General features: G+C 39.6%; 1 protein-coding gene and 1 pseudogene across 2 annotated transcripts; both read left to right on the top strand.

Annotated features, from left to right (window-relative positions):
• The first annotated feature begins 32450 nt into the window (after positions 1-32450).
• On the top strand, positions 32451-66672 carry LOC135227912 (cytochrome P450 2C19-like). 2 transcript variants are annotated; one of them, XM_064269561.1, is made up of 9 exons: positions 32451-32618; positions 35270-35432; positions 35605-35754; positions 47930-48090; positions 49214-49390; positions 51813-51954; positions 53710-53897; positions 58131-58272; positions 66116-66672. In XM_064269561.1, exons 1-9 carry the CDS (start codon positions 32451-32453, stop codon positions 66295-66297), a joined length of 1473 nt encoding a protein of 490 aa, XP_064125631.1. In that variant the 3' UTR covers positions 66298-66672. The 2 variants fall into 2 exon arrangements, with proteins under 2 accessions (XP_064125631.1, XP_064125632.1); XM_064269562.1 differs by lacking the exon at positions 49214-49390.
• A 12918-nt stretch (positions 66673-79590) lies between these two features.
• On the top strand, positions 79591-99974 carry LOC135227913 (cytochrome P450 2C42-like; annotated as a pseudogene).
• Positions 99975-133245: the final 33271 nt, after the last annotated feature.

The raw sequence follows: 133245 nt of genomic DNA on the forward strand, positions 1-133245 counted from the left end.
AGCAAAGTTTAGGAATAACTTGCTCCCCACACCTTCACCAAAGGGATGTGTTGTCATATATGTTAATTTACTTCGATCTGACAAGTTTAACATTTTTCTATTATATATTTAAAAGTTTAATGTAATTTTACACAGAAAATATTTGTGTTGTAATTACACTTAGTTGGAATATTTTTGTATGTTTAAGAAAAATATTCAAACTATTTTTTAACTTTTGTGTTCATGTTCTTTTCACATTTTCCATCATGTTATTAGTCACCTGTTCCTAAATTTTTAAAACATTATTTACATAATTGATATATTAACCCATTGTCAGTAATGTATATTAGAAATATATTCTCTTAGTTTTTTAGTTGTAGTTTGACATTGCTGATGGATTTTTTAAAATTCAGAACAAACTGTTTTTTATAAGGTTAAATTTATCAATATTTTCTTTATTGCCTCTGCATTTGAGTCTTTTTTTGAGTCATAGTTAAAAGATGTTTTCCCATAGTGTGGTTAAAGAGGAATCATCTCAAGTTCTCTTCTTGTACTCACTCTGTTTTGTTTTTCACATTTAGATTTCTAATACATTTGGTGTTTGATCTTGTGTATGGTGTGAGATATTGATGCAATTTCATGTTTTTCTAAATGACTATCAATTTGTCCCAACAATATACTCTTAAAAGTTCATCATTTATTGTCAAATTACAGCTTCCGCTTAGGACGAAGAAAGCTGAAAGAGCATTAACGATCCACAAATCCATAAGTTTTCTTAAATTTAATAAAGAACTCTGTTCTCAGAGCAGCCAAGCATCTAAGCAAAGATAGGGCTTTCCAAAGGGAGAATGAACATGGACACTTGCTTAATGGAACATTACAACTGCACACTGATAGGAAGAATTTAGCTAAATTATTTAACTGCTAAAGGTGAAATGTGGGCTAGAACTCATGGAGGTCGCAGACACAAATAGATTTCACAATTACTCTCATATTCTTCTTCAAGGACCTGAGTGTATACTCACAGAAAGAGTAGGGAGAGGGTGAGATTTCTAATAAATAGTCCCTCATGGTGTAGGTCTGGATGGTGGGAAAGAACTGCCACCACCATGGAACAAAAACTCAAACTGATGAAATAAGGGTAACAATATGTGTTGCCCTTAGGTCACTGGTGAGAACCCAGGTCACATTGAGAAAGGAATGGAATACTTTTTCGACCCTTGGGTGAGGGGCAGGGATGTGTTCTGGCACAGACCAACAACTAAGGGTGAGGCAGAACCTCTGAGAGTTCCCAGCTCTAAGACGTGAACATAGTGTCTATCTGATATTTAGTCAGGATTAGAACAACAGAGAATGAAACCTCTGCAATTGTGCAGTCCTAGAAAACAGTGAAAACAAATGAAAAAGCTGTTGCTGCCTAGGGCAAAAATTAAGTTTGGGGTGACAATAGACACACTAAAAGCCTGCAATAAAAATCAGGGAATTGAGATTATCATGGGTAATGAGACCTTAGAAAAGCTATTGCATATACCAGAAACTTTGAAAGGTATGTGAAGGCTCAGTGCAGGGAGCATGCTCAGAAAAAGCCTGAGCAGACCATAAATCTTCTTCTGAGTTTAGTCTCTAGAGGAAGTTAAGGCTATGGCAGAGCTGTAAAGGCTTGGCTAATGTTGAAGATGCACTCCAAATCAGAGTGAATCTGTAAATATCTGGGGGGTATTTTGTTTTTTTCTTCATGTTTCCTTCCTTTTTCTTCATCATATTATTCAAAAGATCAAATTCCCAACAAAAATTTAAAAAAAGAAAGAAAGAAACAAGAAGTATGGCCCATTCAGAAGAAAAAAAAAAAATTAGCAGAAATCTTCCCTGAAGAAGCACAGGCATTGGACTTACTACAAAAATAATTTCAATCAATCGACTGCCTTAAGTATACTCAAAGAGCAAAGGAAACTATGAATTGTGAACTAGAGGAAGTCAGGAAAACGATGTTTTGCAAAATAGAGAATATCATTAAACCAACCCCAGTGCCGTCGAGTTGATTCTGACTAGAAATTAAAAAGAAAACCGAGTAGAAACTTTGGAGCTAAAAAGTGCAATAACTGAACTGAAAAACTCATCAAAATTGTTCAACACATTTGAGAAGACAGAAAAAAGAAGTAACAAACTGGGAGATAGGTCAAGTGAAATTATCTTGTTGGGTACCCAAAAGGATAATGAATGAAGAAATGCAAACTGAGCCCAAGAGACTTGTGGGACACCATCGATTATATCAACAATTGGATAATAGGAATCCCAGAAGAAGAGGAGAAAGAGAAAAGGGCAGAGGGAATATTTGAAGATATTAACTCAAAAACTTCCTAGACAAGACATCTACACGTGTAGACATGATCTATACATCCAAGAAGCCCAAGAAAATCAAAGTGAGATAAATTCGAAGATCATGCAAGATATATTCGAGAAGTAGAAACTCAACAATAAAGAGCATTTTGCAAGCCGTAAGAGTGAAATAGCTCATAATGTGCAAAAGAAACTCAATAAGATTAATATCTGATTTTTCCTCAGATACGATGGAGGCCAGAAGGCAGTGGCATGACATAAATGCCCTGAAAGAACAACTGTCAACTAACAATTCTGTTTCTGGTGAAACTATCCTTCCAGAACGAAGAAGAAATTAAGACAATCACACATAAGCAACAGCTGAGGGCCATTCTGACTGAAATGAAAAGAGCACTAGGCAGTAACTTGAAGTAGTAAAAAGAAATAAAGAATACTGGTGAAGGCAACTACACAGGTTAGTGTAAAAGCCAGCATTATTATTATTTTATGTCTCATTTGTAACTTTTTTTTTTTCCCCTACATAACTTAAAAGAAAAATGGATAAACAAGAATTATAAATCTATCTTACTGGGCACAATGCAGAAAGATGTAATAGTGACAATAACAATACAAATAGGGAGGGACAGAGATGTATCTGAGAACTTTTGTAAACTATTGAATCTAAGCTGGTATTGCTTAAAAGTAGGTTATTATAAGTTTAACATGGTAATTGTAATCCACCAGTTAGCCACTAAGAAAATATCAAAAAAATACACAGAAAAGGAATTGTGAAGGGAATCAAAATGGTACATCTAAAAAAATCAATTAAGTACTAAGTAAGGCTATGCAGAAAAGAAGGAACTGGAACATAAAAGATGAAAGACAGATAGAAAACGAATTGCAAAATGTCCAAAATAAGTCCCTCCTTATCAGTCATTGGTTAAAATGTAAAAAGGTCTAAACACTCTATTTAAAAGGCAAAGATTGGATGAATAGATTTAAAAAAACCATGATCCATCTACATGCTGTCTACAAAGGACTTACTTTGGATCCAAAGACTCAAATAGTTTAAAAGTGAAAAGATGGAAAAAAGATATTCCAAGCAGATTATAACCAAAACAGAGGTGGGTGTGGCTATATTATTATCACACGTTGTTGTTGTTACATGCCGTCGAGTCGGTACCGACTCATGGTGATGCTAAGTACAACAGAACGAAACACTGCCTGGTCCTGAGCCATCCTTACAATCGTTGTTATGCTTGCCATCCTGGGGAGCTCATCTTCCAGCGCTATATCAGACACTCTTCCACTGCTATTCGTAAGGTTTTCATTGCCTAAAGCTTTTCAGAAGTAGACTGCTGGGTCCTTCTTCCTAGTCTGTCTTAGTCTGGAAGCTCAGCTGAAATCTGTCCTCCATGGGTGACCCTGCTGGTATCTGAATACCGGTGGCATAGCTTTCAGCATCACAGCAACACACAAGCCCCACAGTATGATAAACTGACAGACACGTGGGGGATTATCACAGGAAAAAGAATTTAATCAAAAACTGTTAGAAGAAACAAGGCAGGACATTATATATTAACAAAAGGGACAATCAATCAAGAAGATGGAAAAAGTATAAACATGTTGTTGTTATTAGGTGCTGTCGAGTTGGTTCTGACTCATAGCAACCCCATGTGCAACAGAATGAAACTCTGACCAGTCCTGTGCCATCTCACTGTTGTTGCTATGTCTGAGCCCATTGTTGCAGCCACAGTATCAATCCATTTTGTTGAGGGTCTTCATCTTTTTCGCTAATCCTCTACTTTACCTAATATGATGTTCTCTAGGGTCTGATCCCTCTGGATAGCATTTCCAAAGTATGTAAGACAAAGAAAGTCTACCATCCTCCCTTCTAAGAAGCATACTGGCTATACATATTGCATTGGGCAAATTTGCTGCAGAAGACCTCTTTAAAGTGTTAAAAAATAAAGATGTTACTGTGGGGACAAAAGTGCACCTGAGCCAAGCCATGATATTTTCAGTTGCCTCCTATTCTTGCAAAAGCTGTGACAGCCAATGAAGCCACTATCAGACAAAACCCTGAAGTGATTCCGCAGGGTGTGGCTCAGCTGGGAGCTGTTCAGACCAAAGGGAAACATGCCCCTCCCATCCATTGTCTTCAAAGCTCTGGGTGTGGCTCAAGCCAGTGAAACTCATTTTGCTAGCATGCATGCCAAAGAAAAAAATGCAATTTGTCTTACTGCACCTATGTGCCGTGATAACATATGTAGTCTATAAAGTTTGTATGTACTTTCTTGTGAGAGATGGTAGAAAAAGTTCTGCCTGCCTTTGTTCAGGAAGCTTGATTTGAGGGATACACCTCCTTGCTCCGTGCCTGAATGCTTGCAATAAACGATCTTCCTGCCTCCTCAGCTCAGTGTGTCTTTATTGACGAGAAGTCACACTGAGCAGAACCTGCTTGAAGTAACAGCTGGACAATGAATATAGAAGACCGAAGAAGAGTTGACACTTTGAATTATGGTGTTGGCGAAGAATATTGAATGTATCATGGGCTGCCAGAAGAATGAACCAATCTTAAGACAGGGAACAGAGGGCCCCCCAAATCTGCAAACAAGGTAACAGGAAATGGGCCAGGGCACAGAAACAAAGCCATTTCCCAGAACAATCTGGCAAGGTATCAGAAAACAGCCTGCAAACTTCTTTAAAGTTGTCTGACAGAAGCAGCTGGATAAAACCAGCCCCAGGGACATGTGCAGAACATCACCTGTGACCACTGTGTGACCTTCCACCAGGGGCAGTAAGGGGCAGCAGCAGCAGCTGGGGATTGGACTTGAGGAGTGAGAGACTGTGCAGGCGTGACACCCCATAATAAGTCCCGTTATGAATCCCAGAGGCCTCAGGGACAGAAGCCATCTTAGAAAGCTGCTGCTCACACACCTTAGTTAACCTATCCCCACCCAAAATGGGCTACTTGCCGGAAAGCCCTGCCTATGCCTGTGAATAAACATGAATCTTTTCCTGCCCAAGGACTTTTAAAAACCCAGGTGAGTTTTTTGTTCCATGAAAGGGAGGTAAGCATTCCTTTAGGCCCTCCTCATCTCTGCTTGCAAGCCTCGTCAATAAAGCTTTGCTCATGTGGAAAATTCTGTGTGCCTTACCTGTTCATTCTTGACAGGCCAGAGGCAAGAACCTTATTCTGGTAACAATCTGTCTTGGAAGAAATACAGCCAGAAAGCTCCTTAGAAGTAAGGAGCTTATGTTCAGGATCAAGAGGATGATGCAGGACAAGGCAAGATTTTATTCCATTGTGAGGCTGCTGTTGAGTCAGAGTTGACAAGACAGCAGATAATAATAATAATAGTAAACAGTTCCCTTTCTTCAGAGCCACCAAAATTGATGAAGCCAGGAAACTATTGCTCTGAGGTACCATATTTTTATGCAAACCACATAAGCATTTTTTGTTTGTTTGCCAAGGGCCCCCGTCCTTCCCTCCCTACACCCTGAGGTATTTTCATAAGTGCTGCTATGCTAATTTTTAAAACATGTGTTGTAAAAAAAAATTAGGACTGTTACAAAAATACCTCCCAGAGTGAAACAGGTAGGCTAGAACAAGTAACTCCGTAGCATCTGACTGTGTCCAAATTGTTTCCTGGAACAATTGGGAAAAACAGCTCCATAAAAGGCTGTTAGAATTTCAAATTACCTAAGATGCACTTCCCTAAAGCAGGTGGATGGAACCAGTCCTAGGAACATGTGCAGAGCATCCACCTGTAACCACTATATGACCTTCCGGCAGAGGTAATAAGGAGCTGCAGCACAGCTGGGAATCAAACTCAGGGGAGTGAGCAACTGCGCAGGTACAACACCCCATAATAAGTGCTGCCAACCTTCCCAGAAGCCTTTGTCATGGACTCCAACTTACTGGCAGAGTTCGGGTGGGCAGATAAGGAACGAAAGAGCCACGTGGAACTGCTTATACCAAAAAAGGAATTATCTGAAATCTTAGCTGCTGATTTGCTATTACCCTACTTCCTTTTCTTAGCAAATGATAAAAGCTCGAGACAAAGACTTGTGTGTGGGAGTAGCCTGCTAGAGTGCTATACACTGGGCTGCTGCCCCACTGCACGGTGCTTTCATTTTCTAATAAAGGCTTTCCTTTCAAAAGTCAGCCAAGTCTCCCGGAGGAATTCTTTTCTTGTGGACAAGACACGATTCACTTTTTGGGGTCTATGGGTCCCACACTGTAACATCCTTGGCATCCCAGATGGGACACTGCAACAATGGCTGACTGAGGCCCCAGCCCAGGCGGACAATGGACAGGCCATCTCACCATCGGGACCAGGCAAGTGGCCGCAGGAACATTTTGACTCCTAGCCCTCTCCTGAGGTGAGTGACAACTCTGGCTTCCGAGTGGGTTGGGGTCTATGGAACGCCTTTGTCTTTCCTTTTTTTTTTTTTTTTTTTGGTTTCCTTTTCCTTCTTCTCTCCCTCTTCATACTTTGGATTTTGGGTTTTAGTTAGTCCCAGATGGTTTATCTGTCAGTTTGGAGCCAGGCATAGACACCCACTTTCTGTTAAGTCCTAGGGAAAAGTCCTCTAACTCCTAGGTGCTGGACTGACCTCATCCTGAAGGGCAGAATTTGTTGGTGTTTGGCCTTCTTGAATCACTCTTATTTCTCTCAACTCTGTCCTCTTCTTTTATCGACTTCCCTTGTGTCTTTCCTTAAGAGGGTCTCCCAATCACAGTGTGAAGACCTGGGGTGCTGTTTCTGTGTGTCTCCTCAACACCTCTTGGATCCAGCCAGGGACCTTCTATTTAACCTTCGCCTGTTTGATCAGGCATCTTGTCGATTGCCACTGTTCAGTGACTCGTGCCGGAGCCAAGTGTGGTCAGACTTGGTCCTGGATTAAATAGAAAATTGTCTGACCCTCCATAGGCCATGTCAAGGCACTATTCTCACAATCACTGGCCTGTTTCAATTAAAATATTTGGAGTATTGTAGAAACCATGCAGGCAAGATGACAATGGGATGACTTATATAAAAAACTGAAGGAAAAAAATTGCCAGCCAAGAATCATATATACAGCAAAACTATCTCTCAAGTGTCAAGGCGAAATTAGGACATTTCCAGGTAAATAAAAGTTTAGAGAATTCATATAAACCAAACCAAAACTACAAGAAACAGTAAAGGGAGTACTTTGGTTAGAAAATCAATAATATCAGGTATCAAACCAAGACTAAAACACTAGGCAGAGCAATCAGAAGTCAACACAGACATGGAAATCAAAAAATAAATCAAGGTAAAAACGAACAAACAAAAAGTTCAAAACAGGGTAAAAGTGACGTTATTATGTAAAAGAAGACAACATTAAAACAATAAAGAGGGACTAAGAAATCTAGGCATAGATCCTCCATAAGGAGAGGAAGTTAAGGTGATACGATGAAATAAAAGTTAGGTTTAAATTTAGGAAATTAGGGGTAAATAATAAGGTAACCACAAAGGAGACAAACTATCCTACACATCAACATAAAATACAAGAAAAAAATACAGACTCAGCAGAAAAAAAATAAACGACAATGAATATGAGGAATGGAGAATATATAATCTACTCAGCACATAAAATTAATGGGAAGAAGAAACTGTCAAGAACACACACACAAAAAGACATCAAAATGTTAGCACTAAATCCACACCTATCCATAATTACACTGAATGTAAATGGACTAAATGCACCAATAAAGAGACAGAGAGTGGCAGAATGGATTAAGAAAAGATCCATCCATCTGTTGCCTACAACAGACATGCCTTAGACTTAGAGACGCAAACAAACTAAAACTCAAAGGATGGAAAAAATATATCAAGCAAGCATCAATCAAAAAAGAGCAGGAGTTACAATATTAATTTCTGACAAAATAGACTTTAAAGTTAAATCCATCATAAAAGATAAGGAAGGACACTATATAATGATTAAAGGGACAATATACCAAGAAGATATAACCATATTAAATATTGATGCACCCAATGACAGGGCTGCAAGATAATAAAACAAATCTATCAGCATTAAAAAGTGAGATAGACCGCTCCACAATAATAGTAGGAGACTTCAACACACCACTTTTGGTGAAGGACAGGATATCAAGAAAGAAGCTCAGTAAAGACATGGAAGATCTAAATGCCACAATAAACCAATGTGACCTCATAGACATCTACAGAACACTCCACCCAACAGCAACCAAGTATAATTTCTTTTCTAGTGCACATGGAACATTCTCTACAATAGATTACGTATTAGATCATAAAGCAAGCCTTAGCAGAATCCAAAACGTTGAAATATTACAAAGCATCTTCTCTGACCATAAGGCCATAAAAGTGGAAAACAATAACAGAAAAAGCAGGGAAAAGAAATCAAACACTTGGAAACGGAACAATACCCTGCTCAAAAGAGACTGGATTATAAAAGACATTAAGGATGGAATAAAGAAATTCATAGAATCCAATGAGAATGAAACCACTTCCTATCAGAACCTTTTTGGCACAGCTAAAGCAGTGCTCAGAGGTCAATTTATATCAATAAATGTACACATACAAAAAGAAGAAAGGGCCAAAATCAAAGAATTATCCCTGCAACTTGAACGAATAGAAAGAGAGCAACAAAAGAAACCGTCAGGCACTAGAAGAAAATAAATAATAAAAATGAGAGCATAACTAAATGAAATAGGAAACAGAAAAACAAATGCAAGAATTAACAAGACCAAAAGCTGGTCCTTTGAGAAAATCAACTAAATTGATAAACCAAAGGCTAAAGTGACAAAAGAAAATGAGGAGAGGAGGCAAATAACCCGAATAAAAATGAGATGGGCAATATTACAACAGACCCAACTGATATTAAAAGAATCGTATCAAATTACTATGAAAAATTGTATTCTAACAAATTCGAAAACCTAGAAGAAATGCATGAATTCCTAGAAACACACTACCTACCTACACTAACACAAACAGAGGTAGAACAACTAAATAGACCCTTAAGAAAAGAAGAATTTGAAAAGTTAATCAAAAAACTCCCAACAAAAAAAAAAGCCCTGACCCAGATGGCTTCACTGCAGATTTCTACCAAACTTTCAGAGAAGAGTTAACACCACTACTACTAAAGGTATTTCAAAGCATAGAAGAGGATGAAATACTCCCAAACTCATTCTATGAAGCCACCTTATCCCTGATACCAAAACCAAGTAAAGACATCACAAAAGGAGAAAATTCCAGACATATATCCCTCATGAACACAGATGTAAAAATCCTCGACAAAATTCTAGCCAATAGAATTCAACAACATACCAAAAAAAATAGTTCACCATGACCAAGTGGGACTCACGCCATGCATCTAATGATTCAACATTAGAAATGTAATCTATCATGTAAATAAACAAAAGACAAGAATCACATGATTTTATCAATTGATGCAGAAAAGGCATTGGACAAAGTTCAACACCCATTCATGATAAAAACTCTTAGCAAAATAGGAACAGAAGGAAAATTCCTCAACATAATAAAGGGCATTTATACAAAGGCAATAGTCAACATCATCCTAAATGGAGAGAGCCCGAAAGTATTCTGCTTGAGATCAGGAACCAGACAAGGATGCCCTTTATCACCACTCTTATTCAACATTGTGCTGGAGGTCCCAGCCAGAGCAATTAGGCAAAATAAAGAGATAAAGGGTGTCCAGACTGACAAGAAAGAAGTAAAAATATCTCTGTTTGTAGGTGACATGATCTTATACACAGAAAACCCTAAAGAACCCTCAAGAAAACCACTCAAACTCATAGAAGAGTTCAGCAGAGCAGCAGGATACAAGATAAACATACAAAAATCAGTTGGATTCCTCTACACCAACAAAAAGAACATCGAAGAGGAAATCACCAAGTCAATGTCATTTACAGTAGCCCCCAAGAAGAGAAAATACTTAGGAATAAATCTTACCAGAGATGTAAAAGACTTATACAAAAGAACTACAAAACACTTCCGCAAGAAACCAAAAGAGACCTACATAAATGGAAAAGCATACCTTGCTCATGGATAGGAAGACTTCATATTATAAAAATGTCTATTCTAATAAGAGAGATCTACAGATTTAATGCAATTCTGATCCAAATTCCAAAGATATTTTTTAATGAGTTGGAGAAACAGATGACCAACTTCATGTGGAAGGGAAAGAGGCCCCAGAGAAGTAAAGCATTACTGAAAAAGAAGAACAAAGTGGGAGGCCTTACTTTACCTGATTTTGGAACCTATTACACTGTCATAGTAGTCAAAACAGCCTGATAGTGGTACAACAATAGATACATAGACCAATGCAACAGAATTGAGAATCCAGACATAAATCCATCCACATATGAGCAATTGATATTTGACAAAGGCACCAAAACAGTTAAATGGGGGAAAGGACAGTCTTCTTAACAAATGGTGCTGGCATAACTGGATATCCATCTGCAAAAAAATGAAACAAGACCCATACCTCACTCCATGCACAAAATGAGCTCAAAATGGATCAAAGACCTAAAAATAAAATCTAAAATGATAAAGATCAAGGAATCAAGAATAAGGACAACGTTAGGAGCCCTAATACATGGCATAAAAAGTACACAAAACATTACTAACAATGCAGAGGAAAAACTAAATAACTGGGAGCTCCTAAAAATCAAACACCTATGCTCATTCAAAGACTTCACCAAAAATGTAAAAAGATTACCTACAGACTGGGAAAAAGTTTTTAGCTATGACATTTCCGATCAGCGCCTGATCTCTAAAATCTACATGATACTGCAGAAACTCAACTACAAGAAGACAAATCACGGGATGAAAAAATGGGCAAAAGATATGAACAGACACTTTACTACAGAAGACCTTCAGGTAGCTAACAGATATATGAGGAAATGCTCACGATCATTACCATTAGAGAAATGCAAATCAAGACTACAATGAGACTTCATCTCACTCCAACAAGGTTAACATTAATCCAAAAGCACAAAATAATAAATGTTTGAGAGGCTGTGGAGACATTGGAACACTTATACACTGCTGGTGGGAATGTACAATGGTGCAACCAGTTGGAAATCCATTTGGCACTTCCTTGAAAAGCTAGAAATAGAACTACCATATGATCCAGAAATCCCACTCCTTGGAACATATCCTTGAGAAATAAGAGCCCTTTACAAGAACAGATACATGCACACCCATGTTTATTGCAGCACTGTTTGCAATAGCAAAAAGATGGAAGCAACCAAGGTGCCCGTCAACAGATGAATGGATAAATAAATTATGGTATATTCACACAATGGAATACTCGCCTTGGTAAAGAACAGTGATGAATCTGTGAAACATTTCACAATATGGAGGAGTCTGGAAGGCACTATGCTGAGTGAAATTAGTCAGTTGCAAAAGGACAAATATCATGTTACACCACTGTTATAAGAACTCTACAAATAGTTTAATCAGAGAAGAAAGTATTCTTTGGTGGTTACTTGAGGGTGAAGGGAGGGAGGGTGAGATAGGGGTATTCACTAATTAGATAGTAGATAAGAACTACTTTAGGTGACGGGAAAGACAACACACAGTACATGCAAGGTCAGCACAACGGGACTCAACCAAATGCAAAGAAGTCTCCTGAATAAACTGAATGCTTTGAAGGCCAGCATAGCAGGGGTGGGGGTTTGGGGACCATGGTTTCAGGGGACATCTAAGTCAATCGGCATAATAAAATCTATTAAGAAAATATTCTGCAACCCACTTTGGAGATTGGCGTCTGGGATCTCAAACGCTAGCAAGTGGCTATCTAAGATGCATCAATTGGTCTCAACCCACCTGGACCAAAGGAGAATGGAGAACACCAAGGACACAAGGTAATCACAAGCCCAAGAGACAGAAAGGGCCACATAAACCAGAGACTACATCAGCCTGAGACCAACAGAAGTAGATGGTGCCTGGCTGCAACTGATGACGCCCTGACAGGGAATTCAACAGAGAACCACTGAAGGAACAGGAGAGCAGTGGGATGCAGACCCCAAATTCTCATAAAAATATCAGACTTAATGGTCTGACTGAGACTAGAAGGACTCCTGTGGTCATGGTCCGCACACCTTCTGTTGGCCCAGGAAAGGAACCATTCCCAAAGCCAACTCTTCAGACAGGGATTGGACTGGACAATGGTTTGGAGACGGATGCTGGTGAGGAGTTATCTTCTTGGATCAGGTGGACACTTGAGACTATGTTGGCATCTCCTGTCTGGAACGGACATGAGAGGGTAGAGGAGGTTAGAATCTGGTGAAATGGACACAAAAAGAGAGAGTGGAGAGAGGGAGCAGCCTGTCTCATTAATGGGAGTGTAATTGGGAGTGTGTAGCAAGCTGTATATAAGTTTTCGTGTGAGAGACTTACTTGATTTGTAAACTTTCACTTAAAGTACAATAAAAATTAAAAAAAAAAAAGATTTGGCTGCTTCAAAATTGTTAGGGTTGCTTTGTCACTGGGGACACTGGGATTGAGAATGCTCCTATATCCAACAGGACGCCCGATCCCATGGACTTCCCCCTTTGCCCTCATATCAATTGCTAGTAGGGCATAAACTTTATCACCATGGGAAATAATCCCAGCATTCCCCAGGACACCCCGTTGGGCTGTCTTTCAAGGAAGTGGGGGCCCTATCAGTTAGATGGGTTAAGGAAGAAAAAACTTATTAAATATTGCACTCAGGATTGTCCCTAGAATGAACTGGGGTACCAAGAAAAGTGGCTGGCCTCTGGCTCTCTGTCGTTTAACACCATCCTTCAATTGAGTATTCTTTTTTTTTTTTGCCAAAGGGAAGAGAAGACCATTGAAATTCCCTATGTACAAGCCTTCACGGGCTTGTACAAGACAAGAAATTTAGAAAAAAGTGTAATTTAGGATATCCCAACAGGTGTCCTCCTACGGTGCTCCTAAATAAATCCACTGGCCAGGAAGAAGATCTCCTGGATATCCTTTTCATTCCAACCCCCCCCTCCCCCCCCCCCCCCCCGCAACCAGGCCTGACCACTGTGGAGCCAGAGACAAGGCCGGCCACAGTGCCCTCAGAGGCTCAGGCCCCACCCACTTATGCCTCATTTCCAATGGGACTTACATCAGGCCATAAATTATACCCTCCTTTGGAGGAGGTCCTTAAGCCAGCAGCCCCTATACTGTGCCCCTTGAGAGAAGTCCCCAATGGAATAGGAACCGCTATTAAAGTCCATGTTCCCTTCTCTATGCAGGATATAAGCCAATGTACGGAACAACTGGGATCCTAATCAGAGAACCCCCAGAGGTTCAGAAAAGAGTTTGAAAAGCTGAGCTTAAATTTCTCCCTAACCTGGAGAGATGTCATGGTCATTTTAACCCGATGCTGTAATGATGAAGAGAAATTCAGGATTTTAGCCCGAGCCTGAGAGGTGGCAGATGAAATGCAACGGTCTAATTCGCAACTTCCCCTAGCGGACGAAGCTATTCCTCCAGGGGAGCCAAGGTGGGATCCAAGTACTAGGGCCAGTCAAGAAAATCTAAAACACGTTAGCGTGCATTCTACAAGGGATGGCAAGAAGAATCAAAAAGGCTGTAAATTATGATAAAATTAAAGAAATCACTCAAGGCAGCGAGGAGAATCCTGCAGTTTTCCTAGGAAGACTGACAGAGGGTTTTAAGAAATTCACCCGTACAGATTGGGAGAGTTCCGAAGGGAAGGTAGTTTTGGCACATGCATTTATCACCCAGGCTGCACCAGGTATTAGGAGAAAGTTACAAAAGCTAGAAGCAGGACCCAAGACCCCAGTCTTTAGACTGGAGGAAGAGGCTACCAAGGTCTTCGATAACCGAGACCAGGAGGAAGAGGCGAAAAGGAGGAGAGAGAGGCCGGGAAAGATAGGAAAATAGAGAAGCAAACCCGTGTCCTAGGAAGTCAACAGGCCAAACCCTTGGCTGTGGTCACCGGTACCTCCACTGGAGGGCCCCACACTGCTAGAGGGAAAACAAGCCTCAGCCTCGGGCAAAACCAGTGTGCCTGTTGCAGCCAAGAGGGTCTTTGGAAAGGTGAGTGCCTGCGTCTCCCTAAAAGAAGGAGATGCGAGAACCCCAAACCACCATCCCCCTTGCTGGCTCTTTAGCAGCAGGGCTACTGACGGCGCCCTGAGGGTCCCGCCTTCAGGTGAGATTGTCATCTCTCCAAGCTTTCCTTGGGTGTCTCTTGAGGTGGAAGGTAAGGATATCCTTTTTTTTATTGGATAAGGGGTCAGCCTTTTCTGTTCTCTCATTTGGAATGGTACCTCTCGCTAAAAGTAGCTCAGTGGTTGGGGTTGATGGAAAGCCAAAACCCCAATATTTTACACGGCCTCTAAAATGCCAGGTGGGAGAGTGGCAAGGAGCCCACTCTCTCCTTTTTATCCCTGAATGCCCAGACCCTTTACTGGGGCAAGACCTTATTTGCCAACTGGAGACTCAGGTGTTTTGGGGCCCTGCAGAAGATATCCACCCGCTGCTGATGGTGGCAGGTACGGCTGGTGACCAGGAACTAAAACAAACTTTGCCTCTCAGCGATGAGGTGGGCCAACCAGTATGGGATATTAGCAGCGTGGGTTTAGCAGGTAATATACCCCCTGTAAAAATCCAATTAAAGCCAGGATTTCCTTGCCCTTGGAAAACACCGTATCCTATAAAAGTGGAGCCTTTAATAGGGTTGAAACCTTTAGTAAACCACTTTCAGGCACATAAAATTTTGGTTCCTTGTGAGTCCCCCTGTAACACTCCCATCTTACTTGTAAAGAAATCAGATGAAACATATAGGTTTGTGCAGGGCCTGTGGGTGGTAAATGAGGCTGTGATTCCTATTCATCCTATGGTCCCCAACCCCTACACTCTAATCTTCCAAATTCTGGGGGACCAAAAGTATTCACTGTGTTAGATTTGGAAGAAGTCTTCTTCTATATCCCCCTGCATGTTGATTCCCAGTTCCTATTTGCTTTTGAATGGCGAGACCCTCATACAGCTGAGACCGCTCAACTCTGCTGCACTCGCCTCCCACAGGATTTGGGGACAGCCCTCACCTGTTTGGAAACGCTTTGGGAGGAGAATTGAGAACAGCACGGTGGTCCAATATGTGGACGACCTACTGATTGCAAGCCCGACCTGACAAGATTCCAGGGAGGACGCTGTAAGGACGTTAAGATTCCTGGATGAACGGAGATATCACGTTTCCCCTAAAAAGGCTCAGCTATCCCAACCCTAAGTTAAATATCAGGGGTTTATCATTACTGAGGGAAAAAGAATGCTAGATCCTGGGCAAAAGAAGCTTATCCTCGATATCCCTGAGCCCACTACCAGGGAACATCTCTGGGGATTCTTAGGTATGAGGGGGTTTTGCTAGGTATGGATCCCAAATTATGGAGTAATGGCTAAAGCCTTGCATGAGGCCTTGAAGGGAGAAGAAGCCCAACCCTTGACCTGAAGCCCGGAATGTAAAAAGGCTTTTCAGATGCTCAAAGAAGAGGTGACTGCCACACCAGCTCTGGGACTTCCTAACCTTAAGAAACTCTTTAAGTTATATGTATCTTAAAAGCATGAAGTAGCTGTGGGAGTCCTCGGGCAGATGTTAGGCCCAGTGTTCCAACCAGTGGCTTACTTGTCAAAACAGCTAGATGAAGTGGCCAAAGGGTGGCCCGGGTGTTTATGAGCTGTGGCGGCTACTGCTCTAACGGTTAAGGAAGCATCCAGACTTTCTTTGGGCCAGCCCACAGAGGTACTCACTCCACACCCGGTCCAGGCAGTTGTGGAAACAAAAGATAAATGGATAACCAGGGGACATATTAGTCGGCATTAAGCCCTATTGCTGTATACCCCTGAAGTCACCCTAAAGGTCTGTAATACCTTAAACCCAGCCACCGTAATCCCCATCTCAAACCAGGCTTCCGCACTCCACGGCTGCACCCACATAATAAACAAAGTATTCTCCTCAAGACCAGACCTGATGGACCAGCCGTTAGAAAATCTAGATTAGGAATGGTTCACTGATGGAAGCAGTTATGTAGAACACGGAACTAGGAGGTCAGGTGATGCAGTAGTGAGCCAAAGCCAGGTCGTTGAGTCCGGCCCCCTGCCAAAAGGAACCTCAGCCCAAAAGGCTGAGCCATTTGCCCTGATCAGAGTTCTAGAATTGGGAAAAAGGAAAAGGCTTAATTTGTATCTAGACTCCAAATATGCCTTTTTGATTCTTCATGTTTGTGCAGCAATATGGAAAGAAAGGGGAATGTTAACAGCAAGAAATTCCGCTATAAAACATAAAGACCTCATTTTAAGGTTGCTACAGGCTGTAACCTTGCCAGAACAACTGGTAGTGGTTCATTGTAGGGGTCGCCAAAAGAGAGAAGACAAAGTCTTCAAAGGAAATTCTAGGGCAGACACAGAGGCAAAGTCGGCAGCAAGAAGGGAGGGGGTTTGTCAAGAATACCCCCTCTTTCCCAAAGCATCACTGGCCCGAATATGGGCCAGAAGATATCCAATACTGTCAGAAAAGGGGATTAGAAAAAGAGACATCTGGGTGATATGTCACAGTGGGAGGTCAGATCCTGCTGCCTCAGGAATAAGAATGGAAAATAGTGAAGTCAATCCATCAGGACACCCATTATGGACCAGATAGCCTTTCAAGGCTTCTAAAGTCCATCGTGTTTCACCCAGATCTAGAGAAAACAGTTAAGCAGGTAGTAAAGGGCTGTGAAGTATGCCTTCATAACAGTTTAAAAAATCACCCTACTCCACCCCCATGCTTAATCCTGTCCAGCACCAAGGAACATACCTGGGTGAGGACTGGCAAGTAGATTTCACACTTATGCCCCAATCACAGTGTTATAAATACCTACTGGTGTTTGTAGACACCTTCACTGGGTGGGTTGAATCCTTTCCAGCTTGGACCAAAAGGGCCATGGAAGTCTGCAAAGCCTTATTAAAAGAGATTATCCCCAGGTTTGGCTCTACCAAAATCCCTCCAAAGCACTTATGGCAGCAGTCATCCCAAAATTATCAGAGGCACTGGGCATTAAAAACAGGTTACATTCCTCATGGCATCCTCAGGCTTCTGGAAAAGTAGAGAGAATGAAGCAAACCTTAAAGAGAACCATTGCTAAATTATGTCAAGAGACTCAGTCTAAATGGCCTGTCATGCTGTCAATTGGTTTAATGCAGGTCCGAGCAGCCCCTAGAGGGAAAATAAAATGAAGCCCTTTTGAAATAACTCATGGCAAGCCCTTCGTAACTCAAGGCTTTGTCAAATACATAACAGAATTAGGAAAGTTCCAACAGGCCTTAAGAGACTACGGAGGGAAGGCCCTCCCTAGGCCTCCAACGCAAATAGGAGAAACAAAAATACAACCCGTAGATCAGGTGCTTATAAAATCCTGGCGAGAGGGAGGGCCTGAACACCAACTTCAGGAGAAATGGAAGGGACGGCACCACATTATTACAGCCACATCGTCAGCCATCAAAGTCCAAGGAATTTCCTCTTGGATTCACGTGTCTAGAGTAAAGCCTTATGTCTTACACGAAATACAAGAAAAGGAGCAGGAATGTCCCTGTGAGCCCATCGAAGACCTCAAATTCCTCTTAAGGTGAAGAGACCCCTCCTCCAGATGAGTAGCCATCCCCATACCCTAACTAGCGTTTTAGGCGTGGGCTTTGTTGTAGCACTAATACCCCTCATAGTCCTAGTCAGCCCCAAAGTACTTCCTCTGTTTGGGACAAATCAGGTCCCCTGGTGCTGTGAAACCCCCAGGGTGGGGGCTCTGCCCATCAATCATCAGTTGATTCCCCTGTGCTAGTATAAGAGCACTAATGCTTTGGAAAATCTCCCTACTTCTTCCTTCTCTTTTCATACGAATCAGCAGGGCAATGGGAGGCTAACTCATTGGCTAGGTTGGTTCAGGCATACAGTTTGGGGTCAAATCTATCTAACTGTTGGATGTGCTCCTGCAAACGACACTGCCTCAACCACCCACCTCTGTTTTGAAATTTTCCCAGTTACAAATTTCCCCAACGTCTTTGCTGCATGCGTTTCCACCAGCTCGCCATACGTGCAAGTGCCTACCCTTTTGGTAGAGAACAACACCCCCAATCATACTTCATAGTTCAATTCAATGAACCTTTCCTTATCCTATAACCCTTCTCTGTCAGAGTTTGACTAGTTAAATTGGTTACTTCCAGGCTAAAACAGTTCCAGATGAAGGTCATGATGCTGCAGGGCTTTCACCTGGTTCCCCGGGATTGTCAAAAGCTAGATCTAGAAAGAGAGAGAGAATTTTACTCAGCTAGGCAGGACAGCACCCCTAACCAGCAGGAAGTAGATACAGAAGAAGAGACCATCATCTGTCTTCCATAAGTAACATGAGTAACATTCTCTCAGGGGGGAATTGAAACAGGCAGGCTAGAACAAGAAGCCCTGTAGCATCTGACTATGTCCAAACCATTTCCTGGGAAAAACAGCTCCATAAAATGCTGTTAGAGTTTCAGATTACCTAAGATACATTTCCCTAACGTTGTTTTTCAGAAGCAGAAGTTTTCACAGAAGTGCACAGTCCTAGGGACATGTGCAGAACATCCATCCGTGACCGCTATATGACTTTCCAGCAGAGGCAGTAAAGAGCTGTGGCTGCAGTTGGGAATTGACCTTGGGGAACAGGTGACTGCGCAGGCACGATACTCCATAATAAGTGCTGCCAGCCTTCTCAGAAGCCTTTGTCATGGACTCCAACTTACCGGCAGAGTGCGCACTCAGATAAGGAACTAAAGAGCCATGTCGAACTGCTTCTACCAAATAAAGAACTATATGAAATCCTAGCTGCTGATTTGCTATTACCCCATTTCCTTTTCTCATCGAATAATAAAAGCTCAAGACAAAGACTTGTGTGCAGGAGTAGCCTGCTAGAGTGCTATACACTCGGCTGCTGCCCCACTGCACAGTGCTTTCATTTTCTAATAAATGCTTTCCTTTCAAAAGTCAGCCAAGTCTCCCGGAGTAATTCTTTTCTCGTGGATAAGAGAAGGACTCACTTTTTGGGGTCTGTGGGTCCCAGACTGTAACAACGGGGAGGGAGCGGTTGGCAAACAAACATAGAAGGTGCACATTTTGTGTGTGTGTAAAAGTACAGCACTCTTTATTTTTAAACCAAAAGTATTCCCTGAACCCTTCTTTAAATCAAACAATAGTTAATTGGGAATGAATGCCTACCTCTTTTAAAAACTCTCTATGTGGGATCAAACTGACAACAGAAACTTGAAAGATTAGATAGGAAATGTTGGAGGCAGCGAGTTTACTTTATTGGGGAAGGAAAAATAGGAAGAAAGAAAGGAAAAGGAGAAAAGGAAGGTGAGAATTGTTGCACCACTGACAAAATAGAAGCAAAGTCACACAAGTGCACATGTAGAAATTATTGAATTGGTGCATGTTTTGCTGCGTATATTTCCACCAACAACAAGTTAGATAAAATATTTTTAAAAAGATGAGTTCTTTTTTTTGTTTTGTTTTGTTTCCTTTCAGCATATTGATATTTTTAAAGGGTCTAGCTATATAACATGTTCACCAGCCTGATTTGGGGGCACTGTTTTTTGTAATGAGTTTCCAGTTATGTGTTGTTGGAAATAAAATTACATAGGTGATGCTGTGTATGTCCCATTGCAACACATTGTGTGGGGGTATGAATGGATGGGGGTAGGAAATAATGACAGTTTATTCCATTATTGCTTATGCTAAGTTCCTCACTTGGTAAAAAGTGTCTATGTGATGTCTTCATTGTAGAGGTACTGTTTTCCATACGTAATTAATGGAAAAATCTATGGCATGGTACCTTAAGCCTTTGAATATCTTGTTTGCCAAACAATTCACAGTTTTAGCATTAAGTGATGATCCTTGCCTGAATTATCATACAATGATTTTTCTAATTTTACCATTCCTTTTCATTTTTCACTGAAATGTACCTGTACAGAAGAGTTCCCCCAAAACCAGTCTATTATTACTTCGTATAGCCTTGCCTTCCTCCCATTAGAAAATGCTTTATACACACTGTTTATTCCCTCTTTTAATGTTCTGATGTCATTGATAGATTAACTTCTCTGGTTTCCTGTTGTATTTCTTTTGGTTTTGGATAGTCCTTGAGAATTCATCTCCTAGGTTGGTATCTGGCTGGTACAATCTTATGTCCTAGATTCAGGCTGTGGCCTGAAGTTGCTTGTTCTCAGACCAAAGGACACCCTTTAGTAGTTCTTGTAAGTTTGGTTTGGTTTTTCCATATCCCTTAATTTCTGTTTTATGGAAATGTCCTAATTTATCATCATACTCGAATGAGAGTTTTACAGGATGTATTATTCTTGGTTGGCAATTTTTCTCTTTCAAGGTATTATATATGTCATCCCATTGCCTTCTTGTCTACATGTTTTCTGCCAAATAATCAGAGTTTAGTGTTATTGTTTCTCCTCTGTATGTGACTTTTTGGTTTTCTTGAGCTGCTCTCAGGGTTTTTTCTTTGTGCTTGGTTTTAGTGAGTGGAATTATGATATACTTTGATGATTTCTTTTGGGGTCAATCCTATATTGGGTTCTTTGAGCTTCTCGGATGCTCAGCTTTTCATCTTTCATGGTATTAGAGAAGTTTTTTTCAGCAATTCTTCAATGATTGTGCCTGGTTCTGGAACTCTGATCCCTTGCAAATTTTTGCTTTTGATTATATCCCACATAATTCTCAGGTTTTTTTCATTTTTCTTCATTCTTTTTTCTGATTTTTCCTCAAACACAGTTGCACCCAAGTGTTTGTCTTCAATTTCACTGATCCTGTCTTCCATCATTTCAAACCTGCTCCTCAGCACTTCTCTGACACTCTCCATTTCTGAAATCTTCTGGTTTATCTTTTGAATTTCTAATTGTTGTTTTTATATGATTTCTGGTTGTGAATTTATTTTGGAATCTTGTTCCTGTATTATTTTCCTGAATTCTTCATTTTTTATCTGTATTTTTCACGATTTTGTCTGCCTTTTCCATGAATTTGTCTATTTTTTCCTCATTTTTGTCTGCTCTTTGCTTCAACTCTTGGATAGCTTTGAATATTAGAGATTTGAATTCACTGTCAGGCAGTGCCTTTTTTTCTACTGGAAAGTCATCTGTTGTTTTCTTTTGGATGCCTACTGGTACCATCCTGTCCTTTTCTCTCTTTTTTTTTTTTTTTTTTACTGTCTTTTGATATTGTCTGCTGTCTTTGGGACATTCAGTAGTTATTTTCTTCATTTATTGGTTGTAGATCTGTTTGTTCTGTCCTGCTTTTTTGTTTTATTTGGTTATGTCTGAGCAGGCAGGCTGTGCGTTCTTTGTTATTTGCTCATCGGTGGTCATGATACTTGTCATGTCCTTGTCCAAAGGGCAGGTCCAGTTGCTCAGGTATGGTGCAGAAGGGAAGTTCCAGCTGAAGGGGAGGGGCTAGGATGGGTTCTTTGTGGCATGTACTAGGGCTAAATGGGTGGACCAGGAATCAGTATAAATTTATCTACAAATATACATAATTTTCTGTCCTTCCATTAGAGTTTGTCTGATTGCTAAGTTCAGAGCTATCGATTTTGGATATTGAGCCAATTTACCTACATCTTTCTTGGTTAGGGTCCTGCCATATGAAGTTCACAAGGCCATAGCCTTACAGCATACTCGGAATGGGGTCGTGGTAGCTCAACAATCTGTAAACCATGCATTGATGAATGACAGGGACAGTCGCTATTGCTTAACTGGTTGGACATGCATTGGCCTAACTCTTGGAAATTCCAGCAAGCCCACTGTTGGCAATGCTGACATTTCCTTAGTTAATGCGTGGGTTCAACCCTCCAGCCATATGTCTTCCTCACTAATATACTGTGGTCAGATATTAGAATTTTTGCCAGGAATATGTTGGACCCATGCCAGGGTTGGCCCAGGTATGTGGAGATGAACACTCCTTTTTTCAGTTAGTGGTTGTGTGTTGTAGCACTTCCTTTGATGCCCATGTAAGACTTCCCATGGGGGAATATTTGTCGTCTACCCAAGGAAATTTTTAGAACAAAAGCCAATTGGGTTAAATTTAGAGTCTGTAAGATTTTTAATCCATAAAGACCATGTGGCAAATCTTTGTGAATATAAACATTGTAATCTGAGCTTTGATTCAGAATGTATGGGAGCAAGACTGTGGTCTGTTTGCACAGCTTCTTTTAAAAGTGTTAGAGAATGTTCCTTTGTAGGTCCCCAAGTGAATGTCTTACTCTTACTAGCTGTTTCATAAATGGGTTTAAGAATTAATCCTAAGTGTGCTATATGTTCTCTACAATACCCCCATAAACCTATAAGTGCTCGTGCAACTTTTTTGTTGGTGGGGAGTAAAGTCTGTAACAACTTGTTGATTACAGGATTAGGAATTGAAAACCAAGTGGAAAGATTCCAAGGCACCTTAGACTCAGTATGAGTTGCCTAGGTCGCTTTCCTAGCGTGAGACTTGGCATTGGCAACTTTGAGCAACTTGACTTTCAGTGTCATTGATATACACACAACACTGATTTCCAACTATGGTACAGATCCACCTTGAAAGATGAGACTATAATCTAAATCTAAATTGTTTTGTAAAATTATTTAATGTAAATTCTGCAGTTCTCAGAAAATGGTCATTATAAGAGATCCCAGCTATTGTATTGAGTCCTGTTATCCTAAACCAATTCTTTTATAAACTGTTTGGAGCCTAATAATAATTCTTTAGATGCATAACCTACCAGTACCAGGGAAAAAAAGGAAATGGATCCAATAGTTGAGCATTTAAATAGGGTTTGCTCTGATAAGGTCTCTTAAGCACTGAGGGCCAAAGTGATAGACAAGATAATGTTCCTTTAAAGCAAAGAAAAGCTTAATGCTAGAGTCTGTAGAAGGAAACTTAGCTTGATACCACAGTTCAGGGTATATTGCAAGTAGGGCTGTGCAACCAACTAAGTTTTTAGATAGTTGGATTCATAATCAAGCCTATGGAAGCTGCCATCAAGAAATCAAATGACTTATTGCATTGGGCAAAAATACTTCAAAAGGCCTCTTTAAAGTGTTAAAGAATAAAGTTGTTACTTTGACGACAAAGATGTTCCTGACCCAAATCATGGTATTTTCAATCGCCTCGTATGCATGTTGGGCAATGAATAAGGAAGACCAAAGAAGAACTGATGCCTTTGCATTACAGTGTTGGCAAGGAATTTTTGAATATACCATGGACTGCCAGAAGAACAAACAAATATTTCTTAGAAGAATTACAGCTAGAATGCTCCTTAGAAGTGAGGATGGTGAGACTTTGTCTTACATACTTTGGACATGTTTTCAGGAGGGAGGAGTCCCTGGAGAAGGACGTCTTGCTTGGTAAAGTACAGGGTCAGTAAAAAAGAAGAAAACCCTCAGTGATATGGATTGACAAAGTGGCTGAAACAATGGGCTCAAACATAGCAATGGTTGTGAGGCTGGCACAGGACTGGAGAGCATTTTTTTCTGATGTATATAAGTTCACTGTGATTTGGAACTGCCTCCACAGCACCTGATAAAAACATAGCATCATGCTTCCCTATGTGAAATTAGATTCCACTTTAATTGATGATGTCAGAAGTTAGCTCAGCTTCCCAAATTCCTTATCTACTTTATCGTGAAATCCTATAATCTCTTTCTGAGAGCAGAGGAGATGCTTTTTTGACGTATGGGACCTCAAGAGGAGTCAGAATCTGGTTTCCATTTCAGGGCTGAAAGCCAAAGATTCACCTAGGAAAGGGAATCTTTTATGAATTTACCACCAGCAAATCCCTAAGGCATATGGCTAAATGTGTGAGAGCTTTGGATGGGCCCTCTGTGACATGTAGACGTGTCGTTCTGTGGTGATGCATGTGTCTTTACTACTGGCCAAGCCATTTTATCATTCAGATAAATGCTGTACATTGAGAATTTAGAATTTGAGTCACACTCAACCACACATAGTGCCAGGTAGGTAATAGCTGTTTTTCTTTTTCAGGCTTAACAGATTCATTGAATTTTCTATATACTGAAGTTCTAAAGGTTACAAAGAAAAAGAAAAAAAAAGTAAAGAAACGGTAAGAAGACTTTCGATTCTAAATTCTGCATTACATTTTGCAATGCTCAACTTCAGTGGATCCAGTTGTGGCCCTAGTACTTTATTTCTCAAGTGTGTTTCTCCTTTTACTCTGGACACAGTGGATGAAAAAAAGAAGTGCTCTCCTGGGCCTCCTTCCTTAATTCTTGGAATATATTTCAGATAAATGCTAAGGATAACAGCAAATTCCGATATATGTTAAGTCTGTTTTATTCTTGCATCTATTTTGCAGTGATTAAGTAAAGCCTTTATATTTTTAATTAATTTTCATCTCCAGGCCAAATTTTAAAGGATAAAATTTTAAAATAACACATTTGTTTTTATAAGAGCAAATTACAGAAGAAGCAAAGAAATTCTTTCAGATATAAAGTACAGTATACATACATGAGTCATATTTTTTGTAGTTTTAAAATCAACTGAAAGTGAAAAAAGTAGTGATTAGTTATTTCTGTTAGAACTTCAGTTCCTTTTTCTAAGATTGTGCTGTGATACAGTTACATTGATATTCGGAGACAATGTTTATGTGTGTGGTCCAAGCAGAGAAGCGTCCCTAGGTAGCCACATGTGGTTAAGTCAAACCTTGGGTCTTCCAGAGTACAGTGAAAGGTGTGAGAGCCAGAACTCAATGGGACTGCCTTGTTTCTTCAGGTTTTGCAAGTTTTCTGCTTTTGACAGGGTGTAGACTTACCACTTTCCTATTGCTTTTTTTAGTGCAAAATATCTGTGCCTTCCTTCTCTGATAGGTTTCTGCCTTATACAGGTTCCAGCTTTAGCAAGTTTTCCTGTATTTGATGAAGAAGTGAGGGAGTACCCATTGCTGTATAGTCGATGCCTACACATAGTGACCCTATACGACAGAGTAGAACTGCCCCATAATGTTTCCAAGGGGCAACTGGTGGATTTGAATTGCTAACATTTTGGTTAGCACTGAGCTCTTAACCACTGTGCCAGCGGGGCTCCAATGAGTTTAATTTTCTTTCATCACTGAACTCAGAAAATCTGGTGTCTCAACCCAGATGATCCTCTTGATCACCAGTGTTGATTGGTTGCCCAGTCACTGCACCTTGAAATTCCTTCTTGGCCTTGGTGTTAGACAGACCAGTGTAGAAATCTTAGCTCTGCCACATATCTACTCCATGACACTTGTGCAGATTTCTTACTAGCTTCATAAGTTAGTTATTGCATCATTAAAATGCAGGTGCTATAGAGTCAGTTCCAATTCATTGCAATACCATGTGTTTCAGAGTAGAACTGTGCTCCATAGGGTTTTCAGTGACTGTAATCTTTTGAAAGTGGACCATTAGGCCTTTCTTCTGAGGTGCTCCTGGGTGGACTCAAACCATGAACCTTTTGATTAGTACCCAAGCATTTAACCTTTTGGACCACCGAGGTACTCCATATCATTAATATGAAGAAAATACGCCTTACCTCTCAGATTTATTACCTGTGTATATCATTCGTTCTAAAAATACTTACTGAATAGCTCTTTTCTGCCAGGCACTATACTGGGTACTAAGGATACAGTGATGAGCATAAACAGATATGACCCATGATACGGGGAACTGACAGTATCTACCAGGAAAAGTGGTATTGATTATTTCAGCATGGAAATAAACAATGATAACAAGGAATTACAGAAAAGAATATATTGCTCTGAGAACTGATAATAAGGACAACCCACGCAGGAGGAAACAGAAATGGAATACACTGGGAAATCAAAAAGACATGTATAGAAATGTTCATAACATTATTCTTAATACCCTCAAACTAGAAGCAACCCAAACACCCATAACAATATAATGGAAAAAATAAATTGTGGAATAATTACAAAATGCAACTCTACACTGAAAGTATAACCTAATACTGCCATTTACAACATGCATGAATCTCGTAAACATACTAGTAAGTGAAAAAAGCTAGACACTAAAAACTACATACCCCACGTGTCTGTCAGTTTGTCGTACTGTGGGGGCTTGCGTGTTGCTGTGATGCTGGAAGCTATGCCACTGGTATTCAGACACCAGTCGGGTCACGCACGGAGGACAGGTTTCAGTTGAGCTTCCAGGCTAAAACAGACTAGGAAGAAGGACCTGGCAGTCTATTCTGAAAAACGCTAGCCAGTGAAAACCTTATGAATAGCAGTGGAACATTGTCTGCTATAGTGCTGGAAGATGAGCCCCCCTGGTTGGAAAGCACTCAAAAGATAACTGGGGAAGAGCTGCCACTTCAAAATAGAGTCGATCTTAATGATGTGGGTGGAGTAAAGCTTTCAGGACCTTCATTTGGTGATGTGGCACGACTCAAAATGAGAAGAAACAGCTACAAACATCCATTAGTAATCAGAACCTGGAAGGTACGAAGTATGAATCTGGAGAATTGGAAATTATCAAAACTGAAATGGAAAGCATAAAAATCAATATCCTAGGCATTAGTGAGCTGAAATGGACTGGTACTGGCCGTTTTGAATTGGACAGTCATTTAGTCTACTATGCTGGGAATGACAACTTGAAGAGGAATGGTGTTGCATTCATCGTCAAAAAAGAACATTTCAAGATCTATCCTGAAGAACAACGCTGTCAGTGATAGGATAATATACATATGCCTACAAGGAAGACCAGTTAATCCAACTATTATTCAAATTTACACACCAACCACTAAGATCAAAGATGAAGAAATAGATTTTTCTCAGCTGCTGCAGCCTGAAATTGATCGAACAGGCAATCAAGATTCATTGATAATTACTCATGATTGGAATGCGAAAGTTGGAAACAAAGGGGAAGGATCAGTAGTTGTAAATGTGGCTTTGGTGATAGAAACAATGCTGGCGATTGAATGATAGAATTTTGCAAGTCCAGTGACTTCATTGCAAATACCTTCTTTCACCAGTATAAATGTGACTATACACAAGGACCTTGCCAGATGGAACACACAGAAACCAAATTGACTACATCTGTGGAAAGAGATGATGGAAAAGCTCAATAACATCAGTCAGAACAAGGCCAGGGGCCTGACTGTGGAACAGACCATCGATTCTTTCTATGCATGGGTTTTGGGGGTTCAAGCTGAAACTGAAGAAAATCAGAGCAAGTCCACGACCTTCAGTATATCCCACCTGAATTTAGAGACTATCTGAAGAATAGATTTGACACATTGAACACTAGTGACCGAAGACCAGACAAGTTGTGGGATGACATCAAGGACATCATACATGAAGAAAGCAAGAAGTCATTGAAAAGACAGGAAAGAAAGAAAAGACCAAGATGGATGTCAGAGGAGACTCTGGACCCAGCTCTCAAACCTAGAGCAACTAAAGGAAAAGGAAGAATTGATGAAGTAAAAGAACTGAACAGAAGATACCAAAGGGTGGTTCGAGAAGACAAAGTAAAGTATCATAATGACATGTGCAAAGAGCTGGAGATGGGAAACCAAAAGGGAAGAACATGCTTAGAGTTTCTCAAGCTGAAAGAACTGAAGAAAAAATTCAAGCCTCGAGTTGTAATAGTTAAGGATTCTATGGGGAAAATATCAAACGACACATGAAGCATCAAAAGAAGATGGAAGAAATACACGCAGTCATTATACCAAAAAAATTAATTGATGTTCAACCATTTCAAGAGGTAGCATATGATCTGGAACCGATAGTACTGAAGGAAGAAGTCCAAGCTGCTCTGAAGGCATTGGCGAAAAACAAGGCTCCAGAAATTGATGGAATATCAATTGAGATATTTCAACAAACAGATGCAGCACTGGAGGCGCTCACTCCTCTATGCCAAGAAATACGGAAGACAGCTTCCTGGCCAACTGACTGGAAGAGATCCATATTTATGCCTATGCCCAAGAAAGGCGATCCAACCAAATGTGGAAATTATAGAACAATATCATTAATATCACACAAAAGCAAAATTTTGCTGAAGATCATTCAAAAACAGCTACAGCAGTATATTGACAGGGAACTGCCAGAAATTCAGGCCGGTTTCAGCAGAGGACGTGGAATCAGGGATATCAATGCTGATGTCAGATGGATCCTGGCTGAAAGCAGAGAATACCAGAAGGATGTTTACCTGTGTTTTATTGACTGTGCAAAGGCATTCAACTGTGTGGATCATAACGAATTATGGATAACATTGCAAAGAATGGGAATTCCAGAACACTTAACTGCACTCATGATAAATTTTACATAGATAAAGAGGCAGTTGTTTGGACAGAACAAGGGAGTACCGATTGGCTTAAAGTCAAGAAAGGTGTGTGTCAGAGTTGTATTCTTTCGCCACATCTATTCAATCTGTATGCTGAGAAAATAATCTGAGAAGGTGGACTATAGGAAGAAGAATGGAGCATCCGGATTGGAAGAAGGCTCATTAACAACCTGCGTTATGAAGATGACACAACCTTGCTTGCTGAAAGTGAAGAGGACTTGAAGCACTTACTAATGAAGATCAAAGATCACAGCCTTCAGTATGGATTGCACATCAACATAGCGAAAAAAAAAAAAATCCTCACAACTGGACCAATGAGCAACAGCACGATAAAAGGAGAAAAGATTGAAGTTGTCAAGGATTTCATTTTATTTGGATCCACAATCAACAGCTATGCAAGGAGCAGTCAAGAAATCAAAAGATGCATTGCATTGGGTAAATCTATTCTAAAGGACCTCTTTAAAGTGTTGAAGAGCAAAGATGTCACCTTGAAGACTAAGGTGAGCCTGACCCAAGCTATGGTATTTTCAATCGCATCATATGCATGTGAAAGCTGGACCGAAGAAGAATGTATGCCTTTGAATTGTGCTGTTGGCAAAGAATATTGAATACACCATGGACTGCCAAACGAACGAACAAATCTGTCTTAGAGGAAGTACATCCAGAATGCTCCTTAGAAGGAAGGATGGCGAGACTGCGTCTTACATGCTTTGGACATGTTGTCAGAAGGGATCAGACCTTGGTGAAAGACATCATGCTTGGCAAAATAAAGGGGCATTGGAAAAGAGGAAGACCCTCAACGAGGTGGATTGACACAGTGGCTGCAACAATGAGCTCAAGCATACCAACAATTATAAGGACGGCTCAGGACCGGGCAGTGTTGCATTCTGCTGTGCATAGGGTTGCTATGAGTTGGAACCGCCTTGACGGCACCTAAGAAGGACAACAATGTGTAATTCCATTTATATAAAGTTCACAAACAAGCAAGACACACTCTGGCATGATAGTGGATACAATTGGGGAGGGGATACAAATAAGTGCGGGGGCATAAGGGGGCTTTTGGAGTCTTGGCAAAATTCTTTTGCTTGACTTTTGTGTTGGTTATATAGAATGTTCACTTTTTGATAATTCATCGAGCTATACTCTTAGGACATGTGCAACTTTATGCATATTATGATTCAATGCAAAAGGGCATTGAAAAAGAAATGGTTCAAATTCACCACTCTGGCTAAGCTGAAGTTTGCGTTACCCTGTGACTGTGGAGGCTTCGTGCTGATGCCTTTATGCCATCCATTTGGACAGTGATGGGAAATTTCTTCAATGTGGAAAGTCACTGAACTGGGAGTGGGGAATCTGGAAACTGAGACAAGGCCTTGTACTGATCTTTGGTGACACTCCATCTCACTGAATCATCAATTGCTTATTCTTAAAAATAAACAAAGATCGGACTGTTGGATCTGAGATCCCTTCTGTCTCTAAAATATCTACAGTTCCCTCATTCTTTAAAATGAGAAGAGCCAGGCATGAACCTCAGCAGAAGGAAGGAGGAGCAGAGTAGAGACATCTATCTCTCAGAAATAAAATGGTTGCTCTAAAGAGACCAATGGAGTTTGTTTTACCCAAGTAAGGTAATGTGATTGTTTTACACTCTGGAACTCTGTGAGTCAAGCAGCTAAATCCCTGCTTCCCTTTGTCCTGGATAAAGGACCCCAGGAGACCAGGGCTCATACCAGTTCTAAAGGTTACAAAGTCAAACATTTCTACCTCTGATTTTAATCAGCTAGAGCTGCTGCAATTATTAACTTGATTATTGCTTATTTCAGAAGTCACTGCTTAGGATGAATCATGAAATATTGCATCATAGTTCACACTCAGTAAATGTGGGTGACGTGCTGGAACTGAATGTTCAGTGTTCAGTGCTCAGACTGTGTGTCCTTGGACAAGGCACAGAACCTCCTAGGCCCAACTTCCACATCTCTAAAGGGGAATCATTTTAGCATAGGCCTAAGTAATTGAGGAAATCAAAAGAGATATTATGGGTGTGAAAATCCTCTCTAAATTGCCAGTCTGCATTGTAAACCTGAGAGGTAAGAGATTCTGAATTGACAAAGTAATTTTCCCCAATATATTAAAATTATAATAGAAGACCTTAAAAACAACTACACTAATAACTATCAAGCAAATGTGATATATCTTCACATCTTTGTGCAAGCATTGCAACTAGTGACGTAGTAATGTATATCAATCCAGTTATATTTGGGTTTTCATGACCACTAAGCGTCGTCGCCCATTTAGTTCTGTGGTATGTGGACATTGTGTTCATTCCGTGCTGTGTGTCTGTTTAATGAAGTCCCTGCTCCCATTTTACACCAAAACACACAGCTGCTGTTCCTCCTATAATCTCCCTTCCTTGCTCTGCAATAGGTTCATTCTGTTTTTTCTGACAAGGACAGACCAAAAAAGCAACAGACGCATCTGTGTGTGGAGGTAACTGGGAAGTGGGGAAGCCATAGACTCTCAGGCCCTTCCCATTAAATTCCTCTGAGACTGGCTCTTCCCTCTGTCATGCTGAGCACACTTCATCTCTGCAGTGATGAGAGGGAAGATACTGTATCTTGAGCACTGATGGCCCTGTTATCTATGGAGTCAGATATGGGCTTCTATTCAGTGTGGGGAGTCCTCGGGTGGTGCAAAAGGCTCGCCTGCTAACTGAAAGGTTGGAAGTATGAGTCCACATAAACGCGCCAAGGAAGAAAGTCCTAGTGATCTACTTACAAAAAACTCAGGTGTTGAAAAGTCTGTGGAGCCCAGTTCTAATCTGACACATAAGTGGTCGCCATGAGTTATAATTGACTCTAGCGCAACTGCTTGTATTTTGTTTATTTCGTGTGAAGCATGTAGTTTTGTAAACAGAGTTAGTGGGGAGTATATTCAGAGTAACAAATGTTTGGGGGTTTTCTCTTGTTGTACTCGGTTTATTCTTGAGTTAGCTGCGACGTAAGAGAGAGTGCCCCACATGGGCATCAGAGGTTCTCACTCAAATCCCAGTTCCGCCACACATGAGCCGTGTGATACTCGAAGGCCGTTCTCTCAGTGTCTTCCTTTTCGTTTGAAAAATGAAAAAATGAATTTCTACCTTGCACTGGTTTGGGTGGAGGGTGGGCTTTAATGGGAAAAGGTATGTACTGAAACAGATAAATTACAAGGTGCGTGAGTTATGCTAGGTACTGTATTTTATGTTCAGATAGGGGAATTATTACTATGATACATTAAAAAGTTCAAAAGTCTTCCATTTTCAAGGTCAAAGTCTTCTAATATTTCAAAAAAATCATTGCAGGACATTTTTATACTCAAGGCTTAGAATACACTGACTCCCTCAGTACTTAAATTTCCAACTTGCCATCAGTCTGAGAATCCAGAGTGCCTGGAATACTTTTTATCAAATCATTTACTTCAATATTTTTCAATCCTGGCTTTAAATTGGAATCACAAGTGGTGTTTTGTTAATTTTTTTTTTTTAACCAGTACCTGGGCTTGACCCTATGCCTGTTGAATCCAAACCTCCAGGGTGGGGCCTTGTCTTTGGAAAGAAAGACAGCAACGCTAAATGACAATTTATTTTTATCTCTATCAGTGAGCCAAAGTCTACTCAGAAAGAATTACAGCAAATCTATCTGATTGGTCACTTTATTTATAAGAATCACAAGTTATGCAATAGGGAGCATATAAAATCTTTGGGTGGGAAGCCCATAGTTGCCTGAGTAAGAAGAGAAGGCTCCAATGGATCCGTTTGTGATTCTGGTGCTCTGTCTGTCCAGTTTGCTTCTCTTTTCACTCTGGAAACAGAGCTATGGGAAAGGGAAGCTCCCGCCTGGCCCCACTCCTCTCCCGATTATTGGAAATATGCTACAGTTAGATATGAGGAACATCAAGAAATCCATGCAAAATGTAAGTATGTTTTATGCTCTTCAGTGGCTCGCAGGGGGAAAAGAAATTAACACCTACTTTAAAATATAACGTATTCTAGGGTTGCTATGTGTCAGAATCCACTCAATGGCAATGGTTGTGTTTTTTTTTTTTTTCTTTTTTAGAAGCAAAGTATTAAAGTAGATCATCTTAAAGCAAAAGAGCCCCCTGTGGATTTTCTTGTTTTTGTTGCTCTTTTTTTTTTTTTTTTTTTTTGGTCTGTCATCCTCAGAAATAAAGGAATGAAGTAATGCATTACAGGAGAAGAGAAAAACTTGATTCAGTCCTGGTAGCACAGAATCAAAATAATGAAGGGGCGAACTGACAAAAAAAAAGCAGCAATGCTGCCCTTCATTGTTTCACAGTTGACTGCTGTGATTTTTTGGCTGAAGGTAAATGGTGTTGGAAGTGCTTTGTGATTCGAATGTCTGTTCAGGAGTCATCTACCGTATAAGCTGTGTGTTTTGTTCAGATTAGCCGTGAAAATTAAACTTCTCCTAGGAAGGTGATTATGCCTGGTGTCAAGGGAACAGGGATGGGCTGAGGAGCAGCCTGGGTGAATGAAAGAAAGCAGTGATCAGGGAGGCCCTGGTAGTGACAGCATCCTTTTGGACTCTGCACGGAGTTGCTGTCTGTGACCTGGAAACGCCACAGGATGGAAGAAATGATTCTTCCAGGAGATGCAGCCTGTACTGGCACTACCTCTGTGGTGCCCATTCTCTTTCTGTGTGAACAATACCCACAGGTGTCAGACTGGGTTGGCCTTGGAATCACATGGACTGGTTTTCAAAAATATACATTTCTAGTATTCATCACAGTGCAACTGAATAGAATCCCCATGGGAAGAGGTGTGTAAATCAGTCAGCTGGGTAATGGGCCCAAGTTAGGCATTATGGATAAAGTGTTTCCATGGACCAGAAATCAACCAGCAACATTTCAAATTTGGGTCTTCCAACTGGCTGAAAGTGGACAATGCCAGAAAGATGTTTACTTGTGTTTTATTGACCATGCGTAGGCATTCGACTCTGTGGATCATAACAAATTACGGATAACATTGTGAAGAATGGAAATTCCAGAACAATTCATGCTCGTGAGGAACCCGTACGTAGATAAACAGGCTGTCATGTGAACAGAACAAGGGAATAAGACGTGGTTTAAAGTCAAGAAAGGTGTGCGTCAGGGTTATATTTCTTCACTATACTTAGTCAATCTGTATGCTGAGCAAATATTTTGAGAAGCTGGACTGTATGAAGAAGAATGGGACATCAGGATTGGAGTAAGGCTCATTAACAACCTGTGTTATGCAGATGACACAACCTTGCTTGCTGAAAGTGAAGAGGACTTAAAGTACTTACCGATGAAGATCAAAGACCACAGCCTTCGGTATGCATTACACCTCAACAAAAAGAAGATGAAAATCCTGACAAGTGGACCATTAAGCAACATCATGATAAGTGGAGAAAAGATTGAAGTTGTGAAGAATTTCATTCCACTTGGATTCACAATCAACACCCATGGAAGCAGCAGTGAAGAAATCAAAAGTTGCATTGCATTGGGCAAATCTGCTGCAAAAAACCTCTTCAAAATGTTAAAAAGCAAAGATATCACCTTGAAGACTCTGGTGTGCCTGATCCAAGCCATGCTGTTTTCAGTCACCCTATATGCATGCTAAAGCTGGACAATGAATAAGGAAATAGAAGAATTGACACCTTTGAATCGTGGTGTTGGTGAAGAATATCGAATATACCATGAAATGCCAAAAGAATGAGCAAACCTGTCCTGGAAGAAGTGCAACCAGAATGCTTCTTAGAAGCAAGGATGGAGAGGCTATGTCTTGCACACTTAGAACATGTTATGAGGAGGGATCAGCCCCCGGAAAAGGACATTATGCTGGTGAAGCAGAGGGTGGAAAAAAAAGAAAAATTGTCAAGGAGTTGGGCTGACACAGTGGCTGCAACAATGGGCTCAAGCGTAACAAGCATCTGCGGATGGCAGGGGACGGAACAGTGTTTCGTTCTGTTGTACACAGGGTAGCTATGAGTTGGAACTGACTCAGTGGCACCTAACCACAACAACAAGTTACGAGCTGAAGTAGCCCTGGTAGCGAAGTTGTTAAGCATTCCTGTGCTAAGCAAAGGTCAGTAGATGGAACCCACCAGCCCCTCCTTAGGAGAAAGATGTGGCAGTCTGCTTTGTAAAAAAATTACAGCCTTGGGAACCTTAAGGGAAAGTTCTGCTCTGTCCTACAGTGTCACTATGAGTCAGAATCTACTTGACTATACCCGGTTTTAATTATTAGCTGGGAGACACTAGAAACAAAATCGAACTTCTCTGAATCTCACTTTTCTTTTCTGTAAAATAGGGGTAAGTAAACCTGCTCATGGTATTCATGTGAGGGTAGCTATAACAATGTGTGGAACAAGTGTTTGTCCCCTCGCCTGGCACATGAGAGATTCCTCAAAAGGCAGCTATAAATTCACCATCATGTCTGTACAAAATTAAAAATATTTGAAATGGATGTGATTCAATAAAATGTCAAGAACATGATGACAATATCAGCCTGAATGATGCACAGCTTATAGATCAAGTAGTGACTTCTTTGCTAATATTTGTTTCCACTTTCCATTTCCCAGCTCTCAGAAGCCTATGGCCCAGTGTTCACTCTGTATATTGGCATGAAGCCCGCAGTGGTGTTGCATGGGTATGAAGCAATTAAGGAAGCCCTGATTGATATGGGAGAAGAGTTTTCGGGAAGAGGTCATTTTCCACTGTCTGAAAGATCTAAGAAAGGATTTGGTAGGTCTTTGTGTCTGTTTGTTGGGCAGAGGTAATGGCGAGTGTGGAAGACTGGAAAACAGAGATTGAAGAGGCGCTCAGGCAGAACTTGGCCCATCGGCGTGGCTGCCTAGGTCAGCATCGTGCTTCTTGCCAAGGATCTCCAAACTAATTTCCGTTCTCCCCCCTGTAGGGGTCGCTTTCAGCAATGGAAAGATGTGGAAGGAGACCAGGCGCTTCTCACTCATGACCCTGCGGAATTTGGGGATGGGGAAGAGGCGCCTTGAGGACCGAGTTCAGGAGGAAGCCAGCTGCCTAGTGGAGGAGTTGAGAAAAACGAAGGGTGGGTGATTTTTTTCGCTCTAACACTGACCTTAACAGAAGGCTCTCTTCTTTATGGGGTCTTTGGAAACATTTCAGGGGAGGCCGAATCTTTCCTTGTGGATAGGCACTACCAGCCCATAAGTGGAGGAGGGAGGGTTTGAAGCAGAGAACAAGGGGGCATTTGTACATGCTGTGTGTGTGCATGATTGTGCACACAGAGTGCGTATAAAAGGCTTTGAATCTTTTTGTTCCCTTCTTGTCTTTATGTGAGAAAGTTATCAAGACAGAAGGTTTTAAGTCTCATTTTTTTTAGAGTTAAAAAGCAGTATTTTATGCTGCCGGGATTGTGGGTTACCTATGGCAGATCATTTCACAGGGGAATACTTGTCATGTGGACACTGTGGCTGTGACCTCATCACACTCTTATGGATCATGAGGCAAGGGTTTTTTGCTTTCATTTCATTGGAGTTTATGTTATGGTCACCCTCACTGACATGCATGAAGGTTTCTGTCAAGGTCACGGCTACAGTTGTGACCAGGTGTGGTGCTGGTCTGTGGTTTTCATCGTGTAAAATAAATAAATAAATAAATAAGAACCAAATCAGCAGCCGTGGAGTAGATTCTGACTCACAACAACCCCACAGGACAGAGCAGAGCTGACCCATTGGGTTTCCCAGGATCAGCGGGTAGTCTTAAACTGCCTGCCTTTGGTCAGCAGCCCAGCTCTTTCCCACTGCGCCACCAGGGCTCCTTTGATTTCCTAGGCGTCTCTTAGTGCCACTCTCATCAACTGTGGTTCCTGTAAACACAGGACTATTTTAAAACTATCAGCATGAATTATTTAATGTTACTCTCTACTAACTGTATTGATATTCATATTTTAAGAAAATGTATGGTATGGCACATTTCTGTAAAATATAGAAATACCAGTTTGTAAAATTACTTACTGAGTAGATGTCAACTGCTATTAATAACTTTGCTCTAACTTCTCTAATGATGAGTTGGTTCTGTTTGTCTTTACTTATGTCTTTCTACTCCATAACTGGATTTTGGTAAGAAAGTTATTATTTAGCTCCCACTGCCAGCTCTTCTGACCTATAAAATACATATCACTATAAGAGTGGTTTTCAGCTTTGATTCCAAATTACCCTGGATTTTAATACCTTCTTTCAAAAGAACAAAAAGGAAAGACTGAAAATTGTATTTTAGCTTTGAACCCCACACACAATTCCCGAATATCCCCAGCACCAAGTGAAAATACAACTTTTCTGAAAGCTTAGATCCCTGCAAAGCTTTGGGTTTCAGATGGTACAGTAGAAGCTAGTCGCACAGGCTTCCTGTTATCTGATGTTTTATTTTCCCTTCACAACACTTTTGGTTCAATTTACGCTTAATTACATCTACAGATAGGAGTCTGGGGACTTTTTACGTACAAAATTTACCGTTCATTTGATTAGAATCGCTTCATTTAAAAATCTTCAACCAAAAACTAAAAAAAAATTTCCTTTGCTTGAAATTCTTCTTCTGTAAAATGATGGAATTGACCTAAATGATGGCCAAATTTTAAAATGGACTGTAACAGTTATTCTGTAGATGGTTATGTAGAGCAATATCCCACAAGTCCACAAGAGGGTGAGCCTGGCAAAAAATTCAGTTATGAAGGTGATTGGAGATGAACCGAAAAAACTCATTGAGTAAATTTAGATTGACAGAGACACATAGGTTTCCAAGATTCTCTTTCTCTCTCTTTATATGTATATAAATGCCTTTGAATTGTGATGTTGGTGAAGAATATTGACTGGAACATGGGCTGTCAAAAGAACGAACAAATCTGTCTTGGAAGAAATACAACCAGAATGCTCCTTGGAAGCAAGGATGACGAGACTATGTCTCACATACTATCAGGAGGGATCTGTCCCTAGAGACAGAGATCATCCTTGGCAAAGTTGAGGGTCAGAGAAAAAGAGGAAGACCCTCAAGGAAATGGATTAACACAGTGGCTGCAGCAATGGGCTCGTGTATAGCAACAATTGTGAAGATGGTGCAGGACCAGGCAATCTTTCGTTCTGTGGTGCATAGGGTCGCTATAGTCAGAACGAAATGGACGGCAACTAACAACAACATATATATTTAACATGTTTCTCAAGCAATTCCTTTTTAAAAAAAAATTTTTATTGTGCTTTAAATGAAAGTTTACAAATCAAGTCAGTCTCACACAAAAACTTATATACACCTTTCTACATACTACTAATTGCTCTCCCCCTAATGAGACAGCCCACTCCCTCCTTCCACTCTCTATTTTCGTGTCCATTCCACCAGCTTCTAACCCCCTCTACCGTCTCTTCTCCCCTCCAGGCAGGAGATGCCAACATAGTCCCAAGTGTCCACCTGATCCAAAAAGCTCACTCCTCACCAGCATCCCTCTCCATGACGTTGTCCAGTCCAATCCCTGACTGAAGAGTTGGCTTTGGGAATGGATCCTGTCCTGGGCCAAAGGAAGGACTGGGGGCCATGACCACCAGGGTCCTTCCAGTCTCACTCAGTCAGACCATTGAGTCTGGTCTTTTTACGAGAATTTGGGGTCTGCATCCCACTGCAGTCCTGCTCCCTCAGGGGTTCTCTGTTGTGTTCTCTGTCAGGGCAGTCATTGGTTCTTCTAGCTGGGCACCATCTAGTTCTTCTGGTCTCAGGCTGATGTAGTCTCTGTTTTATGTGGCCCTTTCTGTCTCTTGGGCTCGTAATTACCTTGTGTCCTTGGTGTTCTTCATTCTCCTTTGGTCCAGGTGGGTTGAGACCAATTGATGCACCTTAGATGGCTGCTTGCTAGCATTGAAGACCCCAGAAGCCACTCTCTAAAGTGGGATGCAGAATGTTTTCTTAATAGATTTTATTATGCCAATTGACTTAGATGTCCCCTGAAACCATGGTCCCCAAACCCTGGCCTTTGAATCCTTCAGTTTATTCAGGAAACTTCTTTGCTTTTAATTTAGTCCAGTTGTGCTGACCTTGCACGTACTGTGTGTTGTCTTTCCCTTCACCTAAAGTAGTTCTTATCTACTATCTAATTAGTGAATACGCCTCCGCCAGCCTCCCTCCCTCCCCACTCTCATAGCCATCAAAGAATATTTTCTTCTCTCTTTAAACTATTTCTCGAGTTCTTATAATAGTGGTCTTATACAATATTTGTCCTTTTGCAACTGACTAATTTCACTCAGCATAATGCCTTCCAGATTCCTCCATGTTATGAAATGTTTCACAGATTCATCACTGTTCTTTATCGATGCACAGTATTCCATTGTGTGAATATACCATAATTTATTTATCCATTCATCTGTCAATGGGCACCTTGGTTGCTTCCATTTTTTGCTATTGTAAACAGTGCTGCAATAAACATGGGTGTGCATATATTTGTTCATGCAAAGGGCTCTTATTTCTCTAGGATGTATTCCAAGGAGTGGGATTTCTGAATTATATGGTAGTTCTATTTCTAGCTTTTCAAGGAAGTGCCAAATGGATTTCCAAACTGGTTGTACCATTGTACATTCCCACCAGCAGTGTATAAGTGTTTCAATGTCTCCACAGCCTCTCAAACATCTATTATTTTGTGTTTTTTGGGTTAATGCCAGCCTTGTTGGAGTGAGATGGAATCTCATTGTCGTTTTGGTTTGCATTTCTCTAATGGCTAATGATCGTGAGCATTTCCTCATGTATCTGCTAGTTACCTGAATGTCTTCTTTAGTGAAGTGTCTGTTCATATCTTTTGCCCATTTTTTCATCATGTTATTTGTCTGTTTGTAGTTGAGTTTCTGCAGTATCATGTAGATTTTAGAGATCAGGTGCTGACCGGAAATGTCATAGCTAAAAACTTTTTCCCAGTCTGTAGGTAGTCTATTGGTGAAGTCTTTGAATGAGCACAAGTGTTGGATTTTTAGGAGCTCCCAGTTATCTAGTTTTTCTTCTGTGTTATTAGTAATGTTTTCTATATTGTTTATGCCATTCCTAAAGTTGTCCCTATTTTTTCTTCCATGGTCTTTATCGTTTCAGATTTTATCTTTAGGTCTTTGATCCATTTTGAGTTAGTTTTAGCGCATGGAGTGAGGTATGGGTCTTGTTTCATTTTTTTATAGGTGGATATCCAGTTATGCCAGCACCATTTGTTAAAAAGACTGTCCTTTCCCCATTTAAATGTTTTGGGACCTTTGTCAAATATCAACTGCTCTTATGGGGATGGATTTATGTCTGGATTCTCAATTCTGTTCCAATGGTCTATGTATCTGTTTTCATAGCAATACCAGGCTGTTTTGAGTACTGTGGTGGTATAATAGGCTCTAAAATCAGGTAGAGCAAAAGGCCTCCCACTTTATTCCTGTTTTCCACTTCACTTATCTGGGGTCTCTTTTCCTTCCATATGAGGTTGGTGATTTGTTTCTCCATCTCATTGAAAAACGTCGTTGGAGTTTGGATTGGTATTTCATTTAATGTATAGATCGCTTTTGGTAGGATAGTCATTTTTATAATGTTAAGTCTTCCTATCCATGAGTAAGGTATGTTTTTCCACTTATGTAGGCCTCTTTGGGTTTCTTGCAGAAGCGTTTTGTAGTTTTCTTTGTATAAGTCATTTACATCTCTGGTAAGATTTTTCCGAAGTATTTTATCTTCTTGGGGGCTACTGTGAATGGTATTGATTTGTTGTTTCCCTCTTCGATGTTCTTTGTGTTGGTGTAGAGGAATCCAACTGATTTTTGTATGTTTATCTTGTATCCTGCTGCTCTGCTGAACTCTTCTATTAGTTTCAGTAGTTTTCTGGAGGATTCCTTAGAGTTTTCTGTGTATAAGATCATGTCATCTGTAAATAGAGATAATTTTACTTCTTCCTTGCCAATCTGGATTCCCTTTATTGCTTTGTCTAGCCTAATTGCTCTGGCTAGGACCTCCAGCACAATGTTGAATAAGAGTGGTGATAAAGGGCATCCTTGTCTGGTTCCCGATCTCAAGGAGAATGCTTTCAGGCTCTCTCCATTTAGGATGATGTTGACTGTTGGCTTTGTATAAATGCCCTTTATTATGTTGAGGAACTTTCATTCTATTCCTATTTTGCTGAGAATTTTAATCATGATTGGGTGTTGAACTTTGTCCAATGCCTTTTCTGCATCAATTGATAAAATCATGTGATTCTTACCTTTTGTTTTATGTCTATGATGGATTAGATTACAGTAATTGTTTTTCTAGTGTTGAGCTATTCTTGCATACCTGGTATAAATCTCACATGATCATGGTGAATTATTTTTTTGATATGTTGAATTCTATTGGCTAGAATTTTATTGAGGATTTTTGCATCTCAGTTCATGAGGGATATAGGTGTGTAATTTTCTTTTTTTCTGGTGTCTTTACTTGGTTTTGGCACCAGGGATATGGTGGCTTCATTGAATGAGTTTGGGAGTATTCCAACCTTTTGTATGCTCTGAAATACCTGTAGGAATAGTGGTGTCAATTCTTCTCTGAAAGTTTGGTAGAACTCTGCAGTGAAGCCATCCAGTGCAGGGCTTTTGTTTTTGGCTGGGAGTTTTTTGATTACCTTTTCAATCTCTTCTTTTTTTATGGGTCCATTTAGTTGTTCTACCTCTGTTTGTGTTAGTTTAGGTAGGTAGTGTGGTTCTAGAAATTCATCCATTTCTTCTAGGTTTTCAAATTTGTTAGAATATAATTTCTCAGAGTAATCTGATATGATTCTTTTAATTTCAGTTGGGTCTGTTGTAATATCGCCCACCTCATTTCTTATTGGATTTATTTTCTTCCTATCCTGTTTTTCTTTTGTCAGCTTGGCCAGTGGTTTTTCAATTTTGTGGATTTTTTCAAAGAACCAACTTTTGGTCTTGTTAATACTTTCAATTATTTTTCTGTTTCATTTAGTTCTGCTCTCATTTTTATTGTTTTTCTTCTTTTGCCTGAGGGTTTCTTTTGTTGCTTTCTATTTGTTCAGGTTATAGGGATAATTCTTTGATTTCGGCCCTTTCTTCTTTTTGTATATGTGCATTTATTGTTATAAACTGTCCTCTGAGCACTGCTTCCACTGTGTCCCAAAGGTTCTGATAGGAAGTGTTCTCATTCCCATTGGATTCAATGAATTTCTTTATTCCATCCTTAATGTCTTCTATGATTCAGTCTTTTTGAGCACAGTGTTGCTCAGTTTCCAAGGTTTTAATTTCCTTTCCCTGCTTTTTCTGTTATTGATTTCTACTTTCATGGCCTTATGGTCTGAGAAGATGCTTTGTAATATTTCAATGTTTGGGATTCTGCTAAGGCTCCTTTATGACCTAATATGTGGTCTATTCTAGAGAGTGTTCCATGTGCACTAGAAAAGAAAGTACAGTTGGTTGCTATTGGGTGGAGTGTTCTGTGTATGTCTATGAGGTCATATTGGTTTATTGTGGCATTTATATCTTCCATGTCTTTATTGAGCTTCTTTCTGGATGTCCTGTCCTTCACTGAAAATGGTGTGTTGAAGTCTCCTACTATTATTGTGGAGCGGTCTATCTCCCTTTTCAATGCTGTTAGAGTTTGTCTCATATGTCTTGCAGCCCTGTATTTGGGTGCGTAAATATTTAATATGGCTATATCTTCTTGGTGTATTGTCCCTTTAATCTTTACACAGTGTTCTTCCTTATCCTTTATGATGGATTTAACTTTAAAGTCTATTTTGTCAGAAATTTATATTGCTGCTCCTGCTCTTTTTTGCTTGATATATTTTTTTCCATCCTTTGAGTTTTAGTTTGTTTTTGTCTCTAATTTTAAGGTGTGTCTCTTGTAGGCAGCATATACATGGACCGTGTTTTTTAATCCATTCTGCCACTCTCTGTCCCTTTATTGGTGCATTTAGGCCATTTACATTCACCATAATTATGGATAGGTATGAATTTAGTGCTATCACTTTGATGTCTTTTTTTGTGTGTTGTTGACAGTTTCTTTTTCCTTTTTAATTGTATGTGCTAAGTAAATTATCTTTATATATTTTCCTTTCTTCCTGTTCATTGGTGTTGATTTTGTTTGTCCTGAGTCTCTATTTTTTTCTGGTATTTTATTTTGGTGAGCAGGATAGTTTGTCTCCTTTGTGGTTAGCTTATTGTTTACCTCTTTTTTCTAAATTTAAACCTAACTTTTATTTCTTTGTATAGCCTTATCTTCCTCTCCGTTTGGAAGATCTATAACTGAATTTCTCAGTCCCTCTTTATTATTTTAATGCTGTCCTCTTTTACATAATAACATCACTGTTACCCTGTTTTGAGCATTTTTTTATCTTGATTTTTTTTTTTTTTTTATTATTTCCCTGTCAAGGTTGACTTCTGATTGCTCTACCCAGTGTTGTAGAGTGTTGGGTAGATACCTGATATTATTGATTTTCTAACCAAAGAACTCCCTTTAGTATTCCTTGTGGTTTTGGTTTGGTTTTTACAAATTCCCTAAACTTCTGTTTATCTGGAAATGTCCTAATTTCACCTTCATATCTGAAACACAGTTTTGCTGCATACTTGATTCTTGGGTGACAATTTTTTTCCTTCAATTTTTAATATAAATCATCCCATTGCCTTCTTGCCTGCATGGTTTCTGCTGAGTACTCTGAACTTATTGGCTCTCCTTTTTAGATGACTTTTTGTTTATCCCTAGCTGCTCTTAAAAATTCTCTCTTTATCTTTCATTTTGTCAAGTGTGATTGTAATATGTCTTGGTGACTTTCCTTTAACATCTACCTTACGTGGAGTTCAATGAGCAGCTTGGATAGATATCTTCTCATCTTTCACGATATTAGGGAAGTTTTCTGCCAACAAACCTTCAAGAATTCTCCATGAATTTTCTGTTATCCCTCCCTGTTCTGGTACTCCAATCACTCGTAGGTTATTTCTCTTGAGAGAGTCCCACATGATTCTTAAGGTTTCTCCTTTTTTTAAATTCTTTCATCTGATTTTTCTTCAAATGTATTAGCGCCAAGTGCTTTATCTTCAAGTTCAAAAGTTTTGCCTTCTGCTTGCTCAAGTCTGCTTCTCTGACTTGCTATTGATTTGTTTAGTCTGGTAATTTTATTATTCATCTTCTGAATTTCTGATTGTTTTCTGTCTAGAGATTTATCCAGCTTATGAAATTTTTCATTATGTTCCTGAATAACCTTTTTAATATCTTCTGTTGCTTTTTCTGTGTGTTCCTTGGTTTGTTCTGCATATTGCCTGATGTCTTGAAGGGTTGTGTATATTAATCTTTTATAGCCTGCCTCTGGTAATTCCAGGAAGGCACTTTCATCTAGAAGATCCTTTGAATCTTTGTTTTGATAGCTTGTTGAGGAGACCATGGTCTGTTTCTTTATGTGACTTGATACTGACTGTTGTCTCCGAGCCACCTATAAGTTATTGTCTTAGTTTATGCTTGCTTACTGTGTGGTAGCTTGCTGCTTTCTTTTGTTTTGATATGCCCAAAGGGGTTGCTTGAGTGAGCTAGCTTGATTATTTTCACCTTTGGAGCTCTGACTTCCTGTCCCCAGATGGCTAGAGCTGTTATCAGGTATATCAGTCTATGAGTCCATTGACTTTTCTTGTATGAATTGAGCTCAGGTGTCCAGGTCGCTGATCATCAAGTGTGTGGTACAGGCTCTGTCCTACAGACTTAGTGGGGCAGGAGTGAATGGTGTAGGTAGCAGTATCTTGTTGCAGCAGGGGGCTGAGAATCATCCCCCACGTGTCTCTGAGGAAAACATGTCCCTGTTCCGTAGAGTGTACAGGTGGGTTGGTTCTGCAGATAGACCATGGGCACCTAATTTTTGGGGGTTGTAAGGACTGGGAGGTACCAGTTATCCTTGGACTCCTGTTGCTGGTGGCTGCATGACCTGAGTGGAGCCACCAGTCCATAGGTCCCTGATGTGGGTACTGAAAAAAAAAAAAACCCCCGTTTAATAGGCAAAACAATGTCAAACATCAAACACCCTCCTCTCCACTGCACAGCTGAAATGGTTGTAGTCTGCAAACAAGGGCCTATTCTCCTGAAATAGGCCCACACATGTTCATGCAGTGGGGAAACTTACTCCAAGTCCACGGACTGTTTATGACTGGACAGGAGCCGCTTCAGTCCTGAGCTCCCCGTTAGTGGAGCTGGCAAATTATCTTTTCCCCCAATAGCAATTTTATTCGTTCTCCAAGGCTGGGAGGATGGCTTTAGGCGTTTGACAGGGCCTATCTCTGGCCCAGAGAAGTTAGACGCTGAAGTTGGCTTTTGGAGCGGGGGGGGGGGGGGTGGAGGGGTAGAAGGGGCACGGTAAAATATACTCAAGTACTTAGCTTTTGGCGAGAGCACCGTTCTTCTCTGATTCTGGAGGTGTGAGTAGGCTGTGTGGCTTGCTGCTTCTCCCTGAGGAAACTGCAGCAGAATGCTAGTAGCAGCCCGCTGCCGCAGCTCCTGGGAATGGTACCTGAGGGCTCCCCGTGATTCAGATCTGGTAACTCCTCTCTGTTTCTGAACCATCTCTTTCTCCCCCTGCCCCTCAGTTTGATTTCTAAGCTTCCCTTTGATGTTTAGGTCTCCTAGCTTGTCATAAATATACTCATTTCACTTGTTTTTCCAGGTCTTTGTTGTAAATAGAGCTCTCTGGAAATGTCTATTCCACCATCTGGGCTGCTCCTTTCTAAGCATTTTTTTTTTTTTTTTAGTTTTACTGTCCTTTAGGTGAAAGTTTACAGCACAAATTAGCTTTTCGTTCTAAATTTTATGCACAAATTGTTCTGTAACATTGGTTGCAATCCCTGTAATGTGTCAGCACTCTTCCCCTTTCCAACCTGGGTTCTCCTTGTCCACTCATCCAGTTTTCCTATTCCTTTCTGCTCTCCTGTTTTTGATTTTGGCAGGTGTTGCCCATTTGGTCTTATGTACGTGATTGAACTAAGGAGCAGCTTCCTCAAGTGTGTTATTGTTTTATAGTCTGTCTAATCTTTGGCTGAAAGGTGGACTTGAGGAATGTCTTCAGTTCTAACTTAGCAGGGTTTCCAAGATCTATAGTCTTAGGGGTTCTTCCAGGCACTTTCAGAACAGTAAGTCTCCTCTTTTGTTTTTTTGGAATTCAAATTTTGTTTGATATTTTTCTCCTGCTCTGTCCAGGACCCTCTATTATGATCCCTGTCAGGACTTTTTTGGCTGAGGCTGAGGGAGGCTGTGGTTCATGTGGTCCGTTAGTCCTTTGGACTAATATATCCCTTGTGTCTTTGGATTTTTTCATTCTCCATTGCTCTGGGTGGAATGCGACCAATATATGTATCTTAGATGGCCACTCACAAGCTTTTAAGACCCCAGATGCTTCTCACCAAAGTAGCATGTAGAACATTATCTTTATGAACTCCATTGTGCCAATCGACGTACATGTCCCCTGAGACTGTGATCCCCAAACCTCAGGCCCAGTAAATTGGTCCCTAGAGGTGTTTCTAGGAAGTGTCTATGATTTTACCTTGGTCAAGTTGTGATGACTTTCCCTGTATTGTATGTTGTGTTTCCCTTCACCAAAGTTATCACTTGACTATTATCTACTTTGTGATTTCCCCTCCCCATTGCTCTCCTCCCTCGTAACCATCAAAGATTCTTTTCTTCTGTGTATAAACCTTTTCTTGAGCTTTTAGAAAGTGATCTCACGCAATGTGTGTTCTTTTGTGACAGATTCATGCATATTGTGAGATGTTTTGTGGATTCATCCGTGTTCTTTATGTTAGGTAGTATTCCATTGAGTATATCTATTATGATTTGTCTATTCATTTATCTGTAGATGAGTATTTAGGTTGTTTCCATCTTTTTGCTATCGTGAGTAATGCAAGGCTCTATATCTTTATGTGAGCAGGCTGCCCCATCTTTCTCTAGAGGAACAGCTGGTAGATTCAAACCACTGACTTTCTGTTAGGAGCTGAGCACTTAACCACTGTGCCACCAGGGCTCTTGATTGGAGATGATGGATACTACTTTCTAGAGCAGGAAAGAACCCTCTTTTCCCCAACAGAAAGTAAGAAAGTAAAAAAGAAAAAGACTCCATTTATCAATTTACTTTTTTCATTTTTTTTTTGCCCTACATATCATTTAATTATGAAATGAAAATTTCTCATTTTATTTTTATTAGGGAAACTATCTACTCAGAATTTCCCTTTGTTTGTATTAACCTACCTACTCACACTGTGAGGAAGGTTTTTTTTTTACTTTTGTTCCATTAAATACCCAAATTGACTTGTAAACACTCTCTTTACTCTTTCCTTCTGCTGGTTCTGTACCTGATTCCTTAACTATTCGGTATATATAAGAAGTGTTTAGGTCCCTATTTTCTCCTTTCCCTTATCAATGCTTAATTGTTGGCAAGCTTTGCAGACATATATGATTCTATCATCATAACTTAGATTATTGTTGTTGATGTTGGCAACCTTATGTATAATAGAATGAACGCTTTCCTAGTGTGTCAGTGCATCTCATTGAGGGTTTTCCTCATTTTTGCTGGTCCGCTTCTTTACCTACTATAGGGTTGATATGAGTTAGAATCGACTTGACAGCAATGGGTGTTTTCTATTTTATCAAACATAATGTCTTTATTTAGGGATTGGCCTTTTCTGATGACATGTATAAATTAAGCCAGACAAATCCTCCTCCCTCACAGGAGCATTCTGCTTACATTGCTTCTAAGGCTGATTTGTTCATACTTCTCGCAATCCACGGTATATTCAACATTGCTTGCCAGCACCCCAATTTTAATGCATAAATTCTTCTGTCTCCTTTTTCATTGTTCAGCTTTTGCATGCATTTGAGGTGATTGAAAAGACATGGCTTGGATCAGGTCGACCTCAGTCATTAAAGTGACATCTTTGCAGTTTAGAACTCTAAAGAGGTTTATTATTATTTTTTAGAAAATTGTCTCTTAATTGTTTTTTTCTTTTACCCTCCAAAATTATAGGCATCTTGATTTAGAATGGTGTAATTAAAATGCAAGGGAAGTGAAGGCAGTTTTGGGAACATCATTATTAAGCTAGGAAGTAAGGAAAAGTCAATTCACTTTGAAGAGACTATAGGCATGCATGAATGTGTAAGTGACAAGGGAATTTCTAGGTACATGTTGCTTCAAACTTTCTAAAGTTATTTCAGTGACAGTTTTATATGTATATTTTAATGCTATTTTTTTTATGTTTCCAATTCTTTAGCCTTGCCCTGTGATCCCACTTTCATCACGGTTTATGCTCCCTGCAATGTGATGTGCTCCGTTATTTTCCAGAATCGTTTTGATTATAATGATCAGAATTTTCTTAATTTGGTTAAAAAATCAACTGAAAACGTCAAGATTCTGAGCTCCCCTTGGATTCAGGTGAGGCCAATACCCTTTCTTTGAGAAGTGCAAAATTATGTAATGGACCAAGCTGTGAAATGAAAGTTTGAACACAAAAATCCTGGCCAGAGCTTAGCAACCTGGAGTAAACATCTGGGAAATATAACCAATCTCTTTATTTTACACAGAAGAAATTGAGATCTCAGAATATAGAGCTCTTTTCAATCCCATTGGCTCCCTACACAGTGGTTTTTCTCCTAAACCTCAAAGCCCAGTTTCCATAAAGTACTATGGTTACTGCCCCAAAAGCATGCCTATAGCAGTTATTGGAGATCCAAGGCCCTTGCTGAAAGGCTTCCATTACCAGTAAGGCTTGTCCTTCGTTCAATTTGTGGTGACATATTCATCAGAAAACTTGGCAGAAATATTCTAACTTAGCATGTCAAAGAGGGAGAATGTATAGGACAACCGATGCTACTAAGATAAGTTTGGTTATGCCTCATCTGGGATCCTAGATGACAAAATGATTGGGGCTTACAGGGTATAAACCATAAACAATCATCACAATTTTACCATGTTTAGCTGGCATATCCTGCACCCTGCCTAGATGACACTCGTGTGCTCTTAGAGAACTCACTTAGCTGCTCTGGTGTACAGGTATCTATCCACAAAATGTTCAGTTGGGTTTCATGGTATCTTCAATCTCCTCCCAGTTCTGAAACCCCAATTCTATTTCTATGTCAGCTTGATAGTAGTCATGAGTAGCTTTGTGGTCTATATCAATCAGGTTGCTTAGACTTCTTTAACCTCCTCTGTCCTCATCAGTAAAGTGTGAATCGTAGTAATTTATGCCATTGGTAACTGAAATTTGTAGAAAAGTATTGATATAAAAAATGAGAGGATTGATATAAAGATTCCTTTTATACTATAGGAATAATATCTGAGTATCAGAAATGATGATCATCATTGATCATCTGGTCACTTTTCTGCCTGGAATCTTTCTATAAGCATAGAGAATTATGTGTAAAGTAAGAAACTCCAGCTCCAGATGGAGACATTTTCATTCATCTTTATAGCTCCAGTTTTAACCAGGTTTCCGCACATCATACCTATATATTATTTAAAAGATTTATATTTAATAAATGATGTTTTTCTCTTGTAGGTCTGTAATGCATTCCCTTTGCTCATTGATTATTTCCCAGGGAGTCATAAGAAATATATTAAGAATGATGCTAATGTAAAAAGTTATATTTTGGAGAAAGTGAAAGAACACCAAGAAAGCTTGGACATTAACAATCCTCGGGACTTTATTGATTGTTTCCTGATCAAAATGGAACAGGTAAGATGTCAGAGGCCATTCAGTTCTTTATTGCCTTTCCATTTTGTGGTTAATTGCATAGTTCTGTACTTACTAGGGATGGTTAAATGTCAGGCAAGAAATTCTTGACAAGCACTTTTAGTACCTAGGTATGCATAGATCTGCGTTAAGCATCATAAAAAAAAAAAGCATCATAGAAGAAATAAATTGCTAAATAATTAGAGCATATAGACCCTGTTCTTTAGGTACTAATAATCTACTTAAAGAGAAGCAGAATGCACACCTCAGTGAAATGGAATCAATTACAAACAAGATAAAATATAGGAAATACGATGGCAAAAAACAGAGATGCAAGTGATCATTGCCCACCGTGAGAAGGAAAGGCTTGACCTAGGTAAACTTTCTACATGTCCTGAGGTTTGATGCAGATCTTACAATATTTTCAGTGAAGGACATGAAAGAGCATTACAGATGGGTTGAATGGTGTATTCAGAGGATGAGAGGTTTGTGATGTCAAAGAGATAAAGGAGTTGGAAGAGCAAAGCCTTCACGGAGTGTTCCCGAAGATGAATTTGGACAAATAGGGAATTGGCTGTTGATGTCTTTCAGGGAAACTGTAAACATAAATGCTGGCATGGAAAGATTTCATCTAATCAGGTAGCTAGTCTACGAGTCATGCCAGGATGAAATGCAAATAATTATTAAGGAAATCATTCTGGTACCTGTAAAAAAAACTCTGTATGATAAGAATGGAGCTCAAGGACCATCTGGGAGATTTTCCATTTATTTAGACTTGGTCTCAATAAGAGTGTGAACCTTGGAAATGCAGAGGTGTCTGAAATAAAATGAAAGTTGTTCATTATGTCATGTTCTCAGAGATCTAGGAAGAGAATCAGTGAGGCAGTGCCCAGGAAGTCAAAGAAGAAGCAATGTCTTAGAAGAAATGGATCAAATAAAATAGGGAAGTGAAGGATGTTGTATTCGGAAAGGCCTGTGAATTTAATTGAGATTTTGTGCTGGAAGAACCCTATAGAGTGTGGTTTTAGTAGAGAGGGGAGGGTGGGAGAAAAATAACAGGGGATTGTGTGGGAAACTGTAGTCATGAGATAAGACGTCATATTTGAGAAGTTTAGCAAAGAGATAATGATACACATGCCCTTTAGCAGTCATCCTCCATTTTGCCATAACCCTCCCCCATGAATTTTAGGATGTTTCCCAATGTCTGCAGAAGACAGGATTTTGGATTTTGATTTTGATAGGAGATCTCCTTAAATCTGTAACTAGGTGTGGGAGTAATGCCATGTTAGCAATAAAAAATGTTAAGACTGATAAACATGAAATGTATTTCCACTTATATAACGTTCTTTAATTTCTTTCAACAAGGTTTGGTGTAATCTATCCTAATTTTGATAGGCTATGCACACATGGCCACTTAATCTTTAAATTCACTTGAGCAGATGACAGTAGTAATATTGGTTTATAAATCCTCTGCTCCTTTTTTGGCTTTAGAGCAATTTTGTGTTGATGAGTTAGAAAACAATGAAATTAATGTTACCAAGGGAGTTGACTTGGTTTGCCTAACATGTACACCCATTGATAGGAGTAAATCAGTCTTAATGGGGTTAATTGTGTGATGTTAGATATGCCACAGGTCACCAGGAGATTTTAAGGAGCCTCATTAAAATAATGCTGCTCTAGTGTACTAGTTAGGAAAAGAGTTTTTCTTTAGGTATGTTGATGACTCCTTCAAGTCAATATTTCACGCTTTCCTTTTTGTATTGACTGTTCAGTGTCCCATCATCATCCCCTAGTCCTAAATCAACCTCACTTGTTTAGAAAAAAAAATTTTTTTTTTTTATCAATTAAGATTGTGTTTGTTCTTCAATTAAACCAAATTAACAATACGCTTAATCACATAGTGGGTTTGTCTCATATTTACCTCACAAGGAGTCTCATGTTAGGCAGTCCAAGCAAGTACAAGAGCCTAGAAGCATCAAGGAGTCAAGTGTCTTGTGCTTGCCTTCACCAAACTCAATATATAGGCCTTTATCTTCATGCTTCAATCTTCTTGTCCCGAGATAATGTCTGTCCAACATGCACTTGCACATGTGGGTTTTGAATAAGAAGTAGGAAAGAGAAGAAGTTGTATCAGGGGACGTTTGCTCATATCTCATTGGCAAGAAATATGTTGTTTCACCCATATTACTGCTAAAGAAGCTGGGAAATGAAATTATTTTTCAAGTATATGATAAAGGGTTAGAAAATAAAGATTAGGTCAATTCCTCTACAACCTCTGCCCTGCCATACATTAGTTTATTTTAGAAAACTCTACTTTCAGTTTCTAAGTTTGCTTAGCTTTAGGACAACCTGAGTTGTTTTGGATGCATTGTCATTAAATATGCTGGCAAACTAATTTGTCAACATTTTGTCAAATCATTCCTAGGAAAAGCATACTCAACAGTCTGAATACAGTGTTGAAAATTTGTTGAACACAGTACATGATCTGCTTGGAGCAGCGTCACAGACAACAAGCACCACCTTGAGATACGGACTCCTGCTTCTGCTAAAGCACCCAGAGGTCACAGGTAAAACCACAGATGGCGGGCAAGATAAAATTCAGAAAGGAAGTTGGCAAGACACAGCTAATGTATTCCATCATGTTTCTCTTAGACAAGGCTCATTATTTAAAGTTCTGTGCCCCCAGGTGCAATTTGTCTAAATTTGATGAAGAGGTAAAAATGGGAGAACTTTGCTCAATAGGGGAGTTTCTTAGTTATCTAGTGCTGCTTTAGCAGAAATACCACAAGCGGATGGCTTTAGAAAACAGAAATTTATTCTCTCACAGTTTAGGAGGCTAGCAGTCTGAATTCGGGGCATCAGCTCCAGGGGAAGTTTTTCTCTCTCTGTCAGCTCTGGAAGAAGGTCCTTGTTATCAAACTTCCCCTTAGTCTAGGGGGCCCCAAGTTCAATGGACATGCTCTGCTCCTAGCTCTCCTTACTTGGTGGTAATGAAGTCCCTATTCTCTCTGTTCATTTCTGTCTTTTATATCTCAAAAGAGATTGGCTCAAAATACAGCCTAATGCTGTAGATTGAGTCCTGCTGCCTCATTAATGTAACTGCCTCTAATACTGCCTCATTAACATCATAAACCAAAACTAAACCCATTGCCATTGTTGAGTGGATTGAGACTCACAGTGACGCTGTAGGACAGAATTGAACTGCCCGGTGGATTCAAATGCCAACCTTTTGGTGAACAGCCATAGCTCTTAACCAGGGTTTCCATTAACATCATTGAGGTTTGGAACAATAACACATGGGATAATCTCATCAGATCACAAAATGGTGGACAACCAGACAATACCGCATATCATGGCCTAGCCAAGCTGACACACATTCTTTTTTTATTAACTTTTATTGAGCTTCAAGTGGACGTTTACAAATCAAGTCAAACTGTCACATATAAGTTTATATACACCTTACTCCGTACTCCCACTTGCTCTCCCCCTAATGAGTCAGCTCTTCCAGTCTCTCCTTTCGTGACAATTTTGCCAGCTTCCAACTCTCTCTATCCTCCCATCCCCCCTCCAGACAGGAGATGCCAACACAGTCTCAAGTGTCCACCTGATACAAATATCTCACTCTTCATCAGCATCTCTCTCCTACCCACTGACCAGTCCCTTTCATGTCTGATGAGTTGTCTTCGGGAATGGTTCCCGTCCTGGGCCAACAGAAGGTTTGGGGACCATGCCCGCCGGGATTCCTCTAGTCTCAGTCAGACCATTAAGTTGACACACATTTTTGAGGAACACAATTCAACCCATTACAGGGAAGGGCACTGAGAGAAGGAAAGGACAGTGTGGGCAGAACTAAACATGATAAAGCTCTGGTGCGGTGTCAGGATTCCATGGGAAGAGAGTTGCAGCAGGAAAATTTCAGGAAGGCTACTGGCCACCAGGCCTAGAAAGCAACCAGTTCCCAGTGGAGTGGGTGGATAAAGCTCATGTGAGGGAAGACCAAGAATGAAGGGGATGTGATCAATTATCTCAGGCTTCTGCACATCTCCAAAGAAGGTGAGACCATGGGTAACCTTGCTGATATTTGGAATACTGGAGGGATAGCTTCCAGCATCATAGCAACACCAAAGCCACCACAGTACAACAAACTGACAGACGGGTGGTAGTATGTATGCAATTCTCTCCGTCTAGGTGTACTTCTGGGCATATAACTTACATTTATAATGATATCGGGACAATTTCATAAGGCTTCATGTAATGCTGAATTTCTATAGCAATTGTGCCAGTTTTCTCCTTTTCATCAGTTCTTACTTTTGTCTTATCAGCTAAAGTCCAGGAAGAGATTGACCACGTGGTTGGCCAAAACCGGAGCCCCTGCATGCAGGACAGGAGCAGCATGCCCTACACGGATGCCGTAGTGCACGAGATCCAGAGATACACTGACCTCCTCCCCATGTCCCTGCCCCGCAGGGTGACCCGTGACATTAAATTCAGGAACTGCCTCATCCCCAAGGTAAGGTTTGTTTCTTCAAGTTCTCTTAAAGTTCCCATATTCACAGTATGATTTCAATCTTCGACAAACTCGGGTTGAGAAAAGTGCAAATATCACAAGTGTTGTATCCAGTTTGGGGCTACATGCTTTATTGCAGGCCTTGAGATCCGGCAGTGTAAGTCTTACAAATTTGTTCTGCTTCTTTAGGATTGCTTAGGTTTCTCCTTCCTGTTTACATGGCCAGATGAATTTTAGTATCAGTTATAGTCAATTTCCCAAAACATTTCACTGGGATTTTAATTAGCGTGACTTTAAATTTGTAGATCAAATTGGAAAGAATTGACATGTTGAATCTCTCAATTCATGAATATGGTATATGCTACCAATCTATTTGGGCGTTCTTTACTTTTCTCAATAATGCTTTGTTTTCAGTGCAGTGGCTTGCACATCTTTTGTTAGCAGCTTTCCAAGGCCTTCTGACACATGGTGCCTACTTGCTCAAGCTACTCCATCCCACTTGAAGCCATCACATATTGCTATTATAATAAATAAAGAGAACTAAAAATTCTGTTTGGGATGGTAGGGCTGTGAGTTTGGTAAGGTTTCAAAAATTAAATCTAGTCCCAGATGACGTGACTATATATAGGAGATTGCAAATAATTCACAAAAAAAAGCTTCAAAAGCTAATAAACAAATTCATCAAATTAGCAAGAGTACAAGATCAACTTGCAAAAATCAGTTGTGTTTCTATAAACCAGCAATTAGCCACTAAAACATCTGCTAAGAAGCCAGACACAAAAGGTCACATGTTATGTTATTCATTTATATGGGGTTGGGAGAGGGGTAATGGGGATAAACTTAATGGTAGGAGGCTTACTTAGGAGTGAAGGTAAAGTTTTGGAATTAGAGGTAGTGTTTGCACAACATTGTGAACGTACTAAATGCCACTGAATTGTTCACTTTAAAATGGTTGATTTATCTTATATGAATTTCAGGCATATAATTATTAAAAACAAACAAATAAACAAATAAAAACAGACAGATAGTAGGTGGGATTTGGGCTTCCTATGGACTGTGATTTGTTGACAACTGATTTAAGACAGCCATACCCAAAAAGCTTTCTGCGATGATGGAAATGTCTTACATCTGTACTGTATAATACAGTAGCCAGTTCCTGAGTACCTGAAATAATTTTATTTATTTTTAATTGGTTTAAATTCAAATATTATTAGCAATGTATGACTAACAAAAAAACAAAAAACCAAACCTGTTGCTGTCAAGTAGATTCTGACTTATAGCGACCCTATAGGACAGAGTACAACTACCCATAGTGTTTCCAAGGAGAACCTGGCATATTCGAACTGCCCACATTTGGTTAGCAGCCACAGCACTTAACCACTATGCCACTAGGGTTTTCGTTATCAGTATTAACTACTGCTAAATAATTACTTCTAAAGATCGTTCGGCTTGTATTTCTTCCAAGACAGATTTGTTGGTTCTTTTGGCAGTCCATGATATATTCAGTATGCTTTGCCAACACCACAATTCAAAGGCACTGATACCTCATTGGTCTTCTTATTCATCATCCATCTTTGGCATGCATATGAGGCAATCAAATACACCATGGCTTGGGTCAGGAGCACCTTAGTCTTCAAGATGAAATCTTTGGGGTCAGGTGTGCCTTAGTCTTCAAGGTGACATCTTTGCTTTTCATGACTTTAAATAGGTCTTTTTGCAGCAGATTTGCCCAATGTCATTTGATTTATTGGCTGCTGTTTCCATGGAAGTTGACTGTGGATCCAAGTAAAATGAAATCCTTGAGAACGTCAATATTTTCTCTGTTTTTCATGATGTTGCTTATTGGTCCTGTTCTTAGGAGTTCTGTTTTCTTTATGTTTGATGTAATCCATACTGAAGGCTTTAGTCTTTGATCTTCATCAGTAAGTGCTTCAAGTCCTGTTCACTTTCAGCAAGCAAGGTAGTGTCACCTGCATAACGCAGGTTGTTACTGAATCTTCTTCCAATCCTGATAACTTGTTTTTCATATTGTCAAGCTTCTAACCTGTAACATACCATTTTCACCTATCAAATTGATGAAGACAAAAGCTGAAAAATGTTGTATTGGTGAGGATATGTGTAGATGAGTACTTGCATACACTGGTGGCTGAATTACTAAATAGTACATCTATTTGGAAGACAATTTGACAATATCTAGTATAATATAAAATTTAATATCTTATAATGGAAGAATTCAAATTCTTGATGTCTACTCCATGTACAATTGGAGGAGCAGCTAAATAAGTTTCATCATTGCTTGGAATAAAGGAATACTATAAACTATCTGTATATTCATCAAAAGTGAAATGGTTCTTTCATATTGTACAACATGAATAAGGCAGATGTATCTGTGTTCATAATGATCAGAGAAGCTAGACTTTATGAAGAAGAATGCAGCATTGAGATTGGAGGAAGACTGATTAACAACCTGTGATATGCAGATGACACAATCATACTTGCTGAAAGTAAAGAAATCGTGATGCACTTACTGGTGAAGATCAAAGACTATAGCCTTCAGCCTGAACCTCAGTACAAAAAAAGCAAAAATTCAACTTAACCAATAAGCAATATCATGATAAATTAAAAAATAAAATGTCAAAGTTGTGATGGATTTCATTTTACTTGGATCTTCAATCAATGCCCACGGAAGCAACAGTCAAGTAATCAAATGATGTTTTACATTGGGCAAATGTGCTGCAAAAGACCTCTTTAAAGTATTGAAAAGCAAAGACGTCACTTTGAGGACTATGGTGTGCCAGGTTTTTGGGGAACCCAATCCATGATATTTTCAGCTGCTTCATATGCATGGAAAAGTTGGGCAATGAATTAGGAAGACTGAAGAAGAATCAACGCCTTTGAATTATGCTGTTGGCTAAGAATATTGAACTATACCATGGACTGCCAAAAGAACGAACAAATCTGTCTTGGAAGATGAACTGCCAGAGTGCTGCTCCTTGGAAGCAAGGATGGCAACACTTCATCTCATGTACTTTGAACATGTTATCAGGAGGGATCAGTCCCGGGAGAAGGATACGATACTCAGTAAGGTAGTGGGTCAGCGAAAAAGAGGAAGACCCTCCATGTGATGGATTGACACTGTGGCAGCAACAATGGGCTCAAACATAGGAAGGATTGTGAGGATGTCACAGGAAGGGGCAGTGTTTCATTCTATTGTACATAGGTTCGCTGTGAGTCAGAACCAACTTGACAGCACCTAACAACAAATAGAATGTATGTGTTTGTATGGGACAATATTCAAATCATTCAATAAATATAAAAATCAAGAGTGCTTGACATTCGGGTAAAGGAAAGAGGAAATTGAGAAGTGACGTGAATGCGTATAGGTTCATCTGCCTGATGTGCATAAAATATTTTTGGAAGGGCATATTTCTGGAAGGACATATAACTAATTGGTGGGAATTGCTGTTTCTAGAAAGTCTAAATGGGGTTCTTTTGTTAAATGCAATGAAGTCATAGTTTTGACTACAAGTGCTCTTGTGTCTTGATGTATTCTATTTTTTAATAGAACTCACCCTTTTAAGTAAACTGTTCATTGAGTTTTGACAGTTATGTAACCACCACCACAATTGAGATATAAGACATTTCAATCACCATTCCCCAAAAAACTTCCCTCCTGCTGTTATTGCAACCAGTCCACTCCACCGCCTCCAGTTTTGTCTGTCTGTCCCTGCAGTTTTGCCTTTTCAAGAATGTTATATAATGAAATGTGACATAAATGGAATAATTTATAATCAGTCATAACTCTTTATCTCTGTTTCATTTTTTTTTTCAGAATGTAGAATAAAATTCATTATAGGTGAAATACATGACAACTTCCTTATAAACTGATCAATAATATTCTGAGGATAGGAATATATAGGAGTCAGTGAATCATGGACAAATTTTATATACAATATCTAAGACATTCAGAAGGTCTGTCACCTAGATATTCATTACTTCCATTATAGTTGGAGGCTACTTTTGTAATATTATTATTACAGATATAAACCCCCCGAGATATAAACAAAACCATCCTTGTTTACTACTTTATCTATCTGGGTGGAAATGTAACTGTGTTTCTTTGGATGTGTGTTTTCCTCATCTATAGATCAAAGACATTAGGCTAAGTGATGTCCAGTATTTTACCAACTCCATGATTTCTGTATAACTAAGTCCAATGATACCTATTCATTCTAGGGCACAACCATATTAACTGCACTGTCTTCTGTGCTCCATGACAACAAAGAATTCCCTAACCCAGAGATGTTTGACCCTGGGCACTTTCTGGATGAGAGTGGCAACTTTAAGAAGAGTGATTACTTCATGCCTTTCTCAGCAGGTAATAGAAATTTGTATCCACCTGTAATTTGTGTCCACCAGACACTCGACTCAACGGCAATGGGTTGATGGGTTATCCACCTGTAATTTAGGGAACAGGGTACCTGTAAACGATCAGTTGAGGCTTGCATGGTGCCTATTTGGGGCTAGTAGAATTGCTGCTTGTATGTGATCTCAAGCACCATTCCCAATGCCATATGCTTTCCTATTCATGAAAAATTCTTAATATTGGGCCAGATTTTTTTAGTGAGTTTTGGGGGATGTGACCCAGTTCTCCCATAGTGAGAAAGTTAGGGAATGAGTTGATTGAATTCTGTCTCCAGATACATCACTGAGCTACCCAATAGCATCTCCTACAGGGTGAAACTCATTTAGATTGCTAGCATCTTTGTGAGCCCCTCACACCATCTCCCCCCTGCCCCAAAGCTGACCTCTAGGGACACAAATATCCATAAACACAGAATGTGCACTCAAGGGCCTCATCTACTCCCTAGATAAGAAAGCAAATGAGTAAACAAACCATTATAATCCAATATGACTAGAGCTGTGAGAGAGGGAACCACAGGCTGCTCAGGGGACAAACTGGGAAAGCCACCAACTTCCTGCTCTCACATACCTCACAATAAGGCATAAAATGGAATAAGCAGCATTCTAGTAATAGCAATGAAATGTGAGCTGCATTACAGGGGCAGGGAACAAAGAAAGAAGAGAGGGCAAGGCATTTTTGAAAAAATTGTAGTAGTGTTTATATATATATTTGTATACATATGACAAAACATTTCCCCTTTTCAACATTTTTAGATGTACAACCAGTGACATTATTACATTTATCACGGCATACAACAGTCACCCGACATCCATTTCCAAATTGTTCTCTCACCCTTAACAGAAGCTCAGTAACCCTGAGCAACGCCTCTTTCTCCTTTGCTCCTTAGTTGTTGTTGTTAGGTGCCGTCGAGTCGGTTCCGACTCATAGCGACCCTATGCACAACAGAACAAAATACTGCCAAGTCCTGCACCATCCTTACAATCATTGTTATGCTCAAGCCCATTTTTGCAGCCACTGTGTCAATCCACCTCATAGGGGCTTTTCCTCTTTTCCACTGCCCCTGTACTTTACCAAGCATGATGTCCTTCTCCACTTCTTCACCAACACCACAGTTCAAAGGCGTCAGTTTCTTCTTGTCTTCCTTATTCATTGTCCAACTTTCACATGCACATGCTACATTTGAAAATACCATGGCTTGGGTCAGGCACACCTTAGTCTTCAATGTGACATCTTTTCAACACTTCAAAGAAGTCCTTTGCAGCAGATTTGCCCAATGCAATGTGTCTTTTGATTTCTTGACTGCTGCTTCCATGGGTGTTGATTGTGGATGCAAGTAAAATGAAATCCTTAACAACTTCAATCTTTTCTCCATTTATCATGATGTTGCTTATTGGTCTAGTTGTGAGGATTTTTGTTTTCTTTATGTTGCGATGTCATCCATACTGAAGGCTGTGTGTGATCTTTGATCTTCATCAGTAAGTGATTCAAGTCCTCTTCACTTTCAGCAAGCAAGGTTGTATCACCTGCATAAAGCAGGTTGTTAATGAATCTTCCTCCACTCTTGTTGCCCCGTTGTTCTTCATATAGTCTAGCTTCTCGGATTGTTTGCTCACCATTCACATTCAGTAGGTATGGTGAAAGGATACAACCCTGACACACGCCTTTCCTGACTTTAAACCACTTAATACCCCCCTGTTCTGTCTGGACAATTGCCTCTTGATCTATGTACAGGTTCCTCATGAGTACTATTAAGTGTTCTGGAATTCCCATTCTTTGCACTGTTATTTGTAATTTGTTGTGAACCACACAGTCGAATGCATTCGTATAGTCAATAAAACACAAGTAAACATTCTTCTGGTATTCTCTGCTTTCAGCCAAGATCCACCTGACATCAGCAATGATATCCCTGATTCCATGTCCTCGTCTGAAGCCAGCCTGAACTTCTAGCAGTTCCCTGTCAATATACTGCTGCAGCCATTTTTGAATGATCTGCAGCAAAATTTTGCTTGCGTGTGATATTAATGATATTGTTCTATCATTTCCACATTCAGTTGGATCAACTTTCTTGGTAATAGGCATAAGTATGGATCTCTTCCAGTCGGTTGGCCAGGAAACTGTCTTCCATATTTCTTGGCATAGACAAGTGAGCACTTCAAGTGCTGCATCCGTTTGTTGAAACATCTCAATTGATATTCCATCAATTTCTGGAGTCTTGTTTTTTGCCAATGCTTTCAGAGCAGCTTGGACTTCTTCCTTCAGTAGCATTGACTCCTGATTATGTGCCACCTCTTGAAATGGTTGAAAGTCGACTAATTCTTTTTGGTAAAGAACTCTGTATTCCCTCCATCTTCTTTTGATGCTTCCTGCGTCCTTTAGTGCTTTCCCCATGGAACCCTTACTATTGCAACTTGAGGCTTGAATTTTTTCTTCACTTCTTTCAGCTTGGGAAATGCCGAGTGTGTTCTTCCCTTTTGATTTTCTATCTCCAGCTTTTTGCACATGTCATTATAAGACTTTACTTTGTCTTCTTGATTCACCGTTTGAAATCTTCTGTTCAGTTCTTTTACTTTTCCTTTCTTCCTTTTGCTTCAGCTGCTCCACCTTCAAGGGGAAGTTTCAGAGTCTCTTCTGACATCCATCCTGGCCTTTTCTTTCTTTCCTGTCTTTTCAATGACCCCTTGCTTTCTTCATGTATGGTGTCCTTGATGTCATTCTACAACTCCTCTGGTCTTTGCTCATTAGTGTTCAAGGTGTCAAATCTATTCTCGAGATGGTCTCTAAGTTCAGCTGGGATATACTGAAGGTTGTATTTTGGCTCTCATGGACTTGCTCTGATTTTCTCCAGTTTCATCTTGAACTTGCATATGAGCAATTGATGGCCTGTTCCACAGTCGGCCCCTGGCCTTGTTCTGACTGATGATTTGAGCTTCTCCTTTGTCTCTTTCCACACATGTAGTTGATTTGACTCCTGTGTGTTGCATCTGGCAAGGTACATGTGTATGGTCACCATTTATGTTGGTGAAAATGGGTATTTGCAATGAAAAAGTCATTGGTCTTGCAAAATTCTGTCATTCAATCTCCAGCATTATTTCTATCACCAAGGCCATATTTCCCAACTACCAATCCTTTTTCTTTGTTTCCAACTCTCCTGTTCCAATCACCAGTAATTATCAATGGATCCTGATTGCACGTTCGATCAATTTCAGACTGCAGAAGCTGATAAAAGTCTTCAATTTCTTCATCTTTGGCTCTAGTGGTTGGTGCGTAAACTTGAAAAATAGTCATATTAACTGGTCTTCTTCTAGGCATATGGATATTATCCTATCACTGACAGTGCTGTACTTCCAGATAGATCTTGAAATGTTCTCTTTGATGATGAACGCAACACTATTCCTCTTCAAGTTGTCGTTCTTGGCATAGTAGACTATATGATTGTCCAGTTCAAAATGGCCAATACCAGTCCATTCAGCTCACCAATGCCTAACACTTATGTGTTCCATTTCATTTTTGATGATTTTCAAATTTCCTAGATTCACACTTTGTACATTCCAGTTTCTGATTATTAATGGATGTTTGCAGCTGTTTCTTCTCAATTTGAGTCGTGCCACATCAGCAAATGAAGGTCTCAAAAGATTTACTCCATCTATGTCATCATGGTCGACTCTACTTTGAGGAGACAGGTGTTCCCCAGCTGTCTTTTGAGTGCCTTCCAAGCTGGGGGGCTCATCTTCCAACACTGTATCAGACAATGTTCCGCTGCTATTCATAAGGTTTTAACAGGCTAATTCTTTTCAGAAGTAGACTGCCGATCCTTCTTCTTAGTCTGTCTTAGTCTGGAAGCTCAGCTTAAACCTGTCCTCCATGGGTGACCCTGTTGGTATCTGAATACTGGCGGCATAGCTTCCAGCATCACAGCAACAAGCAAGCCCCCACAGTATGACAAACTAACAGTCCCATCTCTGGTAACTACTAATAAACTTTGGTTCTTTTACATTTGCTTATTCTAGATATTTCATGTAAGTGGAATCATGCAATATCCACCCTTTTGTAACTGGTTAATTTCAGTGAGCATAAAGTTGTCAAGTTTCTTCCATGCTGGAGCATGGATGAGGACTTCATTTCTCTTTATGGCAAAGTAATATTCCATTGTCTGTATGCACATTTTGTTGTCTGTTCATCTGTTAATGGTCATTTAGTTTGTTTCTACCTTTTGGCTGTCATGATCAGTGCTGCAGTGAACATTGGTGTACATTTATCTGTTTATGTTTCTGCTTTCAATTCTTTTAGGTGTATGCCTAGGAGTGGTACTGAGTGTAGCTCAGTGAAGTATCTGGAAGCAGAAGGCAATCAACCCCTTCTCTAGCTTTCTTACTTTAGAAGAACATGTGGTAATGTTTTTAGGAACCTCAAACTATTTTTCACAGTTGCTGTACCATTTTACACTCACAATTTTTCCGCATCCTTGCCAGCACCTGTTCTTTTCTTTTTCTTTTTATTATTGTAATCTTAGTGGGGGTGAAGTGATATCTTATTGAGGTTTTGATTTGTAGTTTCCTTATGATAAATGACATGAGAATCTTTTCAGGTGCTTCCTGACCATTTGTATTTCATTTTGATGAAATGTCTGTTTATGCCGTTAGTCCATTTGTCTTTTTTTTTTTTTTTTTTTTTGCATTGTTAGTCTTTTTGTTTCAGGAGGTCTTTATATATTTTGGATATTAAACCATACCAGATATAGAGTCCCCCAAAATGTTTTCCCAGTCTGTAGGTTGTCTTTCACTATGTTGATAAAGCTCTTTGATGAATAAACATTTAAATTTTGATAAAGTCCCATTTATTTATGTTGTCTTTTGTTGTTCATGTTTTTGTTGCCATATCTAAGAACCCATTGTTAAACATTAAATTTCAGAGCATTACTGATATGTTTTCTTGTTAAGAGTTTTATAGTTTTAGTTTTTGCATTTTGGTTCTTGATATATTTTGAGTTCACTTTTTTTTCTTTTTAATTTGGAGGATAGAGTTGTCTCTGCACTGTTTATTAGAGGGACTCTTCTTTTCCGCATGGAATGGACTTAACATCGTCATAAAAACTCATTTGATCACAGATGTGTGGGTTTCTTTCTAAACTTTTAATTCTATTCCATCAGTGAATATATCTATCATTATATCAGTACCCAACTCTTTTGACCACTCTAGCTCTATGATATGCTTTGATATAAGAAAATGTGAGTCTTCCTACTTTGTTGTGTTTTTAAGAGTGTGTTGGCTAGCAGGGGCCCTGCATAGTTACACATAAATTTGAGGAATGGCTTTCCATTTCTGCAAAGAAGAATGTTGGCATTTGTTGGGTATTGCATTGCATTTATGTATTGCTTTGAGTAATATTGACATCTTAACAATAGTAAGATTTCCAGTCTATGAAAATGGAATGCCCCTATATTTATTTAGGTCATCTTTGATTTCTTTCAGTAATGATTTATAGTTTTCAGTGTACAAGTCTTTTACATCTTTGGCTATGTTCATTCCAAGATATTTTATTATTTTAGATGGTATTGCAAATGGACTTGTTTCCTTAATTTCCTTTTCTGAATATTCATTGATGATATATAGAAGCCTGATTGATTTTTGTGTGTTTACCTTTTATCCGGTCACATTGCTGAATTTGTTAGTTTTTGTAGCTTTTTTGTGGATTCTTTTGGATTTTCTGTATATAAGATCATGGCACCAGCAAAAAGGTATAGTTTTACTTCTAATTTCTTGATCTGGTTACCTCTTATTTTCTTTATTTTGCCTAATTGCTCCAGATAGGGCTTCCAGTATAAAGTTGAACATGAGCTGTGAGAGTGGGCATCCTTGTTTTGTCCCTGATCTTAAAGGGAATGTTTTCAGACTTTGTCCATTTCGTATGAGGTTATATGTGGACTTTTCCTAAATGTTCTTTATTACTTGAGGAATAGCCCTCATATTCCTACCTTGTTGAATGTTTTTTTAATCATGAGAGCATGTAGGATTTTCATCAAATACCTTCTCTTCATCAACTGAGATGATCTTTTGTTCTATTAAGGTGCTATAAGGTATTGATAGATTTTCTAATGTAGAGCTACCCTTGCATTCCTAAGATAAAATTTACTTGAATGTGGTGCATAATCCTTTTAATACGTGTTTGGATTAAGTTTGCTAGTATTTTGTTTAAGATATTTCATCTATAGTCATAAGGAATTTTGCAGTATAGATTTCTTTTCTTGTGTTGTCTTTGCCTGGCTTGATATCAAAGTAGTACCTAGTCTCATAGACTGAGTTCGGAAATGTTCCCTCCTCTTCTATTTTTGAGATAAGTTTAAGAAGCAGTGGAGTTAATTCTTAGAAATGTTTCCTATATTCCTCAGTCAAGCCATCTAGTCTGGGTGTTTTCTTTTTAGGGAGATTTTGATTACTGATTCAGTCTCGTCACTTGTTATGGTTTTGTTGAGGTCTTCCATTTCTTGTTGAGTCAGTATAGGAAGTTTATGTATTTCTAGGACTTTGTGCATTACATGTAGGTTATCTAATTTCTTGGTGTACAATTGAGGGGCAGGCTATTTTCACCTATGTAATTAACCAAAAGGACAGAATAGGACATTCTCTCTATATCAAATATGTTAGAACTGCCAGCCAATTAACTGAGGGGTCAGGGAAACCATGAGAATGTGTCTGCATACCTTACAATGATTCCAGAGCACCCTGATCTTCTTCTAGTCGTGAGGTTCCTTCTTGGATATTGAGATTTCAACACCTCCTGTGTGTCAGTTGAGTTTCTGGTCATGAAATAAACTTCTCTAATTATTTGGCTTTTGATGCCCGCATTGGATCTGTCATGGAAAATACCCAGATGGCAAAGGTCTGTACACTCCCATTAAGCAACTCACGTTTTAGCAGGAATGAAGAATAAATAGTGACAGAATTACAATTCAATGTGATTTTTGCTTCAATGAAAGCAAGACTATGATAAATATGATGCTGAGGAAATCATTCGAGAGCAAGATTCTACTGCTTAAGGGGATCACATTTTAATGAGAAAGTGACGTTTGACCTAGTTGTTGAAGAAAGTATGAGGGAAGTATGTCTTAGAGAAAGAAAAAAGCATGAAATAAATCTTGAAACCGCATGGTGTGGTGGAAATTGACAAAGGATGAGTATGGTGAGAGCTAAGCATGTGGGGTTGAAGACTGGAGGAAAGGTCATGGAAGTCAGACTGGGAACATAATCTGAAGGGCCAATCAACCAGTTTCACCCTTAAGCCTTAAGATAGCTTCGGGGAGCCATTTGAAGATGTGAAGTGTGGGAGAAGCATGTTTAGATATGTGCTTTTGAAAGTACATGAGGGAAACATGGTCTTTGACTAAATTTATGCCAGGGGTACAGAGGAAACACAGATGTATGAGCCCCCTCCTCTTACACCTCTCCCTTTAATGTTCTTGGACAAGCAATGTAGGTGGTTTATAGGAAAAGAGTGATGGAAACTTGAAATGTCAAAACAACAAGTACAATCCAGGATACTTAAAAAAGTACTTGGTATAGAGCTCAAAATAAATATTCCTTGAATGAAGGTTTTTGTTAACATAATGTATGATTAGTTAGATAGCAAGTTTGTTCATACCTCTGTCCATCTGTCTATGCAACTATCCTTCCATCCATCCTGCTTTTCCTCCACCCGTGTATATAATTATTCATCAAATAATTACTGCATATTCTGTCAGTACCAGATAAGAAACATAGCGTCCACGGAGTATCTAACCTCTCTGCTTGTTATTTTCAGGAAAACGAATGTGTCTGGGAGAAGGCTTGGCCCGCGTGGAGCTGTTTTTATTCCTGACCACCATTTTACAGAAATTTACCTTGAAGCCTCTGGTTGATCCAAAACATATTGACACCACCCCAGTGACCAATGGCTTGGTCTCTGTGCCACCCTCGTATCAGCTCTGCTTCATTCCTGTCTGAAAAAGCCATACTGTCATACTGCTCCCCTCCTGTACTTGCAAATCCCCTGCACTGGGGCGTCGTTAACTCCTTCCCTTTAGTTTTCTTGAACTCTCCTCTCCATATCCCCTATTCCTTCAAGATCTAATGAATATCCACTCTATTAAGGGGAATTTTTGTGTTTCATGAAATAAATTTATCTCTTGTTCTCCATTTTCTGTAATACTTATATTGATCATCATGGCTTAATCTTTCCCTGACTGAATTCTTTCTGTTATCACTCTCAAACAGAGCAAAGAATGATTTTTTTTCTGTTGCTATCAAGCTCTTTCTGACTCCTGGTGACCCCATGTGTCAGAGTACAACTGTGCTCCATAGGTGTTTTCTATGGTTGATTTTGAGAAGTAGATCACCAGGCCTTTCTTCTGAGGCTCCTCTGGTTGGATTAGAACTGCCAACCTTTTCGTTAGTATCTGCATCACTAGCGACTCCTCAAGTTGTAAAAAGAGCACTAGTATTTCATGATCAGATGTGTCAGTCAAGATATGCAAAATATTATCCCTGAATATTCCTAATATTTATAGGAGGCAAGATTCTGGATGAACATGTATTTGATACTTTAAAAAATTTGTATGAAACTCATGGGTATAATGAGATTGGGTAGTTGCTCTTAACTGCTTTGAAGGAAATAGAGAAATAAAAGGATTATTTGTGGGCTTCAAATTCCCAGTAGCCATACCCTATAAATGACATAAAAGTTTCTATGTGTTCCCTGAAAAAAAATATGTTTTCTCCTATAGTCACAAGCATATGGTTTCAGGAAACAAAACCCAGAGTTTCATACTGTGAGTGGCTAAACTGTAATGCAAATTGATTTCCCAACCTTGCAGGGTGTCTTCTGTTAAAGTGAGATTATTGATTGGAACCTCCTAGAACCACGACCCTATAGGACAATGGATTGGAAAGGAATACCAAAAACCAAAACCAAACCCAGTGCCATCGAGTCGATTCCGGCTCATAGCGACCCTATAGGACAGAGTAGAACTGCCCCATAGAGTTTCCAGGGAGCACCTGGTGGATTTGAACTGCTGACCCTTTGGTTAGCAGCTGTAGCACTTAACCACTACGCCACCAGGGTTTCCTGGAAAGGAATAGGATCTTTGAAAATCAGAAGGGAGACATGTAGGCAGACTCTGATGAAGCTGGGGACACTGAAGCCACTAATGTGGCTGCTTTGCCAGTAGAAGTAGTCCTTACACTCCTGTCTGAGGTTTGGTAAATTAACCTTACTTTTCCAAGAGAATCTGCAATGGCCTCCCCTCAGGTATTTTCTCTGCAAGACACTGCTGATTCTTCTCAGAACCCACCCAGACACTCATCTTGTCTTCTGGATTATAACTAGACTTAAATTTCATGAGACCCAAAAAGATAAGGTACAAAGTATGACCCATAAGTTTGCAATACTCCAAAAAGATGCATGATTATTCCAATTTATACAGACAGAAATCTAGAGAATTTGTGTGGGAATGGATGTTAAGCACGTTGGGTAATGGTAGAAGGAACATAAATTTGAATCACTGTGAATTTATTGATATGGGTTTACTAAGCAGAGCTTCTAGATTCAATTTCATAGCTCAAAGGGTTAGACCTAGCCTTCCATCCCAAAAGAGCTCAGAGGACATATTTTTCATAGCTTGAGAAATAAATAGGAGAGGAGTCCAAGCATACTTAAAGAGCTCCATGGTTGCTCTACCGTGTAGGTTAGAATTTACAGAGGGAAGTACTGCCACTGAACTGGGAATCTTTAAGTGCAATGGGGATAATTGTATCCCAGGTGACAGGGCCCAAGGGGTGCACTTAATCACCAAAGACAAGGTGTGTGTGTGGTTACCATAATAGACAGAGGAGTGGAAACATTAATCAGAATAGTCTGACTAGTGGAGAACTATGGTTGATTATAGCCTTCATAAAAGAGAAATAGATAAGTGGTGTACTAAAAAAAAAAAAATTTTTTTTTTAAATACTAAATTTTGATGTAGGACTGCACTACACTGTTGATAATTTATACTGTTAATATTTCTCCCAGCCTTTTCCAAAAGTATCTATAGTTTTTAACAGAGTGGCTGTGTGTCAAAGTCAGGGTTTTTTAGAGAAACAGACCCAGTACAATAGATAGGTGATCAACAGATATTGTCTTAGTCGACTGTCTAGTGCTGCTCTAACAGAAATACCACAAGTGAATGGCTTTAACAAAGAGAAATGTATTTCTTCACAGTAACATAGGCTCAAAGTCCAAATTCAGGATATCAAATCCAGGAGAAGGCTTTCTTTCTCTGTCAGCCTTCTCATCAGTCTTCCTCTGGTTGATGAGCTTCCCAGGCACAGGGGCCCCTGGTCCAAAGGACGTGCTCTGCTCCTGGTGCTACTTTCTTGGTGGTATGAAGTCCCCCACTCTCTGCTTGCTTCCCTTTCCTTTTATTTCTTGTAACATAAAAGCTGATGCAGGTCACTCCCATGGGAAACTCCATTTACATTGGATCAGTGATGTGACCTTAGTAAGGGTGTTATAAGCCCACCCTAATCCTCTTTAATATAAAATTACAATCACAAAATAGAGGACAATCACACAGTACTGGAATCATGGCCCAGCCAAACTGATACACACAACTTTTGGGGAATGTAACTCAGTCCATGACAGATATAAATATACGTGTGTAGATAGATTGAGATTCATATCTGGGGAATAAACTCATGTGATTGTGGGGCTGGCAAGTCCAAAATATGTAGGTGAGTCTGGAAAACATGGCAGTCTTGTGTCTCAAAACTGGTAGGTCAGCTGATGGAGGAGCCAGTAGAAGTGGTCTGTTTATCCTCTGGAGCAGAATACTCCCTTGAAAAACCTCCATATTTGATTTCAAGGTCTTCAACTGATTGGATGAGACCCACAGAGATTATGGGGGCTCATCTGTTATACTTAAGGTCAGTGGGTTTAATCACATGCAGATAGTTCATTATATCTAGACCAGTGTTTGATCAAGCAATTGGACACTATTGGCTAGCCAAGTTGAAGCATAAGCAATCACATTGTGCAGTTCATTTGGGGAAAGAAAATAATAAGACTTTGGGGGATTATTCTACACTGGTTATGTACTTACAATACCAGTTTGGTTCACCAGTAAGAGTAGGGGCTTATGGAGGCCAGGTAATCAGGGAATATGGAAAGGATAGTAGAAAAAAGTTGTTATAAATATAGTTATATCAGAGACAGCACAAATCATTCCTTGTTGAGCTAAGATAAAATCTAATGCAATTCGGTAATTCAATACCACCTTTACTAAGGACTCTAAAGGTTCTTTTGGTGTAGTTATTTCATTAGCAACACAATCAGCAGTTTGGGCCATAGTGACAGATCGATTATGAATGGACATTTCCAATGGCACAATTACGAACCATGGTATACTAGCACATAAGAAAGACTACCCCTATCCTGAATAACCAGCTATGGGATTGTTTGTAAGAACAAGGTGTCTCTTCTTTCTGGATATAAATTCTGAATCACTTTTCCATAGTAAGTTATCACTGTATGAATGGGTGCTCATGGAAACTCCTAATATTCCTAGAGTACATTGGCCTAGCACACACCAGCCAGCTAAACACATCAAAGCCCAAATATAAGATGAATTATTGTACTTTTTTGCTGCTGTCTTAGTCATCTAGTGCTGCTATAACAGAAGTACCTCAAGTGGATGGCTTTAAGAAACAGAAGTTTATTCTCTCACAGTCTAGTAGGCTAGAAGTCCAAATTCAGGGCATCAGTTCCAGGGAAAGGCTTTCTCTGTCAGCTTTGGAGGAATGTCCTTGTCATCAATCTTCCCCTGGACTAGGAGCTTCTCCAAACAGGAAACCCAGGTCCAAAGGACGTGCTCTAATCTCGGCACTGCTTTCTTCGTAGTATGAACTCCCTCTCTCTCTGCTGGCTTCTCTCTTTTATATCCCAAAGGAAATTGTCTCAAGACACAATCCAATCTTGCAGGTTGAGTTGTGCCTCGTTAACATAACTGCCGCTTTGTGATCCTTGTCAGAGGAGACAGTGGTGGTAACTGGGCACCACCTAGTTGTGCTGGACTCAGTCTGGTGGAGGCTACGATAGTTGTGGTTCATCAGTCCTTTGAACTAATTTTTCCCTTGTGTCTTTGTTTTTCTACATTCTCCCTTGCTCTAGATGGGGTGAGACTAGTGGAGTATCTAGATGGCCACTCACAAGCTTTTGAGACCCCAGACGTTAAAGCAGATGTTTTAATCAAAGCTTTCTTTTTAGTTATCACCTCTTGACCTCTGGGGATAAGGTAGGATGGATCAGACTTAGAGGCTTTTAGATCTGTACATAACGTTTGTGTCATTAAAGAATAATTAGGAATCTAAGCTTGACAATAACTACAAAGACCTAGAAATCCCCTTAATTGTTTCCTTGCCTTAGGCAAGGGAAAAGCAGCATTGCCTCTTTTGGGATCCATGGAAATGCCTTCTGCACAGATTAAATGACCTAGGTATTTGACAGAAGGCTGAGCTAATTCCAGTGTTTCCTTTGAAGCTTCATGTCCACCAAGGGCTAAATGTTTTAACAATCCAATACTGTCTTAACAGAGTAGATTTACTTGGAAGTTGCAAAGGCCACAAGTCTACGTGTAAAATTTGAGAAAAATAACTGGGAGGTTCTATATTCCTCGGGCATGGCATTCCAGGTCAGTTGGTTTTCCTAGGAAAAAGGAAACAGGTATCTACTTTTGGGGTCAAGAGGAATGTTAAAAAATGCACTAATCACAAACCCATTACTATTGAGTCAATTCTGATTCATAGGGACCTTATACGACCAAGTAGAATTGCCTTATAGGGTTTCCAAGGATCAGCTGGATTTGAACTGCTGACCTTTTGGTTAGCAGTTGTAGCTCTTAACCATTGTGTCACCAGAGCTCAAAGGTCTGTAACAGTAAAGCACACTGCTTCTAAGGGAACATTAGAAAGTAGCAGGTATGGACTGGAACAATGGGGTAATTAGGAATAACAAAATGGTTTATTGCATGTAGGTCTTGAACAAATCTCTGACGCTTTCTGTGAGGTTTCTTAACAGGGAGGATAAGGGTGTTGCAAGGGCTAGTGTAGGTGACAAATAAGCCTTTAGAAAGAAATTCTTGAATAATAGGTGTTATTCCTCCTTTTTTTTTTTTTTTCTGTTTGAGTGGGTATTGAGGGATCTTAATAAAGGGTTAGATACATCTACTAGGATTTTAATAGGTTTAGCAGATAAAGCTTTACTAACGTCTATTGGAAAACCTGGTGGCATAGTGGTTAAGAGTGAAGGCTGCTAGCCAAAAGGTCAGCAGTTCGAGTCCACCAGCTACTCCATGGAAGCCCTATGGGGCAGTTCTACCCTGTCCTGTAGGGTTGCTATGACTCGGAATTGACTTGACAGCAACAAGTTTGGTTTTTTTGGTTTTTATGTGATTTATGGCCCACAAAGTTTCAGAGACTTGAGAAATAAGTTCAGAGGGGAGAAAATGTATTGGAAGAGAATTTTGAAGAGGCATTGTAGGGGCTTGCATATGGCGAATAATCTCTTCCTTTCAAATGTTATTCATTCCTGAGTTTAGATTATCAGGCAAGATTAACGATATTTCCCCCTTTTCATTAAATTGTAAGTGGCAATTCCATTTAGATAAAACATCTCTTCCTAATAAATTAACAAGTGTTTCAGGGCTTAGTAAGACGGGGATGAAAACTTTCCGTTGAACCAAGACAGAATGGTGCAGGTAGAGAATGAAAGAACGTTCTTCTTTATTTGTAACTTCCACTAAAACTGAAATCTTTTTACTCTGGGATGGGCTTTTTGGGCAAGTGAAATCTATCACAGATAAAGCAGTCCCCTAATGAAATAAAAATTTACAAGGTTCTCCATTAGTATATGTAGTTGCTTGTCTTTGAGAGTTTAGAGCTACCATAGAAAAAGTCTCCGTTCTGTCCGGAGAGCCCTTTCGTTCTCAATGAGGTAAAGGAAGTGTGGCTGAGGTGGAAGCCTTCTGTTTATTCTTTAACTTAAAGCATTTGCTTTTCTAGTGAGCAGGGCTTTTATAATAGTTTCAGAAACTACTTCGAGGTCTACTGGAGGGTTTTAAACCATTTTTTTCTGAGTAGACCCATTTAGCTGTTGTAACTGGAGGGCTATTGATTTATTTAATTTGTTAGTTTGAGCAGTTTGCTTTGTTCCTAAAGTCTAAGTAAGCTCATAAACTAAAGCAGTTAATTCCTCAATGGAAGCTGCTTTCCAATCTAAACGATGCTTCTTGACTAATTCTGAAATTTCAGACTTGAGGCCAGAAATCACTGTATTGAAAGTTCCTTTCATTTTCTCATCTGATGGGTTCAGCCCAGGATGTTCTGAGAACTTCTGAAATAATCCGTATCGATAATCATGAACACTTTCATCTCTGTGTTTTGTGCAGGAATGAACTTTCGTCCTGGTGATTCTGGAGGAGAAAGGCCTTAAGGATTCCATTTATGCAGCTGGTTGACTTAGTCTTTAACTTCTTTGAGAAGGACATTGGCTTATATCTGAAGCTAAACTCTCTTTTTTTCTTTTTTTCCATTCTGCACATTCTCAGCATAATTTTACTTCCCTAGGACAAATTCACAGACGAATTAATTTATATAAATTAGCCAATCTGGGCTGGTAAGCATTAATAAACCCAGAACCCAGTGCCGTCGAGTCGATTCCAACTCATAGCGACCCTATAGGACAGAGTAGAACTGCCCCATAGAGTTTCCAAGGAGCGCCTGGCGGATTTGAACTGGCGACATCTTGGTTAGCAGTGGTAGCGCTTAACCATTACACCACCAGGGTTTCTGGTAAGCATTAATAAGGACCCTGAATTGTCTAGTAAATTTATGGGGATCTTCACATCACGAATAAGATCATCTGTCTTAGAATCATGAGTACGATCTCTCTAAAAGAAAGGAAGTGCACGTAGAGTACTTTTAGATGGACAAATAAGCAGAGGAGGATGTAGAGAAGAGGTTGCTGGCAGAAGGAGCTCCTGCGAGGAGTCTAAATACAGCAGTGCTGTGGCTTTCTAATTCTTTATTTTTTTTAGTTAATTCAGAAACCGCATTCTGCAATTCTTTATTCTGTTTAGTCAGTTTAGATAGAGAATTCTGCAACTTCATGGCTTCCAATTGCTAGGCAGAAAAAACATCCCATTACAATTTTTTTTCTTTTATTCTGGAGTGCCTCTTTTCTAATTACTGCACAAATGATTCAGTTAAGCAAGTTCAAAATTCCATAATTTGGCTATTCATTCAAACTGGACTTAGTAGAGTCATGCCAAGTAGACAAAAAGAAGCAAGAGGAAGAACCATAATGCTTATTTATATAATGAGCAGGAGTTTTCAGAGAAAACCCCATCTTGCCCTTGGCATTAGCATTCTCCATACTTCCAGAGGGTGTGTACATTAGCTCTGGAAGCTCTTCAAACAGAGGATCAGAGCTCTCAGCTTCTCAGACCCCGCTAATTTATTTAACAAAAGACTGCCACAGAGTTTGGGAATGCAGCTCTTAAAGTTCTGAGGTCTTTAAACAGTGACCCTGAGGTACCTGAAACAAAGGAACTTATGTTCTGTTCAAAAGACAGAGAGGAGAGAAAAACAAATCCTTCAATAAATGCTGGAGGGCCTGTATGAAAAGTGAGCAGGGCTGGGACCCAAGAGGTGTTTACCTGCCTTAACCCTTGTTAGGGCATGAAAAGCAGACAGGCCCAAGAGGTTTTGCTCTGATTTTCTTGCTGCCCTGGATGCTGCAGAGGTAAAATCCATTGAGTTGCTTCATGGTGTTGCTAGTAAATGTCTTAGTGAAGCCCCTGGACCAACACTCCAATTTAATATTAAAAACAATTATAATTTATTGAAGGAATGAAGCATGGGAGAGCTTGTGTTTGGCTGTAATGGTATGCTCTGCTTTCTGGCAAAATGAAGAGATATGTATCAAGTAGAGTGAGTACAGATAACAGTGTCACATCAAGGCAAATGACAGGAAAGGAGGTGAGATTTTCAAGGGTGGCAATTTAACTGCAAAGCTTTCTTTACATTAGTTTCTAGTCTAACACAAATATCTCACTCCTGATACAATTTAACTAAGGCGATATTTCTAAAATGAAAAGTATAGAAAATTTTGACATGAAAGTGTAGTGATCAGAAAGTTTAGTGCTACATCTGAAACTAAAAAAAAAAAAAAAAACCCAAAATCCAAACCGTTGAGGTTGAGTGAATTCCTACTCACAGTGAATTGGAATCTTTGAACACAAAGCTGACCATTAGTTCGGAAATTGCAAATGAACTCTGCTTCCTTAGCTGAGGCGGAGCCCTGGTGGTGCAGTGGATAAGAGCATGGCTGCTAACCAAAAGTTTGGCAGTTTGAATCCACCAGCCAATCCTTGGATACTCTATGGGGCTGTTCTACTCTCTCCAATAGGGTTGCTATGAGTTGGAATCAACTCCGTGACAACAGGTTCGATTTTTTTGTTTAACTGAGAGGAAAAGAGATAATGCCTAGGTGCTTGCTGAGGAACTTCTTTAAGGTACTTAAAATAATGTGTCTATCTATAGGCTCTAAGTTTTTTAACAACTCAATGAAGCCTGTTTTTAACACCAGTTGTGGGAACACTCTTGTTACTGAGATTTCGTGAGTTAGAGCCGCCCGCCTGCCGCAAACAGCCAATTCTTGAGACAGGGCTGAGGTGGGTAGCAAGAGCTTTATTGTATATACCGGTATATGGAGACAGAAGGGAATGATCTCCTCCGAAAGCTGTCTGTCTCGAGAAACTGCAGCCCCGCTGGGGTTTTATAGGGAAAAGGGGACAAGGGTTTTAGGAACTTGTGAAATGTTCATTCTCTTTCTGCGTGGTTTAGGTGAGCACATCTCAAACAGGTTGATCTTTCCCTGCTATTATCTCATCAGTCCAGGGGGTGACTGGTGCCATCTTGATGAGCATAGTCCTATTTGACAGGCTTAGATTGATATCACTTGTTTTTCAAGGTCCTAGGGGAAACACAGGTTAACATTTAACTTTTAGAGGAGCTAATGCAAAATCATACTAGGAGACAGGGACAGGCTAGGGAAAGGAAAATGTGCAGGTTCTGTTCAAGATATGGCTGAGCAGCCTGTTCCACTCTTAACATAACTAGCATGACTGAGCTTTGTTTTTCAAATGGTAAACTTTAACAAAAGTCAAATGTTATCATGAGAGTAGAAGTAATTTAAGTAAGTTTAATTTGATTATAGAGCTCTTAATTTTAGTTCTGACATTCCCTCCAATTAGACCTACTGGCATCTCAAAATTTGAATGTCCTGTGACGCTAATGCCTTGCAATATGTTTTGTCCTACTCAAAATGGGTGATTGAGAGCTTGACATAACTAATGCCATAATGATGCTCTGAGTAATCTCTAAGCATCCTTTTATTGCACCGGTTGGATTGGTCTCTTCCAAAGGGGAGCAGAGCTCTCTCAGCTCCTGTGGCCTTGGTCTCTCATCTGTTCTTTGTTCTCTTGAGAAATGGCTTTCAGCCTGCAAGAGGGCACCTAGGATGGCTGCCTGGCACTTTTGGTCTGAAACTTCCTTTCTTGCTCCTTATCTCAGTCAGAGTGGACTGGGCAGATCATTTCTGCTAGCCGAGAGATCCTTATGTAAGTTTTTTTCAGCCTGTTACAGCATACAGATTAGAGTCCAGATGTCTGATATGCATATCTTTAGTTTAATAAAGAGTTTCTTCTAGTTGTTTTGTGATGTATAGGACCATCTGTGGGCTATGTGCTTAAAAACATTAGGTAACCCTTGCCAAAATGATATATAAACTCTGATGTAAAAATTGCTCTTTGAGACTCCATAGAGACAGCTTCTGTTGCTGCCGAGCTCCCAGTCATGTCTACATCTCCTGAATAAACATTCTCACTGTTTCTAACTTGGAGTACATTTCATTGGCTTGACTCCTTCGGGGCACGGGCCCCAATCAGGTAACAGTCCTCACACAGTATATACACACACCAAAATAAGTTTTCACTGGCTATTTTTTTTTTTTTTTGAAAGTAGGTTATTTAGATATATGTTACCTGTCTGTTTTAGTCTGATTGGAGATGAACCCAAAAAAGTCATTGAGTAGGGTTGATTCAGATTCATAGAGACACATTCAGTTTCCAAGATTCTCTTTCTTTATATAGATATAGATTCAGATTCATAGAGACACATATAGTTTCCAAGATTCTCTCTCTTTATATATATATAAATATATTTTTACATATATATATATATATATAAAGGCCTTCGAATTGTGGCGTTGGTGAGGAATATTGAACAGAACATGGACTGCCAAAAGAACGAAGAAATCTGTCTTGAAATCCAACCAGAATGCTCCTTAGAAGCAAGGATGGTGAGACTATGTCTCACATACTTTGGACACATTGTCAGAAGGGATCAGTCCCTGAAGAAGGACATCATGCTTGGTAAAGTAGAGGGTCAGAGAAAAAGAGGAAGACCCTCAAGGAGATGGATTGACACAGTGGCTGCAGCAATGGGCTCAAGCATAGCAACAATTGTGAGGATAGTGCAGGACCGGGCAATATTTTCTTCTATTGTGCATAGGGTCGCTATGAGTCAGAACTGAACTGACAGCACCTAACAATAAAAAAACAATAAGAACATATATACAAATGTGTTTCTTAAGCAATTCTTTTAAAAAAAAAAATTTACTGTCCTTTAGGTGAAAGCTTATAGCACAGATTAGTTTCTCGTTTAAAATTTTATACACAAATTGTTTTGTGACATTGGTTGCAATCCCTGTAATGTGTCAGCGCTCTTCCACGTTCCATCCCAGGTTCTCCTTGTCCACTGGTCCAGTTTTCCTGTTCCTTTCTGCCCTCTTTGTTTTTGGGCAGGTGTTGCCCATTTTGTCTCATATGCGTGATAGAACTAAGGACCAGTTTCTTCAAGTGTGTTATTGTTTGTTTTATAGACCTGTCTAATCTTTGGCTGAAACGTGAACTTGAGAAATGGCTTCAGTTATGAGTTAGCAGGCTGTCCAGGGTCTATAGTCTTAAGGGTTCTTCCAGTCATTTTCAGACCAGTAACTCTGCTCTTTTTTTTTGGAATTCAGATTTTGTTCAATAATTTTCTCCTGCTCTGTCCAGGACCCTCTGTTGTGGTCCCTGTCAGGGCAGTTTGTGGTGGTAGCCTGGCACCATCTACTTCTTCTTTGGCTCAGTCTTGGGGAGGCTGTGGTTCATGTGGTCCATCAGTCCTTTGGACTAATATATTCCTTGTGTCTTTGGATTTTTTCATTCTCCTTTGCTCTGGATGGAATGGGACCAATGTAAGTATCTCAGATGGCCACTCACAAGCTTTTAAGATCCCAGATGCTACTTACCAAAGTAGGATGTGGAACGTTATCTTTATGAACTCTGTTATACCAATTGACATACACGTCCCCTGAGACTATGATCTCCAATGCTCAGGCCCAGTAAATTGGTCCCGCAAGGTGCTTGGAATGTTTCCTGGAAGTGTCTATGATTTTAACTTGGTCAAGTTGTGATGACTTCCCCTGTATGGTATGTTGTGTTTCCCTTCACCAGAGTTAACACTTGTCTACTATCTACTTTGTAATTTCCCCTCTCCATTGCTCTCCTACCTTGTAACCATCAAAGATTCTTTTTTTCTGTGTATAAACCTTTTCTTGAGCTTTTAGAAAGGGATCTCACGCAGTGTGTGTTCTTTTGTGACAGATTCATGCATATTGTGAGATGTTTTGTGGATTCATCCATGTTCTTTATGTTAGGTAGTATTCCATTGAGTATATGTATCGTGATTTGTTTTTTCATTTATCTGTTGTTGAGTACTTAGATTGTTTCCATCTTTTTGCTATCGTGAATAACGCAAGGCTCTATATCTTTATGTGAGCAGACTGCCACACCTTTTTTTCTCTAGAGGAACAACAGCTGGTGGATTGAAACCACTGACTTTTCTATTAGGAACTGAGCAGTTAACCACTGTGCTACCAAGGCTCCTGATTGGAGATGATGCATACTACTTTATACAGCAGGAAAGAATCCTCTTTTCCCCAACAGAAAGGAAGAAAGAAAAGTATTCCATTTATTAATTAACTTTCTTCATTTTTTTGCCCTGCATATCATTTTAGTATGAAATGAAAATTTCTCGTTTTACTTTTATTAGGCAAACTATCTTCTTAGGACTTCTCTTTGTTGGTATTAACCTACCTACTCATACTGCAAGGAAGGCTTTTTTATTTTTTACATTTGTTCCTTTAAATACCCAAATTTGCCTGTAAATACTCTCTTTAATCTGTCCCTCTGCCAGTTCTATACGTGGTTCCTTTAACTACTCGGTATATATAAGAAGTGTTGAGGTCTCTAACTATTTTCTCCTTTCCCTTATCAATGCTTAATTGTTCGCAGACTTTGCAGACAGATGTGATTCTACCATCATAATTTAGATTATTGTTGTTGATGTTGGCAACCTCATGTATAATAGAATGAACCCTTCTCTAGCGTGTCAGTACATCTCATTGAGGGTTTTCCTCATTTTTGCTAGTTCTGTACTTACCTACTGTAGGGTTGATACGAGTCAGAATCGACTTGACAGCAATGGGTGTTTTCTATTTTATCAAACATAATGTCTTTATTTAGGGATTGGCCTTTTCTGATGACATGTATAAATTAAGCCAGACAAATCCTCCTCCCTCACAGGAGCATTCTGCTTACATTGCTTCTAAGGCTGATTTGTTCATACTTCTCGCAATCCACGGTATATTCAACATTGCTTGCCAGCACCCCAATTTCAATGCATAAATTCTTCTGTCTTCTTTTGTCATTGTTCAGCTTTTGCATGCATTTGAGGTGATTGAAAAGACATGGCTTGGATCAGGTCGACCTCAGTCATTAAAGTGACATCTTTGCAGTTTAGAACTCTAAAGAGGTTTATTATTATTTTTTAGAAAATGGTCTCTTAAATTTTTTTTTCTTTTACCCTCCAAAATTATAGGCATCTTGATTTAGAATGGTGTAAATAAAATGCAAGGGAAGTGAAGGCAGTTTTGGGAACATCATTATTAAACTAGAGAGTAAAAAAAAAAAAGGGTCAATTCACTCTGAAGAGATTATAGGCATGCATGAATGTGTAAGTGACAAGGGAATTTCTAGGTACATGTTGCTTCAAACTTTCCAAAGTTATTTCAGTGACAGTTTTATATGTATATTTTAATGCTATTTTTTTCACGTGTCCAATTCTTTAGCCTTGCCCTGCGATCCCACTTTCATCACGGGTTGTGCTCCCTACAATGTGATGTGCTCCATTATTTTCCAGAATCATTTTGATTATAATGATCAGAATTTTCTTAATTTGATAAAAAATCAAATGAAAACATCAAGATTCTGTGCTCCCCATGGATTCAGGTGAGGCCAATACCCTTTCTTTGAGAAGTGCAAAATTATGTAATGGACCAAGCTGTGAAATGAAAGTTTGAACACAAAAATCCTGGCCAGAGCTTAGCAACCTGGAGTAAACATCTGGGAAATATAACCAACCTCTTTATTTTACACAGAAGAAATTGAGATCTCAGAATATAGAGCTCTTTTCAATCCCATTGGCTCCCTACACAGTGGTTTTTCTCCTAAACCTCAAAGCCCAGTTTCCATAAAGTACTATGGTTACTGCCCCAAAAGTATGCCTATAGCAGTCATTGGAGATTCAAGGCCCTTGCTGAAAGGCTTCCATTACCAGTAAGGCTTGTCCTTCATTCAATTTGTAGTGACATATTCATCAGAAAACTTGGCAGAAATATTCTAACTTAGCATGTCAAAGAGGGACAATGTATAGGACAACCGATGTTACTAAGATAAGTTTGGTTATGCCTCATCTGGGATCCTAGATGACAAAATGATTGGGGTTTACAGGGTATGAACCATAAACAATCATCACAATTTTACCCTGTGTTTAGCTGGCATATCCTGCACCCTGCCTAGATGACACTCGTGTGCTCTTAGAGAACTCACTTAGCTGCTCTGGTGTACGGGTATCTATCCACAAAATGTTCAGTTGGGTTTCACGGTATCTTCAATCTCCTCCCAGTTCTAAAACCCCAATTCTATTTCTATTTCAGCTTGATAGTAGTCATGAGTACCTTTGTGGTCTATATCAACCAGGTTGCTTAGACTTCTTTAACCTCCTCTGTCCTCAACAGTAAAGTGTGAATCATAGTAATTTATGCCATTGGTAAATAAAATTTGTAGAAAAGTATTGATATAAAAAATGAGAGGATTGATATAAAGATTCCTTTTATACTATAGGAATAATATCTGAGTATCAGAAATGATGATCATCATTGATCATCTGGTCACTTTTCTGCCTGGAATCTTTCTATAAGCATAGAGAATTATGTGTAAAGTAAGAAACTCCAGCTCCAGATGGAGACATTTTCATTCATCTTTATAGCTCCAGTTTTAACCAGGTTTCCGCACATCATACCTATATATTATTTAAAAGATTTATATTTAATAAATGATGTTTTTCTCTTGTAGGTCTGTAATGCATTCCCTTTGCTCACTGATTATTTCCCAGGGAGTCATAAGAATTATATTAATAATGATGCTTATGTAAAAAGTTATATTTTGGAGAAAGTGAAAGAACACCAAGAAAGCTTGGACATTAACAATCCTCGGGACTTTATTGATTGTTTCCTGATCAAAATGGAACAGGTAAGATGTCAGAGGCCATTCAGTTCTTTATTGCTTTTGCATTTTGTGGTTAATTGCATAGTTCTGTACTTAAAAGAAAAAACTACTAGAGATGGTTAAATGTCAGGCAAGAAATTCTTGACAAGCACTTTTAGTACCTAGGTATGCATAGATCTGCATTAAGCATCACAGAAGAAATAAATTGTTAAATAATTAGAGCACATAGACCCTGTTCTTTAGGTACTAATAATCTACTTAAAGAGAAGCAGAATGCACACCTCAGTGAAATGGAATCAATTACAAACAAGATAAAATATAGGAAATACGATGGCAAAAAACAAAGATGCAAGTGATCATTGCCCACCGTGAGAAGGAAAGGCTTGACCTAGGTAAACTTTCTGCATGTCCTGAGGTTTGATGCAGATCTTACAATATTTTCAGTGAAGGACATGAAAGAGCATTACAGATGGGTTGAATGGTGTATTCAGAGGATGAGAGGTTTGTGATGTCAAAGAGATAAAGGAGTTGGAAGAGCAAAGCCTTCATGGAGTGTTCTCAAAGATGAATTTGGACAAATAGGGAATTGGCTGTTGATGTCTTTCAGGGAAACTGTAAACATAAATGCTGGCATGGAAAGATTTCATCTAATCAGGTAGCTAGTTTACGAGTCATGCCAGGATGAAATGCAAATAATTATTAAGGAAATCATTCTGGTACCTGTAAAAAAACTCTGTATGATAAGAATGGAGCTCAAGGACCATCTGGGAGATTTTCCATTTATTTAGACTTGGTCTCAATGAAAGTGTGAACCTTGGAAATGCAGAGGTGTCTGAAATAAAATGAAAGTTGTTCATTATGTCGTGTTCTCAGAGATCTGGGAAGAGAATCAGTGAGGCAGTGCCCAGGAAGTCAAAGAAGAAGCAATGTTTTAGAAGAAATGGATCAAATAAAATAGAGAAGTGAAGGATGTTGTATTCGGAAAGGCCTGTGAATTTAGTTGAGATTTTGTGCTGGAAGAACCCTATAGAGTGTGGTTTTAGTAGAGAGGGGAGGGTGGGAGAAAAATAACAGGGGATTGTGTGGGAAATTGTAGTCATGAGACAAGACGTCATATTTGACAAGTTTAGCAAAGAGATAATGATTTTTTTGCTGAATTTTAATAACGATAAGGACATGCTGAAAATCTGTGTAAGAAGAGTAATATAGATTCCATAAAGATACGTGCTAAGCTACAATGTTCTCATTGAAATGGGGAGAGGTAGAATTCAGAACACTCTGAAAAGAGCTAACTCTGACAGAGAGTCCTTCCCCTGAGGCCATCATTACTCCATTCAGCCACCTTTTTTTGGCACTGGGCAGAAAAATAGTAGCCCAAAATGGGAGGGAGTGAAATACTGAAGGAAGTAATATTCAAAGAATTATCCATGAATTTGACCCAGACCACTCAAATCATGTGTTCCAGATGAAATGCAGTGAAGGAGATGGAGGGATTTAAAGAAACTGGTAGAGGGAAAAAGCAAATAACTTCCCCTGTCAGCCTTTGCTGCTGCTCACCACCAAACCACCACCACTGTCGTCGAGTCGATTCCGACTCATAGCGACCCTACAGGACAAAGTAGAACTGCCCCGTAGAGTTTCCAAGGAGCGCCTGGTGGATTTGAACTGCTGACCTCTTGGTTAGCAGCCATAACACTTAACCACTATGCCACCAGGGTTTCCTTTGCTGCTGCTAGGGCAATGATTTTTCTCCTTTCTTGTGGTCCAGTTATTTTGAGAATCTGATTCAAGGTGTGGACACTTTCTCAGAAGTGTGCACATGAGTTGCACCTGAATGATTTTTACCAATGCACCTACACGAGATCCAGTATTTTGCTTGCGTTTATAGGGGATCCTTAATCATCTGAAGCATCTGCAGTTATCCCAGGTTACGGAGGCTCTGAGCTCTCTGGCATTTCAATTACAAGGGAGCCATGAGTTGAAGCTGACTCTGTGGTAACTAACAACATCAATTACCTCAATGTGATATTTAAAAAGAGTATTATTTTTCTGGGCCTTACTCCTGTATTAAGAACCTGGATTAATTTTTTTGTTAAACTTAAATTGAGATCTAATTCCCATAGCACAAAATTCACTCATATAAAGTATATAATTCAATGGTTTTTAGTTTATTCAGTGTTGTGTAGCCATAACTACCATCAATTTCAGAACATTTTCATCGACCTGAAGGATACCACATGCCCTTTAGCAGTCATCCTCCATTTTGCCATAACCCTCCCCCGTGAATTTTAGGATAAGTTTCCCAATGTCTGCAGAAGACAGGATTTTGGATTTTGATTTTGATAGGAGATCTCCTTAAATCTGTAACTCTAGTGTAGGAGTAATGCCATGTTAGCAATAAAAAGTGTTAAGATCGATGAACATGAAATGTATTTCCACTTATATAGCGTTCTTTAATTTCTTTCAACAAGGTTTGGTGTAATCTATCTTAATTTTGATAGGCTATGCACACATGACCACTTAATCTTTAAATTCACTCAAACAGATGACAGTAGTAATATTGGTTTATAAGTGCTCTGCTCCTTTTTTGGCTTTAGAGCAATTTTGTGTTGATGAGTTAGAAAACAATGAAATTAATGTTGCCAAGGGAGTTGACTTGGTTTGCCTAACATGTACACCCATTGATAGGAGTAAATCAGTCTTAATGGGGTTAATTGTGTGATGTTAGATATGCCACAGGTCACCAGGAGATTTTAAGGAGCCTCATTAAAATAATGCTGCTCTAGTGTACTAGTTAGGAAAAGAGTTTTTCTTTAGGTATGTTGATGACTCCTTCAAGTCAATATTTCACGCTTTCCTTTTTGTATTGACTGTTCAGTGTCCCATCATCATCCCCTAGTCCTAAAGCAACCTCACTTGTTTAGAAAAAAAAATTTTTTTTTTTTATCAATTAAGATTGTGTTTGTTCTTCAATTAAACCAAATTAACAATACGCTTAATCACATAGTGGGTTTGTCTCATATTTACCTCACAAGGAGTCTCATGTTAGGCAGTCCAAGCAAGTACAAGAGCCTAGAAGCATCAAGGAGTCAAGTGTCTTGTGCTTGCCTTCACCAAACTCAATATATAGGCCTTTATCTTCATGCTTCAATCTTCTTGTCCCGAGATAATGTCTGTCCAACATGCACTTGCACATGTGGGTTTTGAATAAGAAGTAGGAAAGAGAAGAAGTTGTATCAGGGGACTTTTGCTCATATCTCATTGGCAAGAAATATGTTGTTTCACCCATATTACTGCTATAGAAGCTGTGAAATGAAATTATTTTTCAAGTATATGATAAAGGGTTAGAAAATAAAGATTAGGTCAATTCATCTACAACCTCTGCCATGCCATAAAAAAAAAATATATACACTAGTTTATTTTAGAAAACTCTACTTTCAGTTTCTAAGTTTGCTTAGCTCTAGAACAACCTGAGTTGTTTTGGATGCATTGTCATTAAATATGCTGGCAAACTAATTTGTCAACATTTTGTCAAATCATTCCTAGGAAAAGCATAATCAACAGTCTGAATACAGTGCTGAAAATTTGTTGAACACAGTACATGATCTGCTTGGAGCAGGGTCACAGACAACAAGCACCACCTTGAGATACGGACTCCTGCTTCTGCTAAAGCACCCAGAGGTCACAGGTGAAACCACAGATGGTGGGCAAGATAAAATTCAGAAAGGAAGTTGGCAAGACACAGCTAATGTATTCCATCATGTTTCTTTTAGACAAGGCTCATTATTTAAAGTTCTGTGCCCCCAGGTGCAATTTGTCTAAATTTGATGAAGAGGTAAAAATGGGAGAACTTTGCTCAATAGGGGAGTTTCTTAGTTATCTAGTGCTGCTTTAGCAGAAATACCACAAGCGGATGGCTTTAGAAAACAGAAATTTATTCTCTCACAGTTTAGGAGGCTAGCAGTCTGAATTCGGGGCATCAGCTCCAGGGGAAGTTTTTCTCTCTCTGTCAGCTCTGGAAGAAGGTCCTTGTTATCAAACTTCCCCTTAGTCTAGGGGGCCCCAAGTTCAATGGACATGCTCTGCTCCTAGCTCTCCTTACTTGGTGGTAATGAAGTCCCTATTCTCTCTGTTCATTTCTGTCTTTTATATCTCAAAAGAGATTGGCTCAAAATACAGCCTAATGCTGTAGATTGAGTCCTGCTGCCTCATTAATGTAACTGCCTCTAATACTGCCTCATTAACATCATAAACCAAAACTAAACCCATTGCCATTGTTGAGTGGATTGAGACTCACAGTGACGCTGTAGGACAGAATTGAACTGCCCGGTGGATTCAAATGCCAACCTTTTGGTGAACAGCCATAGCTCTTAACCAGGGTTTCCATTAACATCATTGAGGTTTGGAACAATAACACATGGGATAATCTCATCAGATCACAAAATGGTGGACAACCAGACAATACTGCATATCATGGCCTAGCCAAGCTGACACACATTCTTTTTTTATTAACTTTTATTGAGCTTCAAGTGGACGTTTACAAATCAAGTCAAACTGTCACATATAAGTTTATATACACCTTACTCCGTACTCCCACTTGCTCTCCCCCTAATGAGTCAGCTCTTCCAGTCTCTCCTTTCGTGACAATTTTGCCAGCTTCCAACTCTCTCTATCCTCCCATCCCCCCTCCAGACAGGAGATGCCAACACAGTCTCAAGTGTCCACCTGATACAAATATCTCACTCTTCATCAGCATCTCTCTCCTACCCACTGACCAGTCCCTTTCATGTCTGATGAGTTGTCTTCGGGAATGGTTCCCGTCCTGGGCCAACAGAAGGTTTGGGGACCACGCCCGCCGGGATTCCTCTAGTCTCAGTCAGACCATTAAGTTGACACACATTTTTGAGGAACACAATTCAACCCATTACAGGGAAGGGCACTGAGAGAAGGAAAGGACAGTGTGGGCAGAACTAAACATGATAAAGCTCTGGTGCGGTGTCAGGATTCCATGGGAAGAGAGTTGCAGCAGGAAAATTTCAGGAAGGCTACTGGCCACCAGGCCTAGAAAGCAACCAGTTCCCAGTGGAGTGGGTGGATAAAGCTCATGTGAGGGAAGACCAAGAATGAAGGGGATGTGATCAATTATCTCAGGCTTCTGCACAATTAGGAGATTATTACTAGGAGTTTCAAACTTCTAGATTTTCCAGAGCATCTAGAAGTCATTCTAAATTTGCATCTAAGAAATTAGTAATAAAATAAAGACACACTTTTAAATCAAAGAGTATACAAAAATGAAATATAAGCATAGGAAAAAAAAATTTTTTTATCACAGCAGGGAACAATATTTATGTAGTCGTAATGATATAAAAAATGAGTATTGATATAACTAAAAATGGTGATATCAATATGATATAGAATGGGGTGGGAAATGTATGTATGAGTGTATGTGCATATGTGTGCATGAGTGTGCATGTGTGTATGCGTGTACACGCATGTATATGTGTGTTTTGTATGGGGGTGAGTTGAACTTGTAAATCCTTATCTCCCATACCTGGTTGTTGTTGTTGTTAGGTGTTGTCTAGTGGGTTCCAACTCATAGTGATACAATGTACAACAAAATGACACACTACACGATTCTGTGCCATTCTCAGAATCATGGCTCTATTTAAGCCCATTATTGCAGCCACGCTGTCAATTCATCTCGTTGAGGGGTCTCCTCCTTTTCACTGACCCTCTACTTTATCAAGCATAATGTACTTCTCCAGGTCAGGTCCCTCCTCTTAACATCTCCAAAGAAGGTGAGACCATGGGTAACCTTGCTGATATTTGGAATACTGGAGGGATAGCTTCCAGCATCATAGCAACACAAAAGCCACCACAGTACAACAAACTGACAGACGGGTGGTAGTATGTATGCAATTCTCTCCGTCTAGGTGTACTTCTGGGCATATAACTTACATTTGTAATGATATGGGGACAATTTCATAAGGCTTCATGTAATGCTGAATTTCTATAGCAATTGTGCCAGTTTTCTCCTTTTCATCAGTTCTTACTTTTGTCTTATCAGCTAAAGTCCAGGAAGAGATTGACCACGTGGTTGGCCAAAACCGGAGCCCCTGCATGCAGGACAGGAGCAGCATGCCCTACACGGATGCCGTAGTGCACGAGATCCAGAGATACACTGACCTCCTCCCCATGTCCCTGCCCCGCAGGGTGACCCGTGACATTAAATTCAGGAACTGCCTCATCCCCAAGGTAAGGTTTGTTTCTTCAAGTTCTCTTAAAGTTCCCATATTCACAGTATGATTTCAATCTTCGACAAACTCGGGTTGAGAAAAGTGCAAATATCACAAGTGTTGTATCCAGTTTGGGGCTACATGCTTTATTGCAGGCCTTGAGACCCGGCAGTGTAAGTCTTACAAATTTGTTCTGCTTCTTTAGGATTGCTTAGGTTTCTCCTTCCTGTTTACATGGCCAGATGAATTTTAGTATCAGTTATAGTCAATTTCCCAAAACATTTCACTGGGATTTTAATTAGCGTGACTTTAAATTTGTAGATCAAATTGGAAAGAATTGACATGTTGAATCTCTCAATTCATGAATATGGTATATGCTACCAATCTATTTGGGCGTTCTTTACTTTTCTCAATAATGCTTTGTTTTCAGTGCAGTGGCTTGCACATCTTTTGTTAGCAGCTTTCCAAGGCCTTCTGACACATGGTGCCTACTTGCTCAAGCTACTCCATCCCACTTGAAGCCATCACATATTGCTATTATAATAAATAAAGAGAACTAAAATTTCTGTTTGGGACGGTAGGGCTGTGAGTTTGGTAAGGTTTCAAAAATTAAATCTAGTCCCAGATGATGTGACTATATATAGGAGATTGCAAATAATTCACAAAAAAAAAAGCTTCAAAAGCTAATAAACAAATTCATCAAATTAGCAAGAGTACAAGATCAACTTGCAAAAATCAGTTGTGTTTCTATAAACCAGCAATTAGCCACTAAAACATCTGCTAAGAAGCCAGACACAAAAGGTCACATGTTATGTTATTCATTTATATGGGATTGGGAGAGGGGTAATGGGGATAAACTTAATGGTAGGAGGCTTACTTAGGAGTGAAGGTAATGTTTTGGAATTAGATAGAGGTAGTGTTTGCACAACATTGTGAACGTACTAAATGCCACTGAATTGTTCACTTTAAAATGGTTGATTTATCTTATATGAATTTCAGGCATATAATTATTTAAAACAAACAGATAGTAGGTGGGATTTGGGCTTCCTATGGACTGTGATTCGTTGACAACTGGTTTAAGACAGCCTTACCCAAAAAGCTTTCTGCAATGATGGAAATGTCTTACATCTGTACTGTATAATACAGTAGCCAGTTCCTGAGTACCTGAAATATGACTAATGCAACTAAGGAACTAAGGTTTTAATTTTATTTATTTTGAGTTGGTTTAAATTCAAACATTATTAGCAATGTATGACTAACCAAAAAACAAAAAACCAAACCTGTTGCTGTCAAGTAGATTCCGACTTATAGCGACCCTATAGGACAGAGTAGAACTACCCATAGAGTTTCCAAGGAGAGCCTGGCATATTCGAACTGCCCACATTTGGTTAGCAGCCACAGCACTTAACCGCTATGCCACTAGGGTTTTCATTATCAGTATTAACTACTGCTAAATGATTGCTTCTAAAGATCGTTCTGCTCGTATTTCTTCCAAGACAGATTTGTTGGTTCTTTTGGCAGTCCATGATATATTCAGTATTCTTTGCCAACACCACAATTCAAAGGCATTGATAGTTCATTGGTCTTATTCATCATCCAGCTTTGGCATGCATATGAGGCAATTGAATACACCATGGCTTGGGTCAGGAGCACCTTAGTCTTCAAGACGGAATCTTTGGGGTCAGGTGTGCCTTAGTCTTCAAGGTGACATCTTTGCTTTTCATGACTTTAAATAGGTCTTTTTGCAGCAGATTTGCCCAATGTCATTTGATTTATTGGCTGCTGCTTCCATGGATGTTGACTGTGGATCCAAGTAAAATGAAATCCTTGAGAACGTCAATATTTTCTCTGTTTTTCATGATGTTGCTTATTGGTCCTGTTCTTAGTTTTGTTTTCTCTATGTTTAGATGTAATCCATACTGAAGGCTTTGGTCTTTGATCTTCATCAGTAAGTGCTTCAAGTCCTGTTCACTTTCAGCAAGCAAGGTAGTGTCACCTGCATAACGCAGGTTGGTAATGAATCTTCTTCCAATCCTGATAACTTGTTTTTCATATTGTCAAGCTTCTAACCTGTAACATACCATTTTCACCTATCAAATTGATGAAGACAAAAGCTGAAAAATGTTGTATTGGTGAGGATATGTGTAGATGAGTACTTGCATACACTGGTGGCTGAATTACTAAATAGTACATCTATTTGGAAGACAATTTGACAATATCTAGTATAATATAAAATTTAATATCTTATAATGGAAGAATTCAAATTCTTGATGTCTACTCCATGTACAATTGGAGGAGCAGCTAAATAAGTTTCATCATTGCTTGGAATAAAGGAATACTATAAACTATCTGTATATTCATCAAAAGTGAAATGGTTCTTTCATATTGTACAACATGAATAAGGCAGATGTATCTGTGTTCATAATGATCAGAGAAGCTAGACTTTATGAAGAAGAATGCAGCATTGAGATTGGAGGGAGGTTCATTAACAATCTGTGATATGCAGATGATGCAACCATACTTGCTGAAAGTGAAGAAAACTTACTGATGAAGATCAAGGACTACAGCCTTCAGTCTGAACCTCAGTATAAGGAAAACAAAAATAAACCTGACCAAAAAGCAATATCATGATAAATAAAGAAAATATCAAAGTTGTGATGGATTTCATTTTACTTGGATCTATAATCAATGTCCATGGAAGCAACAGACAAGTAATCAAATGATGTATTACATTCAGCAAATGTGCTGCAAAAGACCACTTTAAAGTGTTGAAAAGCAAAGATGTCACTTTGAGGACTAAGGTTCGCCTAAACCAAGCTGTAATATTTTCAGTTGCCTTTTTTCATATGCATGCAAAAGTTGGGCAATGAGTTAGGAATACTGAAAAAGAATCAATGCCTTTGAATTATGCTGTCGGCTAAGAATATTGAACTATACCATGGACTGCCAAAGAACGAACAAATCTGTCTTGGAGGAAGTACTGCCAGAGTGCTCCTTGGAGCAAGGATGGTGACACTTCATCTCATGTACTTTGGACATGTTATCAGGAGGGGTCAGTCCCTGGAGAAGGACAAGATACTCAGTAGGGTCAGCGAAAAAGAGGAAGGCCCTTCATGAAATGGATTGATACAGTGGCAGCAATAATGGACTCAAACATAGCAAGGATTGTATGGATGTCACAGGAAGGGGTAGCATTTCATTCTGTTGTACATAGGTTGACTGTGGGTCAGAACCGCCTTGACAGCACCTAACAACAAAGAGAACGTATGTGTTTGTATGGGACAATATTCAAATCATTTAATAAATATAAAAATCAAGAGCAGTAGAGTGCTTGACATTTGGGTAAAGAAAAGAGGAAATTGAGAAGTGACATAAATGTGTATAGGTTCATCTGCCTGATGTGCATAAAATATTTTTGGAAGCATGCATTTCTGGAAGGACATATAACTAATTGGTGGGAATTGTTTCTAGAAAGTCTAACTGGGGTTCTTTGGTTAGATGCAATGAGGTATTAGATTTGATTATATGTGTTTTTGTGTCTTGATGTATTATAATTTTTAATCAAGATATAAACTATGTAAAACAAGACTCACCCTTTTAAGTAAACTGTTCAATGGGTTTCACAGTTCAGTAACACCACCACAATCAAGATATAAACTATTTCAATCACCATCCCCCCCAAAACTTCCCTTCTGCTCCTATTGCAACCAGTCCACTCCATCGCCTCCAGTGTTGTCCATCTGTCCCTGCAGATTTGCCTTTTCAAGAATGGTATATAATGAAATGTGACATAAATGGAATAATTTATAGTCCGTCATAACTGTTTATCTCTGGGGTTTTTTTTTTTTTCAGAATGTAGAATAAAATTCAATATAGGTGAAATACATGACAACTTCCTTATAAACTGATCAATAATATGCCGAGGATAAGAACATACAGGGGTCAATGAGTCATGGACAAAATTCATATACAATATCTAAGATATTGAGATGGTCTGTCACCCAGATATTCATTACTTCTATTATTATTTGAGGCCACTTTTGTAATGTTATTACTCCTAGATATAAACAAAACCATCCCTGTTTATTACTTTATCTATCTGGGTGGAAATGTAACTGTGTTTCTTTGGATGTATGTTTCCTCAGCTATAGATCAAAGACATTAGACTAAGTGATGCCCAACATTTCTACCAACTCCATGATTTCTATATAACTAAGTTCAATGATACCTATTCCTTCTAGGGCATGACCATATCAACATCACTGTCTTCTCTGCCGCAAGACAACAAAGAATTCCCTAACCCAGAGAAGTTTGACCCTGGTCACTTTCTGGATGAAAGTGGCAACTTTAAGAAGAGCGACCACTTCATGGCTTTCTCAGCAGGTAATAGAAATTTGTATCTACCTGTAATTTAAGGAACAGGGTACCTGTAAGAGATCAGTTGAGGCTTGCATGGCACCTACTTGGGGCTAGTAGAATTGCTGCTTGTATGTGATCTTGAGCACCATTCCCAATGCCATATGCTTTCCTACTCATGAAAAATTCTTAATATTGGGCCAGAGTAGTGAGTTTTTGGGGATGTGACCCAGTTCTCCCAAAATGAGAAAGTTAGGGAATGAGTTGATTGAATTCTGTCTCCAGATACATCACTGAGCTACCCAATAGCATCTCCTACAGGGTGAAACTCATTTAGATTGCTAGCACCTTTCTTAAGAAATGTATCTAATGCCACAACTTTATTGTTTTCTGTGTGAGCCATTCACATACCCCTCACCCCCCAAGGCTGAGGTCTAGGTATACAAATATCCATAAACACAGAGTGTGCACTTAAGGGCCTCACTCACTCCCTAGTTAAGAAAACAAATGAGTAAATAGATCATTATTATCCAATATGACTAGAGCTATGAGAGAGGAAATCACAGGCTGCTCAGGGGACAAAATGGGGACCAACTTCCTGCTCTTGCGTATCTCACAATAAGGCATAAAATGGAATTAACAGCATTCTAATAATAGCAATGAAATGTGAGCTGCCTCACAGGGGCAGGGAGCAAAGAAAGAAGAGAGGGCAAGGCATTTTTTAAAAAATCATAGTACTGTATATACATATGTACATATATATGTATATGATAAAACATTTCCCATTTCAACATTTTTAGATGTACGACCAGTGACATTATTACATTTATCATGTCATACAACAGTCACCCAATATCCATTTCCAAATTGTTCTCTCACCCTTAACAGAAGCTCAGTACCCCTAATCAATGACTCTTTCACCTTAGCTCCTATCTCCGTTGTTATTGTTGTTAGGTGCTGTCGAATTGGTTCCAACTCATAGCAACCCTATGCACCATAGTACGAAACACTGCTGGGTCCTGCTCCATCCTTACAATCATTGTTATGCTTGAGCCCATTGTTGCAGCCACTGTGTCAGTCCACCTCATAGAGGGTCTTCCTCTCTCCCACTGCCCCTGTACTTTACCAAGCAAGATGTCCTTCTACATGTGCTGATCCCTCCTGACAACATGTCCAGAGTATGTAAGATGCAATCTTGCCATCCTTTCTTCTAAGGAGCATTCTGGCTGTACTTCTTCCAAGACAGACTTTTTCGTTCTTTTGGCAGTCCATGGTATATTCAATATTCTTTGCCAACACCACAGTTCAAAGGCGTCAGTTTCTTCTTCTGTCTTCTTTATTCATTGTCCAGCTTTCACACGCATATGGTACAATTGAAAATACCATGTCTTGGGTCAGGGACACCTTACTCTTCAAGGTGACATCTTTCCTTTTCAACGCATTGCCCAATGCAATGTGTCTTTTGATTTCTTGACTGCTGCTTCCATGGGTGTTGATTTTGGATCCAGGTAAAATGAAATCCGTGACAACTTCAATCTTTTCTCCGTTTCTCATGTTGTTGCTTACTGGTCCAGTTGTGAGGATTTTTATTTTCTTTATGTTATGATGTAATCCATACTGAAGGCTGTGATCTTCGATCTTTATCAGTAAGTCACTTTCAGCAAGAAAGGTTGTATCATCTCTATAACTTAGGTTGTTAATGAGTCTTCCTTCACTCCCGATGCCCGGTTCTTCTTCACATAGTCCAGTTTCTGGGATTATTTGCTCAGCATTCAGATTGAATAGCTATGGTGAAAGGATACAACCCTGACACACGCCTTTCCTGACTTTAAACCACTTAGTATCCCCTTGTTCTGTCTGGACAGCTGCCTCTCATGTTCCTCATAAGCACAATTCAGCATTCTGGAATTCCCATTCTTCGCAATGTTATTTGTAATTTGTTATGATCCACACAGTCAAATGCCTTTGTATAGTCAATAAAACACAGGTAGACATTCTTCTGGTATTCTCTGCTTTCAGCCAGGATCCATCTGACATCAGCAATGATGTCCCTGAGTCCACACCCTCTTCTGAATCCAGCCTGAGTTTCTGACAGTTCCCTGTCGATATACTGCTGCAGCCATTTTTGAATGACCTTCAGCAAAATTTTCCGTGCCTGTGATATTAATGATATTGTTCTATAATGTCCACATTCGGTTGGATCACCTCTCTTGGGAATAGGCTTAAGTATGGATCTCTTCCAGTCGGTTGACCAGGAAGCTGTCTTCCATATTTCTTGGCATAGATTAGTGAGCCCTTCCAGTGCTGCATCTGTTTGTTGAAACATCTCAATCGATATTCTGTCAATTTCTGGAGCCTTGTTTTTTGTCAATAGCATCAGTGTAGCCTGGACTTCTACCTTCAGTAGCATCGAGTCCTGATCATATGCTACCTCTTGAAATGTTTGAACAGAAACTAATTCTTTTTGTTGTAATGACTCTATATTCCTTCCATCTTCTTTTGATACTTCCTGTATCGTTTAGTGTTTTCCCTGTAGAATCCTTCACTATTGCAACTTGAGGCTTGCATTTTTTCTTCAGTTCTTCCAGCTTGGGAAATGCAGAGTGTGTTCTTCCCTTTTGATTTTCTATCTCCAGCTCTTGGCACATGTCATTATAATACTTTTTCTTCTCGAGCCAGGATTCTAAATCTTCTGTTCAGTTCTTTTACTATTCGTTTCTTCCTTTTGCTTTAGCTGCTTGATGTTCAAAGGCAGGTTTCAGAGTCTCTTCTGACACCCATCCTGGTTTTTTCTTTCTCTCCTGTCTTTTCAATGACCTCTTGCTTTCTTTACGTATGATGTCCTTGATGTCATTCTGCAAGTCGTCTGGTCTTCGGTCATAAGAGTTCAAGCTGTCAAATCTATTTTTGAGATGGTCTCTAAATTCAGGTAGGATATACTGAAGGTCGTATTTTGGCTCTCATGGACTTGCTCTGATTTTCTTCAGTTTCATCCTGAACTTGCTTATGAGCAATTGATGGTCTCTTCAACATTCACCCCTGGCCTTGTTCTGGCTGATGATATTTAGCTTTTCCATTGTCTCTTTCCACAGATGTAGTCGATTTGACTCCTGTGTGTTCCATCTGGAGAGGTACATGTGTATGGTCGCCATTTATGTTGGTGAAAAAAAGTATTTGCAATGAAAAAGTCGTTGGTCTTGCAAAATTGTATGATTCAATCTCCAGCATTGTTTCTATCACCAAGGCCGTAGTTCCCAACTATCAATCCTTCTTCTTTGTTTCCAACTTTCACATTCCAATCACCAGTAATTATCAATGCATCCTGATTGCATGTTCAATCAGTTTCAGACTGCAGAAGCTGATAAAACCTTAAATTTCTTCATCTTTGGCTTCAGTGGTTGGTGCAAACTTGAATAATAGTCATATTAACTGGTCTTCCTTCTTAGCATATGGATATTATCCTATCACTGACAGTGCTGTACTTCCAGATAGATCTTGAAATGTTCTCTTTGATGATGAACGCAACACTATTCTTCTTCAAGTTGTCATTCTTGGCATAGTAGACTATATGATTGTCCAATTCAAAATGGCCAATACCAGTCCATTTTGGCTCACTAATGCCTAACATTTATGTGTTCCATTTCATTTTTGATGATTTCCAAATTTCCTAGATTCATACTTTGTACATTCCAGGTTCTGATTATTAATGGATGTTTGCAGCTGTTTCTTCTCAATTCGAGTCATGTCACATCAGCAATGAGGATGCCAAAAGCTTTACTCCATCCATGTCCTTAAGGTCGACACTTCTTTGAAGAGGCAGCTCTTCCCCAGCTGTCTTTTGAGTGCCTCCCAGCCTGGGGGCCTCATCTTCCAGCACTGTTTCAGACAATGTTCTGCTGCTATTCATAAGGTTTTCACTGGCTAATCTTTTCAGAAGTAGATTGCCAGGTCCTTCTTCCTAGTCTGTCTTAGTCTGGAAGCTCAGCTGAAACCTGTCCTCCATGGGTGAGCCTGTTGCTATCTGAATACTGGCGGCGTAGCTTCCAGCATCACAGCAACACACAACCCCTGCACTACAACGAACTGACAGTCACAACTCTAGTAACTACTAATAAACTTTGGTTCTTTTACATTTGCCTATTCTAGATATTTCATTTAAGTGGAATCATGCAATATCCACCCTTTTTTGACTGGCTTCTTTCAGTGAGCAAAATGTTTTCTCTGGCTTCTTCCATGTTGGAGCATGGATCAGGACTTCATTTCTCCTTATGGCAAAGTAATATTCCATTGTCTGTATTCACATTTTGTTATCTGTTCATCTGTTGATGGTCAGTTAGTTTGTTTCTACCTTTTGGCTATCATGATCAGTGCTGCAATGAACTTTGCTGTACGTTTATTTGTTTATGTTTCTGCTTTCAATTCTTTTAGGTATATACCTAGGAGTGGTACTGATTGGAGCTCAGTGAAGTATCTGGAAGCAGAAGGCAATCAACCCCTTTTCTAGCTTTCTTACTTTAGAAGAACAAGTGGTAATGTTTTTAGGAACCTCAAACTATTTTTCACAGTTGCTGTACCATTTTACACTCACAATTTTTCCACATCTTTGCCAGCACCTGTTCTTTTCTTTTTATTTTTATTATTGTAATCTTAGTGTGGGTGAAGTGATATCTTATTGTGGTTTTGATTTGTAGTTTCCTTATGACAAATGACATGAGAATCTTTTCAGGTGCTTCCTGACCATTTGTATTTCATTTTGGTGAAATGTCTGTTCATGCTGTTAGTCCATTTTTCTTTTTTTTTGATTGTGTTGTTTGTCTTTTTGTTTCAGGAGGTCTTTATATATTTTGGATATTAAACCATACCAGATATAGAGTCCCCCAAAATGTTCTCCCAATCTGTAGGTTGTCTTTTCACTATGTTGATGAAGCTCTTTGATGAATAAACATTTAAATTTTGATAAAGTCCCATTTACTTACGTTGTCTTTTGTTGTTTATGTTTTTGTTGCCATATCTAAGAACCCATTGTTAAATATTAAATTTCAGAGCATTACTTATATGTTTTCTTGTTAAGAGTTTTATAGTTTTAGTTTTTGCATTTTGGTTCTTGATATATTTTGAGTCCACTTTTTTTTCTTTTTCATTTGGAGTGATACAGTTGTCTCTGCACTGTTTATTAAAGTGACTCTTCTTTTCCTCATGGAATGGACTTAGCATCCTCATAAAAACTCAGTTGATCACAGATGTGTGGGTTTCTTTCTAAACTTTTAATTCTATTTCATCAGTGAATATATCTATCATTATATCAGTACCCAACTCTTTTGATCACTGTAGCTTTATGATATGCTTTGATATTAGAAAATGTGAGTCTTCCTACTTTGTTGTGTTTTAAGAGTGTGTTGGCTATCAGGGGCCCTGCATAGTTACACATAAATTTGAGGACTGGCTTTCCATTTCTGCAAAAAAGAACGTTGGGATTTGGTAGGTGTTATGTTGCATTTATGTATTGCTTTGAGTAATATTGACATCTTAACAATAGTAAGATTTCCAATCTATGAAAAGGGAATGCCCCTATATTTATTTAGGTCATCTTTGATTTCTTTCAGTAATGATTTATAGTTTTCAGTGTACAAGTCTTTTACATCTTTGGCTATATTCATTCCAAGATATTTTATTATTTTAGATGGTACTGCAAATGGACTTGTTTCCTTAATTTCCTTTTCTGAATATTCATTGATGATATATAGAAGCCTGATTGATTTTTGTGTGTTTACCTTTTATTCAGTCACGTTGCTGAATTTGTTAGTTCTAGTAACTTTTTTGTGGATTCTTTTGGATTTTCTATATGTAAGATCATGACACCAGCAAAAAGGTATAGTTTTACTTCTAATTTCTTGATCTGGATACCTCTTATTTTCTTTATTTTGCCTAATTGCTCCGGAGAGGGCTTCCAGGATAAAGTTGAACATGAGCTGTGAGAGTGGGCATCCTTGTTTTGTCCCTGATCTTAAAGGGAATGTTCTCAGACTTTCTCCATTTCATATGAGGTTATATGTGGACTTTTCCTAAATGTTCTTTATTACTTGAGGAATAGCCCTCATATTCCTACCTTGTTGAATGTTTTTTTAATCATGAGAGGATGTTGGATTTTCATCTAATACCTTTTCTTCATCAACTGAGATGATCTTTTGTTCTATTAAGGTGCTATAAGGTATTGATAGATTTTCTAATGTAGAGCTACCCTTGCATTCCTAAGATAAAATCTACTTGAACGTGGTGCATAATCCTTTTAATATGTGTTTGGATTAGGTTTGCTAGTATTTTGTTTAAGATATTTTCATCTATAGTCATAAGGACTTTTGCAGTATAGATTTCTTTTCTTGTGCTGTCTTTGCCTGACTTGATATCAAAGTACTACCTAGTCTCATAGATTGAGTTCGGAAATGTTCCCTCCTCTTCTATTTTTGAGATAAGTTTAAGAAGCAGTGGAGTTAATTCTTAGAAATGTTTCCTATATTCCTCAGTCAAGCCATCTAGTCTGGGTGTTTTCTTTTTAGGGAGATTTTGATTACTGATTCAGTCTCGTCACTTGTTATGGTTTTGTTGAGGTCTTCCATTTCTTGTTGAGTCAGTATAGGAAGTTTATGTATTTCTAGGACTTTGTGCATTACATGTAGGTTATCTAATTTCTTGGTGTACAATTGAGGGGCAGGCTATTTTCACCTATGTAATTAACCAAAAGGACAGAATAGGACATTCTCTCTATATCAAATATGTTAGAACTGCCAGCCAATTACCTGAGGGGTCAGGGAAACCATGAGAATGTGTCTGCATACCTTACAATGATTCCAGAGCACCCTGATCTTCTTCTAGTCGTGAGGTTCCTTCTTGGATATCGAGATTTCAACACCTCCTGTGTGTCAGTTGAGTTTCTGGTCATGAAATAAACTTCTCTAATTATTTGGCTTTTGATGCCCGCATTGGATCTGGCATGGAAAATACCCAGATGGCAAAGGTCTGTACACTCCCATTAAGCAACTCACGTTTTAGCAGGAATGAAGAATAAATAGTGACAGAATTACAATTCAATGTGATTTTTGCTTCAATGAAAGCAAGACTATGATAAATATGATGCTGAGGAAATCATTCGAGAGCAAGATTCTACTGCCTAAGGGGATCACATTTTAATGAGAAAGTGACATTTGACCTAGTTGTTGAAGAAAGTGTGATGGAAGTATGTCTTAGAGAAAGAAAAAGCATGAAAGAGATCTAGAAACTGCATGGTGTGGTGGAAATTGACAAAGGATGAGTATGGTGAGAGCTAAGCATGTGGGGTTGAAGACTGGAGGAAAGGTCATGGAAGTCAGACTGGGAACATAATCTGATGGGCCAATCAACCAGTTTCACCCTTAAGCCTTAAGATAGCTTTGGGGAGCCATTTGAAGATGTGAAGTGTGGGAGAAGCATGTTTAGACATGTGCTTTTGAAAGTACATGAGGGAAACATAGTCTTTGACTAAATTTATGCCAGGGGTACAGAGGGAACACAGATATATGAGCCCCCTCCTCTTACACCCCTCCCTTTAATGTTCTTGGACAAGCAATGTAGGTGGTTTATAGGAAAAGAGTGATGGAAAGTTGAAATGTCAAAACAACAAGTGCAATCCGGGATACTTAAAAAAGTTCTCAGTACAGAGCTCAAAATAAATATTTCTTGAATGAAGGTTTTTGTTAACATAATGTATTATTAGTTGGATAGTAAGTTTGTTCATACCTCTGTCCATCTGTCTATGCAACTATCCTTCCATCCATCCTGCTTTTCCTCCACCCGTGTATATAATTATTCATCAAATAATTACTGCATATTCTGTCAGTACCAGATAAGAAACATAGTGTCCAAGGAGTATCTAACCTCTGTGCTTGTTATTTTCAGGAAAACGAATTTGTCTGGGAGAAGGCTTGGCCCGCATGGAGCTGTTTTTATTCCTGACCACCATTTTACAGAAATTTACCTTGAAGCCTCTGGTTGACCCAAAACACATTGACACCACCCCAGTGGCCAAGGGCTTGGCCTCTGTGCCACCCTCCTATCAGCTCTGCTTCATTCCTGTCTGAAAAAGCCATACTGTCATACTGCTTCTCTCCTGTACTTGCAAATCCCCTCCATTGGGGCGTCGTTAACTCCTTCCATTAGTTTTCTTGAACTTTCCTCTCCATATCCCCTATTCCTTCAAGATCTAGTGAAAATCCACTCTATTAAGGGGAGTTTTTGTGTTTCATGAAATAAATTTATCGCTTATTTCCATACTTTGTGAAACCTTTTTTGATTACCATGCCTTAATCCTTCCCTAACTGAATTATTACTCTTATCACTGTGAAATAGAGCAAAGAATGATTTTTTTTTTTTCGTGTTTCCATCAATTTCCAACTTATGGTGACCCCAGGTGTGTCAGAGTAAAGCTGTGCTCCATAAGGTTTCAATGGTTGATTTTCAGAAGTGGATCACCAGGCCTTTTTTCTGAGTCTCCTCTGGGTATATTAGAACTGCCAAACTTTTCATTAGTATCTGGGTGCTTAACTGCATCACCAGGGACTCCTCAAGTTGTAGAAAGGACACTATTATTTCATGATCAAATGTGTCAGTCAAGATATGCAAAATATTATCACTGAATATCCCTAACACTTATAGAAGGCAAGATTTTGGATGAATATGTATTTGATACCTTACAAAAATTTGTGTGAAACTCAAAAGTATAATGAGATTGGGTGGTTGCTCTTAATTGCTGTGGAAGAAGTGGAGAAATAAAAGGATTATCTGTGGGCTTCAAATTCCCAGTAGCAGTATCCCATAAATGACATAAAAGTTTCTATGTGTTCCCTGACAAAAATAACTTTTCTCCTATAGTCACAAAGGTAAGGTTTCAGAAAACAAAACCCAGAGATTCATACTGTGAGTGGCTGAATTATAATTCATATTGATTTCCCAACCTTGCAGGGTGTCTTCTGTTAAAGTGAGATTACTGAAGGGAAAGGAATGGGATCTTGAAAATTGGAAGGGAGACATGTAGGCAGACCCTGATGAAGCTGGGGACATTGAAGCCACAGATGTGGCTTCTTTGCCTGTAGAAGCAGCCCTTACACTCTTGTCTGAGGTTTAATAAATTAACCCTACTTTTCCAGGAGAACCTGTAAAGGCCACCCCTCAGGTAGTTTCCCTGCAAGACACTGCTAATTCTTCTCAGAACCCACCCAGACACTCATCTTGTCTTCTGGATTGTAACTAGATTCAAGTCCCATCAGGCCCAAAAAGATGAAGTACAAAGTATGACCCATAAGTTTGCTATACTCCAAAAAGATGCATGATTATTCTAATCTATACAGACAGAAATCTAGAGAATTTGTTTGAGAATGGATATTAAGTATGTGAGATAGTGGTGGAAGGAACATAAAGTTGAATCACTGTGAATTTATTGATGTGGGTCCACTAAGCAAAGATTCTAGATTCAATTTCTTAGCTCAAGGGGTTAGACCTGCCCATTGTATCCTTGAAGATCTCTATGGTTGCTCTTCTACGTAGGTCAGAATTTACAGTGGGAAGTACTGCTACTGAACTGGAATCCTTAAGTGCAGCGGAGATAATTTTATCCCTGGTGGCAGGGCCCAAGGGCTATACTTAATCACCAAAGACAAGGTGTGTGTGGTTACCGTAATGGACAGAGGAGGGAAAACATTAATCAGAGTAGTCTGACTAGTGGAGAACTATGGTTGATTATAGTCTTCATAAAAGAGAAATAGATAAGTGGTGTACTAAATACTCAATTTTTATAAGTGGAAGACCTCCAGGTCAAGTGAAGCGAAATCTGTTTTGAATCACTAAAAGTGAAAGTCATGACCCTTCAATCATTACTTAGACTTGATCCAATTTATACAACCAGAATGCCTTGAATGAATGGAAGTCTGGGTCCTTTGAGGTAAGACTGCACTACACTGCTAATAATTTATACTGTTAATATTTCTCCCAGCCGTTTCCAAAAGTATCTACAGCTTTCAACAGAGTGGCTGTGTGTCAATGTCAGGATTTTTTAGAGAAACCGACCCAATAAAACTGATAGATTTTCAATAGATATTGTTTTAGTCATCTAGTGCTGCTAGAACAGAAATAGCACAAGTGAATGGCTTTAACAAAGAGAAATGTATTACTTCACAGTAAAGTAGGCTATAAGTCCAAATTCAGGGTGTCAACTACAGGGGAAGACTCTTTCTCCGTCGGCCTTCTCATAGTCTTCCCCTGGTTGAGGAGCGTCCCAGGCACTGGGACCCCGGGTCCAAAGGATGCACTCTGCTCCTGGTGCTACTTTCCTGGTGGTATGAAGTCCCCCAATCTGCTTGCTTCCCTTTCCTTTTATCTCTTGTAATATAAAAGGCGATGCAGGTAACACCCCAGGGAAATTCCCTTTACATTGGATCAGTGATGTGACCTTAGTAAGGGTGTTACAATCTTACCCTAATCCTCTTTAACATAAAATTACAATCACAAAATAGAGGACAACCACACAATCCTGGGAATCATGGCCCAGCCAAATAAACACACACAATTTTGGGGGAACATAGTTCAGTCCATGACAGATAGAACTATACATGTGTAGATAGATAGAGATTGATCGATATTTGAGGAATAAACTCAAGTGAATGTGGGGCTGACAAGTCCAAAATATATAAGTGAGTCTGGAAATTTGGCAGTCTTGTGTCTCAAAATTGGTAGGTCAGCTGATGGATGAGACAGTGGAATTCTGGTAAGTTGTCCGTTTATCTTCTGGAGCAGAATATTCCCTTGGAAAAGCCTCCATATTTGATTTCAAGGTCTTCAACTGATTGGATGAGACCCACCAAGTTTATGGGGGCTCATCTGTTATACTTAAGGTCAACTGATTCAATCACATGTAAATAGTTTATTACAACTAGACTAGTGCTTGACCAAACAACTGGACACTATTGTCTAGCCAAGTTGAGGCATAAATCATCACATTGAGCATTTGGGAACAGAAAATAATAAGACTTTGTGGGATTACTCCACACTGGTTATGTACTCACAATAATTACAGAGAACCCAAAAACTGCTATGGTTCACCAGTAACAGTAGGGGCTTACGGAGGCCAGGTAATCAGGGAATATAGAAGGATAGTAGAAGAAAGTTGTTATATAGTTATATCAGGGACGGTACAAATCATTCCTTGCTGAGCTAAAATAAAATCTAACACAATTTAGTAATAATTCAATACCACCTTTGCTAAGGACTCTAAAGATTCTTTTTGGGTAGTTATTTCATTAGCAACAAAATCAGTAATTTGGTCCATAGTGGCAGATCAACTATGAATGGACATTTCTAATTGCACAATTGCAAACCATGGTAAAGAAACAGGTAAGAAAGACTATCCCTATCCTGAATAACCAGGTATGGTATTGTGTGTAAGGACTAGGTCTCTCTTCTTTCTGGATATAAATTCTGAATCACTTTTCCATAGTAAGTTATCACTGTATGAATGGGTGCTCATGGAAACTCCTAATATTCCTAGAGTACATTGGCCTATCACACTCCAGCCAGCTAAACACATCAAAGCCCAAATATAAGATGAATTATTGTACTTTTTTGCTGCTGTCTTAGTCATCTAGTGCTGCTACAACAGAAATACCTCAAGTGGATGGCTTTAAGAAACAGAAGTTTATTCTCTCACAGTCTAGTAGGCTAGAAGTCCAAAAGCAGGGCATCAGTTTCAGGGGAAGGCTTTCTCTGTCAGCTTTGGAGGAATGTCCTTGTCATAGATCTTCCCCTGGACTAGGAGCTTCTCCAAGCAGGAAACCCAGGTCCAAAGGACGTGCTCTGATCCCGGTGCTGCTTTCTTCGTGGTATGACGTTCCCTTGCCTCTCTGCTGGCTTCTCTCTTTTATATCCTAAAAGAAATTGGCTCAAGTCACATTCCAATCTTGTAGATTGAGTCTTGCCTCATTAGCATAACTGCTGCCTTGTGATCCCTGTCAGAGGAGTCAGTGGTGGTAGCTGGGCACCATCTAGGTGTGTTGGACTCAGTCTGGTGGAGGCTATAGTAGTTGTGGTCCATTAGTCCTTTGAACTAATCTTTCCCTTCTGTCTTTGGTTTTCTACATTCTCCCTTGCTCCAGACAGGGTGAGACCAGCGGACTATCTTAGATGGCCACTCACAAGCTTTTGAGACCCCAGACGTTAAAGCAGATGTTTTAATCAAAGCCTCTTTTTAGTTATCACCTCTTGACCTTTGGGGATAAGATAGAATGGATCAGATTTAGAGGCTTTTAGGTGTTTTCATAACGTTTGTGTCATTAAAGAATAATTAGGAATCTAAGCTTGACAATAACTACAAAGACCTAGAAATCCCCTTAGTTGTTTCCTTGTCTTAGGCAAGGGAAAAGCAGCATTGCCTCTTTTCTTTTGGGATCAATAGAAATGCCTTCTGTGGAGATTAAATGACCTAGGTATTTGACAGAAGGCTGAGCTAATTCCAATGTTTCCTTTGAAAGTTTATGTCCACCAAGGGCTAAATCCTTTAACAATTCAATACTAACAGAGTAGATTTATTTGGAAGTTGCAAAGGCCGCAAGTCTACATGCAAAATTTGAGAAAAATAGCTGGGAGGTTCTATATTCCTCAGACATGGCGTTCCAAGTTAGTTGTGGAAACAGATATCTAATTTGGGGGTCAAGAGGAATGTTAAAAAATGCACTAATAGCAAACCCATTACTGTTGAGTCAATTCTGACTCATAGCGACTCTACAGGACCAAGTAGAATTGCCTTATAGGGTTTCCAAGGATTGGGTGGCAGATTTGAACTGCCGACCTTTTGGTTAGCAGCTGTAGCTCTTAACCATTGTGTCACCAGAGCTCAAAGTTCTGTAACAGTAAAGCACACTGCTTCTAAGGGAACATTTGAAAGTAGCAGGTATGGACTGGGAACAATGGGGTACTTAGGAATAACAAAATGGTTTATTGCATGTAGGTCTTGAATAAATCTCCAACGCCTTCTATGAGGTTTCTTTATAGGAAGGATAAGGGTGTTGCAAGGGCTAGTGTAGGTGACAAATAATCCTTTAGAAAGTAATTCTTGAATAATAAGTTTTATTCCTTCTTTTGCTTTCTGTTTCAGTGGGTATTGGGGGATCTTAAATAAACAGTTAGATATGTCCACTAGGATTTTAATAGATTCAGCAGATAAAACTTTACTAACATCTTTTGGAAAATCTGGTGGCGTAGCGGTTGAGAGTGATGGCTGCTAACCAAAATGTCAGCAGTTTGAGTCTACCAGCTACTCCTTGGAAACCCTATGGGGCAGTTCTACTCTGTACTATAGGGTCGCTGTGAGTCAGAATTGACTCGATGGCAACGGTTCATTTTTTTTCTTTTTAATGCAATTATGGCCCACAAAGTTTCAGGGGGTTGAGAAATAACTTCAAGGGGGAGAGGATGTATTTGAACAGAATTTTGAAGAGGCATTGTAAGGGCTCGCATACGGCAAATAACCTCTTCCTTCTGAATGCTATTCATTCCTGAGTTTTGATTATCAGGCAAGATTAATAATATTTCCCTCTCTTCATTAAATTGTAGATGGCAATTCTATTTAGATAAAACACCTTTTCTTAATAAATTAACAAGTGTTTCAGGGGTCAGTAGGACAGGGATGAAAATTTTCTGTAGAGCCAAGACGGAATGGTACAGGTTGAGCATGAAAGAATGTTGTTCTTTATTTGTAACTCCCACTAAAACAGAAATCTTTTTACTCTGGGGCTGGACTTTTTTGGGCCAGTAGACTTTATCACAGATAAAGCAGTCCCCAATCAAATAAAAATTTACGAGGTTCTCCATTGATATATGTAGTTGCTTGTCTTTGAGAGTTTAGAGCTACCATAGAAAAAGTTTCTGTTTTGTACTGGGAGCCTTTTCATTTTCAATCAGGTGAAGGAAGTGTGGCTAAGGTAGAAACCTTCTGTTTATTCCTTAAGGTAAAGCATTTGCTTTTCTAGTGACCAGGGCCTTTATAATAGTTTCAGAAACTAGTTTTAGGTCTATTGGAGGGTTTAAAACCATTTTTTTCTGTGTAGGCCCTTTTAGCTGTTGTAACTGGAGGGCTATTAATTTATTTAATTTGTTAGTTTGAACAGTTTGCTTTGTTCCTGATGAAGCAGAGAAAATACATTTTCTGTAGTGTTTTAGTATTAAAATAAGAGAAAATATAGTTTCTAGTTTAGCTGTATAAGCTGCGATTAAAATCTTTAGTCTTTAAAAACATCGATTATTTGCTCTGGAATCTGTCTCACGATTGTTCCATTGTAGAAAAACAAATTTAAAAAAACAAATTACATTGCAGAAAAACAAGGTAATCAAGATTTTTGCTGTTGATTAAACCGTGTTTCTCTCTGAGGTGACAAAAACAATGAGTGATACCATCAGCACCCGAGATAATTGAGCAAAACCCGGACCCATCCAGTGACCGAAACCAGGTTGGGTAAAGAGGCCTGCAAGACGTCAACAATAAGTCACTTCGTCATTATTCCCCCCTCAAAGAAGAATCAACATTCCTGGGAATTTCTAAACCCTGACCCTCTCCCTATAAAACCCTTTTGTAGCCCTTTGGGGCAGACAGAATCCGGCGGAAACTTTACCCACTCTGTCTCTTGAACAGTGTTCAATAAAGCCCCCTTGCTGCTTGCCTCCTCCTATCTCACTATTGGCTTGCAGCAGGCCGCTCCAGTCCCAATTTGATGTAACAAATTCTGGGGCCTAACGTGGGGCACTTTGCCACTTGAGACAGGGTGGCCGGGTGGGGCGCAGACAAGCCAATTAACCCTTAAGCGGCCGCTGGAGGTTTTTTTTTTTTTTTTAACCTCAGAAGGGTAACATTAAAAAAACATTGCCGAGTCCTTATTCTCTCCACGGCACCACCGGTCCCTAAACACGCAGAAACAAGGTGAGCAGGGCGCATGATTGGCTAAGGAAAAACCCCTGGGGTGAGTCCGCGAATCCTCTCCCTGTTGAGCTCAGGGCCAGGGCAGATAGAGCAAACCCAGAGGGGGCTTAGACTCGGTTTCTGAAGCGAGTGCTGATTTGGATGACTGACCCTGTGAGTAGGTTCCCATAAGGGGCTCTTGGTGGCTCCAGAGTTTTGGTTTTGGTTTTTTGGGTGTGTGAATGAGGCTGTCAAGATTACCTCTGTCATTCTAAGGATTGTCTGGGAGGTTGAGGCAGCTGAGGCTGTCAAGATTGCCTCTGTCATTCTAGGGATTGTCTGGGAGATTGAGATTGCCAACGGTGAATGTGAGGCCAGCCGAGTAGTTAGTACATATGTGTATGCATGTATATATATGTGTGAATGTGGGAACTTCGCTTGAACTTGACTGACGGAGAGTGTCCAACTGAGGCACACGAGGTACTGCTCCGTCTCCGTTTCCATGTCAGCACCTATCTGGACCCCTTGCTGGAGGGAGGGGCTCTGGGTCTGGCTGCGGCTCCTCCTCCTCCCTATGGTGGCGGTGATGCTGCTGCTGGAGGACGACAGGGTCGGAGGAGGAGAAAGCACACTTCCCCGCCGGGGCCAGAACCAGACTCTAGTACTAGTCCATGGGGGGGAGCAAAAATGGGAGACATAGAGTAGACGGACGGTATCTGTATAAGACCTGTTCCCAAATGCGTGAATACTTTTGTCCCGGTTTTCGGAGCATGACGACTGGTTTCATAAATTTTCAGTAACATATCAAGCTCAGGTATTGTTGAAAAAATGTCTAAGTGAGAATTGGTGACCAAAAAAAATCGTTTTCAGGGGCACCGACGGTGCTAATGGTATCACTCTTTGTTTTTGTCACCTCAGAGAGAAACACGGTTTAATCAACAGCAAAAATCTTGATTACCTTGTTTTTCTACAATGTAATTTGTTTTTTTTTAATTTGTTTTTCTACAATGGAACAATCGTGAGACAGATTCCAGAGCAAATAATCGATGTTTTTAAAGACTAAAGATTTTAATCGCAGCTTATACAGCTAAACTAGAAACTATATTCTCTCTTATTTTAATACTAAAACACTACAGAAAATGTATTTTCTCTGCTTCATCAGGAACAAAGCAAACTGTTCAAACTAACAAATTAAATAAATTAATAGCCCTCCAGTTACAACAGCTAAAAGGGCCTACACAGAAAAAAATGGTTTTAAACCCTCCAATAGACCTAAAACTAGTTTCTGAAACTATTATAAAGGCCCTGGTCACTAGAAAAGCAAATGCTTTACCTTAAGGAATAAACAGAAGGTTTCCACCTTAGCCACACTTCCTTCACCTGATTGAGAATGAAAAGGCTCCCAGGACGGTAGAGACGCGGCTTCAGGTATGGTTTCCCCTTCTCCTACGGACAGGGTACAGTTTTCAGTGAGGGAGCCCCCAAACACCAGGCAGGGCAATATCCCCTTGGAGAGGCACCAGCAGGGGTGGATGAAGCAGGCCATTCCCGGAGGCCAACACTGGTATATACTCTGTTTTCCACCCCTGACTTACATAATTGGAAAAATCACATCCCTTTATAAAGCCTTAGAAGGAGAAGAAAGGGAACCTTTAGTATGGACTAAAAAATGTCAGCAAGCCTTTGAAAAAATTAAATATGAGTTGATGATGCCCCAGCGTTGGGACTGCCTGATTTACAAAAGCCTTTTGAACTATTTGTGCATGAGAGGAAGGGGACTGCTGTGGGAGTTCTGACTCAGACTTTGGGCCCAGCCCAGCACCCTGTGGTATACTTCTCAAAGCAATTGGACACTGTGGCTAAGGAATGGCCACCGTGTTTACAGGCGGCGGCTGCAACCTGCAACTTGCTCCTAAAAGCTGAAAAGTTCACACTTGGCCAAAAGGTGACTGTAAATACCCCACATGCAGTTCTTCCTCTCTTAGAACAAAAAGGGGGTTCTGGCTTATATCAGGCTGCATGGGATGGTATCAAGCCATCCTATTAGATAACCCTAATGTTGTTTTAAAAGCTGTCTCCTCCCTGAACCCCGCTACCTTGCTGCCAATATCCGAGGACCCGCCAATACACGACTGTGTAGAGGTCATTGAAGAAGTCTATTCAAGTAGGCCTGACCTGTCTGATGTAGCACTGCAGGATTCTGACGTTGAAATATTCACAGATGGAAGTAGCTTCACGCACAAAGGACATCGAGCAGCAGGATATGCAGTGGTAACCCTGACAAATATCTTGGAGGCTGCCCCCTTGCCTAAGGGAACTTCAGCCCAGAAAGCTGAGCTCGTAGCTCTCAGTCGGGCTCTCCATCCGGGAAAAGGGAAGCGAGTGACCATTTACACGGACAGCAGGTACGCTCATTTAGTTTTACATTCCCACGGGGCCTTATGGAAGGAGAGAGGACTCCTGACAGCTGCTAATAAAGAAATAAAAAATGTGCCTGAGATCCTTGAGCTTTTAGAAGCTGTTCACGATCCCGTTCAGGTGGCAGTTGTATATTGTCCAGGGCATCAAAAGGGGCAACGCTTTGTGGCCATTGGAAATTGAAAAGCTGACATAGAAGCAAAAAGGGCTGCCTTACAAGAAAGGAGAAAGGCTGGACAACAATTAGCACTGATCCCCCATTTAAACCTCACTGAATTCCCCAAGCCAACATATACTCCCCAAGGCTTAGATAGAGCAAAAGAGTAGGGGTTTCAGTCTTCATCAGCCTCTAGTTGGCTGGCTAATTCTGAAGGAAAAATATTGTTACCGGAAGACCAAGTGTACAACATAATATCAACTCTACATGAAAGCACGCACTATGGAAGAGATGCAAGTCTCGCATGGATTCAACAAATAGTTGCGGGACCAAAAATTCTTAAGACAGTGCTTGAGGTCACTAAAAAAATGTCCATTATGTGCTAAAAACAATCCAAAGGCAGTACCCCACCCATCAGAGCCAGGAATCCAGCACCGAGGAACGAACATGGGAGAAGATTGGCAAGTAAATTTTACGGTGATGCCTTGAGCACCTGGAAACTTCAGAGCGACAATGAGGGAGCCTTTGTGGCCAGGTAAATCAAAACTTAGTGAGGTCTTAGACATCCTCTGGAAACTGCACTTAGCATGGAGACCACAATCTACTGGAAAGACTGAAAAGATGAACCATACTTTGAAAAAGACTCTTGCTAAACTTTGCCAAGAAACCCACTCCACTTGTTACAGGTATTACCAATTGCCCTGCTTAGGATTCCGTTGCCCCCTCGAAGTGGACTTAAGTCCTTATGAACTTATATATGGGAGACTATTCCTGAAACTACTCCTAATGGTACTTATAACTCCTAAGGATTGGACCCAATCTCTCTTCTCAACTTCTGTCATGATGGAGGTGGGGAAAGTTGACCTCCTTAAATTCCCTGGTAGAAGTGGTCTTAGACAACAGAATTACATTGGACTTCCTTTTGTCAGAATCAGGGGGTGTTTACACCATAAGACTTGTTGTACCTGAATTAACGCTTTGGGGGAAGTGGACATCAGATTAAAAGCAATCCACGAAGTTGCTGAATGGACAAATCCCATAGCACGGCCCAGTGGACAGTGCGATTAGATCTCGAATCTACTCCCATCTGTAAGATCTTGATTAGTCCCTACTGTCACCTTGGGAATTGTAATTTTAATGGTGTGTATTTGTGTTTTCTAAAAATGTGTGCCAAAGGAACTGATACCACCTTAAAGGCAAGAAATATATTTGCCCTAATTGGCCGAGGGAATTCTCCAGTCAACCAAGGGGATGCTCACTGTCTGATTCAATTAGACACTATTGCCTTTTATGCTAACTCTACTTCTAATACCCACCCTAAATAAACATTCCCTGACTTCGTGCTCCTCTTCAGCAGGAAGCAGCCAGATTGAGTGGTGCCCCATTTCCCAAGACTGAGAAGCCTTCCAAAAAAGGGAGGATTGAAGTAGAGAAAATACATTTTCTGTAGTGTTTTAGTATTAAGATAAGAGAGAGTATATTTTCTAGTTTAGCTGTATAAGCTGTGATTAAAATCTTTAGTCTTTTAAAATGTCGATTATTTGCTCTGGAATCTGTCTCACGATTGTTCCATTGTAGAAAAACAAATTACATTGTAGAAAAACAAGGTAATCAAGATTTTTGCTGTTGATTAAACTATGTTTCTCTCTGAGGTGACAAAAACAATGAGTGATACCATTAGCACCCAAGATAATTGAGCAAAACCCAGACCCATCCAGTGACCGAAACCAGGATGTCGTAAAGAGGCCTGCAAGACATCAACAATAAGTCACATCATCATTATGCCCCCCTCATTTTTTTTTTTTTTAAAGAAGAATCAATATTCCTGGGAATCTCTAAACACTGGCACTCTCCCTATAAAACCCTTTTGTAGCCCTCTTGGGGCAGACAGAAACTGGGGTAAACTTTGCCCCCTCTGTCTCTTGAACATGGTGTTCAATAAAGCCCTCTTGCTGCTTACCTCCTCCTGTCTCACTATTGGCTTGCGGCAGGCGACTTGAATCTGCAATTTGCGGTTAACACTGAAGTCTAAGTAAGCTCATAAACTAAAGCAGTTAATTCCTCAGTGGAAGCTGCTTTCCAGTCTAAATGATGTCTCTTGACTAATTTTGAAATTTCAGGCTTGAGGCCAGAAATCACTGTATTGAAAGTTCCTTTCATTCTCTCATCTGATGGGTTCGGCCCAGGATGTTCTGAGAACTTCTAAAATAATCTGTATTGATAATCACGAACACTTTCACCTCTGCATTTTGTACAAGTATGGACTTTTTTCCTGATTATTTTGGGGGAGAAAGCCCTTAAGGATTCCATTTATGCAGCTCGTTGGCTTAGCTTTTAACTTCTTGGAGAAGGACATTGGCTTATAACTGAAGCTAAACTGTTTCCGTTTTTTTGTTTTTTTTGTTTTTTTTTTCCATTCAGCACATTCAAACCATAATTTTACTACCCTATTTTTTTATGGGATAGTTCTACTATGTCCTATAGGGTCGCTATGAGTCAGAATCTACTCGACAGCACTGGGTTTAGGACCAGTTAGCATATGAATTAATTTATATAAATCAGCCAGTCTGGGCTGGTTAAGCATTAATAAGGACCCTGAATGCTTTACTAAATTTATGGGGATCTTCACATCATGAATAAGATCTTCTGTCTTAGAATCAGGAGTACATTGTCTCCAAAAGAAAGGAAGCACAGGTAGAGAATTTTTAGATGGACAGACAGGCAGAGGAGAACATAGAGAAGAGGTTGTTGGCAGAAGGAGCTGCCGTGAGGAGTGTAAATACAGCAGTCCTCTGGCTTTCTAATTCTTTATTTTTTTAAGTTAATTCAGAAACGGTATTCTACTATTCTTCATTCTGTTCCGTGAATTTAGATAGAGAATTCTGCAACTTCATGGCTTCCAACTGCTAGTCAGAAAAAAATGTTCCATTATAATTTTTTTTATCCTGGAGTTCCTCTCTTCTAATCACCGCACAGATGATTCAAATAAGCAAGTTCAAAAATTCCATCATTTGGCCATTCATTCAAACTGCACTTAGTATAATCATGCCAAATAGACAAAAAGAAGCAAGAGGAAGAACCATAATGCCTATTTATACAATGAGCAGGAGTTTTAGCATTGTCCATATTTCCAGAAAAAAAAAAAAGCTGTGCAAGTTAGCTCTGGAAGCTCTTCAAACAGAAGATCAGAGCTCTCAGCTTCTCAGACCCAGCTAATTTCTATAACAAAAGAGTGCCGTAGGGTTTGGGAATGCAGCTTCTTAAAGTTCTGAGGTCTTTAAACAGTGACCCTGAGGTACCTGAAACAAAGGAACTTATGTTCTGTTCAAAAGACAGAGAACAGAGAAAAACAAATCCTTCAATAAATGTTGGGGGGCCTGTATGAAAAGTGAGCAGAGCTGGCACCCAAGAGGTGTTTACCTGCCTCAACTCTTGTTATGCCATGAAAAGCAGACAGGCCCAAGAGGTCTTGCTCTGATTTTCTTGCTGCCCAGGATGCTGCAGAGGCAAAATCCTTTGAGTTCCCTCATGGTGTTGCTAGTAAATGTCTTAGTGAAGCCCCTGGACCAACACTCCAATTCAATATTAAAAACAATTATAATTTATTGAAGGAATGAAGCATGGGAGAGCTTGTGTTTGGCTGTAATAGTATGGTTTGCTTTCCGGCAAAACAAAGAGATGTCTAACAGGTAGAGTAAGTACAGATAACAGTTTCACATCAAGGCATATGACAGGAAAGGAGGTAGGATTTACAAGGGTGGCAATTAACTGCAAAGCTTTCTTTACATCAGTTTCTAGTCTAACACAAATGTCTCATTCCTGTACAATTTAACTAAGGCAAGATTTCTAAAATGAAAAGTATAGAAAATTTTGACATGAACGTGTAGTGATATGAAAGTTTAGCGAAATATTTGAAACTAAAAAATCCCAGAAAAACCAAACCCATTGAGGTCAAGTCAATTCCCACTCATAGTGAATTGGAACCTTTGAATACAGAAATGACCATTAGTTAGGAAAATGCAAATGAGCTCTGCTTCCTTAGGTGAGGTTGATCCCTGGTGGTGCAGTGGTGAAGAGCATGGCTGCTAACCAAAAGGCTGGCAGTTCGAATCTACCAGCTGCTCCTTGGAAACACTGTGGGGCAGTTCTACTCTGCCCTATAGGGTCGCTATGAGTTGGAATCAACTCCATGACAACAGGTTTGGTTTTTTTATTTAACTGAGAGAAAAAGAGATAATGCCTAGGTGCTTGCTGAGGAACTTCTTTAAGGTAGTTAAAAAAAATGTGTTTATCTATAGGCTGTAATTTATTTTCACAACTCAGTGAAGCTTTTTTTAACACCGGTTGTGGGAAGGAACACTGTTGTTACGGAAATTTTATGAGTTAGAGCCGCCTGCCGCAAACAGCCAATTCTTGAGACAGGGCTGAGGTGGGTAGCAAGAGCTTTATTGTATATACTGGTATATGGAGACAGAAGGGAATGATCTCCTCCGAAAGCTGTCTGTCTCGAGAAACTGCAGCCCCGCTGGGGTTTTATAGGGAAAAGGGGACATGGGTTTTAGGAACTTGCAGGATGCCCATTCACTTTTTCTGTGGTTTAGGTGATCACGTTTCAAACATGTTGATCTTTCCCTCCATTATCCCATCAGCCCAGGCGGTGACTGGCACCATCTTGATGAGCATAGTCGTTTAACAGGATTAGATCGATATCACTTGCTTTTCCAAGGTCCTAGGGGAAACATTGGTTAACACTTAATTTTTAGAGGAGTTGTAGGGGAAAAAAATCACAAAGTTTAGTAAAGCAAAAAGTTTTATTTGGCATATATTCAAATGGACAGAAGTGGGAAGAGGACAAGCATGCTGCCAGAGCTAATGTCTGCTGGCATCCGAGGCAGGCTACAGAATCATCAGTATATATTAACATCACAAAAATGGGTGAAAGCTTCACCTTTTCGCAGATTGGCTAGAAACTGTGGTCTTATACTTTGAATTGCCTTCCTTAACAATCATTGGCATAGGTTTCAGTAACCTGACAGTCAGGAGGGTCTTCCTTGGTCCAACAAATTTCTATTCACTAAATGTTAGTAGAAAAAGATATGGGTGAAAAAAGCCTTTTCTGTCCTGTTTGATTGGCTTTAGGTGAAAAGTTCCCTAAAAATATTTTTTCTTCCCTGAAAGATAATTTCTAAGATTGTCCCATCTATTGTCATTATCTCAGGGCCCAGTTGATGTGTCCTTGTGAGTCTTTGTGGGCCCAGCTTCAGCTGGGTTGCATTCTCTTTGCTCAAGGACAGGCAATAATAATTCCAATATTATTTTCTAAATCAGAGTTAACAGTAAAATCATACTTGGAGGCAGGGACAGGCTAGGGAAAGGAAAAATGTGCAGGTTCTGTTCAAGATATGGCTGAGCAGCCTGTTCCACTCTTAACTAGCATGACTGAGCTTTGTTTTCCAAATGGTAAGTTTTAACAGAAGTCAAATGTTATCAAGAGAGTAGAAGTAATTTAAGTAAGTTTCATTATAGAGTACTTAATTTTAGTTCTGAAATTCCCCCCAATTAGACCCACTGGCACCTCAAAATTGAAAATGTCCTGTGACCCTAATACCTTGCGACATGTTTTTTCCTGTTCAAAATGGGTGATTGAGAGCTTGACGTAATTAACGCCATAATGATGCTCTAAGTAATCTCTAAGCATTTTTTTATTGCAAAAGCTGCACTGGTCTCTTCCAAAGGGGTGTGGAGCTCTCAGCTCCTGTGGCCTTGGTCTTGCTTCTCTTCTTTGTTCTCTCTAGAAATGGTGTTTAGCCTGCAAGAGGGCAGCTAGGAAGGCTGCCTAGCGCCTTTGATCTGCAGCTTTCTTTCTTGCTCCTTATCTCAGTCAGACTTGGCAGGCCAGTTCCATCCACGAGCCAAGAGATTTTTTTTTAATAATTTTTATTGTGCTTCTTAAGTGAAAGTTTACAAATCAAGTCAGTCTCTCACACAAAAACCCATATACACCTTGCTACACACTCTCAATTACTCTCCCCCTAATGAGACAGCCCACTCTCTCCCTTTCCTCTTTCTTTTCATGTCCATTTTGCCAGCTTCTAACCCCCTCCACACTCTTATCTCCCCTCCAGGCAGGAGATGCCAACATAGTCTCAAGTGTCCACCTGATCCAAGAAGCTCACTCCTCACCAGCATCCCTCTCCAAACCATTGTCCAGTCCAATCCACGTCTGAAGAGTTGGCTTTGGGAATGGTTCCTGTCCTGGGCCAACAGAAGGTCTGGGGGCCATGACCACCGGGGTCCTTTCAGTCTCAGTCAGACCATGAAGTCTGGTCTTTTTATGAGAATTTGGGGTCTGCATCCCACTGCTCTCCTGCTCCCTCAGGGCTTCTCTGTTGTGTTCCCAGTCAGGGCAGTCATCAGTTGTAGCCGGGCACCATCTAGCTCTTCTGGTCTCAGGATGATGTAGTCTCTGGTTCATGTGGCCCTTTCTGTCTCCTGGGCTCGTAATCTCCTTGTATCCTTAGTGTTCTTCATTCTCCTTTGATCCAGGTGGGTTAGACCAATTGATGCATCTTAGATGGCTGCTTGCTAGAGTTTAAGACCTCAGATACCACTCTTCAAAGTGGGATGCAGAATGTTTTCTTAATAGATTGTATTATGCCAATTGACTTAGATGTCTCCTGAAACCATGGTCCCCAGAACCGTGCCCCTGGTACGCTGGCCTTCGAAGCATTGAGTTTATTCAGGAAATTTCTTTGTCTTTTGGTTTAGTCCAATTGTGCTGACCTCCCCTGTATTGTGTGCTGTCTTTCCCTTCACCTAAAGTAGTTCTTATCTACTATCTAATTAGTGAATGCCTGTCTTCCACCCTCCTTACCGCCCCTCTCTCGTAACCACGAAAGAATGTTTTCTTCTCAGTTTAAACTATTTCTCAAGTTCTTATAATAGTGGACTTATACAATATTTGTCCTTTTGCAACTAATTTCACTCAGCATAATGATTTCCAGGTTCCCCCATGTTATGCAATGTTTCACAGATTCCTCACTGTTCTTTATCCATGCGTAATATTCCATCGTGTGAATATACCATAATTTATTTCTCCATTCATCGGTTGATGGGCACCTTGGTTGCTTCCATCTTTTTGCTATTGTAAACAGTGCTGCAGTAAACATGGGTGTGCATATATCTGTTTGTGTAAAGGCTCTTATTTTTCTAGGATATATTCCAAAGAGTGGGATTACTGGATCTTATGGTAGTTCTATTTCTAGCTTTTAAAGGAACAGCCAAATTGACTTCCAAAGTGGTTGTACCATTTGACATTCCCACCAGAAGTGTAGAAGTGTTCCAATCTCTCCACAGCCTCTCCAACATTTATTATTTTGTGTTTTTTGGATTAATACCAGCCTTGTTGGAGTGAGATGAAATCTCATTGTAGTTTTGATCTGCATTTCTCTAATGGCTAAGGACCGTGAACATTTCCTCATATATCTGTTAGCTACCTGAATGTCTTGTTTAGTGAAGTGTCTATTCATATCTTTTGCCCATTTTTTAGTTGGGTTATTTGTCTTTTTGTAGTTGAGTTTTTGCAGTATCATGTAGATTTTAGAGATCAAGTGCTGATCAGAAATATCATAGCTAAAAACTTTTTCCCAGTCTGTAGGTAGTCTTTTTACTCTTTTGGTGAAGTCTTTGGATGAGCATAGGTATTTGATTTTTAGGAGCTCTCAGTTATCTAGTTTTTCTTCTGCATTCTTAATAATGATTTGTATACTCTTTATGCCATGTATTAGGGCTCCTAATGTTGTCCCTATTTTTTCTTCCATGATCTTTATCGTTTTAGATTTTATATTTAGGTCTTTGATCCATTTTGAGTTAGTTTTTGTGCATGGAGTGAGGTATGGGTCTTGTTTCATTTTTTTTGCAGATGGATATCCAGTTATGCCAGCACCATTTGTTAAAAAGACTGCCTTTTCCCCATTTAACTGTTTTGGGGCCCTTGTCAAATATCAGCTGCTCATATGTAGATGGATTTTGTGTCTGGATTCTCAGTTCTGTTCCATTGGTCCATGTATCTGTTGTCGTACCAGAACCAGGCTGTTTTGACTACAGTGGCGGTATAATAGGTTCTAAAATCAGGTAAAGTAAGGCCTCCCACTTTGTTCTTCTTTTTCAGTAATGCCTTATTTATCCGGGACCTCTTTCTCTTCAATATGAAGTTGGTGATTTGTTTCTTCATCTCATATCGGAATTGCATTAAATGTATAAATCGCTTTTGGTAGAATAGACATTTTTACAATGTTAAGTCTTCCTATCCACAAGCAAGGTATATTTTTCCACTTATGTAAGTCTCTTTTAGCTTCTTGCAGAAGTGTATTGTAGTTTTCTTTGTACAAGTCTTTTACATCTCTGGTAAGATTTATTCCTAAGTATTTTATCTTCTTGGGGGCTACTGTAAATGGCATTGATTTGGTGATTTCCTCTTCGATGCTCTTTTTGTTGGTGTAGAGAAATCCAACTGATTTTTGTATGTTTATCTTGTATCCCTATAATCTGCTGAACTCTTCTAGTAGTTTCAGTAGTTTTCTGGAGGATTCCTTAGGGTTTTCTGTGTATAAGATCATATCATGTACAAATAGAGATACTTTTACTTCTTCCTTGCCAATCTGGATGCACTTTATTTCTTTATCTAGCCTAATTGCTCTGGCTAGGACTTCCAGCACAATGTTGAATAAGAGTGGTGATAAAGGGCATCCTTGTCTGGTTCCCGATCTCAATGGGAATGTTTTCAGGCTCTCCCCGTGGTGTTGGCTTTTGGCTTTGTATAAATGCCCTTTATTATGTTGGGGAATTTTCCTTTTATTCCTATTTTCCTGAGAGTTTTTATCATGAATGCATTTTGAACTTTGTCAAATGCCTTTTCTGCATCAATTGATAAAATCATGTGATTCTTGTCTTTTATTTATGTGGTGGATTACATTAATTGTTTTTCTAATGTTGAACCATCTCTGCATACCTGGTATGAATCCCACTTGGTCATGGTGATTTACTTTTTCTGATATGTTGTTGAATTCTTTGGCTAGAATTTTGTTGAGGATTTTTGCATCTACATTCATGAGGGATATAGGTCTATAATTTTCTTTTCTTGTGCTGTCTTTACCTGGTTTTGGTATCAGGGATATGGTGGCTTCATAGAATGAGTTTGATAGTATTCCATCCTTTTCTATGCTCTGAGATACCTTAAATAGTAGTGGTGTTAACTCTTCTCTGAAAGTTTGGTAGAACTCTGCAGTTAAGCTTTCCGGACCAGGGCTTTTTTTTTGTTAGGAGTTTTTTGATTACCTTTTCAATCTCTTCTTTTGTTATGGGTCTATTTAGTTGTTGTATTTCTGTTTGTGTTAGTTTAAGTAGGTAGTGTGTTTCTAGGAATTCATCCATTTCCTCTAGGTTTCCAAATTTGTTTCAGTATAGTTCTTCATACTAATCTGATATGATTCTTTTCATTTCAGTTGGGTCTGTTGTAATATCACCCATCTCATTTCTTATTAGGGTTATTTGCTTTCTCTCCTGTTTTTCTTTTGTCACTTTGGCCAGTGGTTTATCAATTCTGTCGATTTTTTTCAAAAAACCAGTTTTGGGTCTTGTTAATTCTTTCAATTGTTTGTCTGTTTTCTCTTTCATTTAGTTCAGCTCTAATTTTTATTATTTGTTTTCTTCTGGTACCTGTGGGTTTCTTTTGTTGGTCTCTTTCTATTTGTTCGAGTTGTAGGGATAATTCTTTGATTTCGGCCCTTTCTTCTTTTTGGATGTGTGCATTTATTGACATAAACTGCCCGCTGAGCACCACTTTTGCTGTGTCCCAAAGGTTCTGATAGGAAGTGCTTTCATTCTCATTGGATTCTCTGAATTTCTTTATTCCATCCTTAATGTCTTCTATAATCCAGTCTTTTTTGAGCAGGGTATTGTTCAGTTTCCAAGTGTTTGATTTCTTTTCCCTGCTTTTCCTGTTATTGATTTCCACTTTTATGGCCTTATGGTCAGAGAAGATGCTTTGTAATATTTCAATGTTTCGGATTCTGCCAAGGCTTGCATTATGTCCTAATATGTGGTCTATCCTAGAGAATGTTCCATGTGCACTAGAAAAGAAAGTATACTTGGTTGCTGTTGGGTGGAGTGTCTACGTACGTCTATGAGGTCAAGTTGGTTGATTGTGGCATTTAGATCTTCCGTGTCTTTATTTAGCTTCTTTCTGGATGTCCCGTCCTTCACCAAAAGTGTTGTGTTGAAGTATCGTACTATTATTGTGGAGCTGTCTATCTCACTTTTCTATGCCAAAAGAGTTTGTTTTATGTATCTTGCAGCCCTGTCATTGAGTGCATAAATATTTAATATGGTTATATCTTCTTGGTGTATTGTCCCTTTAATCATTATATAGTGTCCTTCCTTATCCTTTATGATGGATTTAACTTTAAAGTCTGTTTTGTCAGAAATTAATATTGCCACTCCTGCTCTTTTTTGTTTGTTGTTTGCTTGATATATTTTTTTCCGTCCTTTGAGTTTTAGTTTGTGTCTCTGAGTCTAAGGTGTGTCTCTTGTAGGCAGCATATAGACGGATCTTGTTTTTTAATCCATTCTGTCACTCTCTGTCTCTTTATTGGTGCATTTAGTCCATTGACATTCAGGGTAATTATGGATAGGAATGAATTTAGTGCTATCATTTTGATGCCTTTTTTTGTGTGTTGACAGTTTCTTTTTCCCACTTGATTTTATGTGCTTAGTAGATTTTCTTTATATATTGTCCTTCCCTCATATTTGTTGTTGTTGATTTTGTTTCTGGTGAGTCTCTATTTTTCCCTTGTATTTTATTTTGATGAGTAGGATAGTTTGTCTCCTTTGTGGTTACCTTCTTATTTACCCCTATTGTTCTAAATTTAAAACTAACATATTTCTTTTTATTGCCGTATCTTCCTCTCCATATGGAAGGTGTATGATTACATTTTTTACTCTCTCTTTATTATTTTAATATTGTCTTCTTTTATATAATAATATTGCCGTTACCCACTGTTGGGCTTTTTTTTTTTTAAATCTTGCTTTGTTTCTTTGGATTTCCCTGTCTGGGTTTACTTCTGGTTGCTCTGCCCAGTGTTCTAGTCTTGGGTTGGTACCTTATATTATTGATTTTCTAACCAAAGAACTCCCTTTAGTATTTCTTGTAGTTTTGGTTTGGTTTTTATGAATTCCCTCAACTTGTGCTTATCTGGAAATGTCTTAATTTCACCTTCATATTTAAGAGACAGTTTTGATGGATATATGATTCTTGGCAGGCAATTTTTTTCCTTCAATTTTTTAAATATGTCATCCCATTGCCTTCTTGCCTGCATGGTTTCTGCCGAATAGTCTGAGCTTATTCTTGTTGGCTCTCCTTTGTAGGTGACTTTTCATTTATCCCTCACTGCTCTTACAATTCCCTCTTTATCTTTGGTTTGGGGAAGCTTGATTATAATACGTCTGGTGACTTTCTTTTAAGATTTACCTTATGTGGAGTTTGATGAGCATCTTGGATAGGTATCTTCTCATCTTTCACCATATCAGGGAAGTTTTCTGCCAACAAATCTTCAACAATTTTCTGTGCGTTTTCTGTTATCCCTCCCTGTTCTGGTACTCCAATCACTCGTAGGTTATTTCTCTCGATAGAGTCCTACTAAGGTTTCTTCATTTTTTTAATTCTTTCATCTGATTTTTCTTTAAATATGTTAGTGCCAAGTGATTTATTGTCGAGTTCCAAAATTCTAGCTTCTACTTGCTCAATTCTGCTCCTCCTACTTTCTATTCAGTTGTCTAATTCTGTAATTTTATTGTTAATCTTCTGAATTTCTGATTGCTGTCTGTCTAAGGATTTTTCCAGCTTATTAAACTTTTCATTATGTTCCTGAATAGTCTTTCTAATTTCTTCAGTTGCTTTATCTGTGTATTCCTTGGCTTGTTCTGTGTATTGCCTCGTTTCCTTCCTGATGTCTTGAAGGGCTCTGTATATTAAACTTTTGTATTCTGCATCTGGTAATTTCAGGAATGCACTTTCATGTAGAAGATCCCTAAATTCTTTGTTTTGATAGCCTGTTGAGGTGTTCATGATCTATTTCTTTATGTGACTTGATATTGACTGTTGTCTCCCAGCCACCTATAAGTTATTGTATTAGTTTATGCTTGCTTACTGTGTTGTAGCTGCTTGCTTTGTTTTGTTTTGGTATACCCCTATGGGCTGGTTGAGTGAGCTAGCTTGAATATTTTCACCTTTGGAGCTCTGATGTCCAGTCCCCAGCTGGCTAGATCTGCTATCAGGTATATCAGTCTAGGAGTCCATTCCGTTTTCTTGTATGAATTCAGGTCAGGTGTCAAGGCAGCTGATATCAAATGTGTGGTACAGGCTCTGTCCTACAATGTTAGAGGGGCAGGGGTGATTGGCATATATACTGGTATCTGATTGCAGCAGGGGATCATGCTCTGAACAAGGCAGGGGGCTGAGAACCAACCCCCAAGTGTCTCTGAGGAAAATGCGTCTTGTTCCCTAGAGCGTGCTGGTGGGTGAGTTGGGCAGAGGGACCATGGGCACCCAAAGTTTTTAGGTGTAAGGACTGGGAGGTACCAATTATCTTTGGACCCCTGTTGTGGTTGGCTGGGTGACCTGAGTGGAGCTACCCATCCTTAGGTCCCTGATGTGAGGGCCTTGTTTAATAGGCAAAGCAATGTCAAACATCAAACACCCACCTCTCCACCGCACAGCTGAAATGGTTGCAGTTTGCCAACCAGGGTCTGTTCTCCCAAAATAGGCCCACACAGGTCCATGCAGAAGGGAAAGGTGCTCAAGGTCCATGGAATGTTTATGCCTGGACAGGAGCCACTTCTGTCCTGAGCTCCCCTGGTTAATGGAGCTAGCAAATTATCTTTTCCCCCGTTGCAATTTTTTTCCTTCCCCAAGTCCAGGAGGATGGCTCTAGGTGCTCGCCAGGATCTATCTCAGGCCCAGGGATTCAGCCACTGAAGCCGGCTTGGGAGTGAGGGGGCACAGTAAAATATCCGCAAGTACTTAGCTTTTGCCGAGAGCCCTGTTCTCCTAGGGTTCCGGAGGTGTGAGTAGGCTGTGTGGCTGGCTGCTTCCCCCTGAGGAAACTGAGGCCAAATGCTTGTACCAGCCCACCGCTGCCACTGCCGCCGCTCTGGGAATGGTGCCTGAGGGCTCCCCGCGATTCAGGTCCAGTAACTCCTCTCCACTTCTGAATAGCCTCTTCCTCCCCCTGCCCCTCAGTTCATTGCCTAAGCTTGCCTTTGATGCTCAGGGCTCCCAGCTTGTCACATATATACTCGTTTCACTTGTTTTTTCGAGTCTTTGTTGTAAAGAGGGCTCAATGGAAGCATCTGTCTACTCCTCCATCTTGGCTCCACCTCTAGCCAAGAGATTCTTGTGTAAATTTTTTTCAGCCTGTTACAAACATACAGATTAGAGTCCAGATGTCTGGCATGCATATCTTTAGTTTAATAAAGAGTTTCTTGTAGTTGTTTTGTGATGTATAGGACCATCTGTGGGCTATGTACTTAAAAACATTAGGTAGCCCTTGCCAAAATGATATATAAGCTCTGATGTAAAAATTGCTCTTTGGGACTCCATAGAGGCAGGCTGTGTTGCTGCTCGGTTCCCAGTGATGTATACATCTCCTGAATAAACTTTCTCACTCTTTCTGACTTGGAGTACATTTCATTGGCTTTACTGCTTCAGGGCATGGACCCCAATGGGGTAACAGTGCTCACACAATAAATACACACACCAAAATAAGTTTTTACTGGCTATTTTTCAGAAATAGATTATTTAGATATATGTTGTCCTTCTGAATGCTCAGCAGAAACCTCTCCACCATGGGTAACCTTGCTGGTATTTGAAATACCCGTGGATAGCTTACAGCCTCACAGCAACATGCAAGCCACCACAGCTGGACAAACTGACAGATACTTGAAAACCTTATGGATAGCATTAAAAGTGTCTGATAATAGTGCTGGAAGCTGACCCCTAAGGTTGGAAGGCATTCAGAATATAACCTGGGGAGACCTGCCTTCTGAAAGTAGAGTCAGACTTAATTACTGGCTGGAGAAAAGCTTTTGGGACCTTCATTTACTGATGTGGCAAGTCATAAAATGACAAGAAAGAGCTGCAAACACACACTAGTAAATGGAACATGAAATGTATGAAGTACGAATCAAGGAAAATTGAAAGTCATTGAAAATGAAATGGAATACTTGAAGGCATTAATGAACTGAAATGCACTGCCATTAACCATTCTGAATTGGATAATCATTTTGTCTGCTATGCTGGAAATGACAAATTGAAGAGAAAACATGTCCCATTCATCGTTAAAAAGAACATTTTAAGATCTATCCTGAAATGCAGTGTTGTCAGTGACAGGATAACATCCATATGTCTACAAGGAAGATCAGTTAATACGACTATTTTTTAAATTCACACTCTAGCCACTAATGCCAAAGATAACTAAATTGGAAATTCCTTAAATGTTGCTTAAAAAAAAAAAATATCACAGGATGCTTATGAAAATACCTCACTGAGGGAGGGCAAGGTTGTCAAACAAACATAGAGAGTGCACCTTATTTGCGTAAAAATACAGTATATACTTGGCCCTTGCTGGATGGAATCCAAAGGAATCGGATCAACTACATCTGTGGAAAGAGATGACCAAGAAGCTCAATATCATCATTCAGAACAAGGGCAGGAGTAATCCGTGTAACAAACCATCAAGTGCTCATATGGAAGTTCGAGTTGAAGCTGAAGAAAATTAAAACAAGTCCAGGAGAACCAAAGTATAACCTTGAGTATATCCTACCTGAATTTAGAGATCATCTCAAGGATAGATTTGACACATTGAACACTAATCATTGAAGATCAGACGAGTTGTGGGATGACATCAAAGACATCATATATGAAGAAAGGAAAAGATCATTAAAAAGACAAGGAAGAAAAAAAGACCAAAATGGAGGTCCTAAGAGACTCTGAAACTTGCTCTTGAAAGAAGAGTAGCTAAAGTAAATGAAGGAAATGATGAACTAAAAAAGTTGAACAGAAGATTTCAGAGGATGGTTCGAGAAGACTGTGTAAGTTATTACGATGAAATGTGTAGAAGCTTGGGATAGAAAACCAAAAGGATAGAAAACACTCCACATTTTTCAAGCTGAAAGAACTGAAGAAAAAAATTCAAGCCTTGAGTTGCAATATTGAAGACTTTTATGGGCAAAATATTGAACAATGCAGGAAACATCAAAAGGAGACAGAAGGAATACACAGAGTCACTGCACCAAAAAAAATTGATTGACACTCCCCATTTCAGGAAGTAGCATAGGATCAAGAACTGATGGTGCTGAAGGAAGAAGTCCAAGCAGCAATAAGGCATTAGGGAAAAACAAGGCTTAGGGAATTGATGGAATTCCAATTGAAATATTTCAGCAAACAAATGCAACACTGGAAGTGTTCACTGTCTGTCAAGACTTTGGAAGAGAGTTATCTGGAAAAACAAAATGGAAGAGAACAATATAATAACCTTTCCAAAGAAAGGAGTCCAACAGAATGCAGAAATGATCCAATAATATCATCAATATCACAGGTAAACATCTTTATGGTATTCCCTATTTTCAGCCACGATTCATCTGATATCAACAATGGTATCCCTTTTTCCAGTCCAGCTTGAATTTCTGGCAGTTCCCTGTTGGTGCACTGCACTGACCGCTTTTGAATGATCTTCAACAAAATTTTACTTGTGTGTGATATCAGTGATATTGTTCTATAATTTCCATAATCTTTTGGATCACTTTTCTTTGGAATGGGTACAAATATGGATCTCTTCCAGTCAGTTGACCAGATAGCAGTCTTCCAAGCTTCTTGGCATAGACAATGGGTTCTTCCAGCACTGCACCCATTTGTTGAAACAACTCAATTGTTATTCCATGAATTCCTGGAGACTTGGTCTGTTCCACAGTTAGCCCCTGGCTTTGTTCTGACTCATGATATTGAGTTTTTCTTCCATCATGTCGTTTCACAGATGTAGTTAATTTGATTCCTCTGCATTCCATCCAACTAAGTCCATGTGTATAGCTGCTGTTTATGTTGTTATAAAAAGGTAATTGGGAGGCGGGGCCAAGATGTCGGACTAGGTGGACGCTACCGCGGATCCCTCTTGCAACAAACACTCGGAAAAACAAGTGAATCAATCACATACATAACAATCTACGAACTCTGAACAACAAACACAGATTTAGAGACGGAAAACGAACAAATACGGGGAGACAGTGATTGTTTTCAGAGCCAGGAGCCAGCGTACCAGTCAGGTGACCTTCAAAGCCCGATTGGGGCAGAGCCCAGGGGGGCAGATGGCAGAGACAAGGCGCCCAGCCCTAGCCCCCGAACTCATCCCGGGAGGGAGCCCAGCCGGTTGGCGCAGGATGCGTGGCGGCGCAGTCGGTGGGAGAAGTCCCTGGGAGGCAGTGACTGGTCTTGGAGCAGGGAGAACAGCGTCCCAGCCGGGGAGCCGTCCCGCCGGGATTTTGGCGGGGAGCGGGCTTGGCGCAAACGCGGAGACCAGCTTCATTCCCCTGAATTGACCCCGGGGGGGGGCCCCAGCCGTTCGCGCAGGCGGCACCCAGTCAGTTTGCGCAAGCGGCACAACGCGCCGGAGGGAGAAGTCCCCGGGAGGCAGTGACTGGTCTTGGAGCGGGGAGAGCAGAGTCCCAGCCGGGGAGCCGTCCCACCGGGATTTTGGCGGGCGCGGGCGGGGCGTGAGCGCGAGGTGCAGGTCCGTCCCCCTGAATTGACCCTGGGGCGGTCCCAGCCAGTTCGCGCGGGCCCAGCCGGTTTGCGCGGACGGTGTGGCAGTGCAGCTGGTGGAGGAAGTCCCCAGGAGGCAGTGGCTGGTCTTGGAGCGGGGAGAGTGGTGTCCCAGCTGGGACGCGCAGTCGCGGCTCAGGCGCGGAGAGCTGCTCCATTCACCTCAGTTGACCCCGGGGGGGGAGCCCACCCAGTTCGCAGGAGCGGCGCGCGACGCGGCTGGCAGGACCGGGAGTCCCTGGGAGGCAGCGACTGATTTTGGAGTCAGGAGTGCTCCGTCCCAGTAGGGGAGCCTTAACCTTGGGGGTGGGGCTGACAGCGGAGGATCTGACTGTGACGCCAGCAGGCCAGACCCCCCAGGGGGCAATCTCCACACAGCCAGTACATATAGGCAATGCGCCCCATGTAAATCTCAGATATAAGAGTCATTCCAAGTAAGAAAAACAACTCTGGCTATATTCTGCGGTGCTATACTCCTAGCTCTCTGATCCCTCCCCCACCCTCCCCAGGTGGCTCCATTAACATCCCAATAGCCTGAGCCAGAGGGAGAACTCTGATAGGGATCTGACTGCATTTTTTTTAGCGGATTTTCTGGAAAAACTAGTTTCCCAGTGATGGCTCGGAGACAGCAGTCCATATCAAACCACATAAAGAAGCAGACCATGACAGCTTCTCCAACCTCCCAAACAAAAGAGTCAAAATCTTTCCCAAATGAAGATACAATCCTGGAAATATCAGATACAGAATATAAAAAACTAATTTACAGAATGTTTAAAGACATCACAAATGAAATTAGGCTAACTGCAGAAAAAGCCAAGGAACACACTGATAAAACTGTTGAAGAACTCAAAAAGATTATTCAAGAACATAGTGGAAAAATTAATAAGTTCCAAGAATCCATAGAGAGACAGCATGTAGAAATCCAAAAGATTAACAATTAAATTACAGAATTAAACAACGCAATAGGAAGTCAGAGGAGCAGACTCAAGCAATTAGAATGTAGACTGGGACATCTGGAGGACCAGGGAATCAACACCAACATAGCTGAAAAAAAATCAGATAAAAGAATGAAAAAAAATGAAGAAACCCTAAGAATCATGTGGGACTCTATCAAGAAGGATAACTTGCAAGTGATTGGAGTCCCAGAACAGGGAGGGAGGACAGAAAACACAGAGAAAATAGTTGAAGAACTCCTGACACAAAACTTCCCTGACATCATGAAAGACAAAAGAATATCTATCCAAGATGCTCATCGAACCCCATTTAAGACTGATCCAAAAAGAAAAACACCAAGACATGTTATCATCAAACTTGCCAAATCCAAAGACAAACAGAAAATTTTAAAAGCAGCCAGGGAGAAAAGAAAGGTTTCCTTCAAGGGAGAATCAATGAGAATAAGTTCAGACTACTCAGCAGAAACCATGCAGGCAAGAAGGAAATGGGACGATGTATACAGAGCACTGAAGGAGAAAAACTGCCAACCAAGGATCATATATCCAGCAAAACTCTCTCTGAAATATGAAGGCGAAATTAAGATATTTACAGATAAACACAAGTTTAGAGAATTCGCAAAAACCAAACCAAGGCTACAAGAAATGCTAAAGGAGATTGTTTGGTCAGATGACCAATAATATCAGGTACCAGCACAATACAAGGTCACAAAACAGAACGTCCTGATATCAACTCAAATAGGGAAAGCACAAAAACAAACATATTAAGATTAATTCTAAAAAATAAATAAATAAATAAAATAATACACATAACAGGGAATTATGGAAGTCAATAGGTAAAAGATCACAATAATCAAAAAGAGGGACTAAATGTAGGAGGCATTGAACTGCCAGATGGAGAGTGATACAAGGCGATATAGAACGATACAAGTTAGGTTTTTACTTAGAAAAATAGGGGTAAATAATAAGGTAACCACAAAAAGGAATATCAACTCCATAATTCAAAAAAAAAAGCCAAGAAAAACGTAACGACTCAACTAACATAAAGTTAAAGATTATGAAAATGAGAATCTCACAATTTACTAAGAAAAACGTCTCAGCACAAAAAAGTGTGTGGAAAAATGAAATGGCCAACAACACACATGAAAAGGCATCAAAATGACAGCACTAAAAACTTATTTATCTATAATTATGCTGAATGTAAATGGACTAAATGCACCAATAAAGAGACAGAGAGTCACGGACTGGATAAAGAAACACGATCCATCTATATGCTCCCTACAAGAGACACACCTTAGACTTAGAGACACAAACAAACTAAAACTCAAAGGATGGAAAAAAATATATCAAGCAAACAATAAGCGAAAAAGAAGAGGAGTAGCAATATTAATTTCTGACAAAATAGACTTTAGACTTAAATCCACCACAAAGGATATAGAAGGACAATATATAATGATAAAAGGGACAATTGATCAGATAGACATAACCATATTAAATATTTATGCACCCAATGACAGGGCTGCAAGATACAGAAATCAAATTTTAACAGAGCTGAAAAGTGAGATAGACACCTCCACATTTATAGTAGGAGACTTCAACACACCACTTTCGGAGAAGGACAGGACATCCAGTAAGAAGCTCAATAGAGACACGGAAGACCTACTTACAACAATCAACCAACTTGACCTCATTTACTTATACAGAACTCTCCACCCAACTGCTATAAAATGTACTTTTTTTTCTAGTGCACATGGAACATTCTCTACAATAGACCACATATTAGGTCATAAAACAAATCTTTGCAGAGTCCAAAACATCGAAATATTACAAAGCATCTTCTCAGACCACAAGGCAATAAAAATAGAAATCAATAACAGAAAAACTAGGGAAAAGAAATCAAATACTTGGAAACTGAACAATACCCTCCTGAAAAAAGACTGGGTTATAGAAGACATCAAGGAGGGAATAAGGAAATTCATAGAATGCAACGAGAATGAAAATACTTCCTATCAAAACCTCTGGGACACAGCAAAAGCAGTGCTCAGGGGCCAATTTATATCGATAAATGCACACATACAAAAAGAAGAAAGAGCCAAAATCAGAGAACTGTCCCGACAACTTGAACAAATAGAAAGTGAGCAACAAAAGAACCCATCAGGCACCAGAAGAAAACAAATAATAAAAATTAGAGCTGAACTAAATGAATTAGAGAACAGAAAAACAATTGAAAGAATTAACAAAGCCAAAAGCTGGTTCTTTGAAAAAATTAACAAAATTGATAAACCATTGGCTAGACTGACTAAAGAAATACAGGAAAGGAAACAAATAACCCGAATAAGAAATGAGAAGGGCCACATCACAACAGACCCAACTGAAATTAAAAGAATCATTTCAGATTACTACGAAAAATTGTACTCTAACAAATTTGAAAACCTAGAAGAAATGGATAAATTCTTGGAAAAACACTACCTACCTAAACTAACACAGTCAGAAGTAGAACAACTAAATAGACCCATAACAAAAAAAGAGATTGAAACGGTAATCAAAAAACTCCCAACAAAAAAAAGCCCTGGCCCGGACGGCTTCACTGCAGAGTTCTACCAAACCTTCAGAGAAGAGTTAACACCACTACTACTGAAGGTATTTCAAAGCATAGAAAAAGACGGAATAATACCCAACTCATTCTATGAAGCTACCATCTCCCTGATACCAAAACCAGGTAAAGACATTACAAAAAAAGAAAATTATAGACCTATATCCCTCATGAACATAGATGCAAAAATCCTCAACAAAATTCTAGCCAATAGAATCCAACAACACATCAAAAAATAATTCACCCTGATCAAGTGGGATTTATACCAGGTATGCAAGGCTGGTTTAATATCAGAAAAACCATTAATGTAATCCATCACATAAATAAAACAAAAGATAAAAACCACATGATCTTATCAATTGATGCAGAAAAGGCATTTGACAAAGTTCAACACTCATTTATGATAAAAACTCTCACCAAAATAGGAATTGAAGGAAAATACCTCAACATAATAAAGGGCATCTCTGCAAAAAAAAATTTTTTTTTTTTTTTCTGCAAAGCCAACAGCCAATATCACTCTAAATGGAGAGAACCTGAAAGCATTTCCCTTGAGAACGGGAACCAGACAAGGAGGCCTTTTATCACCGCTCTTATTCAACATCGTACTTGAAGTCCTAGCCAGGGCAATTAGGCTAGACAAAGAAATAAAGGGTATCTGGATTGGCAAGGAGGAAGTAAAGCTATCACTATTTGCAGATGACATGATGGTATACACAGAAAACCCTAAGGAATCCTCCAGAAAACTACTGAAACTAATAGAAGAGTTTGGCAGAGTCTCAGGTTATAAAATAAACATACAAAAATCACTTGGATTCCTCTACATCAACAAAAAGAACACCGAAGAGGAAATAACCAAATCAATACCATTCACAGTAGCCCCCAAGAAGATAAAATACTTAGGAATAAATCTTACCAAGGATGTAAAAGACCTATACAAAGAAAACTACAAAGCTCTACAACAAGAAATTCAAAAGGACATACTTAAGTGGAAAAACATACCCTGCTCATGGATAGGAAGACTTAACATAGTAAAAATGTCTATTCTACCAAAAGCCATCTATACATATAACGCACTTCCAATCCAAATTCCAATGTCATATTTTAAGGGGATAGAGAAACAAATCACCAATTTCATATGGAAGGGAAAGAACCCCCAGATAAGCAAAGCTTTACTGAAAAGGAAGAAGAAAGTGGGAGGCCTCACTCTACCTGATTTCAGAAGCTATTATACAGCCACAGTAGTCAAAACAGCCTGGTACTGGTACAAGAACAGGCACATAGGCCAACGGAACAGAATTGAGAATCCAGATATAAATCCATCCATGTAAGAGCAGCTGATATTTGACAAAGGACCAGTGTCAGTTAACTGGGGAAAAGATAGTCTTTTCAACAAATGGTGCTGGCATAACTGGATATCCATTTGCAAAAGAATGAAACAGGACCCATACCTCACACCATGCACAAAAACTAACTCCAAGTGGATCAAAGACCTAAACATAAAGACTAAAACGATAAAGATCATGAAAGAAAAAATAGGGACAACACTAGGAGCCCTAATACAGGGCATAAACAGAATGCAAAACATTACCAAAAATGATGAAGAGAAACCAGATAACTGGGAGCTCCTAAAAATCAAACACCTATGCTCATCTAAAGACTTCACCAAAAGAGTAAAAAGACCACCTACAGACTGGGAAAGAATTTTCAGCTATGACATCTCCGACCAGCACCTGATCTCTAAAATCTACATGATTCTGTCAAAACTCAACCACAAAAAGACAAACAACCCAATCAAGAAGTGGGCAAAGGATATGAACACACATTTCACTAAAGAAGATATTCAGGCAGCCAACAGATACGTGAGAAAATGCTCCCAATCATTAGCCATTAGAGAAATGCAAATTAAAACTACGATGAGATTCCATCTCACACCCACTAGGCTGGCATTAATCCAAAAAACACAAAATAATAAATGTTGGAGAGGCTGCGGAGAGATTGGAATTCTCATACACTGCTGGTGGGAATGTAAAATGGTACAACCACTTTGGAAATCCATCTGGCGTTATCTTAAACAGTTAGAAATAGAACTACCATACAACCCAGAAATCCCACTCCTTGGAATATACCCTAGAGATACAAGAGCCTTCACACAAACAGATATATGCACACCCATGTTTATTGCAGCTCTGTTTACAATAGCAAAAAGCTGGAAGCAACCAAGATGTCCGTCAACGGATGAATGGGTAAATAAATTGTGGTATATTCACACAATGGAATACTACGCGTCGATAAAGAACAGTGACAAATCTCTGAAACATTTCATAACATGGAGGAATCTGGAAGGCATTATGCTGAGCGAAATGAGTCAGAGGCAAAAGGACATATATTGTATAAGACCACTATTATAAGATCTTGAGAAATAGAAAAAACTGAGAAGAACACATACTTTTGTGGTTACGAAGCGGGGAGGGAGCGAGGGAGGGAGAGGGTTTTTTATTGATCAATCAGTAGATAAGAACTGCTTTGGATGAAGGGAAAGACAACACTCAATACAAGGAAGGTCAGCCCAATTGGACTGGACTAAAAGCAAAGAGGTTTCCGGGATAAAATGAATGCTTCAAAGGTCAGCGGAGCAGGGGCGGGGGTCTGGGGAACATGGTTTGAGGGGACTTCTAAGTCAATTGGCAAAATAATTCTATTATGAAAACATTCTGCATCCCACTGTGAAATGTGGCGTCTGGGGTCCTAAATGCTAACAAGCGGCCATCTAAGAGGCATCAATTGGTCTCAACCCACCTGGAGCAAAGGAGAATGAAGAACACCAAGGTCATACGACAACTAAGAACCCAAGAGACAGAAAGGGCCACATGAACCAGAGACCTACACCATCCTGAGACCAGAAGAACTAGTTGGTGCCCGGCCACAATCGATGACTGCCCTGTCAGGGAGCACAACAGAGAACTCCTGAGAGATCAGGAGATCAGTGGGATGCAGACCCCAAATTCTCGTAAAAAGACCATACTTAATGGTCTGACTGTGACTAGAGGAATCCCGGCGGCAATGCTCCCCAGACCTTCTGTTGGCACAGGACAGGAACCATCCCCGAAGACAACTCATCAGACAGGACAGGGACTGGTCAGCGGGGGGGGGAGAGAGATGCTGATGAAGAGTGAGCTAATTAAATCAGGTGGACACTTGAGAGTGTGTTGGCAACTCTAGACTGGAGGGGGATGGGAAGATAGAGGGAGAGGGAAGATGTCAAAATTGGCATGAAACGAGAGACTGAAAGGGCTGACTCAATAGGGGGAGAGCAAGTGGGAGAAGGGAGTAAGATGTATGTAAACTTACATGTGACAGACTGATTGGATTTGTAAATGTTCACTTGAAGCTTAATAAAAGGTAATTAAAAAAAAAAAAAGGTAATTGGAATGAAGTTGTTGGTCTTGCAAAATTCTATCATGATTTCAGGTCTCATTTCTATCACCAAGGCCGTATTTTCCAACTACGTATCCTTCTTCCTTGTTTCCAACTTTTGCATTCCAATCACCAGAACTATTAATGCATCTTGATGGCATGTTTGATCAATTACATACTGCAAAATTTGGTAAAGTCTTCAGTTTCTTCATCTTTGGCCTTAG

This window comes from Loxodonta africana, chromosome 16 (assembly GCF_030014295.1).
Source record: "Loxodonta africana isolate mLoxAfr1 chromosome 16, mLoxAfr1.hap2, whole genome shotgun sequence".
NCBI classification, from domain to species: Eukaryota; Metazoa; Chordata; class Mammalia; order Proboscidea; family Elephantidae; genus Loxodonta; species Loxodonta africana.

Excerpts from the sequence above, each read along its gene's own strand:
- LOC135227912 (XM_064269561.1), top strand. The coding sequence starts at position 32,451 with ATGGATCCGTTTGTGATTCTGGTGCTCTGTCTGTCCAGTTTGCTTCTC. Across the intron at positions 35,433-35,604 it reads AAGATCTAAGAAAGGATTTG|GGGTCGCTTTCAGCAATGGA; the intron begins GTAGGTCTTTGT and ends TCCCCCCTGTAG. Across the intron at positions 48,091-49,213 it reads TGAGCTCCCCTTGGATTCAG|GTCTGTAATGCATTCCCTTT; the intron begins GTGAGGCCAATA and ends TTTCTCTTGTAG.